Source organism: Mytilus trossulus, chromosome 6 (assembly GCF_036588685.1).
Source record: "Mytilus trossulus isolate FHL-02 chromosome 6, PNRI_Mtr1.1.1.hap1, whole genome shotgun sequence".
Classification (NCBI taxonomy): domain Eukaryota; kingdom Metazoa; phylum Mollusca; class Bivalvia; order Mytilida; family Mytilidae; genus Mytilus; species Mytilus trossulus.
Genome location: NC_086378.1, coordinates 32204146 through 32321898, shown reverse-complemented (window position 1 = coordinate 32321898; position 117753 = coordinate 32204146). Strand labels below are relative to the sequence as shown.

General features: G+C 33.8%; 6 protein-coding genes across 14 annotated transcripts in view; 3 read left to right on the top strand and 3 right to left on the bottom strand.

Annotated features, from left to right (window-relative positions):
• The first annotated feature begins 13661 nt into the window (after window positions 1-13661).
• On the top strand, window positions 13662-44653 carry LOC134721134 (carbonic anhydrase-like). 4 transcript variants are annotated; one of them, XM_063583906.1, is made up of 8 exons: window positions 13662-13850; window positions 38051-38087; window positions 39924-40118; window positions 40437-40555; window positions 41429-41521; window positions 42289-42406; window positions 42720-42829; window positions 43569-44653. In XM_063583906.1, exons 2-8 carry the CDS (start codon window positions 38060-38062, stop codon window positions 43671-43673), a joined length of 768 nt encoding a protein of 255 aa, XP_063439976.1. In that variant the 5' UTR covers window positions 13662-13850; window positions 38051-38059; the 3' UTR covers window positions 43674-44653. The 4 variants fall into 4 exon arrangements, with proteins under 4 accessions (XP_063439976.1, XP_063439977.1, XP_063439979.1 ...); XM_063583907.1 differs by lacking the exon at window positions 13662-13850 and adding an exon at window positions 18507-18598; XM_063583909.1 differs by lacking the exon at window positions 13662-13850 and adding an exon at window positions 18932-18952.
• Window positions 44654-64256: 19603 nt separating this feature from the next.
• On the top strand, window positions 64257-86356 carry LOC134721132 (carbonic anhydrase 2-like). 5 transcript variants are annotated; one of them, XM_063583902.1, is made up of 8 exons: window positions 64257-64337; window positions 76524-76581; window positions 80266-80460; window positions 81002-81120; window positions 82153-82245; window positions 83782-83899; window positions 84865-84974; window positions 85390-86356. In XM_063583902.1, exons 2-8 carry the CDS (start codon window positions 76554-76556, stop codon window positions 85489-85491), a joined length of 765 nt encoding a protein of 254 aa, XP_063439972.1. In that variant the 5' UTR covers window positions 64257-64337; window positions 76524-76553; the 3' UTR covers window positions 85492-86356. The 5 variants fall into 5 exon arrangements, with proteins under 5 accessions (XP_063439972.1, XP_063439969.1, XP_063439967.1 ...); XM_063583899.1 differs by lacking the exon at window positions 64257-64337 and adding an exon at window positions 67458-67625; XM_063583897.1 differs by lacking the exon at window positions 64257-64337 and adding an exon at window positions 68854-69009.
• Window positions 86357-91566: 5210 nt separating this feature from the next.
• On the bottom strand, window positions 91567-91869 carry LOC134722496 (KRAB-A domain-containing protein 2-like). Its single transcript, XM_063586117.1, has one exon. The coding sequence runs from the start codon at window positions 91867-91869 to the stop codon at window positions 91567-91569; it is 303 nt and encodes a 100-aa protein (XP_063442187.1).
• Window positions 91870-97881: 6012 nt separating this feature from the next.
• On the bottom strand, window positions 97882-100429 carry LOC134723329 (complement C1q-like protein 3). The gene is made up of 3 exons (XM_063586949.1): window positions 100318-100429; window positions 99211-99270; window positions 97882-98297 (listed from the first exon to the last, which is right to left on the bottom strand). The coding sequence occupies exons 1-3, from the start codon at window positions 100394-100396 to the stop codon at window positions 97882-97884; spliced, it is 555 nt and encodes a 184-aa protein (XP_063443019.1). The 5' UTR covers window positions 100397-100429.
• Window positions 100430-111060: 10631 nt separating this feature from the next.
• LOC134721131 (neo-calmodulin-like) overlaps window positions 111061-117753 on the bottom strand; it is an 18146-nt gene continuing 11453 nt past the window's right edge. For both annotated transcript variants that reach the window (XM_063583895.1, XM_063583896.1), the window contains exons 6-8: window positions 114057-114232; window positions 112269-112332; window positions 111061-111370 (exon numbers count right to left, since the gene is read on the bottom strand). In XM_063583895.1, coding sequence (XP_063439965.1) covers window positions 111342-111370; window positions 112269-112332; window positions 114057-114232 — 269 coding nt within the window. In that variant the 3' untranslated portion in view covers window positions 111061-111341. The remainder of the gene's footprint in view (window positions 111371-112268; window positions 112333-114056; window positions 114233-117753) is intronic.
• The window catches only part of LOC134721129 (uncharacterized), a 16515-nt gene continuing 16277 nt past the window's right edge, over window positions 117516-117753 (top strand). The window contains exon 1 of the mRNA XM_063583894.1: window positions 117516-117537. The gene's annotated coding sequence lies outside the window, so the exon portion shown is untranslated. The remainder of the gene's footprint in view (window positions 117538-117753) is intronic.

The window sequence follows — 117753 nt, the reverse complement described above, 5'->3', positions numbered from 1 at the left end:
ACAGAGTTTATACTATTTATTTTCTTTTAACAGTACAACTATTTTTGGCACTGTTGTGGTAAAATCCTGTTTTTTTTCTGTTACATGTTCCACTCCCTTTTCACTTTGTATACATTTTACTTTTTCCTACTTACTTTTTTTTATCAGTCATCCACGTCCTACTATTCCTATCAGCTGTCGTCAGTCACTGTTGCCTCCAACACACGATCCGATTATAACCATTATTATACTATGAGCACACTAAGCCCCCACGCGTGTCCTATATTACACAAAGTATCTACTATAATAATACCGTTATGTCAAACGTTGACCTAATTACATATAGGGCACGCGTTGGGTCAAATTACTCGCGGTCTACTCGATTGCCTAAGCATCTACGCCTAACTATAGATCAACTTGTGTTATTACTGATCATAACAAAGTACAAATCTTTTGGTGTACATTTATATGTCCTATGTCGAATAATATGTAACATTGAAATAACAATGTTATTTTATGCTTTACTTAATGTTAGATTAAACTATTACTCAAAACAAAAACATAAACTTGATGATTTTCATAATATGAATTTGAGTGTATTGTCGTCGTTGGTGATTTTACTGACCATCTTAATTATTGCCACGTGTTTATGGTTGTTTTATCTCATGTATAGAGCTGGTGATATAGAAAAAAATCCCGGTCCAATCTCTAATTCTACAAGTAGTCCAAGTATCTGTTCAACACATTCCGACTCCTGGCTCACTGGTAGTCAGTTCCTAACTTTTACATGTTTAAATACACAAAGTTTCCTAGCGAAACGAGACTTAATTGAAGCGGAGCTTAGCGACAGAGATGTTTTGCTATTTACCGAAACCTGGTTTAATACACACACTGATGACAGCAATATCAAATTGGAATCTTTTAAAAAACCATACAGAAATGATAGAAATCATAAAGCAGGAGGGGGTGTGGTGTGGCTATTTATGTGAAAGAAAATATTTTTAGTGAAGAAAAACCTGAATTTAAAATAAACGGATTGGAATGTGTTTGGGTCAAAATACATGTTAAAGGAACAAATATATTATTTGGAAATTTTTATAGACCGCCAGATTCAGATAACCAAACGTGGGAAAAAATAAACTATTCAATAGATCTTGCCATAAATTCGAATGCAGATAAAATTATAATTTGCGGTGATTTTAATGATGACCAACTTAATCATAGCAAACAAAATCTTAGAGAAATTTGCAACCAAAATAGCTTATATCAAATAATTACTGATGCTACATATTTTTGCGAAAAGTCAGTGTCGCTACTTGATCTCATTATGGTAAATGATCCGGATGTAATACTGTACTCAGAAGTTGGTGAAAACATCCTCGAAAATTCTGTACGTTATCATTGCCCTATAAGTGCAGTAATAAATATCGAAAAACAATTAACCAAATCCTTTAAAAGACAAATTTGGCAATACCACTTAGGCGATTATGACTTGTTTAAAAACGAACTCCTTAAAATTAACTGGGATTCTCTAATTGATAATCACAACATTAATACCGCGGCAGTAAATGTTACGGAAAAAATTCTCGAAGCGGCAGCAAAATCAATCCCGAATAAAATGGTTCAGGTTAGGAAAAATGATCCACCTTGGATGAATTCGAATATAAGAAAAATGATTCGGAAGCGTAAAAGATTAAATAAAAAGGCAAAAATAACAAACGATGAAATTGATTGGTCAAATTTTCGACGTATAAGAAATAAATGCATAAACTATGTTCGATCAAGTAAAAAAAAATTCTTAGAAAAGCAAATAAGTAAAGTTGATAGTATTCACACATTAAACACTAAACAATGGTGGAAAACCATAAAAAATTTGATCGGACTACCAAACAAAAAATCAGCATATCCAACTTTAATTTTCAATAACCAATATATAGAAAGTGATTACGACAAGGCTACATATTTTAACGATTATTTCTGCGCTCAGTCTTCTGTTGATGATTCACATAATGTATTACCAATATTAGAAAATGATGAAATTAATAAACTAGAGGAACTGGTTATTAGTGAGCAGGATGTTGAAGATGTACTTTTGAATCTTGATATTTCAAAAGCTACAGGGCCTGATTTAATCAGTCCAAGACTCCTGAGGGCGGCAGCAACTGTCTTGAAGTATCCATTTACAAAACTTTTTAATCTATCCCTCTTAACAGGGAGGTTTCCAGATGTGTGGAAACTAGCAAATGTTATACCTGTTTATAAAAACAAAGGTGGCCCAGAATTTTTACTTAATTATAGACCTATATCTTTGCTGTCAAACATTGGTAAGACAATGGAGAGATGCATTTTTAAATACCTTTTTAACTTTATTATTACAAATTCTTTATTAACAAAATTCCAGTCTGGTTTCATCCCTGGTGATTCGACAGTAAACCAACTACTATGTATTATTAACGATTTTGGTAAAGCATTAGATGAAGGGAAAGAGGTCAGGGTAATTTTCTGCGACATTAGTCGAGCTTTCGACCGAGTTTGGCATAAAGGCTTACTATATAAGCTTAGAAAAATAGGAATTAATGGTAACTTGTTACTTTGGTTTGAAAGCTATTTAAACTCAAGAAGGCAACAGGTTGTCATTGGTGGAGAAACGTCCAATAACGAACATGTCTCAGCTGGGGTACCCCAAGGGTCTATCTTGGGTCCTATTTTATTTCTCATTTATATAAATGACATAGTCACTGACATCGAATGTGATATAAAACTTTTTGCTGATGACACCTCAATTTATATAGTGGTTGATAACGAATATGAAGCGGCAGAAAAGCTAAATAAAGATATTGAGAAAATACATAATTGGTCTAAGCAATGGCTTGTCAATTTCAACCCTAACAAAACAGAAATAATGACCATTTCAAAAAGGCATCATAAACCCCACCACCCGCCAGTGTATATGAATAATAATATCATAAAAGAAGTTGAGTCGCATAAGCATTTAGGGGTAATTATAAATGAAGATGGAAGCTGGAACAATCATGTAAAAATGATTATTGATAAGGCTATTCCTAGATTAGCATTATTTCGAAAGTTAAAGTTTAAACTTAAAAGGAAACATTTAGAAACTATTTATTTATCTTTCATACGCCCAGTCTTAGAATATGGGGACATTGTCTGGGATAACATACCTAATTATTTAAAAACATCTCTGGAAAACTTACAACTAGAAGCAGCAAGAATCGTTACAGGTGGTACTAAGGTAACATCGAGACAGTTGCTGTACGATGAAACCGGTTGGGAAACTCTCCAGTCTCGGCGTGATAAACATAAGTTATTAAAATTTCATCAAATGTTTCACGGAGATTGTCCTGATTATCTTTCTGTTTTAGTTCCAAATCAGAGACTAGATCTACACGACCACAGGACTAGGGGGTCTTCAAATTTACAAACTGTATTATGCAGAACAAGCTATTATCAAAAGTCATTTCTACCAGTCGTAGTAAACCTTTGGAACAATATTCCTGACGACATTCGTCTAAACCAATCAAAATCGGGTTTTAAAACTTATCTTTCTCAAAATATTAATAAAATACCATTATATTTTCACTTCGGCTGTAGAAGAGAACAGATATGCTTAGCAAGACTAAGGCTCCAGAGTAGTGTTCTAAGGGACCATTTATTTAAAAAAAATCTAATCGATAACTCACTGTGTTCCTGTGGTCGAGTAGAAACTACCTCTCATTATTTCTTCAAATGTCCAAAATATAATGAAATTCGAAGGGATACTATCGGGACGATCTCTTGTTCTAATCTTAAGATTATTTTATATGGGGATAGTCTAAAAGCTGACGAGGACAATATGCAAATATTTCATAAAGTTTCTGAATACATTAATAAAACAAAACGTTTTGAAAGTTAATCTAGTATATGTATATATATATTATATATTTAGACTTTTTTTTTAAAATATGATGTAAAATCGAGTGGATGACCCGGTGTAGTTGATTGTGGTCGGACGTGTGTGTTGGTTCCAGTGACTGTCTAGAAAAGTAAATAAGAGTTGACTGTTTCTTGTTTTTTTATTTTTTTTATTTTTTTTTTCTTCTCACTTTTTATTTTTTTCCTTTATTTTATTTGTTGTATTTTTTTATTTTTTGTGTGTGTGTGTTTATTTATTCAATGTATCATATGCTACCATAAAATGAATATACTGTTGGCACGTAATATTGTATGTTAAATAGATGTTGTTTTTTTTTAGGGAGACGGATTTATAAAAGTTTTTCCAAACTTGTTTCCGAATCCCATATTTGTACTTTATGTAACATTGTAATATTTGTCTTGAAATTGTTTATTAATAAATATTGTTTAAACTAAACTTTGTTGTACGAACGTACATGACTTTTAGAACGCACCTACGCATGTGAGGTTTCCGTGGGGTTTTGGTGAATGTAAACAGAAAGATACTAGGACCAAGAATACTGAACACAAACATAGAAAACGTTATTTAAATGGTAAATCGAAATGATAGTTTTTAAGTCATGGCGTTGTCAGTTTGTTTTCGATTAATGAGTTTGAATGTTCCTCTAGTATCGCCCCTTTTTAAATGACTGCTAAAATGCATTTTTAATGTTAAAGGTACAATATAGTGTCATGAGTGAAAAAAAAACAATGTACATTACCGGCCGCGGAGCACATGAAAATCACATAATTTTGTGTTGTTCAAAGTTGAAAACTGCATGCTATGGATTTTTTTTCCGTGCACACTTTTTTTTCCGCCTTCGGTGAAGAACAATCTATTTTTTTCACGACACATCGAAAACAATTTTTTTTTTCAATTTAAGCATTACATATAGTGGCAGCTGAGGGTGAAACAAACAAATTTTTTTTCTCAGGGTCATAAGCAAATTATTTTTTTCCCCTAAAACTGGAAACAAACTTTTTTTCCCCCAAAAAAATCAAATGGTTGCTGCCTAATTATACGCATCATTTTTCCGTAGGTTAAATGATCTGCCTAATTCATAAACGCAACATTGCGCACTGAGTGAAATTCTATTAGAATTTTCCTTGGAGTTCGTTATTTTTGTTATTTTTTATTTTACGCAATTCAGATAATATTTTATTAATACGTTTTTTCATTTGACAATTATAAATGATTTCACTGATAAACCGGCTACTTGGCACTAAAAGGATTTTATTTGTGAACGTTAATTTATGAGAAATTATGGAAAATCCTTGCCAATACGGACGTCAAAATGAAAAAAAAATCCTGAATGGTCGTTTTAAAACAGTAAGGACAGGTTGATAAATGGAGCTAGACTAATGATGAAATGTATAAATCTTAAGAGCGTTGACACTTAGCCTAAGTAGTTAGGTAGGTCGATGAAAAAAGCCCCTATATCATTTAAGGTCGTGGTTTCTGAAATCTACGCGGTATACAACTAAGTATATATTAAACAGGGGATCCTTAAATTATGTGGTGTTTACTTTTAAAAACACATGAATCATAAGTACAATTTATGAGATGATAAATTAAAAAAACTATATAAATATTCTCCTGTCAGTTGTAAAGAAATGAAACCTATACGAGCTAATTAATCCTGAAGATATATATTTTTCGCATATACATGTAAGTAGGTATTTTTCTCGCTAATCATATAATAAATTTATTTGTCAATCTTGAACACCAGTTCAATAGAAATAGGAAGATGTGGTATGAGACAACTCTCCATCCAAGTCACAATTTATAAAAGTAAATCATGTTTTGTATACCCCTGTCCCTTTTCTATGTTCGTGTAAAAACATGGTGATTGAAATGGCAATGCACTAGCGGATCTAGAAATTTTCATAAGTGGGGGCCCACTGACTGCCTACGAGGGGGCTCACTCCGTTCACTCTTCAGTGATTCCCTACATAATCAACCAAATTTTTTCACCAAAAGGGGGGCCCAGGCCCCCCTAAATCCGACTTCAAATTTTAGCATTATGTACCTCTGACCAATACGTATTTAAAATAAGAAGTAACACATCGAAGCTTTTATGATGGATGAGAGGGTTGTTTTTATAGTTCAGTAGCAAATTTAATGCATTTTCAGTGTTGATTTCAGCTGGAGCAGATCAGCACTAGTACTCCATTTAGTTAAAGTTTCGTTCTTTTGGGTAACAATCCGTCATACACCACTTCGATCTATTGAATTTAAGCTTAGTATTGAAAATATTGCAGACTTTTCGAAAACGCTAGCACTTTTTGCTATCGTATGCATCGATTCTTAGGATAACAAATACTTTTAATTTGTCGTCTATTGAAATTCTTATCATAAATAAGATATTTTGGCACATATGTAAACGAAACTATGTCGATCGCATTATGATAATCACTGCCATTATATCACACTTAACCAGTATCATTCTTACCATAACCTACTACATGTACATACGTTCTTAATAAGATTCATATTGTGCTCCTAGTATGTATCATTTCTAAACATTAAGCGAAAAGAACTAAATGTATGTGCATGAATGTTATTAAATGTAGTTTACGGTATTGTGACTAGGAAGATGACAGCATACTTATAACAACATATCCATTCTTCTATCTGTTTTTTTTTTGTTACTTGTCTGGCATAAAACGTGAACTAGTGAAATCTTGTGAATAGTTGTCTCACTGGAAATCATACCACATCTTCTTATTCTAACAACGTGTAATAGTATACATTTTGTCAGCCTTTAATAGAAGCTGAAGTTGAAGCACCGAATACGCACAAGAGGAAAGATACATACAGTATACATGAATATCACTTTAATCTCATTTGAAAATTTTGAAATTAAGACATTTTTGTTTTCTATCATCTCGAAACTGAAGTCGTACAAGTGATATAGCGTTTATTTGTTGATCCGTTCATGAGTTTTTTCAGAGCTTCCCTGTAGGAACTGAATATTATTCCCACCAAATAATAATAAACGCAAAATTGTTAGCAGGTTATTCGGGTTTGTGCCTTCATGCATTGATTGATAATTTTTTTTTATAAATGATGATGTGGTAGGCCGTACGGTGACCTATAGTTGTTATGTTTGTGTCATTTTGGTCTTTTGTGGATAGTTGACTCATTGGCAATCATACCACATCTTCTTTTTTTATAGGATTGCCAATGAGACAATCAATTGTCCAGATTAACAAATAAGGTCACCGTACGACCTTCAACAATGAATTGCAGGTTCCTGACCTTTGAAATGAACATACAGAACGATGCGGGGTTAAACTTACTTACTTACAAGCGCTAAACAACCCTCATTACATGTGACAGTGTTGTAACAGTACAACATAAGAACAAGCTAAAGTAAAAAGGCTCAACTCGTCAGATTAATAAAAAGCAGATAAACATCAAACAAAACACAGGGCGGACGTGGCAAGATATATATACATTACAAGAACAAAAGAGACATTACGTACATGCGTTCATATTTGAGATTACTCGCATTTACTGACAGCTTCTTAAAACCAAATGACAATTAATTGAAAAAAATACGTAGCTATGACAAACATATTAATCGGTACACATCCAATGGATTTAGTATGAAGTCGTCATTAAAAGTCAGAGAAAACATGATTCTTTGCTATGCCAAGGCTTTGTTTAAATATTACAAACATAATAGGTTATAACTGTCCTTTCCTAGATATTTATATTTAAGTTTACACGGAAAGCTTTGCACAATAATTAACGACAAAGGAACGATTTCATTACCTATTCTTATCTTTCTTTGACGGTGATGTCATTTTACGTTTATTTCAAGACACTTGGAAACAGAATAGCTTTCAATTTTATTAGTGGAGCAGGCCGGTGAGAACCCTTAAGCATTGGTGCAAGTTGGAACTCTGGTATTTTCAAATAGTGGCTTGAAACTATGTGTGAATTTTACAGTTTATTGAGGAAAGCCTTAAGGCAATTTGTTTTCCCTGAATGGTGTACACAATCGATGCTTATATATAGATCTGAACTCGTCCATTTCTGACCAATTGACACATAAGTTTGAGTACATCACAGCACGTGTAGAGGTTGAAGAATCTCAACACGACTTAATTGATATCAGATTAATGCTTTTAAATATTCCACAATTTAGATCCACCCTTTTACTAATACTAAGTTTAGAATTTCTAAGAGTTTTGAGCACACATGCATGTGATTTCGGCCAATTAGTTATACAATGATTGTATATATAAGATATTGTGTATTGGTATATGATCTTTCTGATTTATTACTCCAATATATGATTTATCATCAACATCTTGATACTAGAAGCGCTGCTTATGAATAACATCAATGTCTGTGTGTTAGGCAGCAACCAAAAACAATTTATTTTTTTCGCGACAAGTCGAAAACAATTTTTTTTCTTTCAATTTTAGCATTACATATAGTGGCAGCTAAGGGTGAAACAAAAATTTTTTTTTTCTCAGAATCAAAAACAAATTATTTTTTACTCCAAAAACTGGAAACAAACTTTTTTTTCCAAAAAAAAACATAGCCACCCCCCAGAAAATCAAATGGTTGCTGCCTTAGAACGAAGGGTTGAAAAGTTGTAAAAACGTGAGTGTCTTTAATTGATCTTTTTTTTTTATTATTATTAATGTTTATATTTCTCGTTTTGCATGCTGTAAATCTTAACGACATCATTCCGTAATTGATGACAACATGTGGTGGACAAATTTGTTTTGTTTACAAATTCTTCAAAAAAAAATCAATAAAATCTCGCATATTGCTTGTTATTATGTCGATTGAAGCTGCTTGCCTCATATTTCCAAATGTACTGTTATAAATAAGTTTTATTTTATATTTTCTTCTACTTCGGTTGCCCTTATAGAATGTGTAGTGACATTTCAAATCTCAAGACACGTTATATTAACATATGAAATAGATATCATAAATAATTCAAACGTTTTTCTTTGAATTTTTGTATCAATATTTTAATTAGATTGGCCTTGAAAGAGTAAAAAAAATCGAGACATATAGAGGTATGCTGTTTCGTTTCCAGCGTCGGCGGCGGCGTCGTCAACCATGCATTAGTTTGTTATTAGATCTAGTTTATGGTAACTTTTGCTGACCACTAGTGATAGGTCAATGACATTTGGTATGCAGTTGTATTAGCATTAGCATATCTCGTCACCATGGAGATTATTTGACCTGTCGCCTCAGTTATGGTCTATTGACTTTGAAATTTTGCTTACTTTAAATGTAAAAGTTTATGATAAGGTCAGTTTATGGGGAAACACTAGTGGTAGGTCAATGATATATAGTTTTATAAGCATTGACATATCTCATTTCCATGGTGATTATTTGAACTTGCTCATTCAGTCATGGTCTATTGACTTTGAAACTTTCGCTTAGTTTACATAGTATTAGTTTAAGATGAACCACTTATGTTAAATTAGTCAATGATATTTGGTATACAAATGTATTGCCATTTGCAAGTTTCATTTCCATAGAGATTATTTACTCCAACACACCTTCGTTATGGTTCATTGACTTTAAATATTTGCATAAATTACATATTAAACTATTGCTTTTTTTAATTTCGACATTTGCATTATTAAAATAACAAATAGGCGAAACATATCTCTGTGTTAACAGTTTATATAAAATAACATTAGGAATAAATGGTTATTTTCTTGTGAGCATTGGTGTTATATGTCAGTATGTATGGTCAGATTATGTTTCTGTTTGTGAGAGAGAGTTGTTCCCCTTTTGTCAGTATTTTGTATTTATGTTTGTGACGTCATTTTTGTCTGATTAAAATGTAGAAAATGGAGAAGATTTGTTTTTATGTGTCTGTATATAATCGCCTCCATCCATGCTACCAGAGCTATTCCCCTAGTCTGTAATATTGGTAGATAAACTTGTAGGTGTTATTTTACACGTGTGTAAACATTCTTTGCAGATCGGTGCTTAGGTAGGTAATTGCCTGTATTTATCTCATTATTTTTTCTGAATTTATTTCATATTTCACGTGGAGAATAAAATACACAACTCATTACAATCTATCTTGCAAACATGAAACATATTTCTAAAGAAACGAAGATTCAATTTACGAAATATAATAGATACTCGCACCTAGTTTATGAAATTGGTTTTAAGAATACATACGATGTTAGTGCGATAACAAAGATTGTTTTATTCTATCAATCTTTCATAAATTATGTACATTCACTTATCTTTAAAATAATATTTTTTTCAACCGAGTCGAAAGAACCTCAAAGAATTGGTGGAAAGACAGGTTGTATCCATAGCTACAGAACTCCCCCTACTAGAAAAAAACATTGTGAAGAAAAGGACGTGCATATTGCTATGCATTTCGGGAATTTCTCGCTACATTGAAGACCTGTTGGCGACATTCTGCTGTTGTTTTTTCTATGGTCGGGTTGTTGTCTCTTTGACACATTTCCCATTTCCATTCTCAATCTTTTTGGCGTACTATTTCATCTTTGTTAAAACCTTTTTGCATGTATCATTTTAATAATTTAAATCTAAAATACGTCAAACTCTAATAGAGATAAAATAGAATTTAAATGATTTACACCATAGATATTATTAAAGCTTTACAGTTGTTGATTCCAGTAAATATTTGTTACAATTAAAAACGACTATTCATATTCGCTAAACATACTATATGTTTTCGTGAGTATATATATTGGTAATCTGTGCCATCATCAAGTAAATATACAAATGTTGGGCAAGACTATTGTTTCTCTAAAAAAAAACATTAATTTTATGTTTTCTTGCGCATCTTCTATACAATGTAAAGGTTTCCAGCCGGTAACTAAATAACGAAAAAGATAAGCAGTTTTATTCAGGTTGAAGTTATTCAATTTGTTTGAATATATAGAAGAGCAAAATTTTAAAATATTACTCGAAGATACTAGATCAAATATATACAGTAACTATTTGCAGGATCTACAACTCTTCCGGAACACCTGAGATTTGGTGGGGTACGTGTTGTTCCGTCTTTAGATTTCTTTGTGTGTTTGTGTATGATTATCTGTCAGTCGGCAATCCACGGGTGACTCCGCTTCTCTCTTTGCACGAGGTACGGAATCGGCCGAGTTGTGACGATTGATTATCTGTCAGTCGGCAATCCACGGGTGACTCCGCTTCTCTCCTTCTATGAGGTACGGAATCAGCCGAGTTGTGACGATTGATTATCTGTCAGTCGGCAATCCACGGGTGACTCCGCTTCTCTCTTTGCACGAGGTACGGAATCGACCGAGTTGTGACGATTGATTATCTGTCAGTCGGCAATCCACGGGTGACTCCGCTTCTCTCCTTCTATGAGGTACGGAATCAGCCGAGTTGTGACGATTGATTATCTGTCAGTCGGCAATCCACGGGTGACTCCGCTTCTCTCTTTGCACGAGGTACGGAATCGGCCGAGTTGTGACGATTGATTATCTGTCAGTTGGCAATCCACGGGTGACTCCGCTTCTCTCTTTGCACGAGGTACGGAATCGACCGAGTTGTGACGATTGATTATCTGTCAGTTGGCAATCCTCGGGTGACTCCGCTTCTCTCCTTGTATGAGGTACGGAATCGGCCGAGTTGTGACGATTGATTATCTGTCAGTTGGTCTTTTTCTTTATTTGCCATGGTGTTGTCAGTTTATTTTCGACTTCAGTTTGGATTTCCCTTTGGTATTTTTTGCCTTTCTTTTGCAGTTTCTTTTTTGTTTTTTCTCTGTTCATCTTAAACTATCATTTCCTGAAAACAAAATATAAATGTTTAGTAATACTCTTATCACTTTTTTCTCTGTGTTCGTCCAACTTAACATCCTGAGAAAGGTTTCTGTAAATATTACCTACTTCATGCTAGCGATGATGATTTTACTTGATGTGTAAGATATAATTGATATTCTATCAAAAGGAAAACAAGATATAGTTATATAGGATCGGTGTTTGAGCAAATTATTGTTTTCGTTTAATTGGAGCCTAAAGGAAATGAGCCCCTGTCTATTTCAATTATAAATTAATTTCTAATTCTAAATGTTCAATGCGGGGGATGGGAAATCCAGCGATGTATGATCAGAAAGTATTTTAGTTTTTCGACATTATTATTTTTTACGGAAGAACAAAAGACCGAGAATTAGTAGTAGGGCGTCGTAGTGAAAAATCAACAATTATACTGTAGATGGATCTTTGATTAGTTCTTTTATCTTTTTTGTTTTGGAAAGATGACTTGGAAACCATAAACTCTTTCCTCTTATTCTATACGAAGAAGCTTACAAAATACGCAGCAATTATTTTTTTTCTTTTCAAAGAGAACTTTATTTAGTTTAAAATTTTCAATAAGCATTTTTAAGTTAATGAACCGTATGAATCTCTTAGAAAAACTATATCTAACATTTATGAATACGTTTGCTCTTATGTCTTGTAGTTTTTAATATGTCTGTACTACTTGTCCTACAACATTTAAACCGCTAATAACATTGATAAAAGAGGGGGGCAATATCTTTTTCTGTTAACCTGTTTTTGGCCTTTTTCAAGATGTCGTTAACTGTTATATGAGATCAATTTAAATAGTTATCTGTTTTCAACCCAATTTGTTAACTGTTATCAGCATTTTTTGCATTTTTTTTTAACTGTTTTTTGCCAAAATCGAGGTTTTGTTAACATGTTAACGGACCCCCTATTGCCCCTCCTCATAAAAGAATTGAAATAAGAGTTATGATATATACCCTTCATACATGAAAGCTATTCAATAATTTACAATTTCAAAATATTGATTTACAAACTTGTATATTATTAAGTTGGTCAAAATACTAAAGCCCATATATGATTGTCCATAAAATGATTTTTCACTCGTGTAAATAAAAAAACGCCCACTTAATTCTAATTTAGAAAATCTGGTAGCAATTAAATAAATAGTGAAAGTTAACAACAGATCAAAAGTTCAATATATGTAACACCATAAATTGAATATAAAAATATTTCACTCTGGTCAAGCAAATGCCGTATAACTGTCAATAAAGATAATTTCATTTAGAGTACAACACCCCACCCCCGTATGGACGATGCCCCTAGTCTGCATCCAGTAAGCACACCACTGTAAGCGCTGTTTTTCAATTGGATGTACTGAGTGATTTCGTGCTATGAATATATCCGACCTTTTTCTATCATTTAGAATTTTAGAATTGCATCTTATGTAACAAAAGAGGAAGTATTAATTTAATCATATACATGTACTTTAGCGTTTACACTGTGCGTTAGGTGTAATCAAGCAAGAGACCTTAAAATATATTACTTCATAACTCATTTAATACCGGATATGTTACCAATAATTTGCTGAACTATTTTATTAAATTTAAGCACGATCAACAATTTCTTCCGCATTGTGCATGTATGCAATTTATTTGCAATTTAACACGTTAGCAAGTGCAATAATGAAATCCTGATGAGTATGTAATAGTATAACTTAGAACATAATGATCATATTTTTTTTTTTTACGCAGTTATATTTTCATTATACCCATGCTTATTACACATCATTTGTCAATAATCATAACTAAATAAAAGTGCATAAGTGCAGTGATATATAATATTTTGATTTTTTTACTCAGTTATATTTTCATTATACCCATGCTTATTATACATCATTTATCAATAATCAGAACTAAATAAAAGTGCATAAGTGCAGTGATATATAAGATTATTTGCATCTACAGTTAAACGTACTAATACAAAGATGTGATTAATCAGAAGCGGTGGAGTATTGATCGATCTGCTACGTGAGGCTGAATCAATAACATACACAATAGTTTCAAGACATCATCAATACAGCTCTTCAAGGTTAAAAATTAGTTACACATCTCGGAACCGAGTTTGGTATTCACGTGTTGATTGTAAGTATAAATTTATGGTTATATTTGCAGTGTGTTCTTATTTTTTTTTAATAGAAAGGAAGTCAGAGAAAAGATGTTAGTTTAAGAATGAATCGAGGAAATTTGTAGAAAATAAGCAGGTGGAAAACAGATAAAATGTTTGTCTATTATAATTGAATATCGCATTTCCGGAAAAAACATTTTGACGGATACTATAAAGAGAAAAAGAGAGAGCTTTAAATTAGATTAAAGGTCAACGTTTTCAATTCTTACAAAACAATAAAAATTAGCACATTTCTTTGTTTAAACCTCTCACCTATGAAATAGAATCTCATGCAGTTCACACATATAACTTTTTGTTTTATCTCCAGCTTGAACTTGAATTAACATTTTGTTTTGTGTCTAAATTTGGCGCCAAAAATACGAAATTTTCAATATAAAACTATCGAATTAACAGAAAGATGCATTTTCCACACTACTAGTAACTGTTCATTAAATAAATGTAGCGCATTTTTATATACCAAGCATCTTTAAGATTAAAAGATTAATCATGATTGAAATATTATATTGCATTAAATTTATTACACCGATGTTGTCGCTATCATACTTTTCGTATATATGTATATAGAGTGTATTTTCTGCCATGACAATAATTATCCAACGTATACAATTTGAATATACACATGTAGAACATTTTTTACAAGAGTTTAACATTGTATATTTCTTGTCATGACATGTGTAATAGAAAACCTCGCAGAAAACATTATTTTCCTCTCTTGTTATCTTTTCAAAAACACATTATTCTTGTGTGTAGGATGTGGAGAACACTGATAAAACAAGATTTAAGAATTTCAATAGCAATTTTAAACAGTTCCTTCTTTCTAATGATGTCTTCCGTCGCGCTTTAATTAAGGTGGGTTAAGTACATAGGAACACTTGGTAATCTATGATTCTATTGTGTAAGCACCGACGCACGTACAGTTATTCTACCCTTATTCTTTATGAAATTTATCTCAGGTTTATATTATTAATCATCAGGACAATTTCGAAAATCATTGCCGATTCAGGATTTACTATTTTAAAGTCGTTTTGCCACTTGTGAATATAATTATATTAAGTTGTATGGAAAATTGTAATGCAAGCACTTTCAAATCTACATTTTTTGACAGAGTTTAAAGATTTTAGGTTCAAAGGTTTATATCAAAAATTTCTCTGACGAGTTAGAAATTCAGTGCTGATCAAATACTTCCATGTCATTTAGAAATTTAAATACGCAAATCGCATTGTAAGTGATCGCAAGCCTACATTTCTTGTCTTGAAATCATGAAATGTGTTTCAAACGTTCAAGACCGCACTGTCTTGGACCTGTTTCTTAATGCGTGTCGGTCTGCTAATTTTACTACAAATCAAGCCCATTGGAAATGAAATATAAAAGGGAATATTGCATGGTATGCAATCTCACGCCTACATTTCTTATATGAAAATATATTTACAGTAAATTTAAAAAGAAAATAAATATTAGAGTTATTGCCCTTGGACAATAATAATGTGCACCGACGGGGGACATTGGAATATGTAATTTATTGTATAGCCTATTTTATATTTTAACAGCAAAGGCGTGATGTACTAAAATGTATATTTACTTACTGGTCTCCCACAAATAATAACATTTATGACGAGTCTTCAAGAAAGCTATAAGAAGTATTTTGTTTCAGATTTCTTTTTTTTTCTTGGGCAGCAGTATTAAAGACCTCATTAAACCCAAAAATCGTTTGTTTTCGCATCTGAAATTTCTATTTTTTCATTCTCAAATTAAGAGCATGACTTGAATAATTGCAAAAAAAGTTAAAAAAAAACCATTATTTTACTTCGGACGTTTCTGTTCGTTTTCCTAAGGTTTAAGTGTTCCTGTTAATGGGCAATCCAGGAAGGCGCTTCTGACGCACGAACTTTATGTGGAATTACTTTCATTTTGTCTTATAATTGATATAATCTCTCTAAAAACATACTTGTATGGTCAGTTCATTGCATGTTTGTATGCTTATTATGTGCACTTTCTAACAGACATATTCAATATTTATATTTCTCAATGCAAATGTATAGATAATTGGTAAAACAAAAGTTCTTCGTTATAAGCTATACATTTAAAGTATATTTTGAATAAATCAAATACTGTAAATAAAATATGTACATGCTAGTTTCATTAATTTACTGGACAACATTATGAGGTTTTTTTTTCCAATAATTAAAATTGAACTGAAACTGGGTTAAAATAAATCGTTTGTGCAAACAATTATTATCTAACCACTATATTTGACCTGCGGACTACGTCATCAAACATTTCCATTGTATTTTTGTAACCTCTATGACTGTCCTAAAACTGGTTCATTCTGTGATCAATTTTACGCCATTTCCAGTGTCAAAGGTCTGTTCAATCTGTACTAAAATAAACATTATGATAGCTTCACTTTTATTCCTTGCAGATAATTTCACATAGCGTATTTCTGAACATTTTGTGTTTAACGGTTAGATTTTCGTAAGACAAATTTTGAGTAATGTTCGCACAAAAGAAAAAGATGAAAAAAAAATCTCTGTCGAAGGTGCGGCTGTGTTTTGTTGTTTCAACTGACCTTGCTACTACTACTAAATCTGTAATTACTTCCCCAGTCCCGTTGACTTCAATCAAAAAATTGAAAACCTGTAAGCTGCATTTATCAACTGTCTCCAACAATGTTAAGTGCTTTAAAGATGTCCAAATAGTTCATCTATATATACAACAGTACTATACTGTATTCGAATCCCAACTTTCGTGTTTTGACCTTTCGAGTAAAAAAACGGAAACTGGCCCTATTTCGTAAGCACACTTTGTAGCAAAGCATGGCTTTAAAAACGCAATCTAAACTTTTGTTCAATTTTTTTTTATAAAACTTTTGTTTTTTAATTAATCAAAAGTAGTTACAGAAATCTGACAGTCGTGCCTGATATTGCAACGTACGCATGTTTTACAAATGGTGAATAGTTAATGTTGGACAGCTGTCTGTGTTGTCTGAAGTAGTAGCAAGGTCAGTCCTAAATGTAGGGCACCTGTGTATTGTCTGAGTTCATACGTATCTAGAATGTAGACCTGAATCATGGACAGAGTTAAGCGCCTGATTCATACTCTAACCTTGTTGAGGAGTTCACACGAGGGTGTATTATAGTACAATGTACTTAACGCAACATGTAAATAATTCTTTTCCTGAGAAGCAGGCAATATGTTACACATAGCAGATTATTAAAGCGTTCGATTTACTAAAAAAACAATGTTTGCCATAAATCTCACTATTTGTCGATTTTGGTAAAAGTTTTTTTTTGTTTCTTGTGCATTTGCCGTGTTATCTTGCAGATACTAGTATGTAAACAAGCAGGATTGATCTCTCACTTTCATCTTTAAACCCGCAACATTTAAATATGTGCCGGTCCGAAATCATTACGGTTGAACCCATTTTTTTTTACAAATTTTATACTTTACTAACTTTAAGGGTTTTGCTTATTATTTAAAAATACCTTACAAAACCCTTGTTCGGTGGATAGCAATCTTACCACATCTTCTTAATTTATTATAGAAGAGCACCGTTCAGGTCTTATTATAGATTCGGTTCATCTTGAAATAACACTATTCAAGTTCTAATATGGTGGTTTGCATTTGTAGTTAATTTTTACTCCCTCATCTTAACTTTGAAGGACTATTTCAAAAAGTTGAATCTATAGAATTCAAATTCCAGATGGGAAAATTTGGGCAAGAAGCAACATAAAGCTGGTCAACAGCTCAATGTCGTCTGGTAAAATGATATTATATAAGTAGATGGATATAAGATGTGGTATGAGTGTCAATGAGACAACTCTTCATCAATGTCACAATTTATAAATGTAAATCATTATAGGCCAAAGTACGGTCTTCAACACGGAGCCTTGGACCCCTATTATGTGCTAGTATAAACTACAGGGTTTCTTTAAATGTATAAGGAATGGCTCTGTTTCGACACAGAGTATCAGATTTAACGTCTCGCCAGTTGTGGCTGCGTATGTAATCATCCCGCACAGTTTTAACGAGATTTTTATGGACCCGGCCTCATCCCAATCACGGATCTTACTATCGGACGGAAAATTCAAGGTTTCAATATATAATTTTATAACCATTAACACAACAGCTGTATTCACAGTACACGACATGTGAAGTCTGAAGGTTAGGTTTTGGTCAAAAGATCCTATAAGTAGTTTTACATATGTTCAATATGCGATCGTTTAAAATTCAGCTGTAAACATTTTCAAGGTCAGTGCTCACTGCTGTATACGTTTTTCCCTCGCAACTTCCTATTTAAAATTTAAAAAAAAAACTGACGTTAACTTTTAACACTGCATTTTTTCAACAGGATATAAATAAATGTATTTGAACTTTATAAGCTAAACGGTATGTGGCTTAATGGTACGTAGCATTTCTTTTGAGGTTAAATAATCATTAAATTTACAAATGTAACTTGAAACCTTGGATAGTCTGCTTCTGCTACAACTTTAACATGTTTAGTCTATAATTAAATCAGACTACACATGCCCTTTTGAATTGGAGGTGAAGCTTTAGTCATTGTTATGAATAAAGAGCCGTTAAATGTATTTTAAATTTGAAAAAAAATATTATTTGAATGGCCGAATCAGTATATGTAACCAGATCAACCGTTACATTGTTGAAAATTATCCATTAGTACACATAGTGCATGTCATCTGCTGTTCAGGTATGTTTGTAAACTAATAAGCCTGCTTCTTTTTAAAACAGGATTTTAATAAGTCATAATGACATTCTATTAATAAAAATACTATTATAATATTTAACTTTTAAATCAGTTTATTCAAACCGGAAATAAGTCATCAGCTTAGAAAAGTTATATTTCATTTATATATTTAACAAAGAATCAATGGGCGTCATATCACACCCACATTTAATATATTAATTATACATAATAGCTATGATTTGTAGTAATAACATCTTCTTTTATACAATCTGGATGTTCAATGATATTGTATTTAGAATATCAAATATTCAGTATATAATATATATCCCATATTCATTAGAGAAATGTTGATATAAGGTAAGCCATAGTATGGTATTAGTCGAAAAAGGTTGATACGGGAAGTTGGAATATGAATGAACGTATACAGTAAGGATTCTACTTCGTCACAATTATCTCCCCATTACGCCAGTTCATTTTCACAGTCGTAGAAATGGAAGCCATAGTAGGAATGACGCGCTGCCAATTTTGCTCTTGATAACCGATAAATTAATTCACATAGCACCATTACGATCCTTATATGTCAGTTGTATTTTAAAAGACAAATGTAACTACTAGTAAATTGAGCATCAGTTAATGATCTTGTCTGCATTTATTCAACTTAAAACTATTATTTGATCGGTTGTCAAGTGGAATTTTCGATTCTTACACATTTAAAAAAAAATCAAATTAGATATTTTGTGGAAGGACATACTAAAAATTTTCAGTGATTGAAGATTATAAACCCTAGTTATCACACACATTTTTTCTTCTCAAAGATATGCATTTTCACCATCCAAATTAAAAGACGGTCGTCAAGTACTTTTAGTAAAATACAGCTATTCGAACACACCTACTCTGTTTTTGTGATTCATTAGATAGGTATTTCAATTGACCCATACATTTCATCTTTTCGTATGGTGATTTTTTTTATGTTATAAAGTCAACCTCTAGCTTTGATATGTAAAAAAAAAGAATCTTAAGCGAGATGATATACCAAATACTCTTGCTTTGTAGGTTTTAAAGCGAAATATATCCTAATGTGGTGTTCGTCTTGGGGAAAGACTATTTCCCTTGAAAGGACCTGACCTGGACTTTATACATATAAGAAGTACTTAGGCTTAAGTATTATGTAATTACCTATAACTTGGGCGTTGTTTACTGTGTCTTCGTGATTACGTCTAACGTGATAGTTGACCATAAGATGAAGAGGGCGCTGCAGGCGTGCGCAGGCTCTGACATCCGCTGTATCCAACCAGAGGCCCATTGGTGTCCATCGTCTACTCCTGGCAGGGAGAATGGTATCAGTTGTCTACTCCTAATAGGGAGAACCCGGGGCTTAGGGTAAAGATACAACACCCCCCTCCTTCCTAAAAAGGAGGAACTATAAGTTCCGACAAAGGCCTGACAACTGAAGACGCCCCTTATGCCTTTAATTCAAAATACTAAGTTAATTACCTAACCAACGAATGGGTTATTTCTAAAATCCACCCCCCTGTTCCCTGGCTATTGGGTCTCTATTGAAATTTTATCTTTTCCCTTAAAACATGACATTTAAAAAATAAATCACTGAACTATTTGCCTAAGACAATAAAAAAAAATTTCATGTCCGTTACTCGGAGCTACAATTTAGAATTGTCCTAATTCTGAATCACATATCTCTAAAATACACAAAAACTAAATCTACTACAAATAATCAAAAATTTACAAAGATCTCTATTTCTGTCAGTTCATTAAGCCCCCCTTGAATTTCCAATAAATCTAAACTACCTGCTATTCTACTAAATCCCCCTTAAAAATTAAGCACCCGTTCCAGCATGGAACAAAAAGTGAAAACCATGACCATAAAAAAACAAACAATGTATACACCAATACCGTTCTTCAATATGGCGATATGTAAAAATGTCCAACACTAATCTACTATTTTACAATTTATACACTGGCCTGGTTTTCAAATCCTGGTGAGTACAGCTTCCAGACAGGAAGCGGAGGCTAAGCCAAAACCAAAAAGAGTCCAGAATATCATCCACGTATCTCATATACGGCTCATTTGCGGGTTACTGTCAGTTCTGCCATGGCTGGCAACAACTCCATCCTTACTGAGCTGGTCAGCTCCGCTCCCAGGTAGGTGAGCACGACCTCCTGGTCTTCCAGGTCGAACACCTCCCTAGCCTGAGCAACAGCACTAGCAACAGATGTGACCCCAACCAACTTCCTAGTGTTGTGGTACACTAGAACCACCAATGATTCCTCTGGCTTGGTTGCCACGGCTACTGGCTGGTGGAGTGACCCTCTCTTCCTCCTCCCTCTGGGGCACTGACTGCAAAGGCTGTGTCACCTGTGGGACATCCACAGAGCTAGAGCTACAGCTTGTCTCTGTCGCTGGCACTCTGGTTGTGGACTGAGCCACGGCGGGCTCTGCCACAGCTGTAGCTGCCATGAACTTCCAGTTCATCTGGCAGACTAGGTCATAGGTGGGACCGTTGTTCCCGGTGTACTCGTCCATGGCAATGGTTATTCTGTTTGCCTGGCTGAGATGTCTAATAAGGGACATCACCCTCCAATACAGCACAACCACTGGACCATTAAATGGGTGGATCGTATACACTCTGCGCTGTGGCCATTTCATAGCAGAACAGACAGCCCTGAGCGGAGGCATATCAACTCCCTGAATCCTAACTCCGTCCGGGATGCCGGCACGTCGCTGGAGCCATGATACAAACTCAGAGGCTGTAACATCTTCTCTCCCCGTCAACCATCTGGCAATTAGAATGACCATCTGGCCTCTGAAATGCTGGAACTCTCTGTCCTGCAAGATCTGTTGGGAAAACTTACTGCCGAACATCCCTGACAAGTGGTCAGCTAGGGCATGTTCTCTCAAGTGCCTGGTTATCACCGGACAGTCTGGAACAGGGCACGCGACATCCCTGTCACTCAGTCTCCAGGTTCTTTCCTTGAACCCACTGTATGGTCCTGTCCATACCAGGTGCTCCTTCCCCTTCCAAGCCTCTGGAATGACCTTCTTGAAAGCCATAAGGTCGACTTCCTTGACTGCTTCCTCCTGAGCGGCTGCAGGCTCCTTTTGAGTAGGAAGTGACTCTCCAGGTTCCTGTACAGATTCCTCCTGTTCCTTTAACTCACTTACTTGGGGTATTGCTGGTACCTCCAGCAATACTGTGGGATCCTCCACAGGTCCTTCCTGGCCAGGTACTTCCCTCCTGACCCTTCTCCTGTGGTTGGCTTCATCCAAGATGGTGGTATCAAATGGCTGAATGCCCACTCCCGGCTGGGAGTTACAACTACTTGGCCTCCAAGACCTTTCCTCATCTTCACTGCCCTCGCTGGAGCAAGACCTGAATGATTCTGAGTCTGACATTCTGAAAAATATGAAAAAAAATAAACAAACATTAGTTAAACTGACAATTTACGTATCTGATACACAATAATTAAACTGACTATTTACACAATATGGTTACCTACTCATTTTCTCCCCCTTTTTTATCTTTTGAGGGTGGAGTAGGACGGACAAGTTGGCAGTTTGGGCAAATGTAGGGATCTATCTCATTGGCCTCTTGGATTGACATACCTATGCAGGTTAAATGGAACCATTCCCTACAATTATCACATTGGACCATTGTCTCACCCGTGTCTGGGCCCCGACACACACAGTACTGAGGGGTAGTAGGCTTGGTCTTATTGCCTGCCAAGACATCAATACCTTGTTTAAATTTGTCCCTACACGTCTCCAACCAAGCAGGAATCTTCCTATCCCCACATGGCTTGAGTCGGTCATGATTAGTGTTAAAAACCACCCGTTGGAGTTTCACCTTGTACACGTACCCGGTAACTTTACTAATTACAATGCCTGGCCCTTTCCATGGTGACCCTAATTTTTTACATTTACCCTTAATTTGGGCAGTGTCTAAAACATACACAAGATCCCCCGGCTGGTACGATTTTTCTAAGACCATTAGGTCATAGTCTCTCTTCATTCTCTCCTGGGAAGTCTTGAGCTTATCCCGAGCAATGGTATGCGCACTTTTAATAGCTTTTTCAAGATCTATTATATAGCTATCAGCACCCTCATACTTCCTTTCGCTCTGACTGCCGAACATAAGGTCTGCTGGCTGATTGGTTTCCCTGCCCAGCATTAGCTTGTTTGGTGTATACCCTGTACTCCTGTTGACACTAGATCTCATGGCTCCCCCTAGTTGAGCAATATGTTGATCCCAGTTTTCTTGTTGTGAATCAACAAAGCATCTGACTGCATCCATGAGACTGCGGTTCTGTCTCTCAACCTGTCCATTTGACTGAGGACGATATGGGGTCGTTCTCGCCTTATGATTTTGCAGCAAATCACATACTGCTTTAAAGAGTGCGCTCTCAAAGTTACGTCCCTGATCTGAGAATAGCTGGAATGGATAGCCAAATCTTGTGAAAAACTCATTAATAGCAGCCTGAGCAGTTACTTCCGCCGTTTGTGACGGTAGTGGTATACATTCCGTCCACTTGGTGAATTGGTCTGTCATCATTAAAATATGTTCATTGTTTTGTTTCGTCTTTGGCAAAGGGCCCATAAAATCTATGTGGACTCTTTCCATAGGGTACCCAGCATGGTACTTGGTCAGTGGACATTTACTATGTCTGCTCGCTTTCTTGTTCTTGTTGCAAGTATCACAACTAAGTACAAACAAGATAATGTCTTTGGTCATGTTATACCAGTGATATTTGTCCTTTATCTTGCACATGGTCCTTGATACACCTTGATGTCCTGCACTAGGCAGTTCATGACAGAGCTCCATTACTGTTTGTCTTAAAGAAGCGGGTACAACAAGTCTTGTATTGGCTCCCTCTGTTTTGGGTTGACTCTTTAAAATACCATTGTCTAAGAAAAATCTTTCTTTATTTATCCAGTGACTCTTGGCTGCTGGTGGGGCCAGGAACAAATCATTGGATAGTGGTTCACAGCCATCTTTTAAATACGGGAGGATAAACATCAAGTCTAGATCACTCTCTTGGCCTGTTTTTATATCCTCTTCACTGAAACCTGAGATGGTTATGCCCTCTTCTTGTGCGATTGCTGCCACGACACAATCAGAAGCGTCATCCATTACAATTCTTGCCGTTGATGGAGTAAAAATCAATTCCATACCTGTACTGAATGGTGGTAAATCACATTCCTCAGATGACTGGCTTGCTAGTGGCTCAATTGAGTTTAAGCTGCTAGTGTAACAACAGTCGTCAGTAACTGCAGATTCAACTGGTACTGCAGGTTGTTCCAAGGTTGAAACCTGTTCTGGAGTTTCAAATAACATCATCATTGCTGTTGCTACTCTTTTAAGTAATCTTGGCTTTTGCTTTCTTTTTCTAGCCAGTGGTACTGCTTCATCTACATCACATAAGAACTGTGCCCAACTTTGATGTGCTCGCTGGCAGTAATTACAGCCCTTGCAAGGTAAACTTGCCAGTATGGTGTCTGCAGTATAATGTGGACATTCTTTTAACCTATCCGGGAGACGAGACAAGACATCTGCATCAATGTGTTGTTTACCTGGCCTATGCTTTATGACCAGGTCATATTGGCTGAGCTCTTCCAACCATCTAGCTAATTGCCCCTGGGGCTCTTTAAAATTGACAAGCCATGTCAAACTACTATGGTCTGTCCTCACAGTGAATTGTCTTCCCAGAAGGTAGTGTCTGAACTGTCTAGTAAATCTAAATACTGCCAACAACTCCTTCCTAGTTGTGCAATAACGTTTTTGTTCGGCTGTTAGTACAAAGCTACCATATGCTATGGTCCGTTCCTCTCCATCTTGCACCTGAATGAGTTCTGCGCCTATTGCATTTTGGGAGGCGTCTGTATCCAGGATGAAATAATCCTTGTTGTTAGGCAAAGTAAGGACTGGTGCAGATAACAAGTTGTCTTTTAACGTCTGAAATGCAAGTTGACGTTCATGGTTCCATGAAAACAAATTTTTTTTCCTGTCACTTCATATAGTGGAGCAGATATTTTGGCATAGTCCTTGATAAATGAACGGTGGTAGTTCACAAATCCCAGGAATTGTTCAACTTCCTTCGTGCTAGTAGGCACAACCCAACCACTAACTGGTTGCAAATGTTGTTGACCTATTTGGAGGCCCTGGTTACTGACACTCCTGCCTAAAAATTCCACATTGGTTCTGAATAAAGCACACTTCTTAGGCTTTAGTCTAAGTCCATACTCTCTAAATCTGGCAAATACATTCTGTAGGTTAGTGAGATGTTCATCAAAAGATGGTCCTAGAACCAATATATCATCAAGGAAAGCCAAAACAGTTTTCCACGTTAAACCTCTGAGTACCAGGTTCATTACTCTGGCATAGGTACCTGGTGCGTTGCAAAGTCCAAATGCCATCTTGACGCACTCAAACAATCCATATTTGGTGACAAATGCAGTTTTCTTACGGTCTTCTGGCTTGATCTTTATTTGCCAATATGCGCTATTAGCGTCCAGTTTGGAATACCATATGTTTCCAGCCAAAGTATCCAGACATTCGTCTATCAGGGGCAGAGGAAATAAATCACGTGATGTGACTGAGTTTAGCCTCCGGAAATCAATGCACCAGCGTACCCCGCCATCTTTCTTCCTTATAAGCACTGGTGCTGAAGCCCATTCTGATGTTGAAGGTTGTATAACTCCAGCATCTAACATTTTCTTGAGGTGCGCCTCTTCCTCTTGAACGAAACAAGCTGGTGTTCTCCGCATACGGAGCTGAATAGGTCTGGCATTGCCAGTATCAATTTCATGTTCTACATGACTAAAATTACCAAGGTCAAACTCTGTCTTTGCAAAAACATCACTGTACGTGTAAAGCAAGGTTCTCGGTTTTGATTTCTGATCTGATGTCAAATCCTGACTGGATGTAGTGAAGAGTTCTTGGAGATGATCTGGGAGATCCTCATGTTTAGGTGGTGTACCCTTTTGACTGGTACCCTGTTTACTGGTTGAACAAGTACCAACACTAAGATCTTGAGGGTCATCCATAGATTCAATTATGGTCACAGCATGTGCCTCAGCTACTTCTGTTCCACCCTGGAGTCGGACAGGGTTGTCCGTCACATTCATAAAACAAACAACCGGACTTTGTCCTTTAGCACAAACTGACCTTGGAATCAAGAGTGTAGTCTTCGAGTTTGGTTCTATCACAAAATCATTATCCTGTACTGGTACTGTACAATTCATTCGCATTACTGAGTTAGGTGGGACTACTACCGAGCTTGGTATTGTAATTCTGTTGACTGAGGGTTGAGCAGATGGTGTCTCTCCTCCTAAGACTAGCTTAACTGTCTTGTCGTTGATGGACATGTATCCTTGACCAATGTTGAGTATAACATTATTACTGGCTAAGAAGTCATGGCCCAGTAGCATCTCACAGTCAATTGGAGCGATATATAAGTTGTGATTGAAAAGTAGGTCCTGTATACTAAACAGAGTAGGATTAGTAATTCTGCAGGTCATCTGCATTTCTCGGCCTGCTCCATACATAAGTGTCTCTTTAATGACATAAGGTTTTTCTTTCAGAGAATCAAAAACTTTGTCCTGCATTATGGTAACCTCTGAGCCCGTATCAATCAATGCAGTTACTAGCTTGTCCTGGATTTGTACCTTTACTCTCAACAGTTGAGCAGTCCCAATTGTTCCTACCACAGTAAACCCATTAGATGGTCCCTCTGTAGCTTTGTCCTCTGGCACATTCATTGTAACTGATTTGCGTTCAGTTTGCTTATTCTGAGTTGGCGGTTTGCTGCCAGGTGAGTTATTTAACTTTGGGCAATCTCTTTTGAAATGTCCTATTTCATGACAATAAAAACATGCCCCGTCTGGGGTTTGTGACCTGCGGTTACCAGCACGATTATTATAACCACCTCTTCTACCTTGACCACGTCCACGTGAGGTATTTTCTGATCTATAGTCCCGACTGGGCGAAGTACCACTAGATCTGTTTGAATGTCGCATTTCCTCTGTAAGTGTAGCCATTGAGGACAGTAGGCTTTGCATCTGTTGCATGCTCTGTTGTTGCTCTTCTCGTTGTTGACGAAGCTGTTGCTCCATTTGAGATACTCGTGTGTCTATGTTTGGTTTAGATGAGCCTACCCCGTGCACTGATGGTGTGTCACTAACTTGTGCTGTTGGTGTTGGAGCTGACGCCTGTTTGACTTCATGTGTTTTTCCTTGAGCAATATGGGCTTGCACAGCCTTTCTTGAATGCTGATACCACTTAATTATATCAATTGCATTTTCAACCGATACTGGTTTAAACCCACATGCGTGTTGTCCAGCCTCTGGGTCGTTGCAACCTTGACAAAATTTCATTACTGCTTGTTTTGTCATGTATTCTTCAGAGAGGTCTTTGAAGGATTATGTCGCCAGAGATAATACACGATCAGCCCAATCCTCCAGGGATTCCTCTTTCTTTTGGGTTATAGTCTGAAACTGTATTTGTGAAGTATCTTGTTGTTCTTGAAAACCGAAGCGTTTCACCATTTTAGTCACTACTGCACTAAAAGCAATGTCTTTGTTGGATTCCAGTAGCACCGTATAAAAATCACTAGCTTTGTCCTCCAAGCACCAACAAAGCTGTTCTCGTTTTTGTTTGTCCGTCCAACCGGCAGCCTCAGCGTACCCGGTGAACTTTGTGTAAAATGCCTTCCAGTTGCCTTTCCCTGTGTACTTAAGGTTCTTGGGCGCCGAAAAGAAAAATTTCTTGTCCTGTTTCATTGGAGCTGGCTTCGCTCTATGACGGTTGCTTGAGGAATGGTGACCATCCGTTTCCGACTGACCATGTCTGTCTGACCTCTTTTTGTCATGCTTCTTGCCTGAATTTTTTCGGTGTGGCGATGAGTGTTCACTAGCCTCCTCCTCCACTGGTGAAACATGTCTGCTTGATATACTGAGTCTAGAGTGTGTTTTGTGGCTTCTACTCTTATGACGACTCCGACGATACACTACCCCTGATGTAGAACTAGATGAATCTGAATCACTATTTGAGCAGCTCGTAATACTAGACATACTGCGTTGATCCTGAAACTGAGTGTGTGGACTGTTATTGTACAACTGTTGTTGTGGGTACACTGGCAAGTGTGGAGCTGTGTCATAATACCCTGATTGAGCCGTTCCTTGTACAAGATTTGGTGTTGTTGAAGGCTGATAGGGCCTCCCTTGTTGGTATGGTATATTTCCAACTGGCTGTTGAGTCTGATGTTGCACCGGTTGTTGCCTGTAAAATTCCTGTTGGTTGTGTATGGCCTGAGGCGGTTGCCCCTGTTGACCCATTGTGTTGTTGAGTGGTTGTTGAAAACCTGACTGGTTGGTGTTAGGTTGGTATAGACCTGTTCTGTTAAATTGTTGTGTTGGTGGAACATCGCTGTTGATATGTGATATATTAACAGGATGGTTGATGGGTGGTTGATGTTGTTGATTATCAATCACTCTGTTTTGCTGTCCTGGTGTACCGACTGGAAAGGTATAGTTTTGTTGTCTAGTTGACTGTAGTTGATCTGTTGACCTGGGACAGGGTGGTTGATTGGCCCTGTTGGCGGTCGGTGGAAGTTGTTGATAAGGTTCCCTTTCCCTGACGGGTGGAGTAGACCTAAGTGCAGGTAAAGGGTTTGACCTGTTGATGTTGGATTGAGGTGGTTGTTGACCTGTAGCCCTGTGGTTGATTGGTTGGTTGGCAACAGTCGGAGGTGACCTGTTGAAACCTTGTTGAGTAGGCAATTGTCCGGTAAGCACGGATGTGCCGTGTGATTGATGTGGTACGTTGCTAATGGTATGCCGGGTTGATTGTTGAATTGATTGTTGAAATGGTTGTGTGTTGGTGACTGTGTGACCACCAAGTAGATGAATGGCTCTAGTATTGGATCGCGGGTAGTTGTCATTATGTTCAACAGGGAGTTGAACAGCTTGCTGTCTTTGTTGGTTGTGGTTGATGACCTGTTCAACAGGTAGTTGAACAGCTTGTTGACGCTGGTTGATACGTTCAACAGGTAGTTGAACAGCTTGTTGACGTTGGTTGATACGTTCAACAGGTAGTTGAACTGTTGGTTGTGGCGGTTGAATATAGTTGACAGAATTTTTTAACAACCTACTGCGCTGATTGATTGGTTCCCTAGTCTGGCTCTGTTGGAACCTGTCGTTGAGGTGGGTATTCTCGAAATGTTGCTCTTTCATAGCAGTTGACGACTCATACTCTGTACAATGTTCACCCACTAACCTTGGTTGTTGATTCAGATGAACCTCTATCATAGTGGTGCTATCATGCTGAATACTCATAGACCGATCTATACTTGGCAAATCTGGCTTATCTGACGGTTCATATTCTACATAATGTGGTCCGTATGCTGGGTCAATTACTTCTGGTTGTAAAGTTCGGCTGGGAAGTAACGATTCCTCACTACAGGACAGATTATCGTCAAAAATTCTGCAACGGTCCATCTCTTCGGTTGGATATTCATTTTCCTCAATGCATGAGGGCATGGATCTCATTGACGTGCGATCAACCTGCGAATTCCACACTGTATCCATGGCAATCTCCGAGTCAGAAAAAACCGGTTGATTTAAATAAGGTTTTTGATCAATTTCACCCCCCTGGACAGGTGCCTGTGTGGAACCGTGTTGGTCTATCCACCTCTGTGTATCGGTGTTAAATTCTTGCAAATGAGCAATTTCCCGTCTAATAGTACCCGGGGTGAAGGGTGTGGACACAAAATTTGCTGCCCCTCCCTCGTGTGATTTTACATGTGTATCTGTCTCATAGTCTTGTGACTCATGTGGCTGACCTTGATACCTGACATCAACATTGTCCATGTCATTGAATTCACAAGGAGAAAAATCAATCATATCGGACACAAGGGACATTTTATTTTTCATATATGGTATTTGGGCCAATATTTCTGGTGTAATTGTTATGCCATTATTTCTCATTACTATAATTCTACGAGCAGTAGCCGTACCAATGCCAGGTACATGTAGGAGAACAGACTCCGGACTGGAGTTTATTTTAATCTTAAACCCACTCATAGTGCTGAATATTACCCTATATTCAGTGATACTTTCACTATAAATAAATGACAACACAATTACACAAAATAATAAACAAGTCTTTATTGATTTAAATCCCGTTTACAAATAGCAAAGATGTGTATTGCATATGTAAACAAATCACGGAAATCACTTCCGGTATTGATCTCAAATATCGTTGTTACCTGGTAACACGAAATCACGCGAGACTCAATCTGAAAAAATCAATGACTTGAACAAAGTTTGAAAACTTTCACAGACAGTGAAAAACTTATCTTACAACGCTTTTCTCAATAAGGTATCGCTTCTAAAGCTTTTCTTTTAAGCCTAATCCAACTTGCAAAGTCTCATAATAGCCAAAATTATTTGCCAATCACCCTTGATTGCACCTGGTCAAAATTCCCTGACCAAAATGGCTAACTAGGTCACACCATGTGTGTTCGAACCACCCGCAACTACCAATAATGTGGTGTTCGTCTTGGGGAAAGACTATTTCCCTTGAAAGGACCTGACCTGGACTTTATACATATAAGAAGTACTTAGGCTTAAGTATTATGTAATTACCTATAACTTGGGCGTTGTTTACTGTGTCTTCGTGATTACGTCTAACGTGATAGTTGACCATAAGATGAAGAGGGCGCTGCAGGCGTGCGCAGGCTCTGACATCCGCTGTATCCAACCAGAGGCCCATTGGTGTCCATCGTCTACTCCTGGCAGGGAGAATGGTATCAGTTGTCTACTCCTAATAGGGAGAACCCGGGGCTTAGGGTAAAGATACAACAATCCCAACAAACACGCCCTAACATAAAAAGGTGCACTCGAATTTTTATTTCGATACAATTGTTACCCTTTTTTTGGATTTTTTTCTTGAGTCACATAATGGAAGGGCAGAAACGAAAATTACTGAACTCATAGATTGATATTTTCTCCGTCCGTGGTAATTTTGTTCTTTTAAATCGGAGATTATATGCATTTTGTACATCTAATAAAATTAACGGTACCAATTTTCTTGCACCAGATGCTCATTTCGACAATACATGTCTCTTCAGTGATGCTCGTGGCCAACTTGATAGATACCCATGTCGTCGACTTGATATCTTATTGTTCTGCATTACTATGTACTAGTAATAGATTATTTAAAACTTATGCAAATGGTGTTTTTAAAATAAAACACTTCGTAATTGAGAAGAAAATTGTCGTTTTATTTAACGTCTAGTGATGCATATTACATTCTTATCGGGACAAGAACATATTGATGCGGCATGATTATCAACCCTGCGTTCTACGTCACCGACGTGCTGATTCGATATATTCCACATGCTGATACGATATTCGTAATTGTTCGTAGAAGGGTATAAATAAAGACCCTTCACTCCAACGACCGGTAATGGCCCTTACTCTCAAATGCATCGTGTTCATCGGAGAAGAAGCAATCAATTTCTAAGTTTTTATATGACCCTATTGGGAATGTTGAACCCATGACCTTCCGCTCTGTAGGCGAACACGTGTTAATCAAGAGACCTTTAATTAGGGTTTCATTTTAAGTGTTTATAATGGGCAGTGTATTGCTATTGCACCATGACACTTTTTTTAACCAATCCAACTGTTTAATACCTTAGTACACATTCTGTTCAACCTTGTTTGTACTGTTATAACAGTGACCACGCTGAATTATTTCATTTGCAAATATTATCTTTTATGACGGTCAACTGCTAAAGAATAGTTTCGAGAGCAATTTATTCTCGCGACTTTCACGATTAGAAAAATGCGTATACAAATCGTCGCGCATTCCTTATCAATCTACGTACTTATCTACATCAATTAATTTTTGAGGAACGCGAAATCAAATCGCCACGCATTTAGGTAGGCTTGAGCTAAATGCGAGAGAAAAAGAATATACGCAAAAATAAGTCAGTTACAGTATCCCATTATTTCCCTTACATTAAGTGCGCAGCTGGGTTATTTGTTAGGTTTCAGTGTATTATAAACACACTATAGTATCCTCTTTGTATATATTTACATGCTGTTTATGTAAATTGCACCAGATAGATAATGGATGCTGGTTATTATAGTAAATCTCAGTGCAACTCTTGATAACAGGCAGGCTATGAATATCTCTGGAATTGTTTATAGCTAGTGTTATTCTCAGTGAAAACGCTCATTATGTAATACAAGTATATAAGTAATTGAAAATGACACTTTGCAGATGAGGCAGAAATTCTTAAGTACCAAAAAAAATAGAACAAAGAAGAGCTTACTTAGCAAAATTCCCCATGTACCGAACGGTCACGTAAACAATTTATCGACTTCACAGAAGCAACATTCAAGCAAAACCTCATTCGGATAAACTATAATAACATATTGGATTTAAAATTTTACACAAGAGGTAAAATATTTCTTATTGATATAACAATTAAACCATACTCTAGCTACCTTAAAATATTACCGACTATCTGCGACATTGTTCACAGCTACATTGTAGCAAGGTCTCAAGATTAAGTATGTGATGGGGTTCTATTTAAATTCTTCTCCTTGGTCCTGCACTTTGTATTATTATGGATGAATAAACAACAGTAATAGAACACCGAATGAGACTTGAAACATTGTACTTGGCTTGCAATGCACATACGACATCAGCAACTTGTGGAGTAGGATCTTCTTTCCTTTCCGGAGTACTTCGGATAACCCATTGTTCAGTTTTGGTGACTGCGTTTTCCTCAATCTTAATTGTTTTGTGTAGTGTTTTATAGATTGCTGTTTGTCTTTTTGTCGTTCTTTGTTTTTGGACCTAACGTATCTTTTATTTCAATAAACTGCAAACGAGTTTCCTCAATTGAAAGCATGAGAAATTAGCGGACAATTCGACAGTAACGCTATGTGGCTTCAAAACGCTAAACGGTGACAAAAACAACCAAAAGATACCTAACGATTAAATTAGTTTCAACTTTTCTTTAATACGCAGTCCATCCTCCAAAAACTTCAAAATTAATACCACGACACTTGTAATATGTAAAGAAAGACCATAGCAATATAAGTAACATTCCCATAATTAATGTAGAAAGTTCTAATATTCACTTAGATGTTAGTGTAAGGCATGTTTTAACGACATTAAAATTAAAATGTACCGAACTGTTATGAAAATGATAGTATTTTTATACGAATGTGTTCGGATGTTTTTTGTTTGAAAAAGTACTGTAGAAAAAGGGGGTGAAAATGCAAAAGGGGCAAGCAATATACGATAAGTTATAAAACCATGATGATTCATATTCAATAGGTCATCGGTTCAAAATGTCTCAACTGTAGAGGACATTTGTTTTGATTATGTAATGTGTTCGTGAAAGTGAATATCAAAGTGTCTGACTATATTAGAGTGCGAATAGGGGTCCTTCATTTCTGTATCCTTTTTAGCTCACCTGGCCCAAAGGGCCAAGTGAGCTTTTCTCATCACTTGGCGTCCGTCGTTCGTCGTCGTCGTCGTTAACTTTTACACAAATCTTCTCCTCTGAAACTACCAGGCTAAACTAAACCAAACTTGGCCACAATCATCATTGGGGTATCTAGTTTTAAAAATGTGTGGCGTGACCCGGCCAACTAACCAAGATGGACGCCATGGCTAAAAATAGAACATAGGGGTAAAATGCAGTGTTTGGCTTATAACTAAAACCAAAGCATTTACAGCAAATCTGACATGGAGGTAAAATTGTTTCTCAGGTCAAGATCTATCTGCCCTGAAATTTTCAGATAAATCGGACAACCCGTTGTTGGGTTGCTGCCCCTGAATTGGTAATTTTAGGGAAATTTTGCTGTTTTTGGTTATTTTCTTGAATACTACTATAGATAGAGATAAACTGTAAACAGCAATAATGTTCAGCAAAGTAAGATCTACAAATAAGTCAACATGACCAAAATGGTCAATTGACCCCATAAGGAGTAATTGTCCTTTATAGTGCATTTTTAACAATTTTCATACAATTTGTAAATTTTAACTAACATTTTCGACTGAAACTTTTAGGCCAAGTTCAATATAGATAGAAATAATTGTAAGCAGCAAGAATGTTCAGTAAAGTAAGATGTACAAACACATCACCATCACCAAAACACAATTATGTCATGAATTCAAATGCGTCCTTTGTTTAATATTCACATAGACCAAGGTGAGCGACACAGGCTCTTTGGAGCCTCTAGTTTTATAATATATTTTTTTCTCTATTTCTTTGAGGTTTTATTTTTCTCCAATCTTTAATATTGATTTTTTCCAAATTCTCTATTATTTTGTTCTCTTAAAATTTCTCTATTGTGTATTTTTTATATTTAATATATCCATAAAAAAAGCTTTTAAAGGTGTCAAGAATAGTCACGTATGTAAATAGGGTGTTACTTAATGATCCTCAATCGTATATTTGATCATTTAGATGCTGTTCAGATCAAAACAGTTTTTATTGAATGATACTGTATTCTAAGGTCACGCTAGCATATCTAGCATATATATAATTAACTAAGTATTACTGAACCTATAGATATAAGATAGGAAGTTTAAATATAGAAAAATATAGATAACAGTCTTAAAGATATAAAGGGAAAACCCCACAAGCTTTTAATGATTCATATGACTAAAAATGGCTCGAATTTCTTGGTATGCTGTAGAAGATTCGCTTCACTATCATTCATTACCACTCCAAAGAATAATACACAATAAATGCTCATACTATTATCAATCTAGAAATCAGTATATGATTGTATTTTTTTCCGCCAATTTTTCTGCAATATTTGTTCAAATTATTTTCTATTCTAATTCAAATATAAGACCCATAAAACCAATAAAAACACAATATATCTGTCTTAAACTGAAAATAAATTTAATTTTTAAGTGTTTTGGGTTATCCCTGCTGAATATCAATTCCGTTAAAAACCTTCATTGAGTCCGTTTATGTAAATATATCGTGTCGTATGCGGATCGAATACGTTATTCAAGTGCAAGCATTTCCCTTGATCTATAAAAGTACGATAAATTATTGGTAATATTGAGAAAAAGCAATATTGATAAAAGGCTTAGGAACACAAATAAATTAGCTATTCAAAATGCTTCATAATATTTTTCATTATCTGCGTGCGTGGTATAGCTGTCATATATCAAACGTCCCAATGACCTATTTAAATGATTGAATTTTACAACTAAAACTACGCAAGTATACAAACAAATTACACATGGTATACGACTTCTAAGGAAGACACGATTGTAAATAAAAGTTTGACATCTTTACCTTCTTTGTTAATGTAAGAGGATTAATTAGTTACTCATCATAATTATCTTGTCCCGTCAAACAATTTAGAAATGTTAAAAATGTTGATAAACAAGATTTTTTTTTTAACATAAGATTTATTTTCCATGTTTATTGTTTGTTATTTTTTTTCAAATAACACATGTGGTCTATATGTAAAACTGTTTACGACTTTAAATCGGACTCTGTTAGCACCCCCTTTTTTTAACGATTAGAAATCGGGTCTTCAATTATAACCCCTTTTTATACCGATTAGAGTACGGGTAGTCATTTTAAAAGGCTTTTCGAAAATAAAAGCCGAGTATGAACAGTAATAGTATATAATATGGTCTGTCTTTAAATAGGCATTGATAAAGACACATCACGAATACAGTAGCTTTTGCTCCTTATTTGCAGAGAAAAAAATACGATTTAAATAAGGGGAGTAACTTTCGAAAACAGTTTTTCTGCGCTAGTAAGTGCATATTTTCATATGGCTTTTGCTGAAGACCAGCAATAAAAGAGCTGTTCCTTTGCTCTTTTGGTTCATTGGCGGATCCAGGGGGGGGGGGGGGGGGGGGGGGGTTGCAACCCCCCTTTATTTTGGCCTATAAATGCATTTGAATTGGGACATATAGTTGGACTTGGTTGCCCCCCCCCCTTTAAAATGGCTGGATCCGCCCCTGTGGTTGCTCTGCTTGTAATAATGTCGTGTCACAGATTGATACCCCCGTAGATTAATGATGCATGATGTGTTCTAAAGGTGTGGATATGCTCTATCTTATTACAAAGTGCCTGAACAAAAAGATAACATTCAAGCTGTGTATTGATAACATTTATTTCAATTCCTACTACTAAGTCCTAACTGAATATACGAGAAATCCAAAATTAGAAAATCACTGGCACAAATAATTTTAAAATTTATTTTCGTTAATTTGATTTGTAGTAAATATCTTTTCATAACATGTGCTTCCTTTAAAGCTATATATTAAACTTTAGCTCAGCTAGTGATAAATGGTCCCTGTTATAAATTTAACTATAATAAGATTATTACTTGTTTCAACTGTCATCATAATGATATATATTTGTATGTAACTAAATTCAGTTAGTCAGGCAACACTGATTAATATGTAGCTAAGATTACATATTAAAAAAAAATCATTTCCCTTCTCTTTCCTAATGCGCATACTGATATACATAGAGAACAGTTATATTATTGTCTAAGCACTCTAATCCATGTGTCCTATCGGCGGATCCAGAAAGGGGGGGGGGTTCCGGGGTTGGAACCCCCTTCTTTTGGTCGATCAATGTAACTTCAGTTTGGATGTATAAATACGCAGCCACGTCTAGGCGGGATAGGGACATTTATCCGATATCTCGTGTAAGTTGTGTGCCATTATTGGGGTCGTTTACTATTACAAGTCTACATTTCAATCCCTATATCCAGCATGCATTCGTTTCCGCTCTTCGTGATGGTCAACCAATTTATAAAATGTATGCCTTATGTGTCCTCGTCCTGAATAAATATGCATGACAGAAATGCCACTGGTAGTTAAGCAAACAATAAGCATTCTAGAGTTTGAAATGAGAAATTAGTTTATACGAAGATTCTTTGTATTTTCTATGCAATGTTTAATATAAATTGATGTCGGGTGTTCCAATTTATGCTGAGAGCCTCGTTATTTTCATTATTTAATTACAGAAATACCTTGCTGTAGAGCGAATGAGTTTTGACGTTCCCACATAAGAAAATATAAATATTTTTAATATTTAACTAAATCCATATAGCTTTCAAAAATGTCAAGAACAGTCACGTATGTAAATAGGGTTATACTTAATTGTATATTTGATCATTTAGATGCTGTTCAGACCAAAACAGTTTCTATTGAACATGTTGAATGATACTGTATTCTAAGGTCACGCTAGCATATTTAGCATATATAATTAACTAAGTTTTACTGAACCTATTGATATTAGATAGGAAGTTCAAATAAAGATAGAACTTGATAGAAAGTAGTCTTAAAGAAAAAGTGAAAACCTCACAAGCTTTAAATGACAGAAAGGTGTTTTCTGATTCGTATCCATATGATTGAAAATGGCTCGAATTTCTTGGTATGCTGTAGAAGATTCGCTTCAAATTATTAACTATCTTTCATTACCACTTCAAAGCATAATACACAATAAATGCTCATACTATTATCAATCTCGAAATACGTATATGATTGTAGTATGATTTTTTTTATTTGCCCTTCAGAATATACTTGACATTGAGAAAATCACGTACTACTGTAATACTTTTTTTAAAAGGGAAGTCCAATCGACGTGTCATAATTTGAAAGTGCCTATACTTAGCCAGAAAATACCGGTTATACTTGTAGTCTCAATTTACCACAATTCGTACAATTTACTGCAATGTCGACCGACCTTTAGAAGAGATTTTACAAAAACTGGCTAGTGTATTTGAGTGCACTACTTTTTTCAATTCACTTAAGTTCAGATTCCCTGTCAATTAATGTGGTTGACGGTTAGCTACTCTTTAGGTTGTACAGAGTATCGTCGCATATAACAAATAAATGTCGATTTGTAAACCAGGTATATGGTTATTTTCATTCAGTTCTGTTGGACAGCAAAGCAAATGCTAATGAAGGGTAATGATCAATTGTGAGTGGAAAATAAATACGCAGCCACGTCTTGTCTATTTTAATTGATTCGATTAGTTAATGTGATAGATTTAATCTGATTTAGTCATTAAAAACGCTCCGATTCAAGCTTAATATTTAAAATATATCAAAAAAACGTCACTTTTCAGATGTTTTTTGTCAAAATTGAAAGGGGCCGCATCCGTGTTCATTCTCAACCTTTATATATATTATGTATTATCATCAAATACTGTAGTACAACTGACATTTCAATATTATTTCACAATTTTGTAAAACTGCTATATTTTGGGGCCAAAAAGGGGTCTTACTGAACTTACTCCTTTCTTCTTTTAATTTGAGAACCACTGAATTGAATGCAAACAAACATAGCATAAACGTTCCTTTCCTAATGAGTCGAATTAATATAGTATTTTATTTAACAAATATCCTTGTATATTTTTAGATTTGAAAAATGCCTTGGGGATACGAAAAGGCAAATGGTAAGTATACTTTTTAAGGTGCCTTCGAAATATTTGATCCTAAAAGTCGTTTGTTATACACATTCATGGTTTTATAAATAAGACCAACATCTGTATGTTCCTCCGTTGCTGTATTCGATTATTGATGTTATATGATATACAACATGCAAGGTTTAAATGAGAATGGACTTTGGGAATCAGCCAACAAGACAACAGAGCAGAAAACCGCAAAAGGCCATCAATTGATCTTCAACACAGCGATAAAATGTCGTACTCGGAGGCGAGCTTCGGCTGGCTCCATAACAACATGTGTACATTTACTAGTTCAGGACGAAACTACGGTTTCAACTCGCTCGTGCATTGTTGAAATTAGATTGATTTTACTTATTATTCAGATCCGTTTCGTTCATTTAGCTCTTCGCATGTGACTGTTATACATCCTCCTCTTTCAATTACTAGTATTTGTTTGTTAGTGTTGATAAAGGTAATTAAAGGCAATAATAGTATACCGCTGTTCGAAATTACAAATCGATTGAGAAAAAAATCAAATCCGGGAAACAAACTAAAACTGAGGAAAACACATCAAATATAAGCGAACTACGACACAACAGAAACACAACATTAAAATGTTAACACACACAGACACGAACTATACTATAACAATGGCCATTTTCTGACTTGTTACAGGATATTTTTAGAAAAAAAAAGTGCGTTGCACTTGGTTTTGTGGTATGCCAAACCTCTCGTTTTTATGGCAATGTTAAATATAACATTAAAATGACAACATTACATGTCTGGATTACAATACAAATAAATTGTAGAACATAAAGGACAGAGAAAATTCAGAAAAGCGCTTTGGATGCATTATTTAAAATTTATCTAGTGTTATTTTCATTGATAAATTTGTTTAACAATAGAAAGAATGGACATGAACAAACACTGCATAACTTGAAAATAGCATGAATGATTCATCTCGACCACGAGACCGATTTACTACATCCAAGTAGCATATACTGTGTACATGTACCAGATAAATTCGTACATGTTTAGTATTTGTACGACCTAATTACATTGTTTAATTTTACTGTCCTTCAATGAAATCTAAAATAAGAAAAAGGTCAGGCTAAACAAATAATATATGCTTTACATATTTAAATGGACTAACAGCTTTCCAAAAATTTAACATGTTGCTGGGGCTAGGATATCTTCACGAGAGAGAAAAAATAGCCTTGACTTAGAATAACGTCTTGAATGAGTCTTTCAGTTTTAATTAAAAAGTGTTAGCCAGTTCTATATCAAAGCTTGTATTGAATCTGTAAATCGTAAACTTTTATTAAATATTTTGGTTACTGTGTGGTATACATAAAGGTAAGTGTATGTATAAAGGTCTAACCTCAATGAAAAATGACTGGCGTAAAAAACAAATGTACTGTTATTTTCATTTTCGTCATGTCATTAATATTGAGACACATTAATGACACAAAAATCTTGGCAATCACTTTTAAATATCCATTTTTATTACCAACGTGTGCATTTTTTTAGTCTGCTAAATTCCATAAACAAAGTTGACATCATTATACACACCTAATAGTGCTTATTCTTTAATTTTCTATGTTGTGTCTTCTGTACTATTATTGTCTGTTTGTCTTTTTTTTTAGCCATGGCGTTGTCAGTATATTTTTAACCGTTGATTTTATTATCTATGAGTTTGAATCTCCCTCTGATATATAGTCCCTCTTTTTAATAGCTGTTGCGTCAAAATCATTTGAACTGCTTTATAAATATGCTTTCATTGTTTCTTTGTAGCCGTATAATAAACGTTTTTAAAAGCTCATCCCTTTTTTAAATTTTCTACAGGTCCATGTACGTGGTGTAACGAGTTTCCAATTGCCAATGGAAAAAGACAATCGCCAATCGATATAGTACCAGAGAATGCTACGTTTGATCAAAAGCTAGCGAGTTCTCCATTGGTTATAAATTATAATCCAGAACCAAAGCCGGAAGTTATGAATACGGGAAAATCTGTAAAAGTGCAGGCAACACATTCATCGGGTAAGATAATTTAGAAAGTACACAGTTTTTCTTTTAGTAAATGTTAGAATTAATGCATATTTTATATGGAACTATTTTAGTAGGGTGAGTTGTTTATTACTCTCAAGAAAAGAAAGAAGAATAAAACATACACAGACATCAACAAAATAAACCATTTAAAAATCATAGCTTTAATTGCACATCAAGAATTAATTAATTTGATCACTATAATAATATTGATGGACTATTATTCAAAAAAGCGTTTCGATGTCTATTAAATTTTGACTGCGTTCATGCATGGGTATTGCATTTGTTTAATTTGCGTCTGTATCTTTTTAGAAATAAAAGGAGGACCTTTAACGGGGACGTATAAATTGGAACAGTTTCATTTTCATTGGGGAGCAAATGACAAAAAAGGTTCTGAACACACAATCAATGGCAAGATGTACGCCTCTGAGGTATGACTGATTAGAAAGGGACATACTTAAATTGTCAGAGGAACAACTCCGATATTAAATATCGTAAATACAACAATAGATATTATGAAATGATGACAAATGAGAAAATTATCTATCACAATAGATTTAAAAAAGAAAAAAGATGTGGTATAATTGCCAATGAGAAAACTCTCCACAAGAGCACAAATAACACAAACATTAACAACTATAGGTCACCGTACTGCCTTCAAAAATTAGCAAAGCCCATACCTCATAGTCAGCCATAAAAGGAATGCATGGAGATTAGAGAAAAATCATTTTCAATATAACGTGACTGTTTTTTCGACTCTATTTTGAACTTTTATTATTCAGCTAAAATGTATGTTTAGGTCCAAGACTATTATATGAAATTCAAATTCGTACAGCAATTGATGTGTAAAAACACAAATGATATGATTTGCATACTCACAACACGTTGGAATAACCATCATCAGGTAGCCTAAGGGTTTGGAAGTCAAAAAATATAAAATGTTTGAGGGACATAAACAGGAAGAATGTGTATAGAACACGGTAATCGTCAAATCAATATTTAAGTTTGACAATACAATTTAAAAGACTCTAAAGGTCGGCGGTTTTCTCTTTGCAGGCGTGCTTTTTCTGCCAATAAAAAAACTAGCCTCTCCGATACAGCAAGATGTTATGCAACATCAAAACTAATCAATCAATTAATAGCACAAAAGAGAATCGACTAAACCACTTATAATGTTGTTAGGACATTGAAATGTACATGGAACACATTTAATTTGAGACGGATTGCTATAAGCTCTCCTATGATGAGTTTATTCCAATCAATACAATAACTGATTAAAAATTATTTTTCTGGTTTACTTTCAGCTGCATTTAGTACATTACAATACCAAATATCCTAATTTTGGAGCCGCTGCAGACAAACCAGATGGTCTTGCAGTATTTGGCTTCTTCGTCAGGGTAAGTAAAACAACAAAAATACCGAAAACCGAGGAACATTCCAAACAGAAATCCCTAATCAGATGGCAAAATCAAAAGCTAAATACATCAAACGAATCGATAACAACTGTCATATTCCGTAAAGGCATCGTCTTAAGCAGAAAATGCTGGATTACATCTGTTGGGTTATGTTTTGCTAGCTAAATATATCTTACTTTAGTGATAGTAGCATATATCTTTATTATATTGCAAATGCTGTGTGAACAAAACAAACAAACATAATAGTAGGTATAAACGTCCAAAATAGGGGTACAGTAGTAAACAGTGTGTTATAATCTAATCACTATAAAAACTTACAAAAAAATGTCAACAAAGAAAACCAAAAGGCAAAAAGACGAAGCACATTATCAAAAGCGAAATACAAGAATACAAAAATGACGGGATGTACAAGTACCGAGCAACGTTAAGTGGATATTAACAGAAGAATACAACGAAAGAAGGTTAACATATATCGAACTCAAATTTTGTCTTAATCTTTGAAAATAAAATTATGCAATAAACAAGTTGGAAGTTGATACTCGGGTTGTTAAGAATATTGAATTTTTTAAGTGACAAAACGAATCAAATTTTATTTTATTCTAATATATAAACATCATATTAACCATTTTTTTTTTACTGAAGACCGAGAAAACAAGATCAGAATAAGACTTTGAACGTCTCCGGAATGAATATTATGATAAATTTTCAAAAAAAATGAATGTGAACATTTATATATATTCACTTTTTAGCCAGGAGCTAAACACGTTGGAATGAAAGAATTTACAGATACTGCATTAGCAGCAGTCAGAGATGAAGGCAAAAAAGTCCATATGACTTCGGATCTGGATATGAAAACTCTATTGAATTGTAAGTCTTATATGTATGACACTGAATTTTTTTTTAAAGAGGAAGAAGTTATCAAAAGAACAATCAAATTCATTGTATCATATTTAAGTTTACAACAAAGCGAGCATACCATCTCAAAAAACGAAAGACTAAAACAGTTTATAAAACACTACATAGAACACACTAAAAATGAGCACCACAAACCCCACAATAACTTAGATGCCCCAGAAAGGTCAGTTGATTCTGCTACGATTTCGAAAAAGTCATAATGTTCCTAGCAAATAATTGTAAATAAATGTTAAATAGTATATTCATTACTATATTTTTTCCACAGCGGACACAACCAAGTATTGGACGTATTTAGGATCACTGACAACGCCACCTTTGTATGAAAGTGTCACGTGGATTGTATTTAAAGAACCAATCGAAATGTCTGATGAGCAGGTATGATATGATTTTGTTTGCGCAATGGTGTGCGCAAAACAAATGTATATATATTTACGCTGGGAACAGAATATCTAATATATATGTTCCTGAATAACCTTAATAGGGTCAACTTGGGACACACAAAAAATAAGTGATACTTATTAAAAAATGTAAGCCGTTCATCACAGGGGCGATATTTAAGTAATCATAGAGACACTTTTCTCATTCACATCGTGTTGATATGTCAGCTTTGGCATACGTGAACTTAAATAATTAAATGTTTAACACTTTAATTACACAAATGCAGTCAAATTACATGAAACATTTTAGTAAGTCTTGTATTTTATAAACTGTGTGTTGTTCTTTGTAATCTAGATTCTTTTAAACGAAAACGTTTGATCAAAACGGCATCCGTACATCGTAATGTCGAACGTAAATATAAAAATACAAAGATTTGATATGATTGCCAATGACACAAAGCTCAAAACAAGACTAAAAGAACACAACTATATGTTACCGTACGGCCTTTAACAATGAGCAAATCCTCTACCGCAAAGTCAACAATAAAAGGCCCCGAAATTACAAATGCAAAACATTTCAAAGGAAAAAAACACTAACGGCCTAATTTATATACAAGTAATGAAGCAAACTATTCTTGATACTATTGATGAAATATATATTATATAAAAACTCATTGCGTAATATCATAAATTTAGTATCATAAATTTTGTACATGGACTTTATGTTTTATTTTTAGTTACATGAGCTACGTAATCTCAGATGTGGTAGTAACTGTATAGTAGACAACTATAGGCCACCTGTACCACTTGGCGACAGAACAGTCCGAGCATCGTTTAAATGAAAGACTTGATGAAAGGATGAACAGTAGCAATACCATTACAAATCCTATTGCAATACTACAATTACAGATACATTATCGTATGTCTTCTATACATTTGTTTTCAAAAGCATTATCAATTTTCCATAAATGTTGTTAACAGCATTTAGTATATTGTAATATTTGAATAATTGTTTTCTGTTAGATTGTTATATGTTTTCGCACGGGGTGTTTGACCCGTAAATGACTAGGTTTGCCATTTTTTCTTCCAAAGGTCTGTGATTTTCTCCGATTATTCTTCCGATAAAATCTGACCGCCTAAACAAAACCAATAGTCCTGAATGTGGTGTTAAACACCAATAATCATTCAATGAATATATATTTTAACATATTAGGAAAGCCTGTGACGTAGTGTCATTATTTTGTTTAATAGATCTTGGAACAGTTGACGTTTCCTGAAGTTGTTGATGAATTAATAGAACTGAAAAGGATATATATACGCCTCGGTATAGGGACTTATACCTAACGTGGAATTTTATAAAGTGCCATTTTATATGTGAAAGTGCTATTTTGTCCTGTTTGTCCTAAATTTTACACATTTAGTGCTTGAGATTATTGAAGTGCTTTGCATTGTTTATTTTTAATGTTAACACGAATATTTGTTTGTTATATTAGAATCAGCATTAATTGAAACGTTTCATTTATATTTGATTTTATTGTTAAATATACATTTTATATAGTTTACAATTGAGTTTTAAAAGTATTGAGAATGGTATTCCTTCTTTCTATTTACACGGAGGTTAGTTTTTTTACCACTCCTACTACGCATAATATTATTTTAAAAATACGGTTGATTTTGTTTGTTAAACACTATTACAAAGTGATATTATTGTAGATAAACTATACTATACGAAAAAAATTGTGTTTTAAACACTGCATATTAGTGCTAAAAGCATATGCATGTTGTTTATCTGTGAGCTATCAAGTATTAAAGTTAACATGTCTGTCTCTGTGTTATATCTTTTTGTATTTACAACAATTTACAAAATATGATGCAGTCGACATCGCTGTCGCTGCTTGATTCTAAATTCCTAAGGAAGGAACATTTACGACAGTAAAATGTAGAATTACAAAAATACCGTACTCTGAGAAAAATTCTAATCGGAAAGTCCCTATTAAGGAAATGACAAAATCCAAAGCTCAAATACATCAAACGAATGGATAATTACTGCCAAATTCCTGACTTGGAACAGGCATTTTATTTAGAGAACATGATTGCTTAAACCTAGTTTTATAGCTAGCTCAACCTCTCATTTGTATGGCAGTCGAATACAATTCCTTTATATTGACACAATGTGTGAACAAAACAAAACAGATATAACAGGTAAAAATGTCCATTATCCTTATTTAAGGATAGCGTTTCAGTGAATCAGCAATCAGAAACAAAAAGATGGTTGGGTCGAATAATAAAGGCAACAGTAGTATACCGCTGTTCATACTCATAAATCGATGGACAAAAAACAAAATCGGGGTAACAAACTAAAACCGAGGGAAACGCATTAAATATAAGAGTATATATCGAAGTCATTTTGGTCTTTTTTCTCGATAGGCCTACGCAGCGAAACCATTTAGAGTCAATTCAGGAAAAGAGACTCAAGACTTTGTTAAACCTCTTATCTCAAGAACAGTTGATGAATATAAATGCATGGTGGCACATGTGTGCCCCTACTTGTCACTTAAATAAGTCAACTTGTCAAATAACCATGACAAGCGTAATAAGCCTTTAAATAAGTAGACACTCGTTAATCTTGAGTGTAACGAGCCTCTATAATGTACTTTCTGACTTATAGGAAATGGTTTCAGTATAACGGCAAAACACCAGACTGGGTGTGTTTTAAGGAAATTTGAACTTACTATTCATGTCAAAGGGCTGCGCGTTTTGTTACCAACAAATACAGAAACACCTCAAGCGTTGGTCACATGTTACAACATCTTGAATGGCGCAGTCTCTCTGACAGAAGAAAAGACTACAGATTGGTAATGCTTTTCAAAATTGAACACGAAAAGGTTGCAATTCCTAAAAATAATAAAATAATTCCACAAAAAAGACAAACAAGACATTCTAATTCGAACAGCTACCAAATTCCATCCTGCAAAACAGAAAAGAATCATATTTTCCAAGAACTATTACCGACTGGAACAAACTACCGGATAACATTGTAAATTGCACTTCAGTAGACTCTTTCAAATCTTTAATTTCAAAGCATCAATATGAACTCAATAACAATATCTTACTTTATTATACAAAATCTTTTATATTTTTTAATTTTTCGTTTTTTTTTTTTTAAATGTACATTTTTTCAATCTAAGTCTTTTAAGTTTCCTCCTGTGACATAATCTTCCATTTGTTGAAGGCGGTCACTATATGGTAGAATATGTATTCTGGAAATTGTTTTTATATACTCATACTGTTATATGTTGTTGAAAATAAAAGCCTAAAGTTTTGATAATACGCATATAAAACAATAACCAAAGGACAAATATAAACTAGAGGCTCCAAAGAGCCTGTGTCGCTCACCTTGGTCTATGTGAATATTAAAGAAAGGAAGCAGATGGATTCATGACAAAATTGTGTTTTGGTGATGGTGATGTGTTTGTAAATCTTACTTTACTAGTCTTGCTGCTTACATTTATCTCTATCTATAATGAACTTGGCCCAGTAGTTTCAGTGGAAAATGTTAATAAAAATTTACAAATTTTATGAAAATTGTTAAAAATTGACTATAAAGGACAATAACTCCTTAGGGGGTCAATTGACCATTTCGGTCATGTCGACTTATTTGTAAATCTTACTTTGCTGAACATAATTGCTGTTTACAGTTTATCTCTATCTATAATAAAATTTAAGATAACCAAAAACAGCAAAATTTCCTTAAAATTACCGATTTAGGGGCAGCAACCCAACAATGGGTTGTCAGATTCATCTGAAAATTATAGGGCAGATAGATCTTGATCTGATTAATAATTTTACCACGTGTTGGATTTGCTCTAAATGCTTTGGTTTTTGAGTTATAAGCCAAAAACTGCATTTTACCCCTATGTTCTATTTTTAGCTGTGGCGGCCATCTTGATTTGATAGTCGGGTCACCGGACACATTTTTAAAACTAAATACCCCAAAGATGATTATTGCCAAGTCTGGATTAATTTGGCCCAGTAGTTTCAGAGGAGAAGATTTTTGTAAAAGATAACAAAGATTTACGAAAAATGGTTAAAAATTGACTATAAAGGGCAATAACTCCTAAACGGGTCAACTGACCATTTCGGTCATGTTGACTTATTTGTAAATCCTACTTTGCTTAACATTATTGCTGTTTACAGTTTATCTCTATCTATAATAATATTCAAGATAATAACCAAAAACTGCAAAATTTCCACAAAATTACCAATTCAGGGGCAGCAACCCAACAACGGGTTGACCGATTCATCTGAAAATTTCAGGGCAGATAGATCTTGACCTGATAAACATTTTTACCCCATGTCCGATTTCCTCTAAATGCTTTGGTTTTTGAGTTATAATCCAAAAACTGCATTTTACCCCTATGTTCTATTTTTAGCTGTGGCGGCCATCTTGATTTGATAGTCGGGTCACCGGACACATTTTTAAAACTAAATACCCCAAAGATGATTATTGCCAAGTCTGGATTAATTTGGCCCAGTAGTTTCAGAGGAGAAGATTTTTGTAAAAGATAACAAAGATTTACGAAAAATGGTTAAAAATTGACTATAAAGGGCAATAACTCCTAAACGGGTCAACTGACCATTTCGGTCATGTTGACTTATTTGTAAATCCTACTTTGCTAAACATTATTGCTGTTTACAGTTTATCTCTATCTATAATAATATTCAAGATAATAACCAAAAACTGCAAAATTTCCACAAAATTACCAATTCAGGGGCAGCAACCCAACAACGGGTTGACCGATTCATCTGAAAATTTCAGGGCAGATAGATCTTGACCTGATAAACATTTTTACCCCATGTCAGATTTCCTCTAAATGCTTTGGTTTTTGAGTTATAAGCCAAAAACTGCATTTTACCCCTATGTTCTATTTTTAGCCGTGGCGGCCATCTTGGTTGGTTGACCGGGTCACGCCACACATTTTTTAAACTAGATACCCCAATGATGATTGTGGCCAAGTTTGGTTCAATTTGGCCCAGTAGTTTCAGAGGAGAAGATTTTTGTTAAAGTTAACAACGACGACGGACGCCGGACGACGGACGACGACGGACGCCGGACGCAAAGTGATGGGAAAAGCTCACTTGGCCCTTCGGGCCAGGTGAGCTAAAAAGATGTGGTATGAATGCTAATGAGACAACTCTCCAGAAGACCCAAAATGACACAGAAATTAACATTTATAGATCACAGTACGACTTAAGCAATGAACAAAGCCCATACCGCATAGTCAGCTAAAAAAGGCCCCGAAATGACAATGTAAAACAATCCAAACGAGAAAACTAGCAGCCTTATTTGTGTAAAAAAAGTTAACTAAAACACAACTAAAGGTTAACATGAAGTATTCAATAAACTGCTACATGTACAGAAAAATAACAGAAATCGACGGAGACAGTCCTCGAATATAATATATGCACTTATTGAATATCATAAAAAAAATCAATAGTAATATATATTTTATTTGAGTGTCACACATCGATTGATTCAGTACATATATACAAGTAAATTAAGTAACATCTTTAAAATGCAATCAATGCCCAGCCAAACATTTGACTTATGAGACACTTTAAAAACATACATGTACATATTTACAATAAACTGCATGTTAAATTTGTAAAATATTAAAATTCTAATAAATTACTTTTTCAAAATCACTTTCAAAAAAACTATTTGTATAAATATAAAATGTTAATACTAATTATATGAAAAACACTATAAGAGTTCTTATTAAAAAGTTATCAATTGTCTTCTAAAATAGAAATAAATATAATAAAATATATTAATCCCAATAAATAAAAATACCTTATTTTAAAGATTTGAGAAAAACAAATATGCTTAATGTTTAAAACTAAGACAAAAAACTAGGCTATAAAAAACAATAATACATACCTCTTCAATCAATTGGAAATAATTTCCTTCTCATTAAACATTTCTGCAAAATATTACATAAACATATCTGAATTTGCTCAGATTTCATTATAAATATAAACTTATCGTCCATATGCATGGTTTCAAAATTCTCAATTAAATAATTACATTCACAAAATAAATCATATCGTATATTTGCATATAAAGGGCCTTCCATCAGAAAATGTTTCTCAGTCTCTACATGTCCGAGATCACTATATATACAAAGTCTATCTTCAATTGGAACTTGCGGCCTGGAGTAGCGACCTGTCTCCAAGGCCAGAGGTAACGAGCCGGCTCGAAACAAAGCCATATATCTCTTTTGACTAAGTGGACTGTTCATTTTTACATATGACTCAACGTTTACTGTTTGTTTGTATAATCTGTATGTACGGAGTTTGTTTCCGTTTAATGTACCACGGTCGTTGAAAATGTCTTCACACCATTGATGATTGTCCTATTGTTCTAGCTTTTCATTAATTATTTTCATAACGCATTTTGTGGATAAAGATGTGTCCCTTATAAGACCACATATGTCAAGATTAGTCACAAGTTTGTTGACCTCGAATGTCCATCTTTTCGTCGTCGTGCCGCCCAACGCCAAACTTTACTTGGGAGTCGATTGTTTTCAAGTCTGTAAAGTTTGCACAATAGCCGAAGACACGATTTCTGCAGTTTAATTTTACATGATGTCCAACCCATGTCACCTCTTGTAGATAGAGATTTGAAGTGTGTTTTCGAACATTCAGAATGAATTTACATGCTCGTGTTTGAACGGATGAGATGCAACTATAGTCCTTATATCCCCAAACACCACTTCCGTATAGAAGAACTGGTTCTACCATTGTGTTGTATAATTTAGTAAACACAGAATCATATTGGTCATACCTCCAGCTCTTATTACTATTCCACATGATGCACCAAGAGCACGGCTGGCGTCTTTAGATAGCTCTTTTGCATTTTCTGGAATGTTAAGTGTTCATCAAACCATAAACCAAGGTATTTGTACGAGTCGGTAAAAAGTAAAGTATGTTCACCACATGTAAACGTACTTTGCGAAATGTCTATTGAAGGTGGTCGCAAGTGAACTGTCTTCGTCTTACTATCGTTTATCGACAATTTCCAGGCTTCACACCATTCCGTTACAATATCAAGCATTTTCTGTAAACAGGGTTCATTCGGCTCAAGTAATTTGATGTCATCTGCGTACTGTAGTATACTCACCTGGCAGTCGTCTATTGGTACTCAACAATTTACGGCGTTAATACGTTCCGCAAGGTCGTTAATGTATATCGAAAATAATGATGGTGATAAAATACATCCCTGTTTTACGCCACTCGTGACATCAAACAATGGAGTCAGATCATCATTCACACGGACCATTCGACGTTATCATAGAGGGATTGTACAGCACTAAGAAACCTGTATTCCAATTTTTCGCAACTTAAACCATAATAATGTTCGATTGACTGTGTCGAATGTTTTTTTCCCCTTTCAATGAAGCATGCAAAAGTTGATTTCCGTGCAATTTTCCTGTCTTTCAAAGTTTCGTAGAGTGAATGAATGTGTTCTTCGCAACTTCGACCTTTCCGAAAACCGTTTCGCTCTTCATTTAAGTAGTTGTTGTCTCCTAACCATTTTGTGAGCCGTACACACATGTTAATATTCTTTGTGGAGGGACATCATAATTATTGAGATGATTCTGGATGATGGATATAATGAAGTGCTGCCAGAAGTGACTGATTCGATTTCCCAAATGACCAGTCAAACAAATGCAATGCATGTCCTACTTTTCTAGTTCACCTTTGGGTCATCGATCACGCGAGATTTTGCCATCATCTGGTGGCAGCTGTAGTAGTCTATGGTTCAATTTAAGTCGTTCTTTTTCGACTGTATAGTTCATATGCATTCTGTTTTGTATTTTTGAACTGTTTCACATAAATACATACAGTAGGTTTGCTACTAGGACTTTGGATTTTAACGATTATTTCGGTGAATGTCATGTGTTTGTGTCATCAGCACGTGACAGTTGGCTTAGTGTACGATTTTTAAAAATCTATTACGCTATACTAAAATGACGAGCAACAGTAAAAACAACAAGTTGTTTTGGGTTTCTTTTTGAAAGGTCTAACACAAGTCATAATGTATAATGTGGTTAAGGTCTCACGATAAATAAGGCCGTTCGTTTGGATGTGCGGGATGCATAATGTAATGACCTGACCATCAATTTTAACCGACGAATGGGCTCAAGCAACAAGACTATCGGGTGCTGATAATTTATTCTCAAAACAAATTTAACAAATGGTAAAGAGCTGAAAAACAAATAAAATACAATTTTACAATGTGTTGAGTTAATGTTTCTAGAGTATGAAATGTCCATAATAATTAATTGCAGTCGGTTGAATGTTGTACTTTCAAGAACGGTTAAATTTCCAGTATTTCAAGGAGAAAAGGTTCAATTGTACGAAAGGCAATTTGATTGTTTTAAATACAATGTTATATAATTAACTAACTCTGTGGTTAGCCACAAATTGTGTCCAAGATGACGTCTCAACGTAATGTTCCTCGTGATCGTAATGACCTTGCAGTTTTCCTGTAACGGATACGTGTGAGAGAGGGAAAGGTAGCGATGATGAGATGTTTTAACGTTCTTACAAGGTTAAAGGTAAATCCTCCTCCTAGACTGGAACACATAAACATATTAAGAATATAATCAAACTAACTACATAATTTGAGGAACGGCGTAACAGAATACATAAATACGCAGCCACGTCAGGTTGAAAAAGGGACGTTAATTTAACCGAGGTCTTTGGAGTTAAAAGTGACACACTCTTTAACCATTAAACTAGGCTTTCAACAACATTTGGTTGGGCACTTAAAATGGCTGCTTCTATTCAAAATTCCCTTATTTCGCGTTAGTTGTCGAAGGTCCCTCAATATTTGCCGATCAACATGACCGAACCACCCTAAAGATTTTTTGGTAAGTTTGTTCTCGTTGTGAAAATGCTTCAACTATTTCGATGGACGTCAGTGAAATAACCAATCCATAAAAATGCTGTTATATATCAGTGGATATCGCTAGACCATTCCCAGCGCAGCCAAAAAATATTTTACTTCTTTATCCCTTATTGAGACTACAGAAATCGGAAGACAAACATATGTGAAATTTTACAAATGTTATGGTTAATATCCTTTAAATGAACAAATGTTGCATAGAACTAAAAAATATAGAAACAATAGACACGGCTTCCTCAGCCTCATGTTTAGACTTATACCTCGCATTTGACATAGGCGGTTATCTTAGTACCAAAATCGATAACAAACGAGACGAATTTAAATTATCAATTTTCCACACCTTAGTAGCAATATACCAACTTCACTTGCATATGGGATATAAACTTCCCAACTTATTCGGTATTCAAGAGATTGCAGCTGCTACTCAGACTTTGTAAAACGTCTCCAGTGTCTGGGTAGAAAGTTCATGAACCAGGGGTAAAATAAAGGCAACAGTAGTATACCGCTGTTCAAAATTTATAAATCGATGGAGAAAAAAAAACATATCCGGGTTACAAACTAAAATTGAGGGAAATCAAATATTAGAGGAGAACTACGACACAACAGAAACACAAAACTAAAATGTAACACGCATGTTCAGAAACATATAACTATGGCTGTTTTCCTTACATTGTACAGGACATTTTAAGAAAAAATGGCGAGTTTAACCTGGTTTTGTGACATACCAAACATCCCTCTTTAATGGCAATATTAAATATAACATTAAAATGACAAAATAACTTTACGGACTACAATACAAATAAATGGGAGAACATCAAAAAGATGTTCATCGGAAGATATCAAGACCTCGTTAATGAAGTTCTGTATCAATTTCACAAATATACACAATGGATTTGAAGTATCAATTGTAGGTACTGACGCTGGTTACCATTTTAATAACGTGGTACAGTATTCGTTTATTTGTCTATTTTGTGGAAAAAGTAAAATTTCAAAAATACCGAATTCCGAGGGTAGTCAAATGGCAAAATCAAAAGTTCAAACACGTTTAACGACTTGATATTCCTGACTTGGTACAGACATTTTCGTATGTAGAAAATGGTGGATTAAACCTGGTTTTATAGCTAGCACTTGTATGACAGTCGAAGAAAATTATATTGTATTAACAACGATGTGTGAACAAAACAAAAAGGTATAATAGGTTAAAATGTCAAAAATAGGGTAACCCTATAAATAATATGTAACAAAAAATAACACAAAAAAAACATTATTGACATATTAGGCAAATACGAAATACAAGAATACAATACCCCCACCACAGCACAATGACGGGGATGTACAAATCCAGAGCCACAAAAAGTCATATAGACAAAGTACATAAACTAAATCGAAAGACAAGAACACAACAATGTTGCAATAATACAATGACGAGATGTAAAAGAATAGAACCACGTCAAATGGATATCACAAAGAACAGACTAAACTGCAGTTAAGTTCTTTTCATGAAAACAACGAATAAAGTAAATTTCTAAAAAACAAATAAGAAGTAAATTTCATAAAGAAAAAAATTAATATAAAATAAAAGAATACTATAACACATTATTTAAATGATAAAAAAATTACAGTACCCGGAATCTTTACTTCAAGACCAAGGTGTACTATTTGTAAAGCTTATACGAAATATTTATTAACAAGGTCTTGGTACCTTCCGATGAACTTTCTACTCGTGTACTCGTAACTAGTTACCAACAGTACCAGGATTATAATTTAGTACGCCAAACGCGCGTTCCGTCTACATAAGACTCATCAGTGACGCTCATAACAAAATGTTTATAAAACCAAACAAGCACACAGTTAAAAGAGCATTGAGGATCCAGAATTCCAAAAAGTTGTGCCAAATACGGCTAAGTTTATCTATGCCTGGGATAAGAAAATCCTTAGTTTTTGAAAAAATCAAAGTTTTGTAAACAGGAAATTTATAAAATTACCACATTATTGATATTCATGTCAACACCGAAATGTTGACTACTAGGCTGGTGATACCCTCGGGGACGAAACGTCCACCAGCGGTGGTATTGACCTAGTGATGTAAATAATTTTCAAAAGTACCAGGATTATAATTTAGTACGCCAGACGCGCGTTTCGTTTACATAAGACTCATCAGTTACGCTCATATCAATATAAAGCCAAACAAGTACAAAGTTGAAAAGTTGAAGAGCATTGAGAATCCAAAATTCTAAAAAGGTTTGAAGAGTCTGGGTAGCAGCTGCAATCTCTTGAATTCCAAAAAAAGTTTGCAAATTACTTTAATATGTATTCCATGTGCAGGTGAAGTTGTAATATTGCTACTGAGGTGGTGGTTTTGAGGAAAGGTGGGGGGGATAATTTCAAAATCGTCTCGTTTGTCATAAGATTATGGTACTGAGATGATGTCTAATTCATTTGACGTGGATCGGTACTTGTACGTCCAGTTATGTGCTATTGTAAATGTGTGTCCTTCATTTTTGATATTGTGCATTGTCTATATGCCTAATAGAATTTTATGACTGTCATACAAGTGAGAGGTTTAGCATGCTATAAAAACAGGGTTATTCCACCATTTTCCGCAGTAGAACATGCCTGTATCAAGTGAGGAATATGACAGTTGTTATCCATTCGTTTGTTGTGTTTGAGTTAATGATTTTGCCATTTGATTAGGGACTTTCTGATTTGAAATTTACTCAAAGTTTAGTATTTTTGTCATTTTGAGGTAAATTAAATGCTCTTCAGCCTTCATGTTTTCGACTTAACAATTGACTTAAGGTTTGAGGGGAATACATTTGCAACATAATTTTCTCTAATAAAACGGTTTTTTTTCATGTAAAGACAGGTAAATATTCTTAGTCAGAATTATTGTATAACTTGATAGCATTAAACCAGTGATGGAAGGGTATATATTAAAAAGAAGATGTGGTATGATTGCCAATGTGACAACTCTCCAAGAGTGACAAAAATGATACAGAAATTAACAACTGTAGGTCACCGTACGGCCTTCAACAATTAGCAAAGCCCATACCGCAGTCAGCTATAAAAGGCCCCGAAATGACAATGTAAAACAGTTCGAACGAGAAAACTAACGGCCTAATTTATATACAAAAAATTAACGGGAAAACAAATATGTAACAAACAAACGACAACTTATGAATTACAGGCTCCTGACTTGGGACAGGCTCATACATACAAAACAGCATGTGGCAGGTATAAACATGTTAGCGGGATCCCAATCCCCTCTAACCTGGGACAATAGTGTAACAGTACAGCAATCGAACGAACTATAAAAATCAAATTGACAAGAATGGTGGATCCTTGAGGAATCAAATTGACAAAAGAACACAGTGGTCCGTCTGGTAAATATATTCATAATTTCAATACGTGTATTTGTTTAAATCTTGTATTAACTATTTGAACTTTAGTTTCCAGAACAAATTCACTAAGGAAAGTGGACAAACCAAAAATATAACCATGGCAAAATCAAAAATACAAACAAACCTACTTACAATGTAACACTTCATATAGAAAACTGAAGACTTAACACTAACCCAGCAGAAAACTGTGGCTGACCTTATGTGTTTCGGAATTTAAAGCAAACCCTAATCCACATCTAGCACTCGTCGTGATGTTCATGATTTGCACAAATTATGGGTTAAAGAAGAAAAGAGAATGATTTTTTTTAAGGCTACAACAATTGAAACAGATCCGTGCCCTCTGTGCCACATTCATTTCAATGTATGTTGATGTTTGTTTTGTTGCAGTTCAGTGTTTCTGTTGTTCAGTTATTTTCCTTTTGTAGTTGATGTGATTCGTTTTTAGGTTGTAACATAGATTTGTTTTTTCTCTATTGACTTTTGAACATCGTTATACTATTGTTGCCTCTATTTCTAGTCAACTAAATGATTTTTCAAATGTCAACCACGTTCAGAATTCGTGTCTTCCTCATGTATTTTAGAACTTGTTAGACACTACAACATTTAATAAGTAGAGCAATGTGAGAATCGTCTTGCCCTAGATTATGCGAGTTATTTTTCATTCCTATTTCATTTATATCCTTTTAAAAGATTTCGTACAACTAACTTAATATGGTGGTGGGCTATTAGTCCCCGAGGGTATCACCAGCCAAGTAGCCAGTACTTCGGTTCTGCCATGAAAGTACGGATTTTTTGTGTTATTAAAATATGCTGTTACAAAATATTAAAAATTATTATAAATTAAGGAATGTATCTCCCTCATGCAAAGCTCTGATTTCTTTCACGAATTTGGCTATACTTTTTGGACCTTTTGGATTATAGCTCTTCATCTTTTATATAAGCTTTGGATTTCAAATATTTTGGCCACGAGCATCACTGAAGAGACATGTATTGTCGAAATGCGCATCTGGTGCAACAAAATTGGTACCGTTGATTTTATTAATCCTCTTCGTGCGTATTTGCACAATTGGTGGCCACTACCAACACCTTTCACTGTTGCCTGTCGTTTTGCCTCTTCTCATGTCTTGATCTCGAAATATCGTGAGCCTTAATCCATCAATTGGAAATACAACTTCGAAATACTGATTCACTTATTATACCAGGCAATGGGCTAAACATGAGAAAAAAACCGTACATATTTCTTTCCGAATGGATTAAAGCTGTGAAGTTGTTGATACAAATCAGAATTAAGACACTAAATGGGTCTATCAATACCCATACTACGTCAATCGTTAGAGACCCAAATGTTGCAAACCACTTGTTCTACCTCCATGACAGATATGTTGTTCTCCCCGCAGATAAAGCCAGAAACAACATCGTTTTTGTGTGTAAATCTCATTTCAGAAACTTCTTGATAAATGAATTAGTTATTTTCAATTCACTTGGACACTCAACATATACCCTGACGACACTTATCAAATAGGAAATCCTGGATATCAGCAATCAAAGCCGGGCTTCAAAGTTATTGTGATACTGCCTTTTCTAGAGGTGGCGAGAATCAAATGTGGATATTTTAAAATTCCAAAGATCTTTTACAGTATATACAATCTGAGACTCTCATTTTGCTCCTAGTATTAAAACTTTTAACTTTTCTACACTTTACACAAGTATTCCCCATTTCAAACTAAGAGAAATATTGAAAAACTTGGTATTGCTTTATTTCATAAAAAAAATGACAAACGTAGAAACAAGTATCTTGTCTTGGGGAGGGATAAATCCTACTTCGTAAAGAATCACTCTGAATCAAACAAAACAATCTCTGAAACTGACATTATCAAGATGCTTGATTTCTTGATTGACAACATATTTGGTACGTTTGAAGGACCTGTTTTTCAACAGACTGTCGGCATTCCAATATAAAACAATTGCGCCCCTCTTCTTGACGACTTGTCTCTTTATTAATATGAGACTGACTTCATACAAGAACTTCGTAGGATGAAAGATAAAGAGGATAGCAATGTCCTTTAACTTTACTATCCGCTATATAGATGATGTTCTCTCACTAAATAATTCAAAATTTTGTGACTATATTGAACGCATTTATCCCATCGAGCTACAGATAAAGGATGCAACAGATGTAGTTGATTCTGACTCAGATTGTGGCTTTCATCTAGAAATTGACAATGAGAGTCGGTTGAAAACAAGACTTTACGACAAAAGATGATTTTAGCTTCCCAGTTATGAAATTTCTATTGCTATGATATTTCCGGGCTTGTATTTCTTTTCATGATTTCCTACTTACAAGAAAACTATTAAACTAAGAGTTCCAAATGGTAAAGTTACGCCCTTTTTTGCTCAGTTAATTTTATGTTGTACATCACCATCTTTCTTTCTGGTCAACCATATTACTTCAAAAGGGGGGGGGGGGGGGGGGTTGTGTTTTTTTTTGTCAGAAGCAGAATTTTTTTTTCTCGCGCAAACTGCAGCAATCTTTTTTATTTACTAGTAGTTTTTTTCAACGTTATCAATCGAACATACACACAATATTAAACACTACATAAGGTATGGGGAAATTCTAGATTCAGTATATTTTTAGGAGGTCATCTGCTTGATCAGAGTATTTAAAAAAACCCACACATGACTGGTTTATTTTTGAGCTGTCACGTAATCCGTTAAATTGATAGCCATTTTCCTCTCATAAATTACTCTTTTTTAATATAAAATTTGAGTGTTTCTGTATTAAGATAGTTACATAATATTATGTCCTTCAAACAAGTGCAACCACATGACATTGTACGAATTACAGTTTTTGTCATTTCCCCCACAGCTGTTCGTTACAATAAATAGCAAGAAGTCTGATGACACATACATGTATCCTTGGATTGATTTCAAAATAGTGACAAAATATCGTTTATCGAGATTTGTCAGACTTCCAAAATTTCTCGCCGAGGCACAGCTTGGCTTGACATTCTATTGGTGTGTTTTTGTTAATAACGGATCTTTTATTGAAATTGATGATAAAAAAAAATTATCACTGAGGAGAAATGAATTTTCGAAATGTGCATATGGTGCATCAAATTAAATTTGGTATTTTATAATTCTGTTCTAATGTCTGCATTTAAAGCGCCTTTTTGACTACCATGCCATATAAAATGCTAATACTACTACAAAAATAAAAAGACAAAGCAACGGGAAAACAGATTGTGCTGTTGTGTGTAGTCAAGTATTGATTAAATGAATGGTGTTTAACGCCACTTTTGTTACCAATATTGTGTTATTTCGTTGAAGTCAGTTTTTGATGGTGGAGGGAAACAGAACAAGTCCATTTCAAATAGCCAGTTATTGGAAAAAAATCCGGATTACTTGAATTATACAAATGACATTAATGAACATTTTGAACTATTTACAGGACTCAAACAAGTATGCTTGAACTAGAATTCGTCGTATTTCAGATGACGCCACTTATAGTTTGTCCGTGACAAATAAACCCGTCACATTGACCTTTTTGAAAGAAAACTGGACTCAGCATTATTTGACAAAGGACAAAGCCACTATAGTTTAAAATAACGTTTTCCACTTCCATGTAAATGAGACGTGTTATTTTGAGTCACCAATTATTTGGTTAACTAACATCTTTTTTTTATTGAGAACAATAAAATTGTCCTTGAGCTGAATAAAGCGTCCGTTTTAAGTTTCATCGGTTGAACTTTAATTATATTTTAACACAATTATTGGACACATAATTTAACCCAAGTATAACCTTACCATAATCATTTCTTGATTAAACATGCGAAATGAACGACTGATTTCTGTCCAATTTATACTAATATGTTGAAATGATATTTAATATGCATGTTATATGCTATTATATTGTACTGTTAAATATGTTAAATGGAGAATACTCCATAAGTCTGTTTAACTTTTGTCTAATTCAATTTGTGTTTAATATGCAAATAAAATGTGTTTAAACTTAAAATAAACGAATAATGATTTAACAGATGTAATGTCTCCAAAATATCTTAACTACAATGAATGCAAATTTATATCTGCAAGGTTAACCATAAATTTCAGACTATTTTTTTTTTCAATTATTATACTGAACAACAAATTCATCATCTTTACACCATAAGTACATGATTTACCTGAAACATATATACTAAATACTTATAAAGAGATATAGATTTTACCATGAAGTATGTATTTTAATGATTTTTTTGAAAAAGGGAATATAAACGGATACATTTAGAAGAATTAAAATCTGTTTGATATAGTGGTTTAACCTATGTTGCAGAGTGTCAAATATAATATGCGTTTTCAGTCATGTTTTATTTATTGATTGAAACAACCATTGATTATAAAAGTACAAGGTAAATTATTATAAGCATGTCATTTAAAAAGATATAAGAGGATGTGGTATGAATGCCAATGAAACAAATGTCCATCCAACTCACAATTTGTAAAAGTTAACCATTAGTGTTCAAAGCACGATCTTTAACACGGAGCATTGATTCACACCGAACAGCAAGCTATTATGGACCCCAAAAGGACTACTGTAAAACCATTCAATCAGGAAAACAAACTAGTTTGTCTTATCTACATAAAACGAGAAACAAGAAAACTTTAGGAACCAGTCACAAAACGTTTTACACAAGGAAGCTATTAAACCAGGAGTTCCAATTGGTAAAGTTGAAATCATCCCTTCGTAAATTTTACGGACGTCATCACGAGTTAGTTGACCGTTATGGAATAACCGTTTCACAAATGATATCGGATATGTGCCTTACGTCGTAACAATCCCCTTCCCTTTCATGAATGTGACCAACTTAATTATACTATTTTCCGGATTTGTTATAATAAAATCAACGGTACCATAACATGAGCAACAGGATCTGCTTACCCTTCTGGAGCACCTGAGATCACCCCTAGTTTTTGGTTTGGTTCGTGTTGCTTATTGTTTAGTTTTCTATGTTGTGTCATGTGTACTTTTGTTTGTCTGATTGCCTTTTTCATTTTTAGCCATGGCGTTGTCAGTTTAATTTCGATTTATGAGTGTGACTGTCCCTCTTTTACAAAGTATGAATGCACATGACGGGTGATAAATGCTTAGCAGGAAACGCTAACTCTGTCGACACACCCGGTCTTCCACCATTAGGAGTTCAAGCGTTCCTTCGGTTTCTGTTGGTTTGGTTTTGGTTTTTTTTAGAGGGGGGGGTCTCTTCCTATTCGATTTACAATTTGAACCTCGATAAACTGCTACCTGCTTAATAAAACTTCCCCAAGCATAAGAATTCAATATGGAAGAGAGAACCTTCACATTTATTGATTCCACAGATCCTCTTTGTATACACCATTTGCTTGCAACATTTTGGGTTTTTTTTAAGGTTTACTTTAATAGTATCTCTTTTGATCATAAAGCTGTTCACGTATTGAGAACTTATGTATCAATGGCTTTCGAATATTTGGGTATGACCCTCCGGATGAAGGTTAACCAATAAAAGAGCTTCAGACAGATAGAATTAATAGTGTTATTTTCATTTTCTCTACATAACCATACCCCATGGGTGACTGAGGAATAGAACTTTGGTCAATAATGTCTTCTTCCGACTGACAATAAAGTACTTGCCAAAGTATGGTCTCTGTTTCGGTTGTGCGGGATGTACAAGTACATAGTCACGTCATGTCAGAATGGGGACGTTAAATACAATGCCTTATTGGGAATGCAACGCTATCTGCATGTTGAGAACCCTTGTAACAGCTGTTGGGTGGGTTCGTATGTTGCTTGTTACAAGGCAAACTTGTCTTTCCAATAAATCCTCATTTTCCAGTGGCATTCCAAATTTCCCTACCCTACATTCCAGATGGTCTCTATAACGAACCTCCTATTGCATATATCACTTCGTTCTCGTCCTTAACATTCATGAAATATTTGCAACTGGGCGTTAACTTATCAACAATCAATCTACAAAACCGCATAGAAGAGACCAAATTATGTATACAGTCCGCCAAAAGTTAAGCACCACCGAAATATAACTGGCAATATTTTTATAACTACTGCGAAAAAATATTAATGTTTGGTGTTATGAACTACCTTCAACATACCCTAAGAAAATCCATTACGGATTAAAAGATTGAACTCCGATAAAGCAGTCAAGCAACCTCTTATCAAAGGTCATCTGCGCGTTTACAAATACACTGTTTCTCCAGGTGGTAGTGTTAGTGCTCGTACATTGGTAAGGCGACTTCTCAGAGGCAACCGAAGAGCAAGTCTTGGTGTATAGAGACCTATACTTACAGGTAGGCACTCTACCGTCAGGTTTTAATGGGATAATGACTATCTATGCTTGAACATAAGAAGCAGAGAAAACACTCATTGTTCAGATGGTAGTCAGTTTCTATTACTGCCAGTAGACGCCATAATACGAATTTCGCGGGTAAACAAAACGACCTATGACCAAAACAATGTTTGCACAAGGACTGCATTCAGTCCTGGTGGTGTTCCAGTACGGGGTTGCTTCTTATACCCTTATAAGCTGGGTACGCATATTCTGCAGGGTAACATAAGCGGACAGACATACAGAGATTTGGTGCCTTAAAACATTGTAGTCCCTCATTTTAATAATCCCCCACTTGCGTCTACATTGCCAAGACCCTTGTACATGGACGACAACGCTAGAACACATAGGGCAAGGATTTTAACCGAGTCCAAAGAGCAACAAGCCATTTACAGTGTAGGACACAGCCGGTCGCCTGGTCGCCAAATGCGACCAAAACCTTGATTGGGCGATTAGAAACTGTAAAAAGATAGATAGTTACTGACCCAAAAATAAATCATTGGGCGAGTGCATTATTTTTCTCAAAATCGTAATTACTCCTATAAATAACACACCCCAACTTCGGAACAATCATTTTCGGGAATCCTCTGGTCACATCGTTACTTAAAAACGTACAAGTTGAAGAGGTGTTCCATAATTAGAAGGATATAGAGAAGAAGAATAAGTGCAATAGAATATTAACATGGCGAATGACAAACACATCGTGCGTGATATTGCTTGTTTAGTGGGTCAAATAAGCTTAGGCTTTACTGGCAATGGTGGTCGCTAAACAAATTGTGTTTTATAAAAGATAACGACAGTCATTGACAGTAAAATTTCGTCTGACCCGCTAAACCAAACAAGGACAAGGGAATTCTGAAAAGAACTCAAAACGCAGTAGTCCGAGATTACTCTGTCGGACGTCAGAGTAATCTCGGACTACAAACGCAGATAAAACTGATAAGCTGTCAAACTATTTTTCATACGATTGTGGATAGTAAACCCCCAAGGACAGAAACAAGTGATAAGAAAATATTACGTTTATAAAGGTGGTCTCATTGCGGGTTCCGATCCCGGATCCCTTTACTGTTTTGTCAGATTCCCGTATCCCGCTTACACTATATACGTAAGCAATTCTCACGTTTTTGTCATTTCCCGGGTCCCGCAAGACCTCATTTCCCGTTTTCACGACTTTCACGTTTCACGCTTACAAAAAATCGGCAATCCTGCGTCACGCTTAGACCCCAATGAGACCCACTATAAAATGTCTTTGATTTTGTTTTGCACTGACATTTTGGACTGAAATACAAATTTTGGAAATGACTGACCGGATAGAATATCGCGGAAATTCCCAGTCCTATTTCTTATAGATCAACTCACAGAAAACTGTTTAATTTTAAACGCAACAACAAAATCTTCAGTGATGGGCACGAAATCACTATGCAACCGACACAGTAATGGAACTTCACTTCTCGCTATTCTTATGGAATGAGAGGTCAATTTTTCCTCTTCAAAACCCTATATTGATCGATATAAGGCACTGGACTGTACAGTGAGGTTTCATTAATTCAGTGACAATATAGACTGGATCAGACTGGGAATGTGTTTTTCAGGGTTAATATGTGTCGGCAAGGTTTGATTGAAGAATTAAGAACATCAATTTATATTTGTTTTTTTTCATTTTTTATGGCTCAACACGGAAAAATAATTGAGTAAAATAATTGGGCTACCAATTTACATTTTGGGCCTGTGAAGTAATTTTTTTACTGGCCCAAAAAAAAAATTTCGGGCCAGCCTTCGGCTGGCCCGACTGTCCTACACTGTTTACACTGTTTTTAGCCTTCCATGTCCCCATACATAAACCCTATCAAACATGTCTGAGATGCCGTTGGCGGAAATCTCAATCACAGAGATCCACCTTCACAATATTTTGTCGATTTAAAAGTGGTTGTTTAATGCAACAGATTTTCCTAAACTAAAGCTTGAAGGCTTTCACCGAGAATGATACGGCGATTTTTGCTATTGACTCAAATATTGACATTAAATTTGCCGAACATACCAAAGCTTATGTGTAAATTTTTTTAATAATATTGGGTGATCAATTGTTGTAAAAAATAAAATCAAAGTGAAACTTAAATTCTGTTTCTGAATTGTGTAATTTACACTATTTCTATGAACGGAAAACCTACATGCATAGAACCTTCATAAGTGACTAAAATTACATTTCTGGTTTGTTTATGGTATACATTAGCAAAATTGCTATATGATTGTTTTCTTTTTTCCGTGGAATAATTTATTTTTTAAATTTGAAAAAAAACCTATGCAATAAAAATAGGTGGTGCTTAACTTTTGGCGGACTGTATATATCAATTTTAACTTATTGAGTAAATTATGATTTTTTTATTTCATAAATCATGTGTTTAAGAATAACATTTCATTTAAGTACAAATTTCAATAGACGATTTATATTTTTGATACTTGTAGACGTAAACGATCGAATAATGATTACAAATGGAGGGAGAAAAGCTATTTTAACTTGAAAATAACATGTATACTATACTTTATACGTAGTGTCTTCAGTTTGGTTATCAGAAGATGTCCCAATAACCGTATGTTTGATCCATTATACAATAAATTTATCATTTATGTAGAACAAATGTAAATCTTGAATCACACAGGACATCTAAAGAACGCCTAGGAATACACGATCATCTAGTCAAATAAAAGTTAAATATACGTTACTTACCTTGATAAGTTTACGGATATTTTTCGCCACTGTAGGTATGTAAATCTTTACAGAATTTATCGATGTTTTATTTATATATTTTTTATCTGAAATGTTTATTTTCACTTTTGTTTAAACTGATTTAATGGCTATTGAACGTTACATTAATGACTGAATTGGTTTATTTTAGTATCTTAATTGCTGATGCCCATAAACTAGTTTAATAGTTTTTCCCAAAGTGCAAAAAAATGTCTTGATTTTTACAATTACATAATATTAAACGTACCAAATTTTACTGCACAAGATGCAAATTGAGACAATTAACATAATAGCTTCGAAAACCAAAAACCTAATACAAATGTTGATGAACAGATATAACTGAGATGGGCAAACAGTATTACCGAACCCGGGTAGGGCAACCTTCAGAATCATATATGTAAAAAAAAGCCAGCGTGTGTTGAAATTACTGAGATTTTTTTTTTGGGGGGGGGGGGGGGTGAGGGGGTCGGCCATGATCAAATTTTCAAGGCTCTTAAAATTGTCTGTCCACAACATAGATATTGGATGTGTCCGTCGATCATCTCTAACCATTTAAAAGCTAGGTTCTGTTTTTAGAAAACAGCTGTACAAATATGATGATGTTCCAACTTGTGGGAATTTAACCAGAAAAGGGTGCATTGTGTGTCTTTAGCACTTGCCTTACGTGCGCTTTTCCTGAAATGTAGCCTTATGATTTAGACTTGCCACATTGGCTGCACTTAATTGAGTTACATGACATGTGGAGTATTATATGCTTACCCTTCCGGAGCACCTGATTTCACCACACATGTTTGATGGAGTTGTGTTGCTCAGTTTTGTAGATGCCTATGTTGTGTTTCGTATACGGCTATGTGTCTTGTGGTCTGTTTTATTTTTTGCAATTCCGTCGTCAGTTAGTTTTAAACTTATGTTAACTTGTTCCTTTTGTATCTTTTCCGTCTCTTTACACTTTATATGGTAACATCTTACTACTAGTATTTGTAATAACATATGTACACATGTATGTACTAGAGATGTACATACGAACAGGATTAAAAATACAAGTTATAGGGAAATTACCAATTTGATTCACAGAAGTTGTTCCCAAATTGTCTGTAAGGCTTACAAACTTGTACCTTTGCATTTTGTAACAACTAAAAAAAAACAGATGAACATGTGCGAAAGGATTTGATTTTCACAAATTTGAAAGAAAATGTTATATATTTTTTGGCAATTATTATTTGGAGATTTTTCAAACTATGTGTTTTACCCTGTCGAATACGCGTCAAAAAATGTATGCGACTGTCATACAAGTGAGAGGTTTGGCTGACTGTAATGCTAGCTTTGATCCAACATTTGCCACATCATAAAATATCTATACCAAGTAAGGAATTTGACAGTTGATGTCGTTTCGATTTATGTTTTTTTTTGGTTTTGATTTTGCAACTTGATTAATGACTTTCCGTTTAGAATTTTATTAAAAGTTCCGTATTATTGTTATTTTACTTTTGTTAATTATAGACCATTATTTTGAAGTTTTTATCAAAATTTTAGAAATTCTTTTATTGGCATGTATATAGGTGTAGTTAGTTATAGATGCATGTTCTTTTTTAATATGTTGTTTTTGGTTTTGAACTATAATGGTCAATAATTACGAGTACTATCAGATATGTACTCGGTGTCTTTTGTTGTTGGGATGTACAGTACGCGGCTATGTCCAATCTGTGTTTTTGATAGATGTAATGTAGCTCTATGTGTATCCAACTGAACTATAGTACGTTCTTGTGTTGTACTGTTACACCACTGTTCCAGGTTATGGGAGGGTTGGGATCCCGCTAACATGTGTAATCCCTTCAGCATTCTGTATACATGTGATGTCCCAAGTAAGGAGCCTGTAATTTAGTGGTTGTCGTTTGTATCAGATTTGTTTTGCTTTCTTTCAGTTTTATGTTCATTAATTAGCCCGTCAGTTTTCTCGTGTGAATTTTTTTACAGCTGACTATGCGGTATGGGTTTTGCTCATTGTTGAAGGCTGTAAGGTTACCTATAGCTGTAAATTTCTGTGACATTTGGTCTCTTGTGAAGAGTTGTTTCACTGGAAATCATACCACATCTTCTTTTTTATATAAACATAGATTTCATGTTAGCTAATAAGTATTTGCATATTGGGTAGAATAGTTTCACATAACATGTGCATGTAGACATACATCCCAACTAGTACCTTTATAAATTTCCAAACACTTTTTGATTCGAGCGTCACTGATGAGTCTTTTGTAGACGAAACGCGCGTCTGGCGTCAATATAAAATTTTAATCCTGGTATATATATTAATGATGAGTTTATTCGAACATTATACTGGAACAGTGAATGTTGAAAAAATCGACATAAACATGTATAACCCCGCCGCAATTTTGCGCCTGTCCCAAGTCAGGAGCTTCTGGCCTTTGGAAGTCTTGTATGATTTTAATTTTAGTTTCTTGTGTATAATTCGGAGTTTAGTATGACGTCCATTATCACTGTACTAGTATGCATATTTTTAGGGGCCAGCTGAAGGACACCTACGGGTGCGGGAATTCTCGCTTCATTGAAAACCCATTGGTGGCCTTCGGCTGTTTGCTCTATGGTCGGGTGGTTGTCGCTTTGACACATTCACCATTTCCTTTTTCAATTTTATCACAAAATTACAATGTGTTGTTGAATGTTTTTCATTTTTAGTCCTGTTTAAATCTAATTTGTATAACAATAGTGTTGGCATGATAAGTAATCATAGATAGATAGACATTGTTTAATATATCTATTTGACATTTCTTCAATAGTGGTACGTGGAAAAATACACATGACGAAAAATTGTAAAATTTGTTACACTCTAATGACACCTTTTTTGAGGAGGTGATCTTATGGTAATTTTTGTATCCGAAATTTTCTGTTTTATTTTATTGGTTTCTCCGATGATTATTAAATTTGGATATTTGTTGTCAAACAGAGTAGACACAAAATAAATTAGCATAACTATTGTCATCAACTTTAATCAGGATCTTGCAATTTTAAACTCCTTTTATAGGATCTTTTTACACACAAGAATATACCAGCTAAAAAGAGGTTAACGTATAGCGTGTTCAGCGAAATTGTTGGCGAAGGTTATCGACATCTTCCGAGCAACAAACCTTTAAAAACCCAATACACTGAACATTTGGCACGTAGCCATACCAAACAGTTAGTTCAGTGTATGAAAATCAATTGTACGATTTATTGTGTGAAAAAGCGTTATTCTGGATTTATTTCACCGGGAAAGCTCGAAGCTTTAAGTCAACACTTTTGAAGTTAAGGTAAGAAAATTGGAAGAAATAAAAACCAAATTTAAAAAAATTAAAAAGCCTAAAAATATATTATTTCTTTGCTACGATGAGTTATAACACTTGGTTTATAAAGTAATTAAATAGTTAAAAGTTAAACTGATCATTTCATTAAAAAAAAGTACATAATTAATAAAATAAACGATAAAAAAACCTTTTAACATCAATTAAAAATGTGCATGCTAAAAGTAAGCCGCAACTAATAAAAGTTTAAAAAAATTGCATCAACAAAATAAAAAGGCTTTAACAACGATTTATTGAAATATATGGACATGGCCATGGTCAGTTAGTTAATTCTAATTGGTCTAAATAGATGTTCGAAACACCTTATGATCTATGGAGTTGGGGTGCTGGGATAGACTTTGACAACGATTTATTGAAATATGTAAGATGTGTTAGTTATGTTTGTGTTAGGTAGTTGGAACAACACTTTAGTCGAAATTGAAATTTATAAATGATGAATAGTTTAAGAGGCATTTGTTTTTCAATCTTTAGATTTTCAAAAGTAAAGTATTATGTTAATGACCTCCCACTAAAATAATCTATAGTAGTGTGTCTCAGCTAGAAATATTAATAAACTCGTCATATATATCCGGCTTCTTTTGTACGCCACCTAACGCGCGTTTTGTTTAAAAAAAACTAATTAGTGACGTTCGAATAAAAAAGTTTAAGAGAAAAATATAAAATGAAGAATACGTTTTGAATAGATTTTGACATGGTGTCTTCTTTCTGTAATTGACTGTGCTTTATATTTGCACCTTTGTTGTCGTCTGCCACTTTATTTAAGCATTCAATAGTACGACCTGGCTGCAGATGATTAATTTCCAAAATAATTTAGAACATATAATTTGCATAAAAGGCAGACATGCTTGTTCGAAAGACATCACAACTCTAATTTCATAAAGTAAATGATTTATTTGTCCCTTTAAAAGACAATGAAAATATTTTAAGAAGGTGTTGTAAATACGCGTTTCCGGTTTCATATAGTGCATGTTAATACAATTTTTATTCATTTGATAGACATAAATTTGAAATATCCCTTTAACTTGTTAGTATCTTAAATTTCATTTGAGTATTTGATTATAATTTATATTTTTTTATATCCTAGTATAATATTTTTCATATTTTTTTGCCAACTTGCATTTTTTTTAATTTTAATCGGCTGTCAATTTAGATCTACTTTAGAGACACGCCATAACCCTTTTCTATCTATTGTAAGATAAACATATAGTTAAGAGTGAGAGAGTATGTATGAAATTGATACTTGAAACATTTGAAAGCGTGATCTTAGTTAGTGATCGTCAGATAAATTTATTCACTCTGACAAGTGCACGGACGTACTTTATTTTTGCAGAAGGTATGTTTTTTAAAAAGTTGTAAGAATCATTTTTTCAACTCTTATCTTTTACTAATTCAATTGCATGTGAGTTGAGAGTATGCATTTTCGTAAAAAAATCTAAAATCATTAGGAATTGTTTAAACAAAAAACTGTTAATGCTTGACTCAAAATCAGGAACCAAAAAGTAATTTTGAAATTTTTTAATCCCAATAACAGGCAAATTTGGTATCGGTCAAAACACAAATAAAAAAACTCTCAAGAGATTTAATGAGATCATAATACAATCATTAGCAATAATAAGACAAGTATATATAAATGTCAATTTAAGTTCACATGAACTAAAGTCTAGACGAAATCTATATCTCATTACTTAAACAATCAGAAAGGTTTGTGACCTCAGACGGCCGCATGTTAACATCTGTTAAACTGGTGTTGATGTTAATGGTTCTTGAAACATGATTCTACCACAAAGGAGAAAATTCAGTAAGACCTCTTTTTGGCCCCAAAATATAGCAGTTTGACAAAATTGTGAAAATGTATCGTTTAGCTATATATTGGAAAGTAGATATTTCTGCTGCATAAGTATGGGCTGTTTTTGACAAAACAATGCACATATATCGGGTACTAGCATCATTAAGTCATATTAAATTCAATTTTGGTTAAATTTTAGATGGGTTTCCGACTTAAATGAAAGTGGCCGCATTCGTGTTCATTCATAATATTGAAATGAAAGTGGCCGCATTCGTGTTCATTCATAATATTGAAATGAAAGTGGCCGCATTCGTGTTCATTCATAATATTGAAATGAAAGTGACCGCATTCGTGTTCATTCATAATATTGAAATGCAAGTTGTATTTGATGATAATACATAATATATATAAAGGTTGAGGACGAACACGGATGCGGCCACTCTCATTTTTGACAAAAACTGAAAATCTGAAATTTTACGTTTTTTGGCTTATTTGATAGATTTTTCATATTTAAGCTTGAATCGGAGCGTTTTTACTGACTAAACCAGTTTAAATCATTCACGTTTACTAATAGAATCAATTGAAATAGACACTTAAGTGTTTGAAAAGAGTCCAAAATCTTTCGTTAGATGAACCTGACAGTTGAGACCAAAATCGGCCCTTTACGGACCTACTGCTTTGTAGATTTAACAATGTTTTGCTTACCAGACGAATACATATGCAAGTCAATTGTTTTTTTTATACCTATTTAATATAAAACAAAATAAGCACTAGGTCGTTACTGATGCTGGAAGACAACTAGACCCCCACCCCAGGGTATCATAAGATGGAACTTGTATTGCGAAATACCGGTTTCAACTCTTTCAGACAAAGACCTTGGGTGTAATTTATTTATTTAGGTTCTTTTTAGTTATAAACAACCTCCTGAATTCTAGTTACATCCATTGCATTCAAATTAATGAGTTTGAGCGTTCCTGGTGAAAACAAACCCAGAAAACCGCAACGGCTGCACCATTTTTGCCCGGTTGTTTTTACTATATATGACTAATCAGTCAATCCGTGAGGTATTCAAACCCTTAACGCAGCATATGGTGTCCCTTGAAAAACAAATGATACATTTGTACTAGATAGAACTGGAAAGTACTCGATTGTACTAGATAGCTGTACACAGTGCAGACACAGGGCAACGATTTCGCGTGGGTTCAAATTTCGCTGAGAGAAGGACATATATCTGATATCAAACTGGGCTAAATATCAGACGGATCATAAGAATTTATATAAACATGCATATTTGGATGGAGAGTTGTCTCATTGGCACTCACACCACATCTTCCTATATCTATATATGAAGTTTGCCATCAGAACTTATATTTTGCATCACCAGTTTCAATTCAGAAATAAGATTACATTTAAAGTGTTCTTTATGCAATCTATTCATTAAGAGAAATAGTTAAATCAAACAATAATGTTGCCCTCCTTGTCAATGCAAACTTTATAATACAACTTAAATTGTCGATGTTGCACTTTTAAGGCGTTGGTTTTGAAACAATTAACATTCATTGTTTTAAAGATATTTGAATGAATTGTCTTGTACGGTTTTATTGTGGTCGTGTTTAAATATTGTCAAAATTTTAAATTAAGCCTTGACATCGTTGAAGATCACCTTCCTTCAAAGTCATGTTATATTAGTATTAGTTTGTTCAACTTGAGAGATATCAAAAGATCCAAAGGTATAGATAGATTTTTAAACGTCGATAGTTTTTGTTTAGTAGTAAATGAATCATCATTGCATTGTCGTTCAGGTTTATTAACTGATATATGCAGTTACTGTAAGTACTTATTTTTGTAATTTTTGGCATATTACTCTTTGGAAAATAAATTTCCTCTTTGATTTAAAAAGAGAATGTTATCTATCTAAAATAAAAATTAAAAAAATTAAAATATAGTTTTTCGTTTTTTTTACAAAACCATGTCATGTACAACATTTCCGATACACATATGTAGTGATTTAAACTATTATACATTTTTTTTAAGAAATAAAAATAAGCTCATATCACGGTATTTATATTGATATTATTATTGCTGTGAGAATTCAACTATCTGAACAGCCAAAATATAATCTTTCGGGTTTTTAACATATTGATATTCTCACGGCTTTGGTGGGAACAGGAAAAAGGTCGATAAATTAAGATTTTTTTGACTGCAATACTTGAGAATATTTTAGTTCAAATAAATAAAGAAACGGAAACTGTTACAAATCTGAAGTTTCACTACTTATATTTATCAGGAAGTTACAACAATCAATGTCTTAGACAGGTTCTTAAAGATTGTTTCCCCATAGTAACGTAAAATCCTTTAAATTAAGTTTTCATTTATGGATTTAATTTTAACTTTAAAAATAGACAAATCAAGGCCACCATCATCTGTGGCGCAGAACCTTAACACGTATTTTTTTTTTTTAAACATCTGTGTTTTCATGGACATTTACGCTTAAATTTCTCTAACCTCTACGCTTTTAACAAATGACATTTGCGCTTTACGACCTATGTGTCAGGTTTTGCTGCATCTACAATCGAGCCAAAGACCGAAAGGTTTGAATAGAAATTCAGTCATTTATAAACCTGTAATGATTGATATATCGATGTGCGCTTAACATCATATTTCATGCATAATCATAGAAAGAGCAAATGAATTATAAGTATTGGTCATGTATAATTGTGGGTCTTCATAGATGATGGGCAGCTCATTTGGAATGCCACTTGAAAGTAGGACAAAGTATACTGGATACGGACACACTTTAGACGTGCGATGGCATATTCTGGAACACCTAAAGATTCTGAACGTGCAGAGAAAATGACACTACATAAGACATCGGAGATAACGTTTCCATTTAGACCGAACTTGGCTGCGTATTTATACATCCCTCACATGCAAACCGACGCCCTACTTTGGCAATGGATTAAACACTGGTCGGAAAACATAGAAATTGTCATATTACTTTACCCCTATTGGAAATTTTTAGTCAATTCATAAGTTTTATATCTCAAAATTTAAACAACACATACAGTCATTATCGTCAGATTTTAATTGATACTTATACCAAAATATAAACAGATCTAGATTGGTCCTTGTAATCCTTTGTAACGTGTAGATTAAACGGGGTGTGAAACATAGTTTTCAAATTTAATTTACCACGTGAAAGCCTGCTTGTCATGAACAAACATGAAATATTTACCACTGGACATTAAACAACCAACATTCAATGTTCATTACCGTCCAGAAAAAGCACGAAATATTGTCCATATGACGTAAAGCAACCATGAATCGATCACAAATGTAGTTATGATTGTCATTTACATGAATGCAATATTTGCTACTGAACGATAAGCAAGAAAGAATAAAACATTCGTCCTGAACATTCCTGAAATATTTGCCATTGGACACTCAGAAATCAACCAAATATTATATTGTCACGTTTGTCTTGAACATGCATGAATGTTTGCCACTGAACATTGAGCAAACATTCTATATTCACGATCATTCTGAACATGCATTAAATATTGCATTTAGACGTTGACATCAAATAAACCAATCTATAGTCATGATCGTCTGAAACATGCATTTAATTTTCTCGTTTGTATTGTTTTACATTGTCTTATCGGGACCTTTTATAGCTGACTATGTGGTATGGGCTTTGCTCATTGTTGAAGGCCGTACGGGGACATATAGTTGTTAATGTTTGTGTCATTTTGGTCTTTTGTGGATAGTTGTCTCATTGGCAATCATACGGCATCTTCTTTTTTATATTTAAATTTTGCCACTGTACGTTAAGCAACCATCAATCAATCAAATTTATAGCCATTATCGTTATGAACAATCGACATGATCATGCATAAAATAGTTGCTACTGGACGTTAACCAACCATTTATCAATACATTACGTCATTGTCGTTCTGAACATGCATGAAATATTTGCCACAGGATATTAAGCAATCAACAAGCATAATAAAATAAAGACCGGCCTGAACATACATGAAATAATTTTCACTGGACGTTATGCAAAAAAAAAAACACCAACCAAAGTATAGTGATGATCGTTCTGAACATGCATGCAATATTTGTCACTGGAAGTTAAGCAACTAACAATCAATCAAATCCAGTCATGGTCGTACTGAACATGCATAAAATATTTGCCATCAACCGTAAAGAAAGCATTAATCAATCGAGTCATGATCGTCACCAGTGAACATGTATGAAATATTTGTCCCTGGACTTAAAGCAAAAGAAAATTAAATATATTTATGATCGTCCTGAACATGCATGACATATTTGTCACTGGACGTTAAGCAATTTACAAACTATAGTTATGATAGCCCGCTTGAGTTTAAATCTTTTGTATGTTCTTCATTCTGAAGTTCATATTTATCTATTTGGAATACAAATTGACAATTTGCTAACATTATTAAAAGGTAATACATCATTATTTTAACGAGGGTAATTCAAATGTAATAATTAAGTGAAGAAGTTGACAGTGACAGTTACTATAGCCAGTTGTTCTATTCAAAACCATGTACAACATACCTTTAAATTTCAACACAGTTCAGGTTGTATTTTAAGTGATTGGTACTGTTAGTGACAGTTGAAAGGCTGTTACAATGTATGTCTGAGAACGCGTTACAAGGACAAATCCTTGCATGACCTTAACAAAACTGACACTAGTTAAAAAGTTACCTATGACCGAGGTAGTTTGCAAGTTAACTGCTACAAATATACTTCTTAATTTTAAATATTATAATAAGATGTAACCAATATAATCCGTGTGGGACCTTTTAACTGTTGGTGGGCTGTGTTGTCGTGTATGCTATTAGGTATACCCCTGAAGGAGTTGCTAGTCTTGAGCTAATTAGTATATAATTATAATTCGAAAACTAATGTTATGGTGAATGCACGGTGACAGTTTTTTGTCAATAATCATACCCTCCGCGCCGCACAACGGGGTATGTAGGAATCATTGTATGTCAGTCTGTCCGTGTAAGTCGGCTTACAAACCAAGCTCAAACGTTGTATGGCTTGAAAGATTTTAATGATAATTTGTATTATTTGTTACAATTATTTATTGCAAAAAGTAAAACCATGACGGGTTAAAATGCAAACATAATACACAAAAGAAACATACATTACAGAACATAAAAAAAAATCGAAACAAGCCAAGTCGATATTAATTTAAATAAGTATATAGATAATTGACCAATGTGGGTGGACTATTTTACGCCATTCCTAGGAGTGCGTTGTGTGTGGCACACAACACTAGACAAAATATCTTGAGCAAAATCAAAGTTATAAAAAAATTAAATCACGTTTAATAATTTCAATGCGTACGAAGCTTTTCTGGATTTACCTTCATTAGGAACGCTCAAAGCCAAACATTTGAAATATATAATTTTCCTAAACATACATGAAATATTTGTCACTGGACATTTAGCAACTATAAAACAATCTAGTCATGATTGTCCTGCACATACACGAATCTTTGAAATTGGACGTTAAGCAACTAAAAATCAATCAAACCTAGTCATGATCGTACTGAAAATGCATGAAATATTGCCTTTAGGCATAACATATTTGCCACTGGACGTAAAGAATACAATACATGAAGGAAAAAAATCGAAACAAGCCAAGTTGATATTAATAACATAAATAAGTGTATAGATAATTGACCAATGATAATGTGGGTGGACCAATGAGTGCGTTATATGGCCCACGAACTTATTATAATATTGAACCAAATACGACGGAAGTAATTTTCATATGACGAATATTATTTGTTTTTATGTGTTTACAATAAAAAATTAAACAAAGAATGTACTAGAAACCACTGTACCATAAATCGATTAATTTTGTATTTTTTGTGGTATTTTCATTTCTTGGTTTCAGCCGTAGACTTTATTTAAAGGATAAAGGGAGAAATGCTTCTCAGCTAATTCTAAGGAAGACAACAAAGATACTAAGCACGTGAAACATTTTCAATTAAATCTTTTGAAAACAAATTAAAATGTTATTGACAAGGTATCACAAGCGGTTTTATCTAGACTTCGAAATTCAAATTATTTTTATATTCTCTATAAACAGGCGTGGCGCAACCCCTCCCTTACAAAAAAAAGTCAAAAATAAATGCAATATGCAAGTTTTGCATCAAAATAAGGTCCTTTTGTTCATCATTTTAAGGACGCCCCTTAATATCAAATCCTGGATCATAGGAACAGAAAAGGTTCTGGTATTGACATTGACTTGCCGGTATTTTATCAAAATTTTGTAAGACTGAAGAAAAGCCTGTTTAAACTAATAGATAAATAGCGTGTCCCAGCCAATAAATACCAATCGGTGCATACCCCACGGTTTTGATGTAAATAGTCATAAACAGTACTAGTAGAAAAAACACGAACGTGTCAAAGTGACAACTACCCGATCAAAAAGTAGAAAACACCAGAAGACCACCAATGGCTCCAAAACATATGAATGAACTTAAATTAAAAATCATACAAGACTAACAAAGGCCAGAGGCTCCTAACTTGGAACAGGCGGTGGGGTTAAACCAAACTCCGAAACAGCGGTTACGTCCTCTTTACTACGCTTCGTCACCACTGTTTCGGAGTTTGGGGTTAACATATTTAATGAGATGATTATGCTTGTGTCAAGTTAGGATTCAAACGTTACAAGTGAACCGTTTGTAGACGAAACTCGTGATTGGTGTAAAATGAAGTATTGAGTCATTGTTTTGAAAAAAGATTCCCAGCTTCTTCGGTTTAAACAGATTTCCTATTTGTTTTACTTGGGCCAAGCTCCTGGTGTTTTATTTACCAATGCTTTACATCTTCCTAAAACAAACAAAATACACATGATAATGAGTTGCTGAATTTTTTCATAACATAATATCAAGTTACTCTAGCTGTTGGCAATCCTCTTTAAATAAATAAATAAAAGGTTAAATAATGTTTTACTGCATATATTTGCGCGATTCAATATAATTATACACGAATTTCAAAATTATTTTTATTGTTTAGTTTCAGGTTTTAAGACTATCATATAACAGAATGTCGTGGGGATATGGAAACGATAACGGTAAGTATTAGCCAGTTATAATGTTGCTTAGGTTTTTATTTTCACTCAAGTCACTTTATGACTTAATATATATAGCACAACTGTGTAGACGAGTGGAGACGTTTTTTTCAGTGCATCCGACGGACTTTTTTGGATATCTCAATATACTTGGTCAATTTCTGAGAAGTTTAAAAACAAATACACAAAAAAAAACCTCTCCAGATAATAAATTTATATGGTAGGGAAAATATCTATAGATATATAACTGTTAATTTAATTAAAGAAATACATCATTGTCAAATATATCTTCATTCGGCATTTTTTTTCTCATGAAGAAAGGTGGTCAGCAGGGACATAAGTTTGGCTCCACATATATGAATAATATTACACCCTCTGGTTAATTTAAGGTACAACAAAAATGTAGTTTCCCCCTTGAATATATTCACGTGTCATGTTACTCGACTGGCACATGTAGTTTCCTGAAACTAGGACCATGTTAATCTTGTGTGGTAGTTAGCAACATCCAGCAAACAATATCTTTTCTGATGCGATGATGGTTTGAAGTAGGCATTTACATTCAAATATGAAGTCATTTTAGAATTAAAATTTCTCACTTCTACAAGAGAGATACAAAGATACAAAAGGGACCTTCAAACTTGTCAGTAGGTAATAAATTGACAACGTCAGATAAAAACTAGATGTCTCAAAGCGACACGAATAGCCCCGTCTAAAAAAAATAAAAAATCTGCAATTTCAATAACACATGTGGACACAAAAATGATGGTAGTCTTACAAATTAATAATTAGCCCAAAAGCTGGAGGCGTATAGGAAAAAGGTCCGTATAACTGTAGTTTTCAACAATTTATAAAAGTCCAAAGCCTGTAATTTCTGTAAAAATTAGCGGAGCGGAACGAAACTTGAACTCGATCTGTAACTCATCATTGTAAACTTACATACCAAAAATCAGCCCAATATCTGTAGGCGTTTAGAAAAAGAAAAAAACTTATCAAAAAGATATTTTGTTGCGGAATAACGGAATTACGGACAAGGGTAAAACTATATGGCACTGACAACTTCGTTGTGGCCCCATAAAAAGAACACAAACAACAACACAAAGTTTGAGCAGGGCAGAACCAAACGTACCAATAACTGGGAATTATGTAAGGTGCTCCAGGCACCCCACGGTTGGGTTTCTTAAAACCATCTTGACATTACTTACTTCCTTATCTTGGGAATAATAAAAACAACAGAATGCCAGTCTTTCGTATCCCTTTTAAGTTGCGTATTAGTAAGAAAAGATAGTCAAACTATTTGATATATTTATAACGTTATAGATATATCAAGCTCGTGTCATAAAACAAAACAAAAAAAGTTTAAAAAAAATAGCGATGACATTGAATAACATTGACCTTATTAAATTTTATGAGGGTTACTAACTACTATAGGTTGTATCATGAATATTCAATAAGGTGAAAGTCACAACCTCAGTTTAACATTTCCTATACCATGTCAAATATGCTTTAGAACTTTTTTAATGGCTTCTAGCAAAAGGATGATAATTTCGCTTTAACAGCAGAACGTTTAACATTTAAAAGTGCTAGTGTCTTTTTTCAAGGTCTAAAATACAAAGTATGTTTCATTAATAATTCACATGTGTGGCCCGATACAAGAGATAACATTTACTATTGTTTAAATAATAAGCTGCTTTTCGCTTTTACTACAAAAGTCAATTAATAGTTTTTCTGTCGCCGATTTGCAAAGGCGCAAGTTTTGAACAAAATGAGGTGAAATATTCATGAATGAAAGAACTACGATTGTAATAGAATTATACTAAATGAATATTCATAAAGTAAGAAATACCAATCCAGAATATAAAACACAATAATACCACTACATAAGTGAATGATTGATAAATCAGTAACATCCAGTGTCAAACATTTGAGACGCCGAAAGCTATTTATGCTGATAAACTGATAGGTACTAAGGGACACGGGACTGCCAACTTTGAGCCCGATTGTTGTAAGGTTTATTTTAAGCACCGAAAGCGCGAAACGTTCCCTCAACGAGGCATTGTATCAATTTTTCATTTCGACAGGTCACGACTGTGTATTCATTCATTTATTCAACCCAACTTTAAAGATCTCGCGCCCTGCAAGACGAGTTACTGTATTGCCATTCGCGGTTTAGCTCTGTGGTCGAAATTATAAATAATTACATCAAAATTTTTTACTATTCTATTCCTAATGCTTAATATATTTTTAGTCTCTGAAAAACGGAATTCTGCAACATAACTGTTCATCAACATACAACTCTAGTAATATATTATCATAAACGAGTATACGCGTACTTCCAACAATCATGATATTATTTATTATAGTTTGTGTTTCACAGCAAAACACGATAAAAACAATGGCCATCACTCAATTTGATAAAAAAAAATGTTTTGCGCGGGGTAAAAAACCTGTCTCCTTAAAACTACTTCACTTATATCCACTAATGCTATAAAGAATAAAAGCAAACACCTTGAAATACTTGAGACATTTAATCTGCGCGGCCTGGAATAAGGACACTACACTAAAACAATTGGGTTAAGTCAGGGAAGAGTAAAGATATAAAAGTTTAAGTAAATAGATCTATTTTAAAATAGATAACGTGTTATTGCTTCTAGATATAAACAACTAATGAAATACATTTTATGCATGCTATTTATCTTTATATAAATCCAGCATGCACATCATTGGCGCCTTAAAAAATATAGATATCATAAAAAGAGATTAGACTAAAGTTCAGGATGTATCTATTGAAAGATGCTTCCAAAGTATTAGAATCTTTTAAGTGAAGCTTTTGGACGAAATTTAAAAAATCCGGTTTTTGTACGGACAGTTAGCAACTTGCTTAACAGTATTGATAAAAAAAAATATTCTTTTCTAAACGTCAAGAAGTTGGTGGATATTCAATTCGACCATATAATTGGTTTGCTTAGCAAAGTGTATAAATAATAAGTTAAGGGACAAGAAACTATTGACTATCACTGGAAAGGGAGATAAAGCAGATTCATGTACTAGGATATATTTTGTCTTACAACATGCAACCAAATTAAAGACACACCAAAAAGTAAATTTTTATGTTCATGTACGTGACCGTTTTATAAAATCGGATTTAACGTCACCATTTCAATCAGACGTGGCAGCGTATTTACACATCCCAAAAGTATTATCTAAATAAAGTCTTTTGGTAAATGCAAACTTTAATAATATCAAGATGATGACACACATTGAACATTTAACATCCCACCAATGCAAATTAAATGCAGCACTTTTTTTCAAAATAAATTGATACAAAATTTATTAAAAATATCTTGTTACTGAATAGAAAGTGAAAAATTGCTTAATTCTACTGAAAACTAGTAAAAACATCCTGATCTGTTTAAAAAAATTGTTTTTTTAGTACGATATCTTAGCAAAATTGGTTTAGAAATTAAAAATTAATAAATTTGTTTTACCCCCAAGAAAAGTAAAGAACTGATGAATGGTGGACCCTTAAGAACATTTTGTGTTTTTTTATTCTAAATACTAATTTTATCTTTTTTATTAATTTTTAAGGCTGTTAATACTATTAAACACTATATTATAATTGTTCATGTTACAACGTTCAAGGAGTTGAAAGACGAAATAAATTAACTATGCAAACCCTTTTCTTTATAGGACCTTGCACTTGGTGTAACCAGTTCCCTATAGCCAATGGGAAAAGACAATCGCCAATCGATATTTGCCCAGACAAGATAGCCTGTGACCAACAACTAGCTAATTCTCCATTGGTGGTCAAATATCAAAAAGAACCAAAAGCCGAGGCAATGAACACAGGAAAATCAGTCAAAGTACAAGCAACCAAAGCATCAGGTACTTTAGAGTAGAATATAACCAGCTATTAGAATTATACCTAGTTTATCTTAAACTTCATTAAGTTATAGAATATACATAGTGACACTTAAACATATGATTCAAAAAACTTGCATATGAATTGTCGGAAAAGAATTATTGAAAATGCAGGCCCGTAGCCAGGAATTTCCAAGGGGGGGGGGGGGGGGTGTGGACTCACAAACTCGACTTACACAGTCACAATTCGAACAGAACATTGACAGTGTTTATTTGTATTTCGTCCGAACACCCCCCCTGGCTACGGGTATGAAATGTAAAAAGAGACAATTTCAAAATGTCTTCATACACGAGTATTTGTAATCTTCTATATAATTGTTTCCCAACCTTATATTTTATTACACCCCCCAAATGGTTGTGAATGTACCAGTTAGAAGCAATTTGAAATTCCTAACTTTTTGATTTTTATTCTCGTCAACAATTTAACTTTTTTTAAATGTGCAATTCAATTTGCTTATTGCTAAAACTTTTAAACACATTCGACTTAGTGATATACTCATTTCAGAAATATCAGGAGGACCCTTAACAGGGACATACAGATTAGAACAGTTTCATTTTCATTGGGGAGCAGACGACAACAAAGGTTCTGAACACACAATCAATGGCAAGATGTACGCTGCAGAGGTAATATAGCAATTAAAACAGAAACAAAGAATAATAAACTTAATTACAGAATTATTTTGAAACAAAGAGACGTACGAAGGTGCAAAGATCTATGAATAAACTCATCATATATACCAGGACTAAATTTTCTTATGTAAGCCAGACGGGCGTTTCGTCTTTAAAAGACTCATCAGTGACGCTCGAATCCAAAAAAGTTAAAAACGCCAAATAAATTACAAATTTGAAGAGCATTGAGGGCCATAATTCCTAAAAGTTTTGCCAAATACAGGTAAGGTAATCTATGCCTGAGGTAGAAAAGCCTTAGTATTTCAAAAATTCCAAATTTTGTTAACAGTTAAATTATAAATATAACCATATCAATGACAATTCATGTCACCACAAAAAGCACAAAAAAGGGGTGGTGATACCCTCGGGGAAATAAATCTCCACCAGCAGTGGCATCGACCTATAACGTTTACGCATGTAAAAACAAGAGTAAGTTTTTGTTTTTCATCATAAATCCACAATAGTATTAACTGGTATATACAACTGTACCTTCAATATAAAAATGAGGGTATAATTTGATTGCCTATTTTACTATCAAATGTAATATTACAAAAATACTGAACTAAGAGGAAAATCTAATCGGAAAGTCCATAATCACATGGAAAAATCTAATAACAAAACACATCAAAAACGACTGGACAAGAACTTTGTACAGGCATTTTCAAATGTAGAAAATGGAGGATTAAACCTGATTTTATAGCGCAAACCCTCGTCAATTCCGTTATATTTACAATGATGCGTGAACAAAATAAATAAAATAGCCAAAATATGGGTACAGCAGTCATAATCGTTTAACAATAAATTTCGTTTGATCTTGTTATGTCGGGTGTAGTCTTGAAAATACTTATTTTATAAACGCATGCTACTTTTCATTTTAAAAAAATACGATCTAATTCAGTTTAGACAATAAAAAGATAAATCAATGCTTGTTGTAATAAAAGTTAAATAAAAATGCTTCTACGACAATGAACATATTTTCTATTGCAGCTACATTTAGTACATTACAATACCAAATATGCCAATTTTGGAGAGGCCGTAGACAAACCAGATGGCCTTGCCGTGTTCGGATTTTTTATCAAGGTATGTTGTCTCATTCACACTCGTACCACATCTTTTTAAATCTATGTAATGGAGAGTGGAAAGATATCCATTGACCTCTATAATTTAATACGGTATTGCTAAATAAAGGCAACAGTAGTATACCGCTGTTCAAAACTCATAAATCCATGGACAAAAAACAAAACTAAAACCGAGGGAAACGCATTAAATATAAGAGGAGAACAACGACATAACACCGAAACGTAACACACACAGAAACGGACCAAGCATCAGACAAAAAACCACGAGAATAACAAATATAACATTGCTAAGAGTTTATTCGATATATGAGGTAGGTTTGAACAGGCTGAAGATACTAATAGGAGAAAACAAAGTCGTAGGCTGAAGAAAAACAGAAAATACCATGAAAGCAAAAACCAAACAAATGACGAACATTAGACAAAAACTAAAGACAAGAGTCCAACCAAAATCCGGTGATGATTAAAGTTACATGTGCTTTAAAAGGGTGTGCAGATCAGGTTTCATATGAGCATCTGTAAATAAACTCATCATAGAAACCAGGACTAAATTTTATATTTACGCCAGACGCGCGTTTCGTCTACAAAAGACTCATCAGAGACGCTCGAATTAAAAAGCCAAATAAAGTACGAAGTTGAAGAGCATTGAGGACCAAAATTCCTAAAAGTTTTGCCAAATACAGATAAGGTAATCTATGCCTGAGGTATCTCTACTTGCCATTAAGACTACATACTACACAATGAAGAAGATATAATAGGTGTGCGTACACAGATTACATACGCAAATGTCTCAATTGGAAAAATCCTGCCTCCAAACCAGATTATCGTGTATAAATTATCCGAATAATCTTGAATTGTATAAAATTTAAAAGCCAAACATTGTTTGAAGAAAAATTGAAGTGAGAATTCTTTAATCTTGAATTTCATACAAATTAATTGGAAATAGTTCCTCTAATTTTATGAAGAGTCACAAGCTCTATTATATGCAGTTTAATTTCATTACATATCGGTCTGTTATCTTCCAAACCCAACCAGATAATTTTACATTGCTGATTTATTCCTCATTTAGAGATGAATTTTAATCATGTGTCTTCCGCTAACAACAATCACTTCAATTTTTCATTGTTAAATATCAAAAATATCCTTAAGAAATGGCAAAATCAAAAGACCGAAACACATCAAACATCTTGCACATGCTTAACTTTAGTTAAATCAAATGTTTAGAGGGCTAACACCACACAAAAAAAGGCTAGTAAAGCAAAATAACGAAGATCGTATCTATTCAGCTATATCTGAATGACTTGTATCAATTAGTTTACTGCAATAGCATTATCTAAACTGAGAATTATCATGAAGTATATCACAATAATACTGAAAACAGAGCCGAAATTATCATCGAAGAAAAAAATTAAATGAGTTTAAATAAATATTATTTTGATACTATTTGCCAACCCATCTTCGCTAGCCAAGGGTTTCGATTTGAGCTAGCGAAGATGTTACCAACCGTTAAATTCTTATAAAATGCATTATAAATTTTCAGCCTGGAGCAAAGCATGTCGGTATGAAAGAATTAACAGATAACACATTATGTAGTATAATAGCAGAGGGGAAAACATGTAATATGCCTTGTGATTTAGACATGGCCAGTCTTCTCAACTGTAAGTTTCTTTAACATGGTAGAACTGGACGTATCAAAATATATATGTAAAAAAGTGACAGACGATCAAACCCCTTATTGAATAAAGGCCCTGTCTTTTATGCAAAAATCTTGTCATGTCGCCCTCTTAAGACTTTCCCACTGTAGTAATACATGCATCAATAGATAGGAAGAGGTAGTAGGAGTGCCAATGCGAACGCTTTCCGTCCATGTCACAATTTGTAAAAGTAAACCATTATACTAGTAGGTCAAAGTACGGCTAACATCACAGATCCTTGGCTCACAACAAACAGCAGGCTATAAAGGGCCCCAAAATAAGTAGATTTAAACAATTCTAACAGAATCCGTCAAATCCTAACAAACGTGAAACACTTATAAACCACACCAACAAGCAACAACCTCTAAACAACAGGTTTCTGACTGAGGGCAGGTGCAAACAAATGTTGTTTTTTAAATCTATTTGCAAAAGAGTGGCGAAAGATACCCATAGATCGAAAATAGACTGACAACGCCATGACCCATTGCTAAAAATGAAAACGACATATGACAGCATATAAGACACTACATAAAAATCTACAAACTAAGCAACACGAATCCCACCAAAACTTGTGGGCGATTTCCTGTGTTCCGAAAGGGTAACTAACCCTGTACCACATGTGACACCCGTCATGCGCAAAGTTCACATGACTAATTAATTGTACTGCCAGTTTTCTCTAATTAGGAAGGTGATCTTACATACATGCTATTTATACTGTATCTCATAATCTTGAATGACAATGTCATCTTTAATTTTGGAGTCCGATGTGCTACTTTTTTATTCAATTCTGTAAATCAATTCATAACGATTTCTAGAAACAAGAAATACGTGTATGTTTTCTTTAAAAATTTTAGTCAACTCGATATTGTGTAGGAACTATTGCTTTAAATACTATTTTAATATTATACCTGTACAATGGTTTTCCACAGCTGATTTGACAAAATACTGGACCTACCTGGGTTCTTTGACAACACCACCATTATATGAAAGCGTTACATGGATTGTCTTTCAAGATCCAATTGAAATGTCTAATGACCAAGTAAGTATTTAATTTAAAAAGTGAATAAGGTACATTGCAACTGTATATCATATATTCCTGACTAGGTTCAGGCATTTTCTTATGTTGAAGATGATGGATTAAACCTGGTTTTAAAGCTAGCTAAACTTCTCACTTGTATGACAGTCTTATCAAATTCCATTATATTGACAACGATGTGTGAACAAAACAAACAGACATAATAGGTCAAAACGTCAGAAATAGGGGGGCAGCAGTCAACATTGTGTTACAATCTCAATCACCATAAAACAAACACATATGTACCAAAGAGCACAAAATGGCATATAGAGCAAGCATATTAGCAAACCATTAAAGACGAGAATACACTAATTACCACGAACTTCAATCCGGACTGCCTCTATTACCATAATAATGTACTTATATTTTATATTTGTAGTTACAAGCCCTACGAAACCTAAAATGTGGCAACAACTGTATAGTAGACAACTATAGGCCACCTGTGCCACTTGGCGACAGAACAGTCCGAGCATCATTTTAAAACTAATAACATTTAACATGGATCCAAAATTGGTAATCTCATTCAATGAACTTGTGTACTATATCATGGTTCCCTTTGTCTCCGATGTTTTAGATCATGCAGTATTACGTCTTTTAAAAATTGCTGTACAATTGCAAAATCATTGTAAAGTTCTTAACTGAATAAGTCGATTGGGTCTTACGTTGTATTTAGGTACGAAGTTTTTTTTAAAACGTCATTGTATCATTCTGGATTGGGTCTTACGTTGTATTAAGATACCCGATACACTTCTCTTTTAAGTAATACTCATACGATCATAAAAGAAATATTATAATTATATCTATGATGACTTTAATGTCAATTTGTACACGGTACATCTAAGTTTTCTTTATATTAACCACGATCATTGTAAGAAGACAGACAACTCTACTATTTTTTAGTTCCTCCTTGTGGGTATTCTTATTATGATATTGCATTGTACTGAACTTTTGTATGTGAAAAAGTGCTAGCTATTTTATAAAGTTTTCAAATCATATGTGCAAACAGTTTGAATTTTATTATGACAAAAGTGCTATTTTCTAAAGTCTTGAAATCATTTTATTAAGTGCTAACAATTTTAATTTTTAATATCCGAAAAATGTGCTATGTGACGTGTTAGTCTTATGTTTTACATGTTTTACATTTGTTATTCCAGCATGTATTTTAGTACTATAATAATGATTATAAATTGTTCATTGGCAATTTTCTACAATTGTTATACAATATTAATATAACCATACAAATATTTGTGTAATTTACATGTTTTGCCGAGATATGCTTTTTATAAATATGTATAAATGTGAAGGGATTCAAAATTACATTCTTAATAAAAGACACGTTCGGAGCATTTTTGCGTTATTCAATACACTAGGCCTGGTTTAAACCTCCGGAATAGCCAGTCCTTTGGTTTTCTTATTACAAAAGGCCATATTGCGACCTTTTCAGTATTGTTTGATATTTACCTGTAGTGCTCCATATAATGTCATATAATATATAAAACATTTTCTCTAATGCTTCGTCAATCTATCCATTTCTGCACCCATTGTATAAATTTTTTTTATTCAAAGTGTGGTTCGTTTGATCTCAGTACTTCATTGGTTAAAATCCGATTATGACGTCGAACTTTCTTGCTTTCCTCTGAAACTCCTATTGTGACGGCATGAAAAAAGGCGCCCATGCCTGATGATGTCATATAGAAAGAACACATGTTTTTGCAGATCATTCGAAAAGAAGGAATAAGAATGCCTACATAATGTTAGAAAATCATTAGAGAAACAGATTCCACCACCAAATCGCGTGTAATAAAATCAACGGTACCAATTTTGTTGCACCAGATGCGCATTTCGACAAAACATGTCTCTTCAGTGATGCTCGTGGCCAAAATATTTGAAATCCAAAGCTTATATAAAAGATGAAGAGCTATAATCCTAAAGGTCCAAAAAGTATAGTCAAATTCGTGAAAGGAATCAGAGCTTTGCATGAGGGAGATACATTCCTTAATTTATAATAATTTCTAATATTATGTAACAGCAAATTTAAATAACACAAAAAATCCGTATTTTCATGCCAGTACCGAAGTACTGGCTACTAGGCTGGTGATACCCTCTCGACAGTTAAATTTTAAATATTTAAAATTTAACTGTCTCGAGCGGATAAATATCTTATTTCACTCGATGCAGTGGTAGAATCTATATATATGTGCATATATATAAACCGAGTCTAAATTGAAAACTACGTTCAAACCTATGACTGCGTTGGATAAAAACGATATATATATATATACTAGTATATCAATACTCACGAGTCTTGACTAAATAAAATGTACATTTATTGAAAGTTAGACAAATTTAGTTATATTAAAAATGGTGAGCAGATGGTTATATTTGGACATAATACATGTGTACATCCGTATACGTACCGGTAATTAAACCCAACGAAAGCGGAGCATCCATTTGGCTGTGCGGGATGTATAAATACGCAGCCACGTCCGATGAAAATTAGGACATAACATCTTTTTGATCTTCAGAAATCTGCACACCCTCTGTAGGTGGCCTGCTGCAAGGCACAATGTCTGTCTTATCCTTTTGCATTATGCCCTGAATTTGTAGTGGCAGTCAAAATGTTCATGTCTAATTCCGATGGACCCCTATATTGCAGAACATTTTTATTGTAATAATGTTCTCATCCTGAACATTCACGAAATGTTTCCCCATGTGTTAAACAACAATCAATCTACTTGAACAATGCAGGTATCATAGCAACGTCACCTATACGAATATCCGACTGTCCCAATAATATGAAATCTGACTTAAATGAAAATCAAAAATCACGGAAATCGATATGTACTATCCCAATGGCAGATAGTTAATGGTTTCTGTTTGATTTTCCCTTTACTTTTAGCAACATTCCAGCAGCACCTGCATACGGGGTATATATCTCCCAATTGATACGATATTCCCGTGCTTGCATTTCCTATCATGATTTTCTTGATAGAGGGTTACTGCTCACAAGGAAGCTATTAAACCAAGAGTTCCAAATGGTGAAGTTGAAATCATCCCTTCGTATATTTTACGGACGCCATCACGAGTCGGTTGACCGTTATGGAATAACCGTTTCACAAATGATATCGGATATGTTCTTTACGTCGTAACTACAATCCCCTTCCCTTTCATGAATTTGACCTACCGAATTAGACTATTTACCGGATTTGTAATCGCATAAGCAACACGACGGGTGCTACATGTGGAGCAGGATCTACTTACCCTTCCGGAGCACCTGAGATCACCCCTAGTTTTTGATAGGGTTCGTGTTGTTTATTCTTTAGTTTTCTATGTTGTGTCACGTGTACTATTGTTATTTTGTTTGTCTTTTTCATTTTTAGCCAGAGCGTTGTCAGTTTGTTTTAGATTTATGAGTTTGACTGTCCCTTTGGTATCTTTCGTCCCTCTTTTTTAATGAATCGGCCGGGACGATTGAGAGCTTGACATATTGTAAATACAACGGTCAATTATGGAAGACTGAATGTTACTCTCTATATGTATGTTGGTTATCATTTTCGTATGATTGCTGTTTTGAATAACCAACATTTTCTTTTACTCATATGAATAATATTATTTCATCAAATGTTATAGTCATCCGTCCCACGATTTCGTATAAATATCTAGTAGGGGAAATTCCTGCCCAGGAATAAATTTGGGTTAAACCTCGTTCATCTGATGATATGACTATATGTATGTACACGTCTTTCATTAACGTCGGTCAAGTTACAGGATAAGCCAATTTTACAATACTGATGGTTACGGTTTTGGTGATGTCTAGGGAAGAGTTAGGAGTATATAACGAATCCGTGTTTGAGTAATACCATACACTTGATATATGCTTATAGGAGTAACACGACGGGTGTAAAATGTGGAGAAGAATCTGCTTCCTATTTTGGAGATAATTTCGGGTTATTTTTTTTTTGTGGGATTTTTTTTTGTTTTTCTAATTTGCCTAGGCGTTGTCAGTTTATTTTTCGAGTAATAATATAAACGGAGATGAAGAATGAGTGTCAATGAGACAACTCTCCATCCAATTCACAATTTGTAAAAGTAAACACTCATATAATTGAAAGAACGGTCTTTAACACGAAGCCACAGAAAGCGCGTCTGGCGTACTAAATTATAATCCTGGTACCTTTGATAACTACTCACACCGAACACCAATCTTTGAGTTTAAGGGCATACGTACCAGGTTTGGTCCCATTTGAAATTTTGATGAAAATTTGCATATACGCAATTTTTAACCTGATAAAATCAATATGTAATAACATATATACCTTCATGTGCTACTTTTTGAGTAAAAGGAGGTAGAAATTTTAGATATTTGCACAACATCCGGATTTGTGGACGTATTTTTCCTTTCGAAAGAAAGACATAACTCTTAGAACGTCTTATCAATTTATATTTTATTGGGTTATTTATTACATACAAATAATAAATCACCGAATAAAATAAAATGCACAATAATAATATCACAAACAATATTAATATGGAGAGATAACATTGGCTGTTTTTTGTTAAATTATCTATAATTTCTGTTTTATAAAATTGTTCTTTAAATTGTTGCATTTTATTTTAACAAATAGATCACATTTATCAAATACTCATGAATGTAGAAAAATGCGCCATTTTGTGCTGCATATTTATCAAATTTAAAAAAAAATATGCATATTAATATTTGACACTTTCTTGAAAATTGGTACAAATAGTCTTCATACGTAAACAAACCAAATGTCGTTTTATAAAAGAGGTGTCTATGAACTCGTTTTCAAATTAAATCAGCTTGTATGATAACAATCAGTCGAAAAATACATCTCACAGTTTGACGTCGCGAAAATAACATTTTACGTTAGCAACGTCATTACCTTCCCTGTTACTGTATCGTATGCCCTTAATTAAATGTCCCTTGGCATCTTTCGTATCAATTTTGAAAGGTTCATACTAATTTAGTATGACGTCCATTATCACTGTACTAGTATACACACTTTTAAGGGACCAACTGATGGACGCCTCCGGGTGCGGGAGTTTCGCGCTACATTGAAGACCCATTGGTGACCTTCGGCTCTTGTCTGCGTTTTGATCGGGTTGTTGTCGCTTTGACACATTCCCCATTTCTTTCCCAATTGTATACCTCATGGTAAAGTCTCACAACGTACTACAGTTATATGTATGCACATGTATCTACAATGAATGACACTATTGAGTAAGTACAATAACGTTTTGGACAGTATAAACATTGTGATTGTTGGCCTGTCTTGGTTGACCTAAGTGGATATATTTTAGTTCGGAAAACGAAATTATTCTATACAGAAGAATTCGTGTCATACTACAGAACAAAAGCAAAGACGTACATATTATACACTTTTCAACGGATGTGCATTTTATATTTAGCTTTACAACTGTACAGATTATATAAATTATGTTGCAGGCATTTTGTTAAATGACTGAAATTTTGAGGCATTTTACAATTTGAAAAATTATAAAGCATTTTACAAAATGCCTAAAAGACTAAAACTGAATGGAATGTACTCCAAATTTAACGACTGGAAATATCAAATCGATATTTCGTATATCATATAATTAAATATAGCATGCAATTTAAACAGTTTTATCGTTGTAATTAAATCATTTACATTAACACTGAAGATGAAAAATATTTGTTGCTACATGTAATGTTTGGATGGAAGCGACTGTTTTTGCAAAGACAACGTTAAGTGTCACGTCTAGTCTTACCACCAACACTACAGTCACATTTTGTGTAACCCTGACCATCACACAAAGAAACGTTACTGACAAGGATATTTCATTATCATATTTACAGTCACATTTTGTGTAACCCTGACCATCACACAAAGAAACGTTACTGACAAGGATATTTCATTATCATAATTTACAGAATGAATAGTAATAAAGTTACTGTCAGACAGTTCAAACTGATTCCCTGTGTAAAGTCCATGTATTATTACATCTTTAATTCCCATTTGAGAACCATGCTCTTCCCTTCCAGTAACAACATCCATGAGGTTACGAGGGTCTCCTTTTCCTCGATCCACATGGGGAATTGCAACTAATGCATTTGCTCCAACATCCACCTCTGTCAAAACTCTTACCGATAGATTTCTCATCCTGACAGCTTGTTTTGTCATTGAGTCTGATGCATACATTCTTTCATTTCTGATTACCTCTTCATTTGAAAACAGATGACAAGTAAAAGTATCAGACATGTTTCCTTTAGAACACAGTTCACAAGTCGAACACTGGATATTCGAAAACCATGGGTTTTCAAACACGGCACACATGAACATCTAGTTCTGTTTCCTGAGTTTCGGATATATGCAATGCTGCATTAAGCTGGCTTATCTCGTCATGCTCGTTTTGCTTATCAGAGCTTAACTCATTTGGCTTGTAATTGCTCATCTCATCTTGCTTATCAGAGCTTTGAAGATAGTGGTAGTGATGATGACGAATTACAGCCAAACATTGCCTTGTATGATGATCTGTTAATACCAGAATGAATCTAGATAACCAGCATATCTTTAATAACTGCATTTCCTCTTTCGATACCTTCTTGTGAATGAGGATGTCGAGGTTTTCCATGAACTTTTGTACAATCTGCCCTCATGTCTTCTTTGATGATATTGGCTGTAAATTCATATCTGTTATCGATATGTGGGGCACCAAAAAGTAAAAATATATCCAGTAGCTGATAGGCGAATTCTGAGACATACTTTGATGTTAGTGCTCGCAGTATAGCAAACTTGGTCAGATGATCTTGATAATGCATGATAAATCTGAGATTACCATCTTGCATAGATTGCATGTCTACTAGATCAACCTGAACTCTACTGTTAAAGTCCTTACTTTTCAACGGCTTTTATACAAAAAAGATATAGAAATTTATCCTGAAATTATCATCTTCAGTGTTAATGAAACGCGTTAATAATAATGAAACCAGATTACCAATTCAAAATGCAAATAAAATGTGCTACAGCCAAGTAAAAGCATGGAATACATGGAATATGAAAACCAAATTGGAAAGTTTAATTTTTTGTTATTTTTGAATTAAAAGACCTTCTTTCTTGTCATAGTTAAACTACCTATGAGTACAGAAGTTTGACATGTATTTAATAAACTCACTATTGACTATTGAGTATACATGTGAACAGGGAAAATTATATATACATGTATATTAAAAGACATACCTCCTCAACATGTTCAATACTGTTAGTTCCAAGTAGTTTTTCTCTACACAGTCTACAAAATGCTGTAATATTAAAGAAAAAAGATACACAATTGATCTCATTATGTGTATAACTATCAGAACAACATGTATTTACTATTTTTACTTGTATGTACATACATGTACAAACATAAATTTAAAAACCTATCTCAAGTAAACATGAATGAAAGAAGGTCATCCGCCCTTATAAATCCTTCTGGCAAATCATAGTTGTGGCAACATTACAGCTATATTGGAGTTTTGTTGCTAAAATGATGCTAAGTGACTAATGTCAAGTAATGTCTAACAAGGTACATACGTATAGTGGTGAGTATTCCCTAAGGAAAGGTTTTTACTCCTTTTTAAATTACATCATGAATATTTTGTGCACATCAGGGTTATTATGATAACTTTTTCTGTTTATACAGAAAGCAAAGTTCTACCCTCAGAGGTTATTCTTATACATGTATGTACAATATTAATGTACCGAGTAATGAACTTAATATTCCTACATTAAAAGAAAGGAAAGTTTAAATGTGTAACTCATGAACTGTCAACATGCAACATCCATACCTGATCATACCTTCAATAAAACCAACATAATTTCCATGATCCCAACAGGAGCCCCTTCACTTCAGTCAAAGGTGTTGTGTTTTGTGATTATACTACATTTTTTTTCAAACAAATAACACTTTCAAACTGACTATAGAGGGTAACAAAAACACAATTGACCAAACTTCTTTCTGCATAAACTTCAAAATTTAGTGACGGTTAAATTAAGAAAGGGAAGGGAAACGCCGACCAATGTACCAGAAGGTACTAATTCGCCCCATTACATGATAATTCGTCCCTGGAGAAAATTACAACTTTTTAGAAAATGCTTTTCAGGTCTATCAGGATAAGACAATTTCCTTGATTTACATGTAACTTCATGAGGGATTGAACTTTAATATCATGCATTTACTTTAATCATGTTAATCTACATTTACATACAAGTCTTCACAATAATTGAACATCCAATTCCTCACTCAAATCATAATTGCTCTTATTGGGCTAATTCTGGCATCATTTTAGTACATATAATATTTAGAATGAGAAATGAGAAAATTATATGTTTGCTTTAAGGACATTGGGGCGCTTTTTGTCATGGATTGAAATAGCACTGCAAAGAAGCCAGAATGATGTCAGTAGAAGCATCAATGTTCTGACACCCTCATCAGTTTGCTGCTTTAAAGTATCAATTTTGAAGCATTCTTGCCGCAACATTTTTTATTTCATAAGGACTTGCATGAAATGATGTGATTATCATGTACCTTACAAATATGGACATGAAACAGCATTTATGTTATTTTTTTCTCTCTCAAAAACAAGATTAAAAAACTTCACATTATTTTATGTTAAATAGTTTAAAAAGGGGATATTAAAGAAGTTCACATTTATGATATTAAAGTCAAATGGTAGATAAACTGTAAGGTTTGTTGTTTTTGTGTTTTCATGGTTTTTTGTGTTTTATTTTTTATTTTTGGAGGGGTACCTGACAGCTGCATTTTTAACTTTTTGGTCTTATAAGTGCAATTATGATCACTGTATCTTTTTTACAGAAACAAATCATTAGCTAAATATTGTCTACTTACTTGTCCCAATAGGAATGAAAACGTCTGTGTCTCTGTAACAAGTCTTTGAAACATCTTGGGTGCAACATGTCGATCCCCAACTTTTGTAGCATTTACTGAAGGCACACCACAATTTTTCCATCAATGTTTCTTGTAAGTTGTTTGAATGATAACATTTCTATGAATGTTACAGGTCCTTAGTTGTGGTGTACAATGGAAAGGGATGTCAGATTCAAGTAAAGAAATTTCTGACAAAAAACTATACATGTCTCTTTCAAATGAAAGCGGTTTCAAAAATATCTGTCATCGCTGCACTTGTCACAATTGCGTAGGAAATCTTTTATGCCACTCATTTTATAAATCGAAGATTACAGATTCTACATGGATGAATAAATACGCTAAACAAGCTAGTTATGGCAAGCAAAGTTTTTTTTATACACTGTCTACAGACAGACATAGTTCCATTGTTCAGACAATATTTTTATAATATGAGGACATCATACCAACTTAACCATATATAAAAGTGTAGGCTTACATCACTGTGACAAAATTATCCATTTCCCATTATGCTTGAATATAAAACATGAACAAAATCGTAAAATAACCTTGTTGTCTGCATTTGTTTACATTTTCGCTCCTGTTTTTAGGTTAATGTGTTTCTCTTAAGAGAACTCCACAAAGGGAGGTAATTTGATTAGGTAAATACAGGACAACTCGACTTTTCATGGTCAATTTATTTCAACACAGTCAATTTGCCCACTGATTTTTTTTCTTTTCTTGTTTAACCTGAATTCATTCTCCCTATTTTTATAATCAACAATATAAGAAATGGCTGCCTTTTTTTACAACAACTGATCAAAATAGGCTCTAAAATCCCCCTTTTATTGCACTTTTTACCCTATTTAAGCTAAATAGATTTTTTTAAAAGAAAGTTTACTGCTAAAAACAATTTTCATTTGTTTTATTTTAACTGAAAAAAGGTTAAATGCCTGAATATTTATATAATTTTCTTTTTATAGGTCATAATTGATCATAAATTGTAAACACCTCATTTTCCCCCTTTTTTGCCACTTTAAGTCCTGTTACCATGGAAACGGTAAACATAAGAGGCTAAGTGTAGTAATATTTTTTGCTAAGCTCATGTGGCTCTATTGAACTAATAAAGTTTAAAACATATATATTTTAGTGCGTGCCGAAATATTTTGGTGATTACAGAGAATTGCTCTTAACAGCTATACCTTTACTGGCAATTTTCTTTTTTATTGAGTTGACATTCTTCGAACATTTCTTTAAACAAGTTTATGGCATGCCTTTTCACATTTGTGCACTTCTTGTTGACCTCTTTTAACATTTTATCTCTTCCACCATGTCCAGTTTTCAAATATACTCTCATTATAATGCTGTATATTTCCTGTGCATATGCATAATATAGGAAAGGATCTGTCAATGACTAGTAAAATATAAAAACTTAACCTACAGGCTACATTTTTTGAAGAATAATCTTAAATTTATTTTCCTCAATCCTTTTTTTAGCTCACCTGACCTGAAAGGTCAAGTGAGCTTTTCTCATCATTGGCGTCCGTCGTCCGTAAACTTTTACAAAAATCTTCTCCTCTGAAACTACTGGGCCAAATTTAACCAAACTTGGCCACAATCATCCTTGGGGTATCTAGTTTGAAAAATGTGTCCGATGACCTGGCCATCTAACCAAGATGGCCGCCATGGCTAAAATAGAACACAGGGGTAAAATGTATATTTTGGCTTATATCTTTGAAACCAAAGCATTTAGAGCAAATCTGACACGGGGTAAAATTGTTGATCAGGTCAAGATCAATCTGCCCTGAAATTTTCAGACGAATCGGACAACCTGTTGTTGGGTTACTACCTCTGGATTGGTTATTTTAAGAAAATTTTGCAGTTTTTGGTTATTATCTTCAATACTATTATTGATAGAGATAAACTGTAAACAGCAATTATGTTCAGCAAAGTAAGACCTACAAATAAGTCAAAATTTTCAGTCAACCCCTTAAGGAGTTATTGCCCTTTTAGTCAATTTTGAACAACTTTTCGTCATTTTTTGTAACTTGTACAAAAATCTTCTTCTCTGAAACTAATGCGCCAGTTTTAACCAAACTTATAGCCACAATTATACAGTTTAAAAAATGTGTCCGATGACCCCGCCTACCAAACAAAATGGCCGACATGGCTAAAATTAGAACAAAGTGGTAAAATGCAGTTTTTGCTTTATATCTTTGAAACTAAGACATTTAGGGCAAATCTTTCAGAAATCTAAATATCCATTAGAATAAGATCTATCTCCCCACAAATTTTCAGATGAATCGAACAATCCGTTGTTGGGTTGCTGCCCTAAAATTGGTAATTTTAAGGACATTTTGCAGTTTCTGGTTATTATCTTGAATACTATTATCATGATTATAGATAGAGATAAACTGTAAACAGCAATTATGTTCAGCAAAGTAAGATCTTCAAATAAGTCAGCATGATGAAAATTGTTAGATGACCCCTTAAGGAGTTATTGCCCTTTATAGTCAATATTGAACAACTCTTTGTCATTTTTGTAACTTTTACAAAAATCTTCCATTCATAAACTATGGGCCAAATTTAACCAGACTTGGTCACAATCATTACTAGGGTATCTTTTGAAAAAAAGTGTCTAATGACCCTGCCTATCAACAAAGATAGCCGACATCAGTAAATACAGTAACAGGTGAGCGACACAGGCTCGTTAAAAAGTACTGTGATGATAGCTGTAATCCAATCGTTTGGGACAGCCCCTTCATCATATTTTTTCTTGAATAATGTTGTTATGTATGGGGATATACTTGTACCTGGGGAGATAATCTAATTTGCAAGCTAGGCATAGCATTTTTAAAATTTTGGTTTTCATTTTTTACCAAACAACTGGCTTAATTTTTGCAGAACTTTGCAATCTAATGTTTTAATTATAAAATAGTGCTTAGTATATTACTTTTCTTAATCAAATCACCTTTTAGTTTCTAGAACTTCAAGTGAAACCAGAAAAGGTCATCCTGTCCAAGGTGCTTTTTCTGGATTTACCTTCATCTGGTGTTTTTCTAGAAAAAAAATTGCAGTGTCAAGATTTAACAGTTATATCCCTTTCATTAGGTTAAATGTTGAATCTTTTGATGTTTTGAATTTAACCTTAGCAGCTGGCCCGAGAACACAGTTATTTCGTAGTGCATTTCTTTTAGACAATAAATTGAAATTTAAAAAATCGCACCTGCTCTTTCTCAAAAATATTTTTACAGTGTAGTGTTCTACCAGTGAGACAAATAATATCAAAATTATAGAAACTTCTACAAGCTCTAACTCAAAATATTGACAACTCTGTGTTAAGGGGGTGTAAAATCAGTTTGACAGCTTCAGACGTGATAAAATTTGAACTTTTTGAACTGGACCAAATCACTACTTAACATAAAGATTCAGCACCCAATTTTTTTTAAAATGTAATTACATCCCCCTACTTAATATTTCATGCATTTAATATCAAGAAATAAATTGAGATAGTGTATCAAATAAAACATGCAAGTTATACAATGCTTACAATAGGGACTATATTCGTAGACAACGAAAACTAAAGGACGATAACTGTGTCCTTGGACCAGCTTTATTATTTATATAGAACTGTGTTGGAAGCAGATCTTTGGTAGTCTGCTCAATTTATTCACTTCTTTTCAAGACTGGGTAATTTAGAACTCAACATATTGTTAAGTCACCTGACTATTATTGAAGATCATATGTTGACCTAAAATCCTAAAATTGTGTTGTTAGGTGGCTGTGTCATACAATATACCAAACACTGCTGTTCATTAATGCATGTGTAAAACTTTCATTTTGAAAGGAAGACATGTATAATATTACTCATATAGATAGAATGAAAATACCTGTTTGTTGGATGTACAATTAAGGTCACCTGACAACATGGCAAAAAGCATTAAAAATAATGTTTTATATTTTATTAAGAGATAAGAAAGCCAGAAAACATAGTATAGTGATTGCTATCACTGTAGATTGTCTGACTCATGTTATAATGTTTAACAAACACACGGTCTCCTTTCTTTAAATTGAGAACAATGCTAGCAGAACCTGTTTTATGACCTTGTCCAGTGTATAATCCCACAGTTTTTTCATCGTTTTTCCATATGGATGCATGAAACCATTTTCCACTCTGAGACATCATCGTGGCAGTTATTTGATAAAAGCCTTTCTTTGGTGCTGTAAATATTCCAGAATTTGGGTTATATCCTTTACCAGCATTGGTCCAAACTTTATCAAACTTTACTGTTTCTAGAGGACCCATGGATTTACTAGCTGACAGAGAAGCTGTGAAGGCAATTGCCTGTAATTTCTTCTGGCATTTACAGGAAGACAGTTCTGCAAAGAAAAAGGACGGCATTATTGGCATAAAACTTGGACATACGATTAATTTTTGACTTTTTATTATTTGAAGAGATGTAGACGCTATAATGAGTTGTTATGAAAAGATTTTCAGAAGGACATAATTCTGGATGAACTAAGAAGATTATATTGAATCCACATACAGTTTGTTACATAATCTCAACTCATATTTGGCCCAAATATTAGTGCAAATTTAAAAGCTATCATACCTTTAATAACGGTTACCACAATAATTTACCTCGTTTAACAACAATTTTTATTTGAGAACACATTAGTTTGGAACAACTTCGTGTTTGGGGAGAAAATAGATTAATGATGAAAACTTCATAAATTCTGCAGTTTTCATGAAAACAGTTCATATTATAACATCATCACACCAAATTATTTGTTTATATTTCTTGACTTTCTGCATTTCCAAGCATTACTTAGTATGTGCAAATTTTAAATAAATCACAATAACTGTATTTTCTGATGCTTAAACCAAGCTTTAATGCTCCAAGTCCTTTCTCTAATTTGTTATTCCTGACAAATTGAAACAAAAACTTGGTGCATGGCTATTATGGCTAAGATTATATACATGTATTGGTATTTGGTGAACAGAAAGTCTTTGAGACATGAATCTGAAAACACAATCACACAGTATAGTGTGCTCACATGAAGCTTCCAAACTGCATTTGTAATTCCTGAGAAAAATCAAAGCATATAAAAAAATGCGACCTCAAAAATTTCATGGAATGGAATGTAGGACACACTAAAGGATGGACTGATGTCAGTTAATATATATTTCTGTTTGGTTCTTACAAAACGAAATAAAGAAATCAAAATTCAAACTGCTGTTCAAGTGTTGAAAATTCAAAATAAGTATATCAAATGCTGTTTAAGAACATACCTTGATTGGAACCTTTAATTTTCATCATCATGTTAAGAAGATCTTGAAGAAGGCCATTCTCTGCAAATAAAAAAAAATGCTTTATGTAAAAGGTGTTACAGAATATATTCAGTCACACTATGAAATAGTCATTTCCTTTGATATGTATGCCGCCGCCATAGCAGAGGGGGTATTCAGTTTTATCCTTGTCCGTCTGGACGTTCTTATGTCCATACGTCGCAAAATTGGTTTGCGTTCTCTAACTTGATTTTGCCTTAACAAAATGTTATGAAAAGTATTCACAATACTAATTACCACAAAGAATAAAGCAACGCAAAATCATGCATGTCAACTCATAAATTGAAACTGGTGGGATGTATATGCAAACCCTGACAAAACATAAGGGTGTAAACTTTTAAGCATAAGAGATACGGCACAAAATGTGATAAAAAAGTCTACATTTTTTACCAACAAGCCCAATAAAAATTCAATAACACAAAAATGAAATAAAAAATCATCACAAAAAGTATACAGCTGTTCAGATTCATTAGATTACATGTGAGACCCCCCCCTTTTTTTTTTACAAAAAACTCAGGTTCTCTTAAAGGAAATTGTTGAATCATCACCAAAAAGTATTCATATCTTTAATTTAATAATTTAATATAACTAAGAAGTGTTTAAAGTTTTAAGCAAAAATCATTAATCTTTTTTGTGATACGGCACAAATATGAAAAAAACACCCCTTTTTTTGAGTTACAAATAAGAAATAACTATGTAAAGTTTCATGAAATTTGGATAAGTATTTCTCAAGTTATGATGCGAAATGTTCAGGACGAACAGAGTAACCCAGGACAATTGTATTAGAACTATAATATGTCCCAACAAAATTTTACGGGCGTATAAAAATTCATATTTTCTGTCTTGTAACTTAAGTTTGCCCATTAAATATTATGAAATCAGATCAAGTACAAATTTGGGTAGCGTCACTTTTATTGTTCTTCATGTATGTCTCTTTATAATGTATGTAAGCGGGAGCATCGTCTGTGTCCATGAGGACACATTATCCATTTAATTTTTCTTACTTGTAATGCTAAACTAAATTAAAATTTGTCTTAATTAATTACTTACGAAGTTCAGTATCACATGCCGACTCCACTTTAACTATCATCATCAAAAACATGAAAAAAATCAAAGTTGTCCTTAACATTGTGTTCAAGGGAAGGTAACCTGTTTTATTAGATAAGTGCTTTGGATGTTTGTATTGCATCTCAACTCATATTTATACTTAATTGAAACCTTACAAGCTGTTATGTGTTTTTCTCATTAAATGAAATATGATTCTAAATGATATTATATGACATGCAACTTAAAAACAGTTCCTAGAACAATTACTCACTCCTAAAACTGCAGAGTTGCATAACCTTGCCTGTTTGTAAATGATTTACTGTCAAAACATATATGACTCTTAAAAAAAATAATTCATATGAATCATTGTGAAAGATGAGTTATAGGAATAGCAAAATATGAAATTATAACTTTTAATGAGTCAAGGAATTGAATGGGTTTAAATATTTTGAAAATTTTCTGCACTGCATTTAAACTAAAATATTTAGTAATGAATGATAATTAATGTTAATTTCAATTCCTATTTTTTTTAATTTTTAATTTTTAGCTCATCACTTGGCGTCCGTCGTCGTCGTCTGTCGTTAGCTTTTACAAAAATCTTCTCATCTCATCAACTACAGGGCCAAATTATACCAAACTTGGCCACAATCATCATTTGGGTATCTAGTTTAAAAATGTGTCCGGTGACCCCGCCAACCAACCAAGATGGCTACAATGGCTAAAAATAGAACATAGGGGAAAATGCAGTTTTCGACTTATAACTCAAAAACCGACGCATTTAGAGAAAATCTGACAGTGGTAAAATTGTTTAACAGGTCAAGATATATCTGCCCACAAATTTTCAGATGAATTGGACAACCTGTTGTGGGGTTGCTGTCCCTAAATTGGTAATTTTTAGGAAATTTTACTGTTTGGGCCAGGTGAGCTTTTCCCATCACTTGGCGTCCGTCGTCGTAAACTTTTCCAAAATCCCTCTGAAACTGCTGGCCGAAATTAAATCAAACTTTGCCACAATCATCATTGGGGTATCTTGTTTAAAAAATGTGTGCGGTGACCCGGCCAACCAACAAAGATGGCGGCCATGGCTAAAAATAGAACATAGGGGTAAAATACAGTTTTTGGCTTATAACTCAAAAACCGAAGCATTTAGAGCAAATCTGACACTGGGTAAAATTGTTAACGAGGTAAAGATCTATCTGCCCTGAAATTTTCAGACGAATTATGTTGCTGCCCCTGAATTGGTAATTTTAAGGAAACTGTAAACAGCAATAATGTTCAGCAAAGTAAGATTTATAAATAAGTCAACTTGACCGAAATGGTCAGTTGACCCGTTTAGGAGTTATTGCCCTTTATAGTCAATTTTTTAACCATCACTTTGCGTCCGTCGTCAGTCGTTAACTTTTACAAAAATCTTCTCCCCTGAAACTACTAGGCCAAATTTACCCAAACTTGGCCACAATCATCATTGGGTTATTTGTTTTAAAAATGTGTCTGATGACCCGGTCAACCAACCAAGATGGCCGCCACGGCTAAAAATATAACATAGGGGTAAAATACAGTTTTTGGCTTATAACTCAAAAACCAAAGCATTTAGAGCAAATCTGACAGTGGCTCAAATTGTTTATCAGGTCAAGATCTATCTGCCATAAAATTTTCAAATGAATCGGACGACCTGTTGTTGGGTTGCTGCCCCTGAATTGATAATTTTGAGGAAATTTTACTGTTTTTGGTTATTATCTTGAATATTATTATAGATAGAGATAAACTGTAAACAGCAATAATGTTCAGCAAAGTAAGATCTACAAATAAGTCAACTTGACTGAAATGGTCAGTTGACCCCTTTAGGAGGTATTGCCCTTTATAGTCATTTTTTTCCACAATTTTAAGTAAATCTTAGTAGTCTTTTACAAAAATCTTCTCCTCTGAAACTACATTGTTAAATTAAACCAAACTTGGCCACAATCATCATTTGGGTATTTAGTTTAAAATATGTGTGGCGTGACCCGGCCAACCAACCAAGATGGCCGCCACGGCTAAAAATAGAACATAAGGGTAATATTCAGTTTTTGGCTTATAACTCAAAAACCAAAGCATTTAAAGCAAATCTGACATGAAGTAAAATTGTTTATCTGGTCAAAATCTATCTGCCCTGACATTTTCAGATGAATCGGACAACCCGTTGTTGGGTTGCTGCCCCTGAATTGGTAGTTTTAAGGAAATTTTGCTGTTTTTGGTTATTATCTTAAATATTATTATAGATAGAGATAAACTGTAAGCAGCAATAATGTTCTGCAAAGTAAGATTTACAAATAAGTCAACATGACCAAATTGGTCAGTTGACCCTTTAAGGAGTTATTGCCTTTTTAGGTAAATTTTTTACAATTTTTAACAATTTTTGTAAATTTAAAAAAAAAATATTTTCAACTGTTATTACTGGGCCAAGTTCATTATAGATAGAGCTAATTGTAGCAACAAGAATATTCAGTATAGAAAGATCTACAAACACTTCACCAAAACACAATTTTGTCATGAATTTATCTGTGTCCATTGTTTAATATGCACATAGACCAAGGTAAGCGACACAGGCTCTTGAGAGCCTCTAGTTTGTAATTTTACAATATATTTATATCATCTATTTCATATATTTCATATACAGCTTGTACAGTTTATATACAGATGTAAAGATGTAGTACGGTTTATATACATCTTCAGAACTGTACATCAAGATTAATTGTACTTTTAAAAGTAGCTGTCTATCCCACATATGTATTCATAGACCGAAAACCAGTGAAAATTATGTCATCTTAAAGCTCAAACCCGATTTATACTACTGTTGCCTTTATTTATTACCTACTTTTAATGAAATAGCCGGGACGATTGAGAGCTTAACATACTGTAAAGAAAACTGTCCACAATTGTCATAATTGAAGACTATGTTACTCTCTCTATATATTTTGATTATTATTTAAATTTAAAACATGTGAGTATAGCAATAAATTTTTGACAATTGCTGGATTTAGGATTTACAGATTTAAGACTTGGGAATATTTTACGAATATGTCGCAGATTTATGGAACCAAAAGACAACCATACGACTTTGACTCTCCTGTTGGAAGATGACAATTTGAAATTGGACATTCACAGGACATTGATGGAATCAAAAGTAACGACGACAAATATTTAATGAACAGTATTAACCAAACAAAATGAGATACATAAATTCAGTTCTCCGTTTTTCTGAAAATGCCATACATTAACAAGTCCTTATCGTGGAATTTAATGATACCTGTCAGTCCAATACGTTCAATTTATTTGAACTAAAAATTAAATAAACTACAGACACGGCTTCATCTGCCTCCTTTTTAGACCTTTCCCAGCGGGCACATCAACGTTGCTTCAACGTTGAAACAACGTCATGCTGAAACGTTGAATCAACGTTGAATAATAGGTTGAAAATGAAAGGTCCTTTCAACGTTGAAAATACAACATTGCATCAACGTTTAGATAATTAGTTTCTTTATAATGTTTGTGCTATTTTCACATTTTTTGATCAGTGTGAAAAAGATATTTAGTGAAATATCTATTCTCTGCAAATAATTGGATGAAATTTATCATTACCTCAAAATTTCTTGGTTTCTTCTGAATTTTCCTAGTGTGACAAGATGAACAGATGTGACCATGCCTGATGACCTCAAATGCATGATAACAAAAATATCGACATGCGCGAACTTTCGGAAGCATTTCCGTGATATTCCGAGTAGCAAAGTTTTAAGAGTGGGAAATGTTTAAAATTATTATTTCCGTTGTAAAATAAGACGTTGAATCAACATCAACTTTCTGTTAAAATTTCAACGTTGAAAATAAGACGTTGAATCAACATCGACTTTCTTTTGAAATTTCAATGTTAAATCAACATTGAATTGTGGTTGAATATTTGACGTTGAAAATAATTACGTTGAATCAACGTTGATGACGAACTCAACCAAAATTCAACAATTTTTCAACGTTGAAACAACGTCATGAGCCCGCTGGGTTACACCTCTTATTTGACAACGTCAGGTCAGAACGGGGACTTTAAATCCGATGTCTCGTGTATAGGGAGTGCCACGCTCTTTTAATGTTAAGAACTCTCAGTATTGATCTTTTTATATGACAGTATTTAAATTCGGTTTTAAATGTAAATTTTAGCGTCAAATGACAGCTCATTAAACGCTGATTCCAAAAATATATGGTTTATATACAAAAAGATATAATAATAAATAAGGGAGATCATTTTTTACTTCCGGTCTAAAAGATGTTACTTCCGGTATGTTTTGATAGTTTACTTGACACTGATTCCAAAATAGATGGTTCTATATACTTTTAAATTAAATATGTATAAAAAAATGGATATTTCCGGTTTACAAAAGTTCACTTCCGGTTGGCTTTTTCAAGGTCACATTGCTTGCAACTTTTTGCAAAAAGTCCCATGGCATTATCATGTTTACATAAAAGGAAAAAGCAAAGGTCAAAATTTAGAACGTTAAATTTACCTATATATAGCTATGACTTTGAGCTCAATTTCAAGGTCATCAACCAAGGACCTCAAATCAAAAGACTCTAGGCCTCTACTTTATATTGTTAATGAGTTACATTGTATATTACCATACAACTAATATATAAAAGGGGGAAAACTCGCATTAAATCTTACGTACCCTTTTAAGTAAAATTAACGTGTTACAAAATGTCGCAACTAACAATTGTCTGAAAATGTTTTGTCGATATCTTGTATGATTTCTGAAAATAAGAGATAACAAGCCAAAATCAAAAATGTTAACATGGCCTTCACCTTTGATCTCGACCTCATTTAATTTTTTTGGACCAAGGACCTCAAATCGAAAGGCTTTTATCAGTTATGGTTTTCCAGTACAAATTTATTTCACTTATTTCAAAACATTAGGGGAAATAACTCTCATATGGGGTCTTCGTAAAGCTTCGGTCAAAATAAAACCTAACATCTGAGGATATGATGAGGCAATTTGGAAAAATAAATTTCTCGCTTTCTTTTACGGTTGCTGAGGAGATGTGATAACAAGAAAAACAGTGTTTGGGGAGATAACTCTTACAAAGAAAAGTGTTCGGTTAAACAGGGTCAGTTTCAAAAGCGTATAGACTGTATGATATCATACAAAAAAACTTAAGCGACATCTTTTGAAACTTTTTTACATCGCAAGAAAAAAATTAGGGTGAAGAAAAAAAAAAGAAAAAAAAGTAATCAGAACAAATTCAATAGGTCTTTCCACACGGAAATGTGGTAATACCTAATAACAACAACATTAACACTATTTATATGGAGACATAAAATTAACAAGATTTATAAACGACATGGCTCATCGATTTCTAAAAGTCGAGTTGCCCGTAAATTTATTTATGATAGACTTAGTAGGTTGTTGCAAGAATTTGTATAGTAAATACTATACAAATCCATTTGGTTGTTTTAAGCTTGGAAATTAAAATGTTGCTGTCAACTGAAAGGATTTTATATATATAATCATATTGATGATCCATGTCTTTGGAAAAAATAAACAATTTCATTCCAAGTCAACAAAAGTAGTAATATCAGTATTCTAATATATTTAACCATAATTCCATACACAATGAAAAGCGATTGGTCTTTTTGATATAATCCGATTTGATAGAATTCGAGCGTCACTGTTAGTGTTATGTAGACGAAACGCGCGTCTGGCGTATAAACAAAATTTAGTTCTGATATCTATAATGAATTTATTTGATATGATCCGACACTTTTGTAAAAATTAGAGCGTTTATGTTCTTATTATATATATAAATATATTATTACCGTACATTTAGGTCTCCAGGTCAGTAGGTATATTTTCTTTTCTAAGTTCAAAAAGTAATTTATTTCTTTGAAATCAAATTGGGAAATGTATATCCCATATGCAGGTGAAGTTGACGTTTTGCTACTAAGGTGGGAACTATTGATAATGTCAAAATTAAACTCGTCTCGTTTGTCATAGAATCTGGTACTGAGATGACTGTGTCTTTGAGGTTTAAGACTGAACAGCTGTGTCTGTTGTTTCTTTAATATTCTGTATCAACATCACAAATAATAACTGATGGTCTTGAAGAATTATAGCTTATAGGTACTGACGTTGTTTACCATCTTAATAACATGTTATTATATAATAGTATAATATTCTTTTAATTGTCTTGGTAAATTATTACTTTTACTGTTTAGCCTATTATGGTAATTAATAAATGTCCATTTGACTCGGTTCTTGTACATCTAGTTATCGTGCTATATTTTGTATTCTCTTTCGATTTTAATAATGTTTATGAAACTGCCATACAAGAGGTGAAGGGTTTAGCTTTAAAAAAAAAAAGGTTTAATCCACCATTTCCTGTATGGAAAATCCAAAACAGAAACTATTAAACCAAATGGCAAAATCAAAAGCTCAAACACATCAAACGAATGGATAACAACTGTCACAAAAAAATCTTACCAAAACTTATTAAAGAAGATCAAACTAGATTTGTTAAAAATAGATTTTTAAAAACTTTTGGCATTTACTTTGGGCATTGTAGAGAGGAATGTTACAAACTAGATTTTTGTAGAGGAATGTTACAAACTAGATTTTGAAAATAAGATTGAAAAGATTAATAAATTATTTTGTTCTTGGCTATAAAGAAATCTTACTATTTTTGTAACAAAATTGAAAATTAAAACATTAATTGTGCCCATTTTTACTTTTGTGGGATCTGCTTGCAGAATTCCAGAGAATTTTTTAAAAGAAATAGAAAAAAAGTTGTTTTAAATTTGTTTGGGATAATACACCAGATAAAGTAAAAAGAAATTCAATTATTGGTTCATATGAACAGGGGGGGATTAAATATGATAGATATAAGTAATTATGTCACTGCTTTAAAAGCTATGTGGGTAAAAAGACTAGCAAATGATTGTGAAGGAGGGTGGACAATTATACCTCAACACTATTTTTACAATTTTGGGTCAAACTGGTTAGTGTTTCAAACAAACAGTGGGGATAAGACAGACGAAAGCATTGATAATATCCCAGATTTTTATAAAGATATTATTAAACGTTGAAAATTAACTGGTGGAGGTCTAACAAAAAAACCAGAAACATTTACAGATATAAAAAAAAATATAATGGAACAAAAACATTATTAAATTTGAAAATAAAGCTATATTTAAAAAAAAAAGGGATTAAAAGCGATCTTATTTATGTAAATGATATCATAGATGAAAAAGGCTGTATTTCTCAAGACATCATTTTAAATAAACTAAAAAATCAATCAAACTGGATAGCTGAAATTAATTTAGTAGAGAAATCTATACCAAAAGACTTGGCAGAAATTTTATGCAGGTGGAAAATTGTAAACAATTATTATAGTTCTAGTAATTTATGTACACAAGAGGAAGAAAATGATCACTTTTGTATACTGTGTCCGTATTTAAAACTTTTTTTGAATTTAAGATAAATTAAGACACATAGTATTTGGATATAAAACTTCTGAAGAAGAATATTTTGACTTTAACTATTATATTTTAACAATTGTGGGTTTTTCAATTTACAAAGCCTACTACATATCTGATCAAAAGACTAAAAATGTCAATGTTTTCCCAATTTTTCTCAATGAGTTCAATAGAAGAGTATGTTTGAAAATTAAAAGTAATGTTTTAGCAAATATTAGAAAACATATGAATAGTCATATTAAGTGATTTCATTTTATATATATGATGTAAAAATAGTAATATACATTGTACAACTAATCAGTACCCTGAGTGATGAATGGATTGTAACAGGGAACATCAGTAGGAGCTTGGACTCCTGAAGGATATTGTAACAAGCCAATATTTGAAATAAATATTTATCAATGTTGAAAAAAATATGACAACAATTACATTTGGACTTTGGTACAGGCATTTTCTTATGTAAAAATGGTGGATTTAACCTAGTTCTATCGGGTATCTAAACCTCTAAATTGTATGACAGTCACATCGAATTCCATTATATTGACAACGTTGTGTGAATGAAACAAACGGACACAATATGTAAAATAGTTATCAAAGGTACCAGGATTATAATTTAGTACGTCAGACGTGCTTTTCATCTAAATAAGACGCTCACATCCAAAATGTAAAGCCAAACAAGTACAAAGTTAAAAGAACATTGAGGATACAAAATTCCAAAAAAGGTGTGCTTAAAAGTCAAAATAGGGTTTCAACAGTCATCATTGTGTTATAATCTTTATCACTATAACAAAAATGATTTACAAAGAGTAAAAAAGGCATATAGAGAAAGCAAATAAACAAAATTAAAGACCAGATTACAAATGTTACCATAGCACAATGTCGGGATATATAAGTACCGAGCCACGTCAAATGCATATCACCAAAAAATGGACTCAACAGTAATAGTATAATTCAAAAAGACAAGTAAAAGAATTTTATATGATGTTGCACAATTTCAGTACCCAGGAAATATACTTCAAAACCACCTTGTAGTATTTATCAACAAGGTCTTTGTACCTTCCAATGAATTTCTGTAGAAAAAAAGAGGCTCTCAAGAGCCTGAATCGCTCACCTTATTTTTTTTTGGTTAAATCTCTCATCAATTATTATTTTGGCTTCTCAATTTATTTAAATGTTCTTTGAATCGTCCTATTTTCTTCAAAAGCAAAAAAAATCATTTTCTCCTATGTTCTATTTTAGCCATAGGAGCTATGTTTCTTGACATACAAGGAAATAAAATATAAAATTTATACTAGATACTCTGAAACCCATTTAGCCTAAGTTTGGCTTAAATTGATACAGCAGTTTCAAAGGAGAAGATTTTTTAAAGTAAGTCAAAATGATGAACAAATTGTGAAAAAAAAGTCTTTAAAGGGCAATAACTCCTTTAGGGGTCAATTGACAATTTTGATCATATTGACTTATTTGTAAATCTTACTTTGCTTAACAGTTTTGCTATTAACAGTTTATCTGTATCTATAATAATATTCAAGATAATAACCCAAAACTGTAAAATTTCTTTAAAATCATCAATTCAGGGGCATTATACCTGAAAAACCAGTTACCCAATTCGGCTGAAAATTTCAGGACAGGTAGACCTTGACCTAATAAATACTTTAACTTCCTGTCTTATTTGTTCTAAATGCTGGAGTTTTTGAGATGTAAGCCAAAAACTGCATTTTACCCTGTGTTCTATATTTAGCCATGACGGCCATGTTTTTTGACGAAATAGAAAATAAAACACAAACTTTATTTTATACACCCTACTGATCATTCAGTTGAAGTTTGGTTGAATTTGGTTGAGCAGTTTCAGAGGAGAAGATTTTTGAAAGTTAGCAAATATGATGAACAAATTGTGAAACATTGTTATTAAAGGACAACAACCCCTTAAGGGGTCAATTGACAATTTTGGTCATATTAACTTATTTGTAGATCTTACTTTGCTGATCATTTTTGCTGTTTACAGTTTATCTTTATCTATAACAATATTCAAGATAATGACCAAAAACAGCAAAATTTCCTTAAAATTACCAATTAAGTGGCAGCAACCCAACAATGGAATGTTTGATTTATTTGAAATTTCAGGGCTGATAGATCTTGACCTATTGAACATTTTTAACCCATGTCAGTTTTGCTCTAAATGCTTCCGTTTTTGAGATATAAGCCAAAAACTGCATTTGACCCCTATGTTCTATTTTTAGCAATGGCGACCATGTTTGTTGATAGATCAAAACTTCGGATACAATTGATAAACTAGATACCTTAAGGAACATTCAGTTAAAGTTTGGAAATATTTGGCCTAGTATTTTCAGAGGAGAAGATTCTTGAAATAGTTTACGACGAAAGACGACGAACGACGGACGCCAAGTGATGGCATAAGCTCAATTGGCCCTTCGGGTTAGGTGAGCTAAAAAGACGAGATGTTCCTTAACATGCCCGTGGTTCCTAAACTTTCTACTCAGAGGCTGAGTAGCAGCTGCTAGGTCTTGAATATGTATATCTAATAAGCAGGTGAAGTTGGTATATATTGTTAAGGTTGGTGAAATTCGTAATTTAAAAATTAAAATCGGCTCGTTTTTCATAGATGATGATATTTAAATTACCGTCAATGTCAAATTCCTAGTTTAAGTCTAAAAATGAGGCAGAGGAAACTGGCTTCACCAAATTTGATCTACTTTTTTTGACAAGTGTCTGACAGATCTCTGACTTGTATGAAAATAAGAAGTGGTCTACAAGGCGAGACGCACAGTTCGTTCCCACAGGAATGCCGACAATTTGTTGAAAAAGTTTTTCTTCGAATTCAACAATAGTTGTCAATAAAACACTTCAGCATACCGATCAATTACTCCTTCGTGTAGCATGTTTTGCCTTTTTGTTTCAAAATTTGTCGTATGGTATACCTTAGTAATTAATTTATAGCGTCTTATATGCTACTATTTTTATGAAATGAATTGTGGATTATTTCTTATGACGATTTTTCATTTTAACATGAGGAATGGTTGTATACAGGTTAGAAAATATTTGATAGAACTTATTTCAGAAAAAGGTCGAGATTAAAAATTATTCAGAAGCTCTTTAGTTTTTTGAATCCACATAAAACAATATGGTTAAACCCACTACGGAAGTAAACAGTTTCACAATAAATGGCAATTGTTCTAAGAGAGATAACTCCATATCATAACAGTGCGAAACAGTATTTATTTAAAACTAATTAGGTTAAGAAAATACAGTTACATATATAAATATGTATGTTATTAGTACAAAAATGTTGAGATATGAAAATACAATTTGTTATTAGTATAAAAATAAAAATGGTTAACGTTATACACTAAATCTATTATATATATAGTATAACATTGAAACAAATATAATAATGATGATGTTCACCAATGACTTCATCAATGGTCAAGACGGTTAATGTTTATATTGTTATTTGTACACCCCAACGAGGTAATGAAATGGTTCCACCGATTTCTCACTTGCCTTTAGTGTATCATCTAAAATTAAGAATTGCTTTAAAATCTGAAAAATAAAATAAATAAAACATAATAAAATGAATCGTTGATTGAGCGGTGCTAAGCGACCTTGACATATACATTGGTATTTTTTTTTTATTTCTTGTCCATTTGTATCACATTAACGTATATATGCATCAAGAGTTTTATTGTTTTCTGGTAATGTCCAGATACTATCCATATCCGTATACTTATAAACCCTATAGGGGTCTGTGTCGCCATTTTGAATTACCTATCCTTTTTTTAAAATAAAACAATAATAAACAATATTTCTATGTGACTATATACATTAGAAGAGCAATAATGTCCTCCCTAAATGATTCTTCTGTCAGAGGCATGTATTGATTCTTAATCAACGACACCCTTACTCAGCTTAAATGGCTGACCCGTGTTAAGAGAGAGCCATATCTCTTGCACGTTAAAGACACCCTTGTAGATTTCGAAAAAGAGTAGGCTAATGCCGCTACAAGGCAGCACTCGCACCCGCAAAGTGGAAAGGGATTAATATAAGTTGCAAAACTTGTTTCCCAATCCACTCTAAATTAATATGTTTAAACTAAACTTACTCAGCTGAATTGTGTTACTTAAAACTATTTCTTGACATCTCAAATGTTCAGATACACTTTCGAAGCATCTTAGATTTCACCAGGTTTTCGGTGGGAACAGGGTTGCTCGGTATTTCTAATTATAGATAGATATATAAAGATATGGTATGAGTGCCAATGAGAATTCTCTCCACCCATGTCACAATTTATTCCTTAAAGTAAACCATTATATCGTTTAAATTTACTGAAGTTCGTCGACTATGACACTGTCTATAATTATTTTGAATATCCCTTTGGCATCTATCATGTGTAGTTTGAATATCTATTTAGTATCATTTCGCCTCTTTTATAAAAATGTACCTGTATAGTTCACTTTACCATCCCGATCAAGGTCGGCTTCTTTTATCATCAAATATGCCTCGTCCTACAATAGAAAACTGATGTTATTAGCTTCTTAAAATCAGATACTGTGTATACCAATAAAACAATTTGTTAAAACAGATTTACAACAACCTCTGACTTAGAAAAAAGTATTTTGCATATCAAAATCTTTTCATTCTGTGATAAGGTCAAACCAAAAAATATATACATATGTTACAACTTACATGCTGAAAAAAAACAGGGAAGGTAGGTAGGATTATTTTTTTACAGTCTATGAAAGTAACAGGGCTTAATCAAAAATGGTCAAACAGTTAAGGGTATAGGGGATAAAAATTAAGGTATAGAGTAGTACAATAAACAAACATACTTTTTTTGCCTAACAATGTATAATTGTATGCTTCTGTCAGTTTTCACTATCTTAAATTAAGGAATCAGTAGTATACCGCTGTTCAAAACTCATAAATCCATGGACAAAAACAAAATGGGGGTAACAAACTAAAACCGAGGGAAACGCATTAAATATAAGAGGAGAACAACGACACAACACTGAAATGTAACACACACAGAAACGGACCAAGCATCAGACAAAATCCCACGAGAATAACAAATATAACATCAAAACCAAACACATGAACCTGGGATAAACAAGTACCGTGAAACAATAATCAAATCAAATCAAATCAAATAATTTTATTGCCATATAAATCAAAAACATGATCTGTGAAAAACATAACATATATACAAAAATACAAAAGTACACAATACAATATTAGAATACAAAATGTATCAGATCAAATTACTTTTTTGGGTCTCCCATCCTCAGTTCTAATGACTGTTTTATAAAGGAAACTGTATTTTTAATTTGACTGTGATATGTGGGGTTTAGTATTATTTTAAGTTTAAGCATGTCATCTTTAATATCATCTTTCCACTCTGAATTGGTTTTTATTAAGTTAAAATAATTGTCTCTATAAAATTTATATTTAGGGCATTTGAGAAAGAAGTGTTTTTCGTCCTCTATCTCATTACAAAATTTGCAATATCTCTGATCTCTAGGGATCTTAAGATGTCTACCCTTTTCTATTAAAAGATATATTAATGACCATGTTCCTGTACAGGACATTTTTAAAGGAAAAAATTGTGGGTTGAATCTTAAAACAATTAACTATACATAATTTTTGTATAGTGCGTTGAGTACAGTTATATGATTATGATGGCACGTGATTTTCTAAATGTTTTATTACAGGAGTCTTTTTTTTTTGCAGCGTTTATTTTTTAAATAGGCAGTGGCGGATCCAGATATTTCCATAAGTGGGACCAACTGGCTGCTTAAGAGGGGGCCTGATCTCGTCTCGCTTCAGTGATTCCCTATATAAACAACAATTTTTTTCTCAAAAAAAAAAGGGGGGGTCTATGCCCCCTACTAAATCCGCCTCTGAAAGGCATAAATGAATACTTGTTTAGTGTCCTTTTCCGATGTTGATCGTTTTAAGATAAAGCCAGACACAGATATATGCTCAGGATATATGTGTAATATGAGGTCATATATAATGGCCTTAGATCGTAATGCGTTGATAGTGTACCAATTTGAACTGTAGCTATGGTAATGTTTTGGCGTGATGCTTTGCCCTATGTTAAAGGCAAAACTGTCACTTTAAACCCAATTTAAAACGAAGAATCAACAAATTGCGCTGTTTTATTTGATTTGAATGTTGTGCAAATAATTTACTGTAAACATATATTTTTACAAATGATTTGAATACATACTTTGGTAATTGATTCGCCTAGTTTGCTCAACACTTCATAAAGTTCCTCTGAAGATATAAATCCATCCTTATTTTTGTCAAAAACACAAAATATTTCATGAAGTTCTTTTTCTGGATCTATTGACATCTTTTGGGCAAATATTTTAACAAACTCGTCAAAATCAATTGTTCCACTTTCTGAAAATAAAAACAATATTTTGTAATAGACAACTTAATTTAATGAACAATATGATTGTCCGAAGAAGCGACTTCATATAATTTTGTTACATTATCAGAAAAAAAGTTTTGCATCTGTAATATATCTTTTTTTTCAAAGTTACATCTATTGAAAGCTGTCTGAATAAAATATGTTACATAATGTTTGTTTTGAAGTAATTCATGAGACGTGCTTCCGCCTTTCATTATTTACACAGACACTACCTTTCGTCAAAACTCGGCCGATTCCGTACCCACATCTAGAGTAGCGGATTCTACCGAGGATTGCCGAATGATACACCACGTGTCAGGAAACAAAATAGTGCAATATAAAATGGAATATTTGTATTCACCAAATTAGGATCCAAGGAGAGCATATACTGACAATATCCGTATATACAATAGCCGTAGTGTAGTGGTTAGTGCACAGATGCACTTGTCTCAGAAAAAAAATCCTATAATACCTTAATATAAGTGTTATATATATATATAAAGGTATATTGGAATTTTTTCTGAGAAGTGCATCAGACTACAAACACAAAAGCTGCTGGGTCTTAAAATTTCAGGTACTTAATTTTCGGCTGATCCTTGACACCATTTGCGAGTTTGGTTTTGAGAAACGATGATGGTCCGTTGGAAGGGGACGGTAAATGGCTGATCCGTGTTTTATCTCTTGCACGTTAAAGCACGTTAAAGACACCCTTGTACTGATTTCGAAAAGAGCAACCAATGCCGCTACAAGGCAGCATTCGCACCCGCAAAGTGGAAAGGAATTGAATAGTGTTTTAATAAGCCTGTATTATTTTGGATATCTGGACTTGTTGGCAAATCCACTTTACTATTAAATAAATATGTTTCAACTAATAACAATGCATAGGCAATAGATATGCAACATGTCACAGTGTAATAAGTTTAAAAAAAAAAAAGGCAATACGTATAACAAAATAATAGCAAAATATATTTATAATTCAATAAGTATTGTGTTGACATTGACTCATAGAATAAAGAATTGTATGTTAAATATACAGTAAGCACCAAGAAGCGATGCTACGAAGTTTATACGTGCAGATGCGCCAACTTTCTAAATTAGGGGGAAAAAAATATATTTTTAAGATTATAGATTCCGGGTATCACCAAGGGATGGTGCCAGAGAATATGAAATTCTTCCAATGATCATTATATATAAAACACAGTTTTATAATGACAGTCATGTGCATTACTGTTGTGTGTATAGATGACACCGTACAAATGTGTTTAAATCATTTACATTTAGAATTATCAAAACAAGATAACATAACTGCGTCTGACTTAAATTATCAAAGGTGTATGATGGCAATGCTGTTGTCAATTACAACGGGCTGCTTTCACATATACGTAAATATTTTTTTACGGGGAAAAGATTTTTTTACAATACTAATATTGGGATCCTGATAACTTGGGCCCGCCACATTAGGTATGTATGTGCCTGTCCCAAGTCAGGAGCATGTAATTCAGTTGTTGTCGTTTGTTGATGTGTTACATGTTTTTTTCTCGTTCATATTTTTTATATAAATTAGGCCGTTAGTTTTTCTTTGCTCATTGATGAAGGCCGTACGGACGGTGTCACTTGGTCTGTTGTGGAGAGTTGTCTCATTGCCAATTATTGCACAACTTCTTTTTTTGTCTATAATAATTGGAAAATAGAACTACTACAACTATGAGCTTGTAATAGATCATCGGTCAAATACAATACGTAACCTGATGATCCTTGTATATTTGTTACTTATATAATCCCTTTCATCTGGTTTATATAATAAATTATCTATATCTTATAACAGCTGTCTTATTAGTAGAACTTATAATGCTGATCATTTTTGCATTTTCAAGTTTCTCTCTATCTATCAAGATATTGGGCAAAAATGAACATAAATGGTTAAATTTGTCATTAAAGGACAATAATACTATAAGAAGTCGTCTGATAGTTTTGACGTAAAGGACAATTGGTAGAGCTCAACATTTTGAACATTTTTGTTTTGGTAAGAATTTCTCAATTTATAATGATTTTCAAAATAATAAAGGAAACTTTCCTTTTATCCCTATGGTTTTTTTTAGCCATGTCAGCCATCTTGGTTGACAAGCGGGGTCATCAGACACATTTTTTTTAAAATAAGATACCCAAATAATGAGTGTGACCATGCATGTTTGGATAAACTTTGGCCAACACTTTCAGAGGAGAAGACTTTTGTAAAAGTTGTAATGACGACGAAGGACGACAGACGCGAATTGACGAGAAAAGTTAACGTGGCCGTTAATTTGAGCTTAAATGGCAACAAAATATAAAATTAAAGACTGAAACGAGTAGGTTGGGTAAGACACCTTTTTGTCCCAAAAATAAAGCAGTTTCACAAAATTGTTAAAATGTAAACTTTTAGCTATTTATTCGAAAGTAGTAATACATGTATTGAAGTTAGTCCTGCATCACTACTAACCTAATATGGAATATACACGGTCGCCACGCGGATGCTTTTAACCAATCATGTTTCTAGAGATTTATAGGTGGTAAGATTCATGTAATGACATGTGGTATGATTGCCTATGATACAAGTATATATCAGTGAACTACCTGCTCCTGGCTTGAATAGGTACATAAATGCATAAAGGGTTGAAAATGTTTGTGATATCCTAACCTAAAACAGTAGCGTTGCAGGATAAAATAATACCAAACTGTAAAGTCAGTTAAAATGACTGCTGTGTGAGCTAGGACTCTGTCTCGAAAGCCGTTCTTTAACCTATAATGGTTTACTTTTACAAATTGTGACTTGGATGGCGAGCTGTCTCACTGGCTCTCATACCACACCTTGTTGTCTCTATTGATTCGCCAGATTACCACGAAGCACAAAAATCACCTAACAAATTAACAAAAGACGCAAAGCGATAATCTATATCTGAATAATCTGGAACTTATATTGCGCTGCTCTACGAAGCATGGGTACATCGCTTTTGGGATGGTCGATCACATAGTGGGACTGATTTATTTGGGTTAATATGTAAGAGTATTCTCAGTTGCTGATGCTAGTTCAAAGCCACTTGCAACTTGAATCATTGTCCCTATGTTGAGAAAATAAGCTAATCGTTTCCGCAAATAAACACATATTATTAAGTAAGCACTAGAAAACGGGAAACACGCATTGTAAACTATACATATAATATTAAAATAAAAATCTTCTTCTACACAATGTAACAAGGAAAACCACACATTTGTACAAACACTTGATATCTACATAAACATATACTGCTTTTTTTGTATGGTAAGTTAATTTGTAATAAGACAACACTTAAAATTTGAAATGTAAATAATATTGTATAATATGGTCCTATTGAAAAATGTAGATTGTGCAATGAATCTCTACAAGTGCCATCTTCGCTAGCCAAGGATTTCGATTCACATCCCACCTCTGAGGGAAGTGGATAGTAACCCTTGGCTACAGAAGATGTACACGTTCAGGCATTGTTCATTATCATCA

Coding starts and splice junctions, on each gene's coding strand:
- LOC134721134 (XM_063583906.1), top strand. CDS start 38,060: ATGCCTTGGGGATACGAAAAGGCAAATG. Junction 38,088..39,923: donor GGGATACGAAAAGGCAAATG/GTAAGTATACTT, acceptor AATTTTCTACAG/GTCCATGTACGTGGTGTAAC. Junction 40,556..41,428: donor GCAAGATGTACGCCTCTGAG/GTATGACTGATT, acceptor GTTTACTTTCAG/CTGCATTTAGTACATTACAA.
- LOC134721132 (XM_063583902.1), top strand. CDS start 76,554: ATGTCGTGGGGATATGGAAACGATAACG. Junction 76,582..80,265: donor GGGATATGGAAACGATAACG/GTAAGTATTAGC, acceptor TTTTCTTTATAG/GACCTTGCACTTGGTGTAAC. Junction 80,461..81,001: donor ACAAGCAACCAAAGCATCAG/GTACTTTAGAGT, acceptor TACTCATTTCAG/AAATATCAGGAGGACCCTTA.
- LOC134722496 (XM_063586117.1), bottom strand. CDS start 91,869: ATGCAATCTATGCAAGATGGTAATCTCAGATTTATCATGCATTATCAA.
- LOC134723329 (XM_063586949.1), bottom strand. CDS start 100,396: ATGTTAAGGACAACTTTGATTTTTTTCATGTTTTTGATGATGATAGTT. Junction 99,271..100,317: donor GGCATGTGATACTGAACTTC/GTAAGTAATTAA, acceptor TTTTATTTGCAG/AGAATGGCCTTCTTCAAGAT. Junction 98,298..99,210: donor AATTAAAGGTTCCAATCAAG/GTATGTTCTTAA, acceptor TTTTCTTTGCAG/AACTGTCTTCCTGTAAATGC.